Source organism: Schistocerca serialis, chromosome 8, assembly GCF_023864345.2.
Source record: "Schistocerca serialis cubense isolate TAMUIC-IGC-003099 chromosome 8, iqSchSeri2.2, whole genome shotgun sequence".
NCBI lineage: Eukaryota > Metazoa > Arthropoda > Insecta > Orthoptera > Acrididae > Schistocerca > Schistocerca serialis.
Genome location: NC_064645.1, coordinates 281,225,685 through 281,357,130, shown reverse-complemented (window position 1 = coordinate 281,357,130; position 131,446 = coordinate 281,225,685). Strand labels below are relative to the sequence as shown.

At 40.5% G+C, this 131,446-nt stretch overlaps 1 protein-coding gene and 1 long non-coding RNA gene across 3 annotated transcripts; one reads left to right on the top strand and one right to left on the bottom strand.

The window, feature by feature from the left end:
* Positions 1 to 28,918: 28,918 nt before the first annotated feature.
* LOC126416686 (ribonuclease Oy) lies at positions 28,919 to 90,222 on the top strand. 2 transcript variants are annotated; one of them, XM_050084491.1, is made up of 5 exons: positions 28,919 to 29,131; positions 29,203 to 29,317; positions 29,979 to 30,128; positions 63,953 to 64,325; positions 85,695 to 90,222. In XM_050084491.1, the coding sequence occupies exons 2-5, from the start codon at positions 29,262 to 29,264 to the stop codon at positions 85,950 to 85,952; spliced, it is 837 nt and encodes a 278-aa protein (XP_049940448.1). In that variant the 5' UTR covers positions 28,919 to 29,131; positions 29,203 to 29,261; the 3' UTR covers positions 85,953 to 90,222. The 2 variants fall into 2 exon arrangements, with proteins under 2 accessions (XP_049940448.1, XP_049940447.1); XM_050084490.1 differs by having other exon boundaries at positions 28,919 to 29,317.
* LOC126416687 (uncharacterized) lies at positions 29,840 to 60,633 on the bottom strand. Its single transcript, XR_007575494.1, has 3 exons — positions 60,370 to 60,633; positions 58,655 to 58,767; positions 29,840 to 30,094 (listed from the first exon to the last, which is right to left on the bottom strand). It is a non-coding gene; the product is annotated as an uncharacterized LOC126416687 (long non-coding RNA).
* Positions 90,223 to 131,446: the final 41,224 nt, after the last annotated feature.

Here is a 131,446-nt window from a genome sequence, read left to right as displayed (position 1 = left end):
GATGACTCCACTGCCATGGACACCTACACTAGGTTTCTTAGCTGAGGATCAATGGCGCGAACAGACCGATCGAGGTGGACCCACAGATTCTTGATTGGCTTTAAATCCAGGTGTTTGGTGGCTAGGGCAGTGTAGTAAACTCATCCTGTTGCTATTTGAAACATGCACATACACAGTGAACTTGTGCCACATTGCACTGTCCTGCTGATAGATGACATCATGCCAAGTAAATTCAGACTGCAGTTAGGGATGGACATGGTCCCCAAGGATAGGTGCGTACTTGTGTTGATCCATTGTGCGTTCAAGAATGAAAAGATCACCCATGAAATGCCACGAAACCATTCCCCAGATCATAGACCATGTAGAGTGTTTTCTTACAGACATTTCATGCCGTTCACCCAAACAGCCATTTGTCCAGTGGAACAGAAAAGGTGATTAATCTGAAAAGGCCATCTGGAGCCACTCACCGGACATCCAGCTGCGGTACTGCCGTGCGAATTCTAGCCTTTGTCGCCAATGAACAGCAGTCAGCATGGGTGTATGAACCAGGTACCTACTGTGGAGGCCCAAACACAGCAATGCTCACAGAATGGTCATTGAAGAGACATTGTTTGTAGCGCCTTGGATTATCTGGGTGATCAGTTACTGAATACTTACATGTCCATTTGCTAGGACAAATTTCCACAAGTGTCGTTCACCTACCTCGTCTATGGCCTAAGGCGCATATCAGTTACCTCGGTGTCAGTTTTCCATAGTGCCATTTTGCCATGCACAGTATACGTCAACCGTGGCAGCATACGACCTGTTTACCAGCTTATCCTTGGCCCAAAAATAAATGATTATGCCCTTTTGGACACTTCACTTCGGCATTACAACAAGACTGCACAGTTTTTCACATCCCCTACATGCTTTAAATATCCTCCACTACCAGTGCTGCCACCTATCGTCTGTGAGTGGTTATTGCATGCTGATGTTGAACATTAATGGGACTGGATCGTTTATATTGTGGAGGCGCAGTGCCCTCAGATTAAGTGGTTGTAAATTCTTCATTATATCGCAACACATCCAAATAGGACACCTATAAGAATTCACAGAGCTTGCTCAAACGAGGGAGGGCCATTACCAGTGGTATGAAGGTCACCCATAAGTTTCACTCATGCAGGTATCTCTGTTTTACAAATACCACAACATAGCTAACCCATGTTGCAGAGATACCATAAATTTTCTTTGCCACACGAGACCTCTCGCACCTGGCCAGGACAGTTATAGGAAAACAGTAACTCTCAATCCAATATTCTCCAAGTGCACAAATAGCAAGTCGCGACCAAAGGCTCATCTCCAATGGCAAAACACCACTTGCATATTTAACAGCTCGCCAGTATGGTGTGATCACATACATCGCACACAAGAGTGATGTCACACACGCCATATCTTTGTCCATATACTATTCACGTCTAAGCCTCAACAGTTTGCCACCAGCAGAAATATACATCAAATACATTATTAGCCTTCACTGCCTTTACTTTACATCAAGTTACAAACCCAAAGAAAGCTTATTATGACATTATGACAGAGCATCATTTGCCACATGTCTGTTTCACTCTCCACTGCATCTCCTCTAGCAATGGTGCATCAAACCACTGCTCACGATTATAGGTGACAGTGACGTCAGACATCACAGTTTGCTAGTTGTTAAGTCCGATTGCACTATGTCGTTTTCTCTGATTTACATACATTGAAACAAACTCTAAAAAATGCTTTTATAAATATGACTTTTATCCTGTCTACCCCAACAATATGCACTGATGGCCTGTGATTGAAGTGATGGAGTGTCCACCCTCGAATCTTATTAACTTTTATGTTTGGTCCCTGCCCTGTATAACTACACTGACTTCTATCTTTTCCAAGTCCTCATGACTGTGCCCACCACAATGACCGGTGATATTTGGGGGCCACTGGCCACACCTCCATCCCAATGCATTTCCCAGTCCCCCACCTTACAGTCACCTCTGGTCAATTCTGATCAGCTCTATCAATTAAAGCTTACATATCTATTATCTCCATACTCTTATCATTAGGCTGGTTTTAGCATTCTTATTGTAATAAATCTTGCATCATTTAACTGGTGTTTCCATCAATTACATTTATGAATTATTGTTCTTAATTGTTTAAATTGTTAGTTACTGCTTGAGGGTGCACCGTGTTCTGATAGCACACTGCCATGTCTCATCCCGCATTCACTGCTTTGAAAGTTCTCAGCAGTTTCAAAGGACAATGCCACAATATAAATTTCTGATTTTTCACTGCTGTTTTTATCCTAACATTATAATTAACCAACACTTTGCCACGAATTCCGGATTTTTCACCACTTACACTGTTGCACCACTTTGTCATTAAGCACATATTACTAAATGTCACTTATTTACTTCTGAATATCTTTATCCCTTATCATCTAATTAACATCTAAATCTTACACACATACAAGACCTTTTGGCTAGTGTCCTTTCAGTCTGCCATGTGTAGGCTTTGCTCAACTACCACCCTTTGCGCTCTTTACTTCCTACATTGATCACTACTCACTTTCTGACATACTTCGTAACTTTACACAGTGGACTTGTTGAGGAAGGGAGACTATTTCTATCACGGGTATACGCAAGGACACTGCTGCATCAGTATGAAGCCTTCAACATTTTCAGCCCTGCTGCTGTTGTCCATGCTGATCCCTACTTGTTGGCCGTCTTTCTTTTATTCAGGCATCACAACATCTAAGTCGGTTTTGCTATAGTGTCAGACCACCCCCAATTGTTTTAACCTTTCAGCAACTTCAGTAACCTATCCTAAAATTATTTGGTAACCTGAGCCTTAATGTACGCTTACCTCCACATTTGGAAAACATTAGCTTATCCACACTCCATTCGTATTAGTTGCACCAAGAATTTTACATACTTTGTTTTCGTGAATAATGTTACTTAAGGATGGTTACAGTTGTATCCCTATTTACTGTACCTCTCACCTTTATGAGTGTATGACATTTATCCCTTTTATCTACACATACAAGTATCTCCACATTCCGTTTGGGCTTTCCCTATTCTTATGTTGCCGCTCTAGGCCACTCAATCTTTGTTAACAAGTCATAACCTTACCGATTTACTCCTCTAACTTGCAAATTTTTCATTCCTCTGGAGTTCAAGGCATCTCAGTCCAAATCACACAGATTTTTATTCTGCAATTTAATCTAACGATGGCTGGTTCATTGTCAAGACTGTCTTGGGTTACCTACTTACTTCACACTATGTACAAGGTCTTTACTCGGATATCTTTAGCACTTTTCACTGCGAAATTCAAAATCTCCAACTTCAGCATTTGCACATTTTTCATCTAATATACCACCAACCCTTCACATATAAAACATATTCCTAAATTTTTCATACTCTTAATCCTTCGATTTCTTCTGTTCATACACTGGTTAACTAGATTTATCCTTCTGTCCCTTATTATTTAAAGAGAACCACTTCTTTCTCATATAATTATTGTTTTATTTAGTTGTTGTATTTGGATATCAACCCTTAGCCCACCAGCTTGACTCACAACGTATTTGTCCTTAATTTCCTCTTACATCAAGATCGATTACTACGGGAGAAAGCCTTCACAGTACTAAGATCAAAAGACTGAAAACTGATCACAGAAGAGAGTAGAACCAGAATGGAAGTACGGCTCGAGACAATCGAGATGCGCACAGTTACAAGACTACGAAATCTCACAAAAAGTAGAGGCCCTCTACGCTTTTCCATGAAGATGAAGTGTTGTCCATATCTTCCATCTATCTGCCTCACTTTCATCTTTCTCTGAATCCCTTTCCATGCGGTAGGCGCCTGATGCTGTTCTTTGAACTCTCAAGCCATACTACTTTAAATTTCACACTTCCTTTTCGTAATTACTTTTGCCCCTTCTCTTACATTTACAGGTTCCCATCTCTAGTTCGCTTTGCTGTAATAATGGTGCCGCTACCACATTACCCTCTATTTACAACCTCATAGCATAAAAATCAAATTTATTTCACAGCTATACACATTTAAAAAAATTGACGCCCACCAGCAAGTTTACACCGAGTTTAGGAATGTGTGGTCTACTAACACATTCGTATTGCCACTTGACGACAAATAGCCTTGGGTACCTTTCCTGCGGCCCGAAAATTTTCACTTTGTAGACCGAACCGCAAAAGCCGAAATCTCAGAACAGCTGTCTTAATAACAATAATTTACTTTCCAAGCAACATATAGCCATGACAACAATAGTATCTACATTGTTCGCAAGGAGAAGTATCTCATCTTCCACTAACTAATCGTTATTTATGACAATTCGATCGAAATTTGGGCTATTTTCGTTTTTACTCTTCATATCTGCAAACACTGGAACTCATTCAGCAGCCTCTCATGAAGCGACAGTTTACACATGCACTGGGCTTGCGCCAATTCTGCTTTTGAATCTAAAAGGTCAATTTCCTAATTATTTAAGCTTAAGGGCCGTCCCTATACGAAATTATCCTCGAACACAAACTTAAACATAATGTCGCTTTCTTTTCTCGGCACTTGTGTTGGAACAGTCTTCCACCTCTTCGTGTGATCTCTTCTTTCTTCATGTAACAACACACCTCAGGACTACCTTGCCCCACTCCTTCCAAGCTGCTCGCACTGCTTAACCGTGCCAACACGCTATCAGATGGGACTACTACCTCCACCAATGGCTGTGCCTAGCTGCCAGGAGGGAGGGGGGAGAGTGCAACCGCTCCTCGCCTTCCGTGCCGATTTCTTTTCCCAATTTCTGTTATGCAGTGGAAACTCAGAACTGTCTGCCTCTAGCCAATCCAAGTCCGAGACATGGCTTAGTTTAACAGGTTTTCAGGAGTAGGCTGCTTACCAGATTCTGAACGTTGGTACCATATACCTTCCGTGGTTATGTGAATTACGTGAACACCTACGACAGTGCACAAGTCGTACCGACTACGAATCTTTGCAGCATGCTTCGATGCCAACTGTTTCTAACATACAACCATTCCACTCACCCCCAGGAACTCACATACCTCTCGTAGTTCTCTTTTGGCGCCACTACCAATTCGTGACAAATATAGAACGGAAACATACCTGCGGCGAACATTTCAGTAGCCATACCAGAATCAAGATATTTTATCCTTCTTCACCAGAATTCGCAAAATTGCTTCATAGTCCCACGATCTGTTTGATGTTTGCTACCACTCCCTTTGAATTTACGCGGACCAATATTGCTTTAACAACTTGCCCTTCAATTCTAATAGATAGTTACAAGTACTAGACACCTAGTTAGTCCATCTAACGGCGTCCTCTCGTAAATAGTTCTACCAAAAGGAAATCTGTTCTTGTTCTGACCACGATACAGGTAAGACGTCCACGAATTCCTGTATCAAAGTAATTACATTTCCTACAGCGAAATAACACAGCGTCTGCTGAAGCACCAGTCGAAGCTTGCACACCCCTTAACGACAACATAGTGATTGCTTGTTCATTTTTAGGCAGTTACGCATCACTGTCTGATTATGCACAATCAGATTTCTTTCAAACAGTTCACACTCTGTTCGCCCTGTGCCAGAACCTGTTTCGTCTGTCCATTGCCTTCAAATTGTTCAATATTTATACTATTACTTACGATAGTCATCTCGTCATTAATCTTAGTTTCATACTCTGCCGTAACTCATTCGCTTCTGTGAAGATGCGATTACGTCTGTTTCTTTTCCAACAATTTCGAGATTTTTGATGCTGATTTGATTGTGGCGTTCTTCACAATTGTTGTGTATTGCTACCATATCAGAATCTACCCTAGTAACAATTATTTTGCAATCGTATCTCAATCCAGTATCATAATTGCTACTTACATTGTCATTTACTGTCTTGATTTCGCCAGTTAATTTCGTCTGGAGATTACCTAACGTTGCAATTAGTGACAAGAGGAAGATACACTCCTGGAAATTGAAATAAGAACACCGTGAATTCATTGTCCCAGGAAGCGGAAACTTTATTGACACATTCCTGGGGTCAGATACATCACATGATCACACTGACAGAACCACAGGCACATAGACACAGGCAACAGAGCATGCACAATGTCGGCACTAGTACAGTGTATATCCACCTTTCGCAGCAATGCAGGCTGCTATTCTCCCATGGAGACGATCGTAGAGATGCTGGATGTAGTCCTGTGGAACGGCTTGCCATGCCATTTCCACCTGGCGCCTCAGTTGGACCAGCGTTCGTGCTGGACGTGCAGACCGCGTGAGACGACGCTTCATCCAGTCCCAAACATGCTCAATGGGGGACAGATCCGGAGATCTTGCTGGCCAGGGTAGTTGACTTACACCTTCTAGAGCACGTTGGGTGGCACGGGATACATGCGGACGTGCATTGTCCTGTTGGAACAGCAAGTTCCCTTGCCGGTCTAGGAATGGTAGAACGATGGGTTCGATGACGGTTTGGATGTACCGTGCACTATTCAGTGTCCCCTCGATGATCACCAGTGGTGTACGGCCAGTGTAGGAGATCGCTCCCCACACCATGATGCCGGGTGTTAGCCCTGTGTGCCTCGGTCGTATGCAGTCCTGATTGTGGCGCTCACCTGCACGGTGCCAAACACGCATACGACCATCATTGGCACCAAGGCAGAAGCGACTCTCATCGCTGAAGACGACACGTCTCCATTCGTCCCTCCATTCACGCCTGTCGCGACACCACTGGAGGCGGGCTGCACGATGTTGGGGCGTGAGCGGAAGACGGCCTAACGGTGTGCGGGACCGTAGCCCAGCTTCATGGAGACTGTTGCGAATGGTCCCCGCCTATACCCCAGGAGCAACAGTGTCCCTAATTTGCTGGGAAGTGGCGGTGCGGTCCCCTACGGCACTGCGTAGGATCATACCGTCTTGGCGTGCATCCGTGCGTCGCTGCGGTCCGGTCCCAGGTCGACGGGCACGTGCACCTTCCGCCGACCACTGGCGACAACATCGATGTACTGTGGAGACCTCACGCCCCACGTGTTGGGCAATTCGGCGGTACGTCCACCCGGCCTCCCGCATGCCCACTATACGCCCTCGCTCAAAGTCCGTCAACTGCACATACGGTTCACGTCCACGCTGTCGCGGCATGCTACCAGTGTTAAAGACTGCGATGGAGTTCCGTATGCCACGGCAAACTGGCTGACACTGACGGCGGCGGTGCACAAATGCTGCGCAGTTAGCGCCATTCGACGGCCAACACCGCGGTTCCTGGTGTGTCCGCTGTGCCGTGCGTGTGATCATTGCTTGTACAGCCCTCTCGCAGTGTCCGGAGCAAGTATGGTGGGTCTGACACACCGGTGTCAATGTGTTCTTTTTTCCATTTCCAGGAGTGTATTTTGTGTGCCAGGGCATACTTCTGGTACCAACTGCTTCACCACTTCATCTGTCATTATTTGTCAACTACGGGGTGATCCGTTATTATATCCCTATCTTTATGTCGCTGCTTTTCTATCAAAAACGATGTAAGATCAATTAGTTTGCCATTATATTATGCTCTATTCTATGCCATTATATAATTGTTACGTATTTGTTGGAGCTCTAACAACGAATTAAGTGAATATGACGCAGAGACTAAACATTTCTAACCGTAGTCGGATTGCAGCTTGAAACGAAGTATGCCAGACGCAAGTAATGGTGCAACGATGGTGGAGACGGGAGAAGGGAAGACACCCGACTCTGGACGCGAAAACAATAAAAAGACTGCATGCGAATTTCTTACATATAGGATCGATTACTAAGCAAAGGGGTGCTGGGCCCTCAAACAGGATTGTCACTGAAGAGGCTACAGCCAGCGCTGCTACGGCGTTTGTGCCAAGCCCCACGATGTCGCTGAGACAATATCAGAGGAAAACTGGTTTATCATATGGTTTGGTCCAATAGATAATAAAGGAGATCGACTGGAGACCACGGAAACCACACTTCCTCCAAGTATTGTCACTGGAAGACTTTGATAAAATTTTGTGGTCAGATGAAGCCGTGCTCCATGTGAGTGGGTTCATAAATCGCCATAATGGGATCCTTGCAACGACATTCCTTGAGTTACCTTTGAAAAATTGCAGTCACGGCCCTCGTTGACTGTGTGATGTGGTATTCATGATGATACTTCAATCAGTCCTTACATTCTTCATGAAACAATGAATGTGCAGAGATATTTTCACATGCTACAAACTTTTGTTCATCCTGTTGTTTTAACCAGGGATGGTGCGGACAAACTGCACTTCATGCACGATGAGGCATCTGCCAATTTTGCGTTTATTTCGGGAAAACGCTAGACACTCTTTTCCAGACAGCGTTATTGGACGTCGCGGAAATGTTGAGCGGCCACCGAGAAGTCCAGACTTGACCCCAATGCATTTTCATTTTTTTCTCTCGGGGTATTTGAAAGAGAAAGTCTATTCCAGAAGACTGCGTTACTTGGACACTTTAAAAGCAGTGATTAGGGAAGAGTGAGTGAATAATAGTTAAATAAAAATGGGGATATAACAGTCGATCACCCTGTATGCTTGCCAACACTGATTCGCTCAAATTAATTTCCAATAGCTGCACTTTCACTTGTGATAACTCTAAAATACTTGAAGAGTTTACTTTTGTTTTCTAGTCAAACTCTACTCTTGTTGAATACACATCTGAACTAAAAACTCCTATACTGCTTAGCTCTCTTTTAATAGTGCCCACAGTAATTAGGTAATCGTCTTGCAAATGGCTTTCCTCTGGGTCTTTAGTTTCACCTAAGATTCTGGGTTTTTATGAGTTACTGATATGCCCACCAGTCGGTAAAGAACACGAGAGACTGCTCGACTGCACAACACCCGTCATGTGCTCCACCCAGTGGCTGTACGTCTGATCCCTAGTAGCAGTGTCGTCAACCTCTGCAGTCAATCTTATCTGTGCCCGCTAAAGTGCTTCTGGTACCACAACACTCCACCCATATTGCGAAACCCGTGAACGTCTCCAACACAGCTGCTTTACTCAAGCGTTACTTATACCTACCTTTCACTTGTAGAATACATGACAAAACTTACATACCCGATTATTAATTATTTCACAAATTTAGCATACCTTTATACACCAATTTAAAACCTTCTTTTACAGTTTATTTGGCTGTATTCTAAACTATTTCCTGGGCGCACATGCACCATTTCCGATATCCTCTCATGGTCAGATTGATTTGCATTCTGAATGGAACAGTTATGTTGGTGCAGGACACAACAAAATTACATCAATTAGCACTAAGAGAACATGAAATGACAAACCCTAACTGACAAAGTACTTCTGGACCCAGCTCCCTGTTACAGCAGGAGCCAGTTTACAAGGGTGCATGGCACTACGTTACTACTGGCATGCCTGTCAGTACTGCATCCTTGCTGGCTACACAGACTGCTCCAACATGGAAACTCACAAAACCACCTGATCTTACCTCTAGCGCAGTTGTTCGTATGCTTCACTCAAACATGTGAATTCTGCCAATGAGTCTTTCAGCACAACCACCCTTCTGGAATATGAATACAACTACCAATAATGGGAACTAATCCTGACAGAACTGAACCATACTGACGACGCTCAATGTCCTCAAATGAAGTAGCTGTAAATTCGTCATCACATCGAAACATGTTCCGAGACAGCGCCTGCAAGAATTCACAGAGCTTGCTCAAACGTGAGTGTGCCGTTACCAGTGGTACAAAGACCACCCACGAAACCTTACGCATGCAAGAGTTTATGTTTTATAAAAACCACAACATGGCTAATTTATGTTGGAGAGACACCACTAATGCTCGTTGCCATCAGGACTTCTCGTACCTTGCCAGGTTAGTTATAGGAAAGCTGTAAATACTTACTCTGATATTCTACAGTTTACCTAACATAATCTAAACCTAAGTTCACAAATACACACATCAAAAAAAGTTTTGCATCATCCAGCGCCTATTGGACGGAAGGGGTCCGACAGCTGATCAGTCCCAGTCATTCCACCAGGAAGGAGCTACATGGCTTGCATTGTCGGTAGATCAACCATGCCTAGACAGACAATACCGCGGTTCGATCGGGTCCGCATTGCTACTTTGTGCCAGGAAGGGCTCTAAACAAGGGAAGTGTCCAGGCATATCTGAGTGAACCAAAGCTATGTTGTTCGGACATGGAGGAGATCAGAGAGACAGGAACTGTTGATGACATGCCTCACTCAGGCCGCCCAAGAGCTACTACTGCAGTGGATGACCGCTACCTACGGATTATGTCTTGCAGGAACCCTGACAACAACGCCATCATGTTGAATAACGCTTTTCGTGCAGCCACAGGACGTCGTGCTACGACTCAAACTGTGCGCAATAGGCTGCATGATGCACAGCTTCACTTCCAAAGTCCATGGTGAGGTCCATCTTTGCAACCACGACACCATGCAGCGCGGTGCAGATGGGCCCAACAACATGCCGAATGGACTGCTCAGGATTGGCATCATGTTCTCTTCACCAATGAGTGTCGCATTGGCTTCAACCAGACAATCGTCGAAGATATGTTTGGAGGCAACCCGGTCAGGCTGGACGCCTTAAACATACTGTCCAGCGCATGCAGCAAGGTGGAGGTTCCCTGCTGTTTTGGGGTGACATTATATAGGGCCGACGTACGCCGTTGGTGTAAAGGAAGGCGCCGTAACAGCTGTACTATACGTGATTGCCATCCTCAGGCCGAAAGTGCAACCATATCGGCAGCATATTGGCGAGGCATTCGTCTTCATGGACGACAATTTGCAGCCCCATCGTGCACATCTTCTGAATGACTTCTTTCATAACGACATTGCTCGACTAGAGTGACCAGCATGTTCTTCAGACGTGAACCCTTTCGAACATGCCTGGGATAGGCTGAAAAGGGCTGTTTATGGACGACATGACCCACCAACTATTCTGAAGGATCTACGCCGAATCGCCATTGAGGAGTGGGACAATCTGGACCAACAGTGCCTTGATGAACTTGTGGATAGGTTCCGGAACTCTCGGTGATGCAAAACTTTTTTTTTATGTGTGTAGTAAGTCGCGACCAAAGATCATCTGCGACAAGACAACGCTTGCGTATTTAACAGATCACCAGTACGCCAAGTTCACCTACCTTAACACTCAGGAGCTATGCGTTGCCACGCTATAAGCATTGTTCATGAATATTCACGTATAAGCCTCAGCAGCATGTCATTAGTAGAAATACAGTCACGGAAATCAGTATAAAGACAGGGTGCCTATAAAAGTAGTAGTACCATGTCTGACCCATACATGCATCGAATTAGTTGTGAAAGTAGTACACACATAAAGAGACATAAACAGTCATCACAGAATTACAAAGGTTCTTTCATAACACGAGTAACAAAATAAGGCGTTTGCATTTCCTGGATGGGAACTGGTATAAATGCACTCACTGTCCTATTGTGTTATGGTATTTATTTTGTTAAGGTTTGTATTTCTTGCAGTGGAAATGAAACCCACTCTTCTCGTATCACTCTTTTCAGCTCACAGGGTGTGGCCTCAAATTGGCTATCATTGCAACGTACACGCTTTTCAAGTATTCCACAAAGGTTTTTTATGGTGTTCAAATCTGGTAAAGAATAGGCCAGGCAAGGCATCAGTATCTTTATCTTCAAATAACTTTTTGGTTGAAGCAGAAACATGTGCAGATACGTTATCTTGTCGAAATATTGGACCTTCGTCACCTAGTTCCTCATATATTCTTATCAGTTTTGCCTCTGGAATCTTAACGTACATGTTATAGTTCATTCTAGTGTTCAGCCAAGTAATGCGTGATTTACCTGTGCCGCAGAAGGCTGCCTAAATCATAACGCTTCCACCACCAAAATTTCAGCTCATTCTTACCTGGTGCTCTGTCCACAGATCGAGCCAATAACATTAAAATCCATTTGGCCCATCTAAATTAAACATCTTCTAATCATTATATCACTTTGCCCCACTATGAAGTCTATGGTGTATGTTTTTCAAGCAACTACAATCTAGCCTGTTTATGCTTAAATGTTACAGCTGGGCTCTGCAGTCGTTTCTAGAACGCTAGATGTTTGTCATTTGACAAAATTTGTCGTACACGTTTGGCAACTTTCAATCAGTAATACAGTGAGAAGAAAAACGGTTTGTGCACAAGTAGTCCATTCGATGCCTTCAGATAATTTTTTACTTTGCCCACATCTTCTGTCCATATTGTATGTCTAGCCTTTGAAACTATTAGTGCGCCGAGTCTTACGAAATCATAAATTACTGGACTTGAAGAACAGTTCAACTTCTTGGCGATTTGACTATTACAGTCCCATTTCCTCATAGGCAGCGATTTTTGCTTTTTTGTTGCGTGATGCCGTTTTCGGTATGGCATTGTCACAACAGTCATTTTTGTATACGACACGCACTCTCATTAATGGTCTCTGTTTCCTATCTGAAGTAAAGGCATGCACGCAGACACTAAGACCGCACAGAGCCGACTATCTTTATAGCGAGTTCCATCCGGTACCACCTGAATCGTTGATCACGAGTTATATATTGTACTACTGACATCAAATTCGAGCAGAACAATTCCTACGTTATTAAAGTTCACTGCCTGTGCGGCTTTAGATTAGTTACTAGCATGACACTGCCCAGGCAAAGCTCACTGTGCCACTGAGATGGAGCATCACTCGCCCGCTCACGTCTGCCTCGGTCAACTGCCAAGCCGCGTCTCTTCTAACAATGGCGTCTAATGATCCTTGGTGGCAGTGACGTCAGACACCACGGTTTGCCAAATATTACGTCTGATTGCAAGTAAACAGTTTTCTCCGGTTTACGTACATGGAGACAAAACTCTAAACAATGCTTTTATAAATACGGTGACTTCTCTCCTGTCCGCCAAAACGGTGGGCTATTTTTCGTTCGGTTAGGTCCGATGATGAGCTAGTCCACTGGGACCGAAGTGATGAAGTTTCCACCCTCCACGAACTGCATCTTAACTTTTACGTTTGGTCCCTGCTCTGTGTACCTGTGCCGGCTTCTGCCCTTTTCAAGCCCTGCTGGCTGCGCCATCACAATGACCGGCGACATTTGGGAGACGCTGGCCGCACCTTCCTCCAAACGCGCTTTTCGGTCTCCCACCTTGTAGCCACCTCTGGGTCAAATCTGACAGGTTCTCTTGATTAAAAATTATATATCTACACGATCCATTAGGCAGGTTTTACCATTCTCATTGTAATAACATCCTGCATCATTTAACCGGTTTTCCACTAATTACATTTCTGGATCGTTATTCTTAATTGCTTGATTTGTTAATTACCTGCTTGAGGGTGCACTATGTTATGACTGCACACTGCCACTCTCTGGTTCAAGATATGCTGCTTCTCGAATGCCCAGTATGGTAGCGAGGACAATGACGAAAATACTGAACTTGATGAAATAAATACTAGAATTTAATAGTAACATCAGTGAAGACTGTGATTAGAAACATGGAAAATGTGACTGAAAGGAAATACATTGTGAACAATTTTCGTAAATGGGTAATGTGACATTAACTCCTCTCCGCCGAGTTTCTTTTTTCCTATCTCACGTTGCGGTTAAAGGTCTGTCGTCACACAACGATCTGTCTGTACCCGATAATATCTGCACAATGTCTGTATACAGTAAATCACTGCAAATGTAACATGTTCGCACTACAAGTTCCGATCTGCTGCTCGCTGTCTGTTGGTCTACAAAAGAAATCTCAGCGGCAAGCAACTTGTTTGTCACAGCCTCCAAGTTTAGTTCCTTTATTCAGTGGTTAGCAATGGGAGGTAATTCTGTTATGGGCCGTGTTCGCAAGCTGTGTTGCAAGCGACTGACATAATTACTTGTGTATGGATCTGGAAACAAATAATTATCTTCTGACCCCCACTTCTCGTATAATAAAGGAAAATACTTGTATGAGTAGAGCAATTATTCCACATGACAGCATTGATAGCTGCAACAGGCAGATGGTGTGCTTTGTTGATGCTGCACATTTATGATTTTGAGTGAGATAAGCTCGCGCTACAGTATTCTTCTTCAAGTCGACTTGGAATTTTCATTCGTGAGCGACAGCTTGTATAAGATTCGTGTGCCAATTTGATATTCTGGATTCGTACAGTTTATTGTTCTCATCTCTTCTGCATAATCTTTCGTCGATTGCGTCAATACTCATTTGTATCGTGAAATTGCGAACATTCATGAGTGCTGCGATAGACTCGTACTGTTATTGTCAACTGCAGACTTAAACTTACTTGTGCTGTTTTAAAATTTTTGAGAACACTAGGCTTATCCTGGCTGAAAACAATTGTTCTCTGGTTTCATTGTATAGTTACGTGAGAAACAGTGCATTTCTGAGAATTTTCAGACGCTTACGAAATTATATTTTTATAAGCTACCAGTACAAATGTTCTGGATACGTAACTTATTTTGTAGCAAGCCGGTGTCTGTGGTTCACACTTACTGCCAAAAAATAGTTCATCCCTTAATTTCATTATATATCAACGAAGATAAATGTGCATCTTTCAGAATTTTCGGAAGCTATCATTGTCCTATGCGTAATCTAATTTATAGTACATCGGCGTTTGTGATTTAGTTACTGTAGCACATATTCTAACTAGCATCTTCTATGAAATTTAGTTTCCGTATAAATAGGGGTACCCCTATATATTATATATACTTATCGTAAATTAGCTCTGTTTTCGAGTTTACTATCAACTACAACTAACCTTAAAAAGGTTCAGGAAACATAAAAAGGTTTTCCTGTTTCCTTAACAGAATTTTTTTTTTAATTTGCTTCAGTTGTCACAGGGAATTAGCAGCTTTTTAGCTCAACAGATTAAAAGATAATCTGTGGGCTAAAGTTAAAGTTATTTGTTCACTATCCTGTAAGACATCGCACCAGCTAACATGCAGCCCCAATAGAGCTGTGAATCGATGTGTTGGAAGAGCTCCCGAGAGTCCTACTGGAGGTGCCTGTACCAAAGGTACGTCAAATACTAACCACTTCTGGGAATCCTGTCTCCTCTGCAGAAAGTACGGGTTCTTGCGAGTGGCGTTTCAATAGTAGAGCTAGGCGTCCTGCACAGGGTGGACGGAGATCAGAGAGGACGCATGGTGTTGTACTGCACCCATAAACAACACGTTTGAGGTGCTGTCTTGTCTCTCACTGAAACTGAGCCAGTAAGACTCACTTCACCTGTTTTGGGGAAACCTTTTTTGTTTGGTGTCAAGCAAAAAAGAAGGGGTCTATTAATCGTTGGAAGTTCGAACTTATGATGAATGATGGTATCCTGCAGGAAAATGGCGGAAAGGGCACCACGTGCGCTCAGTGTGGATGCCTGGGGGTCTCATTCAACATGCTGAAGGGACTATTCCAGCAGCCACTGAGAGAACAGGGTGCAATATAATGCAGATTGTGGCGCACACTGGAACAAATGATGCGTTATCTGGGCTTTGAGGTCACACTTGTGTCGTTCCAGCAACTTCAGAGAAGATTGAAAAGACTAACCTTGTGCATCGAGTTTCAACTAACCTTACTATTTGCAGCATAGTCCTCAGAAATGATCGCGACCCTTTGGTTCTGAGTCGAGTGGAAGAACTGTAGCAGATTTCGAAGGTTCTGTGACAAGCTAGACAGTGACTTGCTCGACTTGTACCGTAGGTTTGAGAACGGTAGAAATATCTAAATGCACAAGGTATGCACTACCCATCACAGACTGCTACTCAGGTAGCTAACTGTGTGTGGGGTGCACACACAGATATTTTTAGATTAGGTGACTCTTCATCCAATTCATATTGTTAGCTGTAGGAAACACAGAAGTATCAGTGTAAGATCGAAAGAAAAGCTTCCCACAGGTGACAGGGTTAAAAACCTAATGGGTAACTGCCGAAGCATTCGCAAAAAAGTGTCAGAGATTGGAGTTCTCCTGGAAAAAAGTGAAGTAAAACTGGTTGAAACCTGAAACTAATAACAGTGAGACACTGGGGGGAAATTTCAATGCATATCGAAAGGATAGACAAATGGGAAATGGAGGTGGTGTATTTGTTGCAGTAGACAAGAAACTCAAATCAACTGAGACAAACTGAAGATGTATGTGAGATCTATTGGAACGATTCAGTATCAGGGATGAACTCAAAATGATAACTGGATCCTTCCAATGCCCACCAGATTCCTCTTCTAATGTAAACAAAAACTTCAATTTGCTTATAAATAATAGTGGGAAAAAGACAGCATGGCCCCACTCTGCACTGATGCCAGTTTTATTCGAGAAGGCGGAACCAAGATGGCGGACATAGATGTGGCAACGTCACAGTGACATTATGGCAGGAAATTCAAATTTTGGCGGGAAAATACCTCAATTGGGGTACCTTGACTGATCTAACACCACCCCAATCCCATCGCCTCCCCTCTTCACCTTTCCCCTCCGCAAAATGGGAACTGGTGGGACTCGGTCGATGCTGTGCTGCTGGATAGCATGGAAGTAAGTCTTCATCTTGTATGCATTCTTTATTTAAACAATGAGTTGTCATAGACAGCAGCTCCATCCAGTGTGTTCACCTTGAGGTCCATACTCCAACGCACCTCGTTCACATCACAACCACCAGAAAGTGCTGTTGGCCCTCCACCCTCCCCTTCCATGATGTAATCCAAGATGGCGGTCTGGGGAAAATGGCGGGAAATTCGCTCGGTCTGTGTTTAGCTGAAGGAGGGGGAGGGCAGACGTAATTGTTTATGTATGTACTATGTGTTCAATGGATGAGATGTCTGTGCTGGAGGAGGAGTTTAACAGGTATATTAGCTGTAATCATGCAGCTAAGGACTGTGTCCACAGCCACCTCTAAGAACTTTGGAAAGCAATGATATTTGGAGAATGTATGAAGAAGACGAAAACGCTTCATCAAATAGAAGGCGCAGCAGGATGGGGCTAAGTCATACTTCACAACTCATTCTGATAAATGCATGTGCTGTAACTGTAGATCATTTTATAAAAGTCCAGTCAGTCTTGAAGAGCAACAGGCAAGACATTCACCCTAGAGTCTCTGCGTCCCACTGGAGAAGCCACGCTCTGGGCTCACGGCACCACCACTCACTGGCTGAGCTGCAAGTGTGACTGCGTGCTTTGTACTGCTTGTCGCATTGGAAATAACCACAGCCTTTCTTGTTCTCTTCCCCAGCGCACAGATACCCTTTGGCTTTGAACACGAACTGCTTTGGGAGTTATTACATTTGGTGTTTAAGCAATGTGCGAAATATTAACAAATACATGACTCCAAGATGTCACAGGAACTAAATGTACCACTGCACAAAGAGAGTGATTGAGTCTGGCAGATGACACAAGAATATTTAAACAATTTTCCATGTAATTACATGTTTTATTCCAAGAAATACCACCACCATACTTGAACATAGACTCTAAAAGACGATCATGGTACACTTGTGAAACTGTCCATAAGAGAGCATAAGCTACTTCAAGAGTTAATCCAATTCAATATATCTCTAAATAAACTTTCAAAAAGATATCTGCACTATAGTTTGCTTCAATTTTGCGATGTATACCGAAACACACTTGAACACAGACACTAAAAAGACTGCTGCACACTTGTGAAACCTCCCTGAGACACTTAACATGCTTTTGTGGGAAATAGATCCCAAAACAGATATCATCTGCAAATCTCTTTTTACACGCCAAAACAACGATATTTGGAAGTCGAAATAAATATCTCTGTAACTCTAAAAAGGATGCTAACCACTTTTAGAGTTTTAACTGCTTGCTTGAAGGCACTGCCAGAAAGAGAGAGAGAAACATTTCTGAGTCCTACATCTGCTGTGGTGTTCTTCACTTTTCTAAAACAGTGAGTGGGCTTAGTTTATATTTGCTGCTGGAGCCAGGGACATTATTAGCAAATGCTGGTGTCTAAGCACAGACACAAAAACCAGAACAATTACACAAACAAAATTAGAAGCACTCTCTTAGAGAAGAGAAAGAGGGCTGGAATTTTCGACGTCCCACAGCTGCTGGTCTGGATATGCTCTAGAGCCACAATGGCGTGTGGGGGACAGCATGCCGCCTGTATGAACACTCAAACAAAGAAGACGTAATGTGACTCTCAGACATCACAGAACTTTCCGCTGATACATTGCCCCTGTATTGTTCAAACCTGTCTGTAGAGGCTCCTACATCTCATGCAAAGGATGTCTTGTGACTCTCCGATGACATGGAACTTCCTGTGAAAAGAGCATTCCGGTTAGTTCTTACTGAATTTGGCTACCAAACTGCTGCCGCTGCTCATGTGGGAGTACTGTCCGCCATTTTCTGCAGACGGACAAATTTTGAGACTTTCAGTGGCAAGCATTCATATTGCACTGACAGTTAATGCCTGAAAGTGGTCTACATATCATGAAATACGGAAACTTTCGCCAAATACATTTCCTCAATTACACTGCTCTGCTAGTGTCAAGGGAAGCTTGAATGTTTCAGCATGTAACCAATCTGCAACTGGGCTATATCATCAAATACCATATCAATGTAGTAAACGAGTGGAAATTATATCTGTAGAAACCCGAAACTTTAGCAAGATGGGACATGCAGGAAATCACTGAGTAACTACAAACTTATTCGTTTGCACACATGTACTAAGTATTAGTTTGCTATTCCCCTGCCTAGAGGGCGACACAGGTCATGAACATCCTTGTACTCCGGTCTGGGTGGCTCCGGCCGTAAGCAGGAAATGTCAATCGCTGCGGCCACAGGCTACATTGGCCACATGCCCCCTGCACGCCAGGGAGAATCGTCCTAGGAAAGCTGCCACATATTTTTACATATAGATATTAGAACTGCAGCTTCAATCTGATGACATACGACAATGAGCAAAGTATCAAAATACCCCCTCCTGACGATGGTGACACTGGAAATATAAACATCTACAGGGTGTTACAAAAAGGTAACGCCAAACTTTCAGAAAACATTCCTCACACACAAAGAAAGAAAATATGTTATGTGGACATGTGTCCAGAAACGCTTAGCGCCGGTCGGAGTGGCCTTGCGGTTCTAGGCGCTACAGTCTGGAGCCGAGCGACCGATCCGGTCGCAGGTTCGAATCCTGCCTCGGGCATGGATGTGTGTGATGTCCTTAGGTTAGTTAGGTTTATTAGTTCTAAGTTCTAGGCGACTGATGACCTCAGAAGTTAAGTCGCATAGTGCTCAGAGCCATCAGAAACGCTTACTTTCCATGTTAAAGAGTTCACTTTATTACTTCTCTTCAAATCACATTAATCATGGAATGGAAACACACAGCAACAGAACGTACCAGCGCGACTTCAAACACTTTGTTACTGGAAATGTTAAAATGTCCTCCGTTAGCGAGGATACATGCATCCACCCTCCGTCGCATGGAATCCCTGATACAGCCCTGGAAAATGGCGTATTATATCACAGCCGTCCACAATATGAGCACGAAGAGTCTCTACATTTGGTACTGGGGTTGTGTAGACAAGAGCTTTCAAATGCCCCCATAAATGAAAGTCAAGAGGGTTGAGGTCAGGAGAGCGTGGAGGCCACGGAATTGGTCCGCCTCTACCAATCCATCGGTCACCGAATCTGTTGTTGAGAAGCGTACGAACACTTCGACTGAAATGTGCAGGAGCTCCATCGTGCATGAACCACATATTGTGTCGTACTTGTAAAGGCACATGTTCTAGCAGCACAGGTAGAGTATCCCGTATAAAATCATGATAACGTGCTACATTGAGCGTAGGTGGAAGAACATGGGGCCCAATCAAAACATCACCAACAATGCCTGCCCAAACGTTCATAGAAAATCTGTGCTGATGACGTGATTGCACAATTTCGTGCGGATTCTCGTCAGCCCACACGTGTTGATTGTGAAAATTTACAATCTGATCACGTTGGAATGAAGCCTCATCCGTAAAGAGAACATTTGCACTGAAATGAGGATTGACACATTGTTGGATGAACCATTCGCAGAAGTGTACCAGTGGAGGCCAATCAGCTGCTGATAGTGCCTGCACACGTTGTACATGGTACGGAAACAACTGGTTCTCCCATAGCACTCTCCATACAGTGACGTGGTCAACGTTACCTTGTACAGCAGCAACTTCTCTGATGCTGACATTAGGGTTATCGTCAACTGAACGAAGAATTGCCTCGTCCATTGCAGGTGTCCTCGTCGTTCTAGGTCTTCCCCAGTCGCGAGTCATAGGCTGGAATGTTCCGTGCTCCCTAAGACGCCGATCAATTGCTTCGAACGTCTTCCTGTCGGGACACCTTCGTTCTAGAAATCTGTCTCGATACAAACGTACCGCGCCACGGCTATTGCCCCGTGCTAATCCATACATCAAATGGACATCTGCCAACTTCGCATTTGTAAACATTGCACTGACTGCAAAACCACGTTCATGATGAACACTAACCTGTTGATGCTACGTACTGATGTGCTTGATGCTAGTACTGTAGAGCAATGAGTCGCATAACACGAGCACCGAAGTCAACATTACCTTCCTTCAATTGGGCCAACTGGCGGTGAATCGAGGAAGTACAGACGGCCGTGGTGGCCGAGCGGTTCTGGGCGCTTCAGTCCGGAACCGCGCGACCACTACGGTCGCAGGTTCGAATCATGCCTCGGGCATGGATGTGTGTGGTGTCCTTAGGTTTAAGTAGTTCTAAGTCTAGGGGACTGATTACCACAGATGTTAAGTCCCATAGTGCTCAGAGCCATTTGAACCATTTTTTGAGGAAGTACAGTACATACTGACGAAACTAAAATGAGCTCTAACATGGAAATTAAGCGTTTCCGGACACATGTCCACATAACATCTTTTCTTTATTGGTGTGTGAGGAATGTTTCCTGAAAGTTTGGCCGTACCTTTTTGTAACACTCTGTATATCCTTCTCATGACTGAACATAATTTTCCATGTAAAAAAAATCTTTCATCCCCATTACAGCTATTGATGTGTAGAAATCATAATTTTCCACACCAAATGTATACTTTTGTTAGGGACAGGACACAGTCATTTTCTTTGCACATGTCGAACACTGGCCACAGTGCACATACTTTATAAGCCTGCTGATCACAACAAATCTATAACACATGCCCTACTAAGTATAATATTTCGCAAATAACTGAATGGTGGTGATATTAAACGATACTGAGCGAAAATTCGCGATGGATGGACATGCCTCATATGTCTTTCCTGTGATTGGTGCTACTATGTCTTAAAAAGAGAGACATAAACCTCTTTTGAGCGACCAGCTATTAAAAAATACGATCACAACTTCTATGTAAATGTCACCCTGCATAAAAGCGGCTTTGGTTCTACCCATACACACAACAATCGCTAGCAATATCCATATTATAAACTATACAAGCTTTATAAATCGAGATATGGCATTTCATCAGAATGAAGTGGTTTTCTACACAAATACCGCAACACTGAATATAGACAGTAATTGCAGGGTGGGTATTAACAGACCAAATGAGCAGGTACACATCGCTAGCGGTGTAAGCTTGTGATGAAATCACGTAAGATAGTGATTCAGCTAAGGAACGTGGTATGAAGCAGATATTTACAACTTCCTGTTGCAGCCTCTACATATTTCTCACGCTAACAGACAGTATTTGTAACACATATTATCCTGATTCCATGTCAAAGGTTCTGCGATCTGTTGACTGGGATATGGGTAATGGAGGATGATGGTTGATTGAGAATGAACGCATACAGTAGATGGTGTACTATGCGACGAACCACTTCAAAAAAATTAATGCTAGATTGAGATTGTAAGGAAAGTACAAATTACTATGACCAATAAACTGGCTTTTTCAGATCTATAGTGTTACACTTTCTGCGATTTAGAATCAAGTCTTTCCATTGAGCCACATACCTGCATTGGATACTATGGAGATGTCTTTTAATAATTACAGCCACTAGTTACTCATATTCGTGGCACCTTTTTCTAACATATCTGCTACCATAAAATTCCAACATAGTCTTTAGACAGTCCACCTGCATCTATCTTCGGATTTACACTGTGCAGGAAGCAGAAGTGAAGATTTTGTATGATGCAGGATATGAATTGTGTTTACTACATCGATGTTGTATGCGGTGATATAACCCTGTTGGAGATCGGTTAGACGCTGAAAAATTCAAGCTTTCTTGGTACACTAGCAGAGCAGTGTAATTGATGAAGTGTCTTTGGCGATAGTTTCCATATTTCATGATATGTAGACCACTTTCAGGATGTAACTGTCAATGCAATATGACTGCTGTACGTTTTTTCGATCTGTACAATAGTTTTGCCTCTGATAGCCTAGGAACTTGTCTGTCTTCAGAAAATGGTGGACAGTGCCCTCACACCGGCAGCAGCAGCACCTATTTGGTGGGTAAATTCAGTAATAACTAACCAGAATGTTTCATTCACAGGAAGTTCCATGTCATCAGTCACAAGACATCCCTTGTATGAGGCGAAGGAGCCTCTACAGACTGGTTCAAACAATACAGGGGCACGGTTTTTACAGAACATTTCGTGATGTTTGAGAGTCACATGATGTCTTCTTTGTCCAAATGTTCAGAGGCAAGTCCAAGCTGACAATCCTCCTCTGGTTCATGGACAGGTGGGATGTAGGCTCCCACCTGCCACTGATGCTTAAGAGCATATCCAGACCATCAGCTGTAGGACATCGAAACTTCACCAGAAATTCGAGACCCTTTTGTCGTCTGTAGGAGAGGGCTTCGAATTCTGTTTGTGTAATTGTTCTGATTTTCCCGTCTGTGCTTGGACACCAGTGTGTGCTTCGAGAAGTGAGGAACATCCCCAGCAGCTGTAGGACACAAAGTTTTTGCTATCTCTGGCAGTGCCTTTAAATAAGCAGCTAAAACTCCAACGTGGTGAGCGTTCTGTTTAAGAGTTAGAGAGATATTTCTTTCGACTTCCAAATATCATCGTTTTGGGATGTAAAATGAGATATTGCAGATGATGTCAGTTTAGGGATCTGTTTCGCATAGGAGCGTGTTAAGCGTCTCAGAGAGGTTTCACAAGAGTGCAGGGGTCTTTTTAGAGGCTGCGGTCAAGTGTGTGGCAGTATACACCGCAAAATTGAGTCAAACAACTGGGCAGAGATCTTTTTGAAAGTATATTTAGAGATATATTGAATTGGATTAACTCCTGAAGTAGCTTATGCTCAAACACCAGGGAAGGAAGTGGTATTTCCCACAAAAGTGCATGGAAGTGTCTCATGGATGGTTTCACAAGTGTACCATGATCGTCTTTTAGAGTCCATGCTCAAGTGTAGTGGTGGTAGTATTCCTTGGAATAAAAAGTGTAATTACATGGAAAACTGTTTAAAATTCTTTGGTCATCTGCCAAGCTCTCTCACTCTCTTTGTGCAGTGGTACATGTAGTTCCTGTGACATCTTGGAGTTATGTATGTGGCAATATTTCGCACATTGCGTAAACACCAGATGCAATAGCTCCCGAAGCAATTCGTGTTCAAAGCCAAAGGGTATCTGTGCGCCGGGGAAGAGAGCAAGGAAGGAATGTGGCAATTTGCAATGCGACAAGTTACTACAAAGCACATAGTCACACTTGCAGCTAGTTCGTTGCGTTGCCGTGAGCCCAGCGTGTGGCTTCTCCAATAGCACACACGACTCTGGGGTGAACATCTTGCCCCTTGCTCTTCAAGACTGACTGGATTTTTATCAAATGATCTATAGTTACAGCACATGAATTTATCAGCACGAGTTGCGAAGTATGACTTATCCCCATCCTGCTGCACCTTCATTATTTGATGACGCGTATTCATCATTGTTTTCCAAACTTCTTACAGGTGGGTGTGGATACAGTCCTCAGCTGCATGATTACAGCTAATATACCCATTCAACTCCTCCTCCAGCACAGACATATCATAATTTACTGTAGATCACTGGAACAAAAACCATGCCCAGTTCTTGGGGGGGAAAACCACAGTAACACCTGTCCACAAGACTGGTAGAAGAAGTGATCCACAAAACTATTCTCCAATATCCTTGAAGTCGATTTCTTGCAGTATCTTAGAATATATTCTCAGTTCAAACATAATGATGTATCTTCTTCAAGCCAACCAGCATGGATTACATAAACATCGATTATGGGAAACCTATCTTGCACTTTTTTTACTTGACTTACTGAAAGCTTCCGACAAAGGCACACAGGTAGATGCAGTATTTCTCGATTTCCGAAAAGCAGTTAACTCAGTACCTTACCTACATTTATTACAGCCACTAGTTAATCATATTCGTGGCACTCTCACGTCTCGAGACGGTGGTTCGTCGCATAGTACACCATCTAATGTATGCGTTCATTCTCAATCAACCATCATCCTCCGTTACCTATAACCCAGTCAACAGATCGCAGAACCTTTGACATGGCATCAGGACAATATTTGTTACAAATACTGTTTGTTAGCGTGAGAAATATCTAGAGACAGCAACAGGAAGTTGTACGATCTTATGGAGTATCAAGTGAAATTTGCGACTGTAATGACGACTTTTTGGTAGGGAGGATGCAGAATGTTATCTTGGTAGGATATTCATTGTCAGATGTGTAAGTAACTTCATGTGTGCCCCAGGGAAGGGAGTTGGAGCCCTTAATGACCTGCAATAGCTGATTGCTATCTTATAGTTACCAAACTTAACAATTGTTAAGTTCACTCTCAGTAGCCTAATGTTCACGCAAACCAAAAATTTCAAACTAATTCTCGAGTCCAAAATCATTTACAATAAACTGTTTATAAATCACTCCTTGAATATTCAGAGAGAGAAAATTTTTACACCAAAATGTTATTGCTTTCAAATTTATCATTTTGTAGAGAGGCTATAAAATATTTTGTGCAACACTGGACACTGTTTGTTCTACCCTAGCTCTATTCCCTTCTTTTGAAGGTATTGTTGTTATTGTTACTGCTTCTGCTATTGCTGTCTGTGCTGCAGATTTTGTTGATGTTTTTACCACAGTTGGTGCAGAAGCTTGTAGTTTCGTCAGTACTGCAATTGTTGTTGATACAGATGCTGATGTTAGTTTTTAATTATCTTTCAACTTGATTAACAAAGGTTATATTTTGCATTCCATGTATTATTGAGTTATCAAGTAACAAATTATAATGAAAGAATGTAAGTACAGCAAAATCTCACCAATTTATTGACTTAAACTACACCTTACTCACGAAGAAATACTTTCTTATATCTATATAACTGCAGCTTATTCCACCAAATGTAAGAGGATATAACATATTTCGTGCTTAAGAAGCATACCCTTCTGTTGTTGTCTGTCCGTATTATGATACGGACTCTGTGTGACACGTAAAACTGATCACATGATTTGCCCATTCTTACAGTTCACTCGACTTTCTAATACTTGAATATTTTTGTAAATGTAATTATTTTCGCTTCAAAAGCGAATATTTTGCCGATTATTGCCGTTTGTGGTTCACATGTAGCAACTATTGTGGAATTGATTTCTTCTGCACTGGGAAAAGGTTTTATTTTCTTTGACGTTTTATCATCACGTCTGTGTGGCTCTACTTTCAGCTACAGATATGGTGGGTTGTTTTGTACGTCAAATAATGTAGTTCTGCAGTCCACACGAGTTTATTATTCTCTACATCCATGAACTGGTTTTGTTTGGCGTGTAGCGAAGAAAACTTAAAATTATATAAAAAGATAAAAACGGTCTTTTTTGGTAAGATCTTCTCATCTGATACTCACTAGCCATTTCCTGCTCCTAAAACGAAACGTTAATCATTAACACACACATAGTTTGCAAACGCATTCTGGTGGTATATTTTAGTAACATGATGGTATATACCTCTCAAGGTCTTTAGGAACCTCCAAAAGACAGATGAGGTGTCTTCTTTTTTTAATTGCTGCAATTTATTGCGCTGCAGCCGCTCTCGTTTGTAAAAACAATAATTGTATAAACCAAAATAAACAACTACTATTGGCTCTCACGGTCGCGCCGAACTCAACAGATCTACCTACTGGACGCTTGGCGCGCTGCTGGCGCAGTAGGCAATAAAACTGAGGCGAAGTGTCGCGACTTGTTATGTTAGAATTTGGTTACTTCATGGTTAAAATCGACTACTCGAAGTGTGTGCACTATTTTTGCCAGCCTGAATATTATAATCCAACACGACACACGCGTATCTATGAAGGCAATGATCTATTTTACTGTGCCAAGTGCAGTTTTTCTAAATGTTGCACACCGCGCATGCGCAGAAACAGGGATTATAGTGAAATCTACAAACATCGGAAGTTAACCTATTCTGACCGAGGCCATTTCTATAATAAAAATGTATTTTATGTTGTTGTGTCTTCTTTATCTTTATTGTGATGTTCACTTTGTTTTCGTGGCACACTGAACTGTTACAAAACGCGGCGGCTACTCAAACTTGGAAAAAGAAAAAAATCCCTGAGAATTCCAGATGTGAGGAAGTAGACGGTGTCAAGAAGCTCCTGATAAATTAATTGTGAGAATATGGAGGAGCAGCATACGACTATAATGGCTTTTCTTTCCTCTCGGCTGAGTTATATACCAGCCGTATGCAATAGCGTTAGTGCAGTTTTTAAACATCGATAGTTAATATGGAATAACATCCATGCACTGAACACACTTTGAGATATTAAATATTTTAAAATTGTATGATTTTTTAAGCTCAATAAAATTCAATGTCAATGCTAGGTTAAAAACACATAATTCCCTGAGAACTCCTGAAAGTCCCTTATTTTTTCCGGAAAAAATCCCGGAGAATTATAGGTTTTACAGAAGAATGGCTACCCTGCAAAAGGACCTGATATAGTTAAAAAACACTAATTTACGTTTTACAATGAAAGAGCCTACATTACTCACAAATAAAAACGTAAATACATAAACTTGTTTAATTTCAACACCGAAAATGTCAAGATTATTTGACAAGAAACATAATTTTCGATGTCAATTTTAAGAAAAGATACCTACAAAGGATAAAGAAAATAAAGCTATTTACCGTGTTCTATGATTGTTTCATGCGTTTGCAAATATATATTTTTCAAGCAAGTAACAGTACGCCTAGGTGTTCTGAAATGTTTGGATGACATTTTTCTTAGTCCTTCTGTCCTCAAGAGTGAAGAGAGTTTACCACACGACCTTTGACAATAACTTGCACTATCAGTTCTGCTTTGGTCATTACCATGCTCTGTTATAATTGCTTGTTTCTACATTTTGTTACTATATTTTGATTTTTCGTGAAAAGTATAGTCCCTCATAACTTCACTATCACCGTTCAGATCCCAACTGTACAGCGCTGACATGTAAGCGAAAACAATGACTCGAAACAGTACAGCAATAAAACGTCACTGGTGCTGGAATAGATTCATTGTCTTGAGCAGTCAAGTGGGACAAAAAACCGATCGTGTAAAAAGAGATCAATGGGTCGGCAGCCAATGGGAACAAGTTCCCTCGGAAAAAACAAATTATAAAGCCCTCGCCTTCTGCTGTAGTTACAAATCTCTCTGCTGAATAGCTAGGATTAGTTGTTTTTCCTTCTTTTTCTTTCCTTGACCCGAAAACGACCAGAACGATATTTAGAGAAAAAAAAGTCTGCCAGGCTAAGTGACAGACTACAGATTTAAAGATATCGGGTTCGATCCCAGGTCAGTCCTACTATTTTTATCGATCTCTTATCACTTCTTTAATATCTGAAAATGTTAATGTGAACAACGTCGAGGTGCACCTTGGTTCGGGGTCCATATTAAATTATTGGTAGGAGGAAAGCCGGCTTGCCATCTTCAACAGAGCCATGCCAATTACAGCACTGTCGTGTTCCAACCAGTCTTGGGGTAGGCAGGTTTTTTATTTTTTATTGTAGTTTCTTCAACAGTGGTCGACATATCGTTTTTTAATGCATCCCATAGAAAGATCACAGACCGTAGATTTTTCTTCTTATTACAAACATTCTCTGATTAATGTGTGTTTATTTCGTCGCAAATTAATGGTAAAACTGTTGGCCATTTAGGCCACCCTACAAGTTTACGAGACATCTGCGTCATTGACTGACGAGTTTTATCTCATTTAACTTTATTTTCTTGTTGTAATCGTAGCGTTTTCCATATTCTGGACACAATTCTGTTTGCCATTTCGAGGCGAGAAATCTCACATTGGACTCTCATGCGAAACGATTTTAAAAATGTGAGCAAGTAAAAGAAAACTTCACACTCATACCGGATGCCTAAACGGCGTCAGAATTCAACACAGAACATGTACTTTTCGTCCGCTGTCTCAGAGTTACAGATCAATGTACGGAACTGCGGTGAAGAGTAACTAAATAATTACGAAAAACCTGCCTCGATTGCACAATGGTGTTTACATAGGTTTCAGCGTGGGTAACCACGCCTTCTTCGGAAGAAATATAAAATATAATGATTTTTCATAATTATTTCGATACTTATGATTGCCGACGCACTGCAATGCTGAAAGTTCGCTAACGTAACTCATTCGTGGAATCAGTTTTCAAACATTGGCGTAACATAACGAAAAAGAAGACCTGTTGACTAAAGGGTGAGATATATCCTTATATAACAGTTCATCCATGCACTTTCCCCTTCTTAAGTAAAACATGTTAGTGAGTATGACACGATTGTGTGGTACTGCAATAAAATAATTATGTTTATACTTTGACAATAACAGATATGCAGCAATAAGACTTATTTTATTTTCGAGTGCAACTAATTCGCAATTTTTTCTAGTGGTAAAATCTTCTTTAATCTGTGACCAGAAGTCCACAACGTCAAAGAAGCGCAGACTCAGCTGGTACGCGCATTAAATGTCAGCTGTTGAACACGACCTTGAGCGTAGTTCCCTCACACGGCGTATGGGAGACAAGACGTGAGAACTGATAACGACTTTATTGTCCTATCTGAGTGCGTGTTGGCGCAATTCCGAAGTGAACAAAATTAATCCCACGACGTGTGCATTTGGTCCATGACAGATAGTTAAGCAGAAAACTAATTTTTTTCGCTGCACCACAAGCGCTCGGTGCCTGGTGAGAAAGCATACGTCAAACATCTACCATTTCCCTGAAGTACACGTAAATTTTCGGTCGTCTTTTCACAGAACACCTAAACCATTTTCGGAATATACAAACTGACAGAGAAAGTGTGCTCCTACACAAAATGACAAAGATTAAAGTAATAGGTCTACTAATTATCAGTTTTGCTGCAATGTGCACGTAAGTACGGCAACGTATTTTCTTTATATGGAACACGATATTTTTAATAACTCAAGAAAATTACCTGGGCGATTTATCACTTCTGAGTGGAATAATGCCCAACTACCTACATTTCTGGGCGCATAGTTATCATACTGCTCTTTGTCTTTTACTTTATTTGGTTCACAGGCATGTAATACTTGTTTATACCAGGTATGATATTTTTGTTGCTTCACCTAATAAGAGTTACTGAAATGAAATCCTGTTAACTAAGTCCTGATTGTGCCAAAAGATTACATGACATTTCTTCACTATATAAAAAATGACAATAAAATCAAGATCATTAGCAGGAAGTACACACAACTGAGAGAACTATAAATGTCTTTTATAAATCTTTAAGCAAACAGCTAATGCTGTTATTACTTTTAAATTTATTTCTCTTAAATATAATGATCAACTTCAAATTGCGTACTTACCTCCAAAATGCAATGACAGAGCAACAGTAAGTGGCAAACCAAAATAAAAATGAAACTGCGAAACAACTTCTGTGTGCGCACAAATTGTTTTTTTGTTTTTCATACAAATGCACTAACAGGAGATGACGTTCAGGAACATAAAATGGCAATTACGCTTCTTTACACTTGCAATATACAAACACTAACAAACACTTCATGATTCACAGCACAAATAACTCAAAGGAACATGACTGGGATGTACTTATATTTACTCAGCACTGGCCAGTAACTGTCTGTTTGCAGTGGAAAGAAAAGGAAGAGCAGCATACTTGCAGTTTTCCACCTGTAAAGAACATCTGGACCATTCATGGGATATGGTGAGTATAACAACATTCTGTACATAAAATTTTAGCACTTGAAACAAAATCAAACCATACCTATATACTGTCTCACTGTACAATGTACAATACATAACAGGTAGAATACCCTAGTTTTTGAAATAAAAACAAAATATGATTCACAAAAATATTTCATATATGTTCAAATACATATAATTTAGTTATTTATGCATGCTATGAAACAGTAAGTTACTTAGCTTGTGTCCCCCACTCATAATGCAATTGCTATACCTTCTTTGGAAATTTCCCATAATTTTGTGCATTATTTCCAGGAACCAGTATTACATGAAGTATTTTGGAATATACTACAGACCCCTGCTTATAGCTCTTGTAAGGACCAAAAGCAATACAACAGCAGTCTTTTTTTCCCCCTATGATTCTGCTTTGAGCAAACACAATTCTCTTCTTTTTCATTCATACATTTTGACAGTGTTGCACCATTATTAGTGGGCTGCTTATTTTCATAACAGCACATACTGATCTGTGGCAACTGCAGTACAGCTTATATTTTGGTACAGTTGGCCATCTGTGATTTCCACATTATTATGCTGGTATGGCAATAGGTAATACTTATCACAACATAATTTGGAAATTGCTTAAACTGAACAGATACATCTAGATGGATAAAAAGAATGACACACTATTGTATAACTAGTAAATGAAAAGAGGGAGTAGCTATATATCGTAGCCCCTACAGGTAAGCAAATATTGTGTCTATTGGGTCCTTGAATACTGTGCCACAAGTTTGCATATATGAACTCATATACTTCTTGTACTATTGGACTGTGCTTTATTTTCCGACCAGCAGGTCGCAGCAGATTTGTTGATGGATCTGCCCTCTACTTTAGGTAACATTCAAATGAACATGGTTAGAGTTTTAAAGTTTTGTGAATTGTCCAACATTTTTGTTTCAAGATTTTAGGGAGACAATTTTCATGTACTAACAGATCTCATTTACAGCACCTTTTACTCTTTCTCCGATTGTGTGGTCAGTTTGAGTGGTGGGAGTGAGTGAGTGCATAGTTGTCATTTTATAGGTTTCCTCGTCACTGTATGACAACATTTTCAAAATTTTACTACATGCATTTCTTTCAATGTGCATAAGGGTGTTGATAGAGACTGATAAAATAGCTTCACAGATTTAGGTGCAAGGGCAAAAAATATGTGGTTTATTGGCTAAAGTGTACTTATGGTATTTGGCAGTTCTTGTTGCATGCTATTGTTGGCAATCTGTTGATGTTCAGTGTTAGTCTGCAGAAACCTTATTTCTTTGGAGAGAGAATGTGAATTTATTATACTGGTTTTAGATCCTGGTGATAGATCTAGATATGCTGACAAACTGCCCTGTAACATAGCCCAAGGCCTAGGTTGGATTGGAATGTGATAATTTGCTTGTGAGATGGTAAAGTCAACAAAGTTGAACACAAAAATATGATCACCATAATAAGATTGATGTGCAGTGTAGCCACATGTTATTTCTGATTTTGCCAAAATTCTAACCTAATAGAACAATATTACAGCTAACTTCATTTATGAACCACAGAAAATTATGAACAAGCATTGTTTGGCTTTCGACATAACTGCACCTTTACCACTTTACTCGTACATGATGGTCAAATGCTGACAATAAAACATACTAAGAAAAATTCTGCATAAAAAAAACACACACAATGACTCTGTCACAGAGTTTACAGATTACTTAATTCTGAAGATATTTACAGAGGAGACATCACTGATGAAAATTTAACTCTTTCTTGATATATCCTTTTAGAACTTTAAGTCCCTTATTCCTCTAAAACACACAAAGTAAAATTAAACAGAAGTAGGGAAACGGGGTAACTGATATGTGGGATTGAAGGGCTACACTGGGCCAGGAAGTGAAATGTGTGCCTAATTCAGAGAAGCCTACAGGTGAAACTGCACTATAACAACTCTGAACAAGGTTCAAGCCAGTCATAAAAGCCATGGACTGCACACAAAAATGAAACACTCAAAAAATAAAGCAAAAGCAATCTGGAGTATTATTATTCAATAAACTACTAAAAACATGCGAGGTGAATGGTGTTAAGTTGCAACACACAAGCTGACATACTGAAATAAAAATGTTATTAGAATTAAGTAAATACTGTCACACAGTGGTAACAAATACTATAAACTTCTGCTAACAAGCAACAAAACAAAAAAAAAAAGTCAGATTTGCTTAAACTGATATTGTTCATGTACACACACACACTTAGGATAAAAAAATACAGCTTCAGAGGATATTACAAAAGTCATTATATGATAAGAACTAATAACTTCCTGGCTATGATAATATTTTAACAGACATAAAATCTTGAGTCTACTTGACAGAACCACCCATGGGATATATTTGCACTAACAACAGTAAATAACTTAGAGGCGAAATGTCCTGTCAGGTTTAAATATGCATTGCCAACAAATGTCTGAAATCACAGGGATGAGACTTGCCTCTAATTTCAGAATATGCATTCCAATCTTTCCAAAAACTTCTGAGAAATTGACCTATGATTGAATACTGACTCCTTTTCACAGCACTATTTTCTAACTGCTTTTATATTTGTTTCTTGTCAACAATTCTCTGCAAAAAAAGCCATGTATTATATCAAAAATCAAATCCTGTCAGAGGTAAACAACGAATGCAATTCTGTCGATATATTTTGTGTCCTACTCAAGGTCGCCAAGGGTGAGAACCTTGGAAACTAACATAATATTGCATGAATGGTATCTCATTTGTATGGATGGAGTTAGATTCATAAAATGAATGGAAAGGCTGCAAAGACAAACTGTATTACACAAGTAAAATTAAGCTCATAAACATGTTATGTTCATAAAATGTCACCCCTCTAGTTCTGGTACTGCAACTGTAACTTCTAGTCTCCAAAAATTACCTAAACCTATTTATTTATTCATCCAGGGATCAGCTCACAACACTACAGGATTTGGAAAATCCAGGATGGACTAATAAGAATATTACGAAGAGGATAGATCGTTACTCAGCATATAGTTGAGATGTTCAACCACAGACAGGCACAACAAAAAAGACATCTTAACAAGCTAGCTTTCAGCTAAAAAGCCCTCTTCTGAAACAGAACCCCCCCCCCAACCCACACACATAGATTCGTTGAAAGCTTTCATGTTTAGCGGTCTCATGCGCACACAATATCTACACTTTGTTACAAGGACAGATGATTGGAACCATCCCAGCATTTGGCTCACATCTTCAAATGCCACAGAAAACCAAAAATCGGGATGGCTGGAAAGAGCCAACTCCATCCTCCTGCATACGAGGTCAGTGTCTTAACAACTACACTGCCTCATTCGGTTGGCCCCTGCTGTACAATGGTCTTCTGAGCACACTCAATTTGCACAAAATAACTTGTAATGGAAATGAAATGAGCGTTTGGCCGGGAGGCCCCTTATGGGGCAGGTACGGCCGCCTTGGTGCAGGTCTTATTACATGCAACGCCACATCGGGCGACCTGCGTGCCGGATGGGGATGAAATGATGATGAAGACAACACAACACCCAGTCCCTGAGTGCAGAAAATCCCCAATCCAGCCAGGCCCGTACGACAGCAATCCATCATGCTGAGCACTCAGCTATCGGGGCAGACAACTTGTAATAGAAAAACACAGTTTTGCAATGCATCACTATAATCGTGTAATTACAGATGAGAAATGCGAGGGCATGCCTCAAGGCTCTCGAGACCTTGATGAATTTCTCATAAAGTATGCCTCATGAGACTCTTGGGAATGGAAATATGCTTCTGACATTACGATTTCATGGCTAGGTGATAGTCTGATGTCAACAATAGGCTTGGAAAAATGTGGAATGATCAACAGGCTGAGAAATAAACAGATCTGTGGCTGTCTGTTCATAGCAGATATTTTAAGTGCAACTTTGTGAGCCTACAATTCCAAACACCACACAAGGAATATTCATAATTTTCATCTGAACTGTATAATTTGTTTGGTGTGGGGAGAAGAGAGCTGTACTTAACTCCATACTTGTAATGCATACTGATGGCAATGGAGAGGAAGTCATGGACCCGAGAATATTTCACAGATTTCTCAGAAAATAAAGAACAGTGTCATATTTATTCCTAATACATGAGTTTTGAAAAGCCAAAATGCAAGCACCATGTTTCACTATTTGAAGAATTATCAAATATTTCAGGGCAGTTGGGCATTAATTGCTGCCTAGTGCAGGTATGGCTAACAATGACGGTGTGTTATTCATATTCTGGAGGTGAAAATTATTTTACCCCAATATTATGGTATAGAGTAGTTTGGTTTTCTTTGTGGTGGCATTATGTAATCACTTGCTTACAGATATTTGCTTTACCTTCACATACAGTAACTGTAATATATATTTGCATACCAACATATTTAGCTTTGGAGTCATTTTGTCAACAAGAACACGTACTGCAAATTGTGAATGCGGTAACTAAACGGATTAAAATTTCATGTAAGAGAAAAAGAGAAATTTATGTAGAGGCCAGAATAAATTAAGATCCAACGTTACTTGCATTAAAAAAGTCATTAAAAATGCGTGTTCTGACAGAAATTAATAATGCAGATAATAAGATCAAAAACTATATTGACATTGTGGAATGGGAAAGAGAACAACCAGTCAATGCTCAAGGTACCACAACAATTAAACTAAATGGAAATTTTGTGAAAGATATTTCATAAGTTGCAAGCATTTTTAACAGTCAGCAAAAATATTATTAATTGGTTCAGTTAGAGAAGCGAGAGAATATATTTTTAAAATGTTATTCCACAAACCTTTAAGCCAATTCAAATTAACACCAACATCCTTCCCTGAAATTAATAGAATTAAAAACATTCAAAAAAACAAAACTCATGCAGTGTTGATGGAATTCCAAACAGAATTCTGAAAAGTTTTTCTGCATTAATAAGTTATGTTCTTAATGACGTAATATGTAATGCATCACTGGCACAGTGACTTTTTCCAGACAGTATAAAATATGCAATTGTTAAACATCTTTATAAGAGAGATGACAATAAATACTTAAATAATCATCACTCAATTTCTATACTGACACTTTTCCCCCAAAGTATTTCAAAAAGTAATTTACTCAAGAGCAGTCTCAAATTTTAATAAAAACCATTTGCTCAGCATATCACAGTTTGGATGCCAGTATGTGTGCTCACACCCCTGAAAGCAATTTATACATTATTTCATCAAATATTATAAATAATAAATATCGCCGGTTGGTATTTTTGTGATATTTCCAAGGTTTTGATTGTGTGAATCACATTATGCTCATAGAAAGACTCAAATTTCATGGATTTTATACCTTTTGCAAAAGTGGTTTGAATCATACTTAACGGACTAAAAATGTCATGTTGAATAATTGAAACATTTCTGAAAGCCCACCCAGGGGACACCACCTTACTGTAGGCATCTTTAGTGCCAGGTGGGAGGCTTTGCATGTTTCAGTGCTGCTGGGGGGCCACACTGTCAGTAGCACAGCTGTCGGCAGGGTCCACCAAGCAGGAGAAGCCTCAGTGCAGTCCTGACAGTGTGTTCCACAATTTACAGAAAGAAAGGTTGTGTTTTTCCAAAGGAGCTCCGCCAAAAATTATTGGGTACGGGTACGGCAACTCGCACCCCAAGGATTCCTAACTTGAGGACTGGCCAGCACCGCCTTACATCTTCTGTTGTAAACTCTGAGCATACTTCAGAGACTGTTGTTAGGCACAATGTCGGAACATTGTTTTGGAGAGTGGGGGCCTTGGCTTCACTGCATGTGCTGCGAGGAAGGTACACGCCTCAATGAACAAAAAACTCTGGTTTGCTACAAGCCGATGAGGTAAAGCAGTATCTTACAGGCAACCTCGGGGCACCGGTCCCCCCCCCCCCCCCATAACAGTTCACTCACTGGAATAATTTTCTGGAGTAACTCATCACTAAGAAGCACTGAGCAGTAAGAATAATATGTGTTGTTCACCTGTGGTCATCCTGTACACACCTCTTCAACAATTTAGGCGTTTTAACTGCACCATCACAATAAGATATTACCTAGTTAAATTCATCATAAATTATCAATCACAATTTGAGAATAGTGATCTCAGTACCTCAACCCTAGAGGAAAATCGACCCTTATTACCTATTATTAGAACTGTCAGTGGCTCAGAAAGAAGTTCACATGAAGCACACATTTTTTTTTGTTATCAAATCAATTCCATAAAACATCTAACAGGTAAAAAAAGCAAGTTTCCAACCTAACTTAAAATCATGTCCCCAGGACAACTCTTTGTATTCTATGGACGACATTTTATTTAAAAAAACTGCACTTTTTAAGTGTAGCTGCAGGAGTAGGAATAAAAAAATATGTTCATTACTGTTAACACTAATAACATTCACAGATCCTGTAAACTTACTCGTTCCATATCATTTCAATAAAAGAATCATTCACGTGATCTATGGAACATGTAACTAACTACATTCTATAGTATATTTTCCACATGAAGTACACAAAATATTTACAAATGAGGCACAATGCTGAAGTCCCTAAAACACAGGATGGGGTAGAGCAAGGCAAACATAGAAGGGCAAAAACAGAAGAGCATCATTTGTCATTTGAGTAGCTACATTTATTTTACCACCACATAATAGCATGAATAAATAAATACAATGGTAACACACAACTATGAGCAACAGCTTAAGGCTAATTAGTTGCTTACAGCAATAATTGGCTTAACAAATGGTTTTACCTCAACAAACCACAAAACACACTGTCAGGATAAATATAAAACAGTTAAAAATAGAAAAAAGATTCTTTACTTACAAATCAGAAGCTGTTCAAAGGGCAACAGCAAAGATATAAGAAAAGGTCACTTAAGGCCTTCAAAGTACATTCGGAAAACTAATAATAATAATAATTATTATTATTATTTTTATTATTATTATTTAAATCAAACACGCTCTTAACACATAAGAGGACAAACATTCTGCTAAAATCAGCATAAAATCAACTGAAAATTTTATCAAGTACCAACCAGCAAAATAGGTTAAGGGTGTCCACACATAAGGCAACTGCAATCCCAATTTAGGGTCAAATCAGTAATTATGATTAAATGATTTGGAATAATTTGCATTAACATAATAATCAAGACAGTACCTTGTGCCTAAGCAAGTCCAGAAAAATCTTGGCTACCGGAAATTCAAAACATTGGCAATACAAGCATATTCCAAAGGAGATGTACAACTTTAAATAAAATTAAAATCAAACAATGGAAAATCCAAGACGGAATGTAACAGTATTATGAAAAGGAAAGTTGCTACTGACCATATAGCGGAGATGCTGAGTTGCAGATAGGCACAACAAAAAGACTATCACAAATAATCTTTTGGCCAGTATGGGCTTCTTCAAATATAGACGACACACACACACACACACACACACACACACACACACACACACACACACACGACTGCAGTCTCTGGAAACTGTCACCACACTACGAGCAGCAGCCCCAGTGCATGATGGGAGTGACGACAGGGTAGGGTTAAGGAGGAGGCTGGGGAGGGGAGGGGCAGGGATAGTAGGGTAGGGGTGGGGAGCAGTGAAGTGCTGCTGGGGAGGATGCAGGGATGAGGTAGAGAGAGGGTAGAGCAGCTATGTGCAGTCAGGAGGTAAGATGGAGGGCAGGTGAAGGGTGGGGGTAGGGGGTGGGGGAGGAGGTAGCGGAAAAGGAGAGAAGTAAAAAGACTGTGTGTGATGGTGGAATGAGGGCTCTGTAGTGCTGGAATGGGAACAGGGAAGGGGCTGGGTGGGTGAGGACACTGACTAATGAAGGTAGAAGCGAGAATGGTTACGGGAATGTAGGATATATTGCAGGGAAAGTTCCCACCTGTACAATTCAGAAAAGCTGGTGTTAGTGGGAAGGATACATATGGCACAGGCTGTGGAGCAGCCATCGAAATGAAGGATGTCATGTTAGGCAGCGTGCTCAACGATAGGGTGGTCCACTTGTTTCTTGAACACAGCTTGTCAGTGGCCACTCATGCAGACAGACAGCTTGTTGGTCGTCATACCCACATAGAATGCAGCACAGTGGTTGCAGCTGAGCTTTTAGATTAGATGACTGCTTTCACAGGTAGCCCTGCCTTTGATGGGATAGGTGATGCTTGTGACTGTACTGGTGGAGGTGTGGTGGGAGGATGTATGGAACAGGTCTATTATAGGTATATGAGCTATGAGGTAAGGCATTGGGAGGAACCTACCCTCCTATATAAAAGATACCAACCATTTCCTCCACCAACTCTCCACAGTTCCTGTCTCTTTACCACACGGTGCCCTGCTCGTCACAATTGATGCCACCTCTCTTTACACTAACATCCCTAATGCCTATTGTCTTACCGCTACTGAACACTACCTATCCCAACACCCGATGGATTCCAAACCAACAACCTCTTTCCTAGTCGCCAAGACCATTTACATCTTCACCTACAATTACTTCTCCTTTGAAGACATTACCTACACACAAATCCAAGGTACAGCTATGGGCACCTGCATGGCACCCTCCTATACCAACCTCTTCATGGGCCATCTAGAGGAATCCTTCCTGAACACCCAGAACCCTAAACCCCTGACCACCAGCAGTACCTCCACTTTGACAGCTGCCACCCACTCCATACCAAGAGGAGCATTCCTTGCATACAGCCCAGCCACCCGTGATTGTTGCACCTGGAGTGATAAGCGGTCCCTCTCGAGATATACCGAAGGTCTCACTGAAGCCTTCACAGACTAATTATCCTCCCAACCATGTACAAAAACAAATCTCCTCTGTCTTATCTTTCCAGTCTCCCACTACTTCCCAAAGTCTCACCATGTGGCCACAGAGGAGCAACCCAGGACTGGAGCAACTGAATTATGTTCTCTGCCAGTGTTTTGACTACCTCTCATTGTGCCCTAAAATGAGAAATATCCTACCCACTATCCTTCCCACTCCTCCAACAGGGGTATTCCGCCATCCAACAAACCTACACAATATACCCGTCCATCCCTACACAACCCCTGCTCCCAACCCCTTACCTCATGGCTCATACCCCTGTAATAGTCCTAGATGCAAGACCTGTCCCATACATCCTCCCACCACCACCACCACCACCACCACCACCACCACCTACTCCAGTCCAGACATGAACATCAGCTATACCTTCAAAGGCAAGGCTACCTGTGAAACCTGTCATATGATCTAAAAGCTAAGCTGCAACCACTGTGCTGTATTCTGTCTGGGCTTGACAGTGAACAAGCTGTCTGACAGCATGAATGGCCATCGACAAACTGTGGCCAAGAAACAAGTGGGCTACCCTGTTGCTGAACATGCTGCCAAACATGACACCCTACATTTCATTGACTGCTTCACAGCCTGTGGATATGGATCCTTCCCACCAACACCAGCTTTTCTGAATTGCACAAGTGGGAGGTGTCCCTGCGATACATCCTACATTTCCGTAACCCTCACGGTCTCAACCTTCGTTAGTCACTGTCCTCATCCATCCAGCCCCTTCCCTGTCCCCATTCCAGCACTACAAAGCCCTCATCCCACCATCGTACTCAGTCTTTTTACTTCTCTCCCACCGAGCGAGGTGGCGCAGTGGTTAGACACTGGACTGGCATTCGGGAGGACGACGGTTCAATCCCGCATCCGGCCATCCTGATTTAGGTTTTCCGTGATTTCCCTAAATCGCTCCAGGCAAATGCCGGGATGGTTCCTTCCAAAGGGCACGGCCGACTTCCTTCCCCGTCCTTCCCTAATCCGATGAGACCGATGACCTCGCTGTTTGGTCTCCTTCCCCAAAACCAACCAACCAACTTCTCTCCTTTACCGCTACCCTCCGCCTCCCCCCCCCCCCCAGCTTCCACCTCTTCCCTGCCCTCCATCAAACCTCCCGAACACACACAGCTGCCCTACCCTCTCTCCACCTCGTCCCTGCGCATGCCAGCAGCACTTTACTGATCCACATTCCCACTCTCCTATCCTTCCCCTTCCCCGACTCCTTGTTACCCCACGTATTTGTGCGTGCTGATGCCCGCAGTGTGGCTTCAGTTGCCAGACTGCAGTTGTGCCTACCTGCGACTCAGCACCTCCGCTGTATGGTGAGTAGCAACTTTCCTTTTCATAACACTGTTACAATCCATCCTGGATTTTCCATTGTTTTATTTTTACCTGACGGTTTTTCTTCGATCCTAAGCCAGTGCTGTTTTCCTTTGTTACTATTTTCTAATGTGTCGCTGTACTCAATGTCCATCCTTCTTCTCTTCTTACCTGTGTTTCTCTCGTCGCCTTACTGCATGCTCTTCTTACGAGCCACTCTGTATCGTTTGGCACGTGATAGATGGCTACAATACCATGCTGATTGTTGGTCCAATGTCTTACATCCCACATTACTCCCAACAATGTCATTAATCCTTAATCATCAAATTTATCACTCTCTCGTATTTTCGCGTGTTATTTCCCGCATATTTCCAGTGACACACGATCTCGTATCTCATCCTATGAACCGCTCCCCCCCCCCCCCCCCCCTCCATTCTATCCCAGCTCACACCCACTGATTTCAGCTCATCCAGTCACAATCTGCTGTCCCCTTCTTCACACTTATCCACCCTCAGACCTGCTACCTTTGATTTGCTTGTGACTTCACACCAATTTTAGTGCATTTTCACCTTTCGCTATTGTCGACTCACTCAGATTTCATCTTGTTTTCCCACTCTGCATCTGTTTCATCCTTCTTGTGATGTTTTTATGTATTTAGGTATAATCTTGCTAATTTTTTCGGACGTAATTCAAAGTTATTTACGTAATTTTTTGCATTGTTTCCACCACCATGGATCCTTGCTGCCACCATCAGTATTAACACATAGAAGTTTCCTTATCCCTAGCCAGAACCCAGTCCCACATACTGTTACTGTGTTGTTGCTTGGCTTGGGGAATCTCCCCGAATGGGCTTACCATCAAATTACTCATCTCTGGCTGCCGCCCCTCCTTCCACAATGACCTCCATCTGTTCACATTCTGTCGATCCCAAGCCCTCACCAACATGGTCCTGCAAACCAACATCAACCAAGCCCAAACCTCCTTGCAGTACCTACTCCCTGTCCGCAACATTCTACCGCTATGCAATCCCAAATTCCTGGAACACATAACAAAGATTCAAACTCTTGCCTTCCAGGAACTAGAGCAATATGCACAACACCACCTCAAAAAACTATCCACCCTGCTACTCCCACCTTGGAGTACCACTGTCCGTCACCTCCACAACAAACCTCCCCCATGTCCCCTCGTAGCTAACAAACCCCGTCTTTCAGACCTACTACATTTACCCCACCCTCCAAAACTCCCTTCCACCACCACACAGAATCCAGACCTGAAACACAGTCATGAACTTTTCCTCCAGAAGCCTCAGCCCTATGGAAATATGGGCTCACCTTTTGTCCCACTCCCAAATTCAATCATGCACCTTCTCTGCTTCTCCTGGTCCCTACAGTGGAAACACTTTTTTGCCACTAACCCTATCAATCAGACTTAACCAAAGACCAATGTTGAACCCTGCCTAACCCCGTTCACTTCTCAAGCCAACCATGATCCAGCTCATTGCCCCCAAATCATCCCCTGTTAACTTTCCAAAATTTCTTAATCTTGAACCATGCCTCATCATCATTCCCCAAATTCCTCAACATGCAAACTAACCTTACACCCACAGAAAGAACCACAGTCCACCATCTAAAAACTGATCCTGAACTTATAATCCTACCTGCGGACAAAAGCTCCACCACTATTGTTTTGAACTGCAAGGGTTATCTGGCAGAAGGAGTCCACCAACTGTCAGATCCATCGACTTACAAACCTTGCAACAATGGACCCATTCCAGAAATCCAGCAGGATTTCCAGTTACTCCTCAAATCCTTAGGCCCATCCCAGACCTCTCCTCTGATTCCATCCTTCTGCTCACCCCTACCACTCCCCGTACTCCTACCTTTTATATGCTTCCAAAAGTCCATAAACCCAAACACCCAGGACGCCCCATTGTGGCCGGTTACTGTGCCCCCACTGAGAGAATCTCTGCTCTTGTAGACCAACATCTTCAACATATTACCTGGAACCTACCCTTCTATATAAAAGATACCAGTTCTTGCCCCTTTACCACACAGTGCCCTGCTCGTCACTATTGGTGCCACTTCCCTTTACACTAATGTCCCTAATGCCCATGGCCTTACTACTATTGAACACTACCCTTCCCAACGCCCAACGTATTCCAAACCAACAACCTCCTTCCCAGTCGCCATGGCCATCTATATCTTCACCCACAATGACTTCTCCTTTAAAGGCATTACCTACAAACAAATCCGAGGTATGGCACCATTCTATGCCAACCTTTTCATGGGCCATCTAGAGGAATCCTTCCTAAATGCCCAGAATCATAAACCCCTCACTGGTTCAGATTCATTGATGATATCGTTGCGATCTGGATTGAGTGTGAGGACACCCTATCCACATTCCTCCACAACCTCAAAACCTTCTCCCCCATTCATTTCGCCCGGTCCTAGTCAATCCAACAAGCCTCCACCTCGAAGATGGCTACATCAGTCCATATCAAACCCACTAACCACCAGCAATACCTCCACTTCGACAGCTGCCACCTGTTCCATACCAAAAAGACCCTTCCATAGAGCCTAGCAACCCATGGTCGTTGCATCTGCAGTGACGAGCGGTCCCTCTCAAAATATATTGAGGCTCTCACTGAAGCCTTCACAGACCACATTATCCTCCCAACCTTGTACAAAAACAAATATCCCATGCATTGTATTTCCAGACACCCACAAGCTCCCAAAGTCTCACCGTATGGCCACAGAGGAGTGTTCGCCTCGTAACTCAGTACTGGAGCAACTGAATTACATTCTCTGCCAAGGTTTCAGCAACCTCTTATCATACACTGAAATGAGAGTTGTCCTGCCCATTATTATTCCCATCCCTCCCACAGCAGTATTCTGCCGTCCACTGAACCTACAAAATATACTGGACCATCCCTACATAACCCCTGCTCCCAACCCCTTACCGCTTGGCTCATATCCCTGTAATAGACCTGGATGCAAGACCTGTACCACACAAGCTCCCACCACCACCTACTCCAGTCCGGTCACAAACATCACCTACCCCATCAAAGGCAGGGTACCCATGAAACCAGTCATGTGATCTACAAGCTCAGCTGCAACCACTGTGCGGCATTCTATGTGGGCATGACAACCAACAAGCAGTCTGTCCGCTTGAATGGCCACGAACAAACTGTGCCCAAGAAACAAGTGGACTACCCAACTGCTGAGCACGCTGCCCGAAATGACATCCTTCACTTCAATGACTGCTTCACAGCCTGTGCCATATGTATCCTTCCCACCAACACCAGCTTTTCTGAATTGCGCAGGTGGGAACTTTCCCTGCAATATATCATGCTAAACAGCCCTCATTCCACCATCACATCCAGTCTTTTTACTTCCCTCTTTTTCTGCTCCCCTCCCCCTCCCCCAACCTCTCATCTGCCCTCCATCTAACCTCTCGACTGCACATAGCTGCTCTAACCTTTCTCCACCTCACCCCTGCGTGCTTATCAGTAGCACATCACTGTTCCCCACCTGTAGCCAGAGACTGCTGTGTGAGAGTGGTGTTTGTGAGTATGTTTAAATAAGCTTCCATAGATCAGAACTTTAATACAGCCGCTACTATCTTCAAATTTAGTGGCAGGCTGCTCAAACGAGGACACTGAGGCAATCGTGAACGCACCTCAAAGGCAACCAGTAAACAACAAGACTGAACATAACAGCTACAAGCTCCTCCAGCCACCAACCACAGGAAAACCAGCCGTGAAGCTCAGAAGATTATGTAAGGCTGTTAACAAACACCACTTAGGTGAAACAAAAGCCAAACATACAAATTAAGCAAATAATAATGGCCACCTTTGCAAGAAATGGTCAATATAAGGCCTCTTAATATGCCACCAAATTTCAAAAATTTATTCTTAACTAAATTTACAAAATATCAAGAATGCATAGTAGTGGTGAAAGTAATGTCTCTTAAACCATATAGCTGAATAAAATTTGACACAGGAAAACTCAATAAATGCCAGAGAATAATATCTGAATAAGCCAAACCACATGGCAAGGAACCTTGTACGAACCATAGGAAAATTATATGACAAGACTATCTCTATGAGGCAGTACTTAATAATTAGGTCTTACAAGCAATGCTTCTTTCCATGATATGCAGATACGAATTTAACACACATGTTAAATACAGGGAATTTGTTAAGGCAAACAAAATATTAAAGGCAAAATCCTTAAAAATGCTTAAGATAACAATTTAACCTGTAAAACTTTTTCACCACTTATCGCCAAAACACTTTCCGAGTATACTAAGGCACAAAAAAGCTGACAGCTGTATCAATCGAAAAATCTAAGATTAAGGTTAACCACTGAATTTAGTCTTTCACACTGCATATAGCCAACACAAACACACTACAATGAAGCTCTCTGTGGTACACAGAAATCCCCAATAAATGCGCAATTACATAAACAGCCAAATATTTGACTGATCAAAAATGTAAATAATAAGAAATAACAGAGGCTTAGTTCAGGTAATTATGCTCAAACAAATATTTCAGTAAGCCACAAAGCACAGGTAATAGAGGTGGCAGTAGCGTAGTGTGAAAAATACTGGCCGTTAATGCACGATACGGCAGATATTTGATAATCTTGGAAATATCCAGTTTGTCTCCCAGCACCCAGTACTGCATGGTATGGAGTATCAAGGTGGGACAAATCAGTGAGTGCGGACAGGATGCTGTACTCAATTAAATGTCGTAACTCCAACTTCACCAATTACACCAAGTCTTGACATAAACAGAGCTAATGGCCAATTGACCCACTATGTCCGGAACTCGGCCCGTGATGCCCTCTAGTCTGCTGTCACTCACTGCCTGGCTCTTACTGCCCTGCCAACACTGCTCAAGGGCTACCTTAGGACTCGCTCTGCAGGAGATAATCAGCAACAATAGATCTGCACTGCCAATAGAAGTGCCAGTGAATAATGCCCAGAATCAAGGCATGCAAAATAGTCTGTGAGGCCCCACGTCTCAACCTCGCCCACTCAAACTAAAAGACAACCTCGCCCACTCAAACCGAAAGACAACCTTGCCCACTCAAACGAAAAGCCCCCCCCCCCCTCTTCTAGGTTTGGAGGGAAAAGGGGAGAGGCTAATTAGTCTGTTTCCCTGACTCACATGAACCTTTTAAGTTCTACCAGTAGCCAGATTCCAAACACGTGAGTCGACAGAACTAATGATCTTATCAATGGAGCAAGGATCCACAAAATGAGGAGCTACTTTCCCAGTAATTCCACGATGCTGTTCTCTGACCACGGTATAGTTCTGATCGAAAACCTAACCCCACACATTCCCTCGAAACGGTTGTCTGCCTCGATTATAACATCTCCCCCAATGGTGATGGACTAAGTCAGTATTCCTTCTAGCCCTATCCCAGTTCTGTTTAACCACGTCAGGGGTGATACATTCAGGCAAAAGGTCTTTATATTCCACAGGTTGGCAAGGGGAGAATTAAGGAGGTAGGTAAACATAAGAGCCCCTGGAACCAGCTTACTGGCCTCATGCTATGCTGAATTAAAGGCAAAATTGATCTAAGGGAGAGAAATATCCCACTCGATCTGAGCCTTCACTTGATAAATGATTAAAGCTTAAGACATTAAGATCCCTGTTAACCCTTTCAGAAGGTGGGCTGAGGATAATAGGGGGTTGCAGTAATATGCTTAATGGCATTACTACAACAAAAACACTTGAACTCACTAGAAACAATGACAGGAACATTATCACTCAAAGAGCCTCAGGTAGTCCAAGCCAAGAAAACATATTAGTAAGATGATGAGTAGTGAGTGAAGCAGTGACTCCTCTGCTCAGAAGTAAGCAGACAAACTAGAAAAACCATCCACTACTACCAGAATATAACAATTCCCTCCCTTAGTCCGGGGAAAGGGACCCCCAAAATCAATAAATAATTTAACCACTGAGCACTGTTCCTGTTAAGATAGCGATACCCCTTGTGTGAAGTGGCGTTGGGTTTACACATTTTACACAGTTCACAGTCATCGACTTAACAACAAATGTCCTAAAAAACAACAAATGTCCTAATATAAGGAAGGCCAGGTAAGATGACAGTGCATCTTAGCAAGGGTCTTATGAAGGTCCAAATGACCACCCAGTAATGTGGCATGAAAATAATGAAAGCTGGAAAACACCAATTTGATGGGTAAACAAATGTTAGCCTCAGCTAATTTACCAACCCAACAACACTAAATATCATTTCTCAAAAAATAACCGGGAACAACCTTCACAGCCAACACACACTTCCTAATATGTCCAAAATAGGATCCTGATCCTGTTTAACCTTGAGATCCCCAGTGGTGAACTGACCAACAATGAACTGCCTTTGGTTCCCGAGTGTCGTAATCAAACATCAGCAACCTGATTATCGGAGTCTCTAACATGATGCACTCTGAAACAGAAGGCAAATATACGAACGGTCCACATTGCAATCCTGCCAGCCTTCCTATGGCATGCCAAGACCCAACTCAAGGCTTGGTTGTTGGTCTCCAAGTCAAATTCTCTATGCTTGAGATAGAATTTGTATTTGGTTCAAATGGCTCTGAGCGCTATGGGACTTAACATCTTAGGTCATCAGTCCCCTAGAACTTAGAACTACTTAAACCTAACTAACCTAAGGACACCACACACATCCATGCCCGAGGCAGGATTCGAACCTGTGACCGTAGCGGTCGCGCTGTTCCAGACTGTAGCGCCTAGAACCGCTCGGCCACCCCGACCGGCGAATTTATATTTCTCAAGACTAAATAAGACAGCCAATGCCTCACGCTCATAAACTGAGCACTTAAGTTCAGGACCTGCTAATCCCCTCGAGGCAAAATCTAAAGGGCACCTTTCACCTAAATCTACCTCTAAAAGTACAGCAGCAACTCCGGCATTGGGAGCATCAGTCTGCACTATAAATCTCTTTCCAAAGTCCAGAATAGCCAATACAGATGAGTTGCCCATGGCAGTCCTAAGAGCTCCAAAGACAAATTTCTAGCTCTCTCCCCAAACAAAGTTTCCTCCCTTCTTATGCAGATCATTAAGGGGAGCAACAAGTTAGGTGAAATTGGTGAAAAAGTTCCGAAAATAATTGGCCATATAAATGGATCTGCCCACCCCTTTTTTCTTCTTTGGGGGAGGAAATTTTCTCAAATCGGACGTCTATTCTTGATCAACCCTAATACCATTCTTCGAATCCAGGTGACCCAAGGGTCATTCCATGTCAAGTGTCCCAGTTTAGAAGATGATCCCAGCTCGACCATCTTCAATTTTGATGAAATTTGTACAGGACGTACCTGAGGGCCCTATATGAACTTATGCAAAGATTCAGGCTCACCTGTAACATGGTTGAGGTGCTAGAGCCATTTTCGTGACGAACACTTTTACAGAGACCGAAAAGTGGTGAAGAAATCATCAAATTTGACATTCCACTGTTTCTGGGTATAGTGGTACAACTTTGTGTGCTCTACATACAAATGTTGCAAGTAGAGTTCAGCAAGCGATGCATTTGGCATAATCTCAGTTCAAAGTGGGCAACAAATCATGTCACGAGAAATTTGTCCCATAGTTTTAACAAGACATAAGTAGTGGAGAAGTGTGCTATGGACCTGGTCTTTTGCCAAATTACTGTCTGTCTGGATGTTTAGTATATCACAAATTTTGGCCTGGCGTGTGTGCTTAATTACTGTGCTACCATCCTGTAAATTTGCTAAAAAACATAAATGTATAAAAATATACCAAAGTTCAAAGTCATGTATCTCAAAATGGACACCTACCACATTACATTCATTAACACCATTCAACAGAGCATATTTCATTTTATTAGAAAAACTTATTTTAATTTTGGTGTCTCTATGGGTAAGGTGCAAAAAATTTGCCTAAACTATTGACTTTTTTGGTAGTTCCTAAAATCATTGCATTGGTCCATGGTGGCTATGCCACTACCTATCTCAAGACTGGTAACCTCATTACCAAGGGGCCACGCCGGATAGCTATGCAAAATCAGCCACGGGTGGGTTTCTTTACTGCAGGTTCTCAAGCCTGAAAGTGGGTGTCTAGCAGGTTCCCAAACTGGAATGCGAATATCTAGCAGGTTCCCAAGTCTGAATATGGGTATCTAGCAGGTTCCCAAGCCTTTTTTTTTTGGTCTCTCTGTGGTTCCCAAGCCGTAATACAGAATTCTTAAATTGTTAAATGTTTTTAATTTGTTGCTGATGTCCAAAACTATTGCTTCCGGCAAACTGTATTGATGCCCCATCATTGAAGCAGCTAGGACTGCAATTATCTGTTGTTCTGGGATCCAGCATATGTCTCTTCTAGTAGGCCAATGAAATGATTGAGCAGCTCCACAAGGATGCATGAAATTAATCAAGGCATCTTTTTCTTCACATGAAACTTCACAGGTATTTCCTATCTGCCATCTTCCATCATAAACGCAAGCAATATACTGGCCAGGCTGTAGTTCATTAATGACAACATGTTTAGTAGCAACTTTAGCATGTCGGTTAACATTTGCTATAAAGAACAATGTATCATTTGATACTCTGTGAATCATAAGTCACTTTTCATCAATTGGCACAAAATGGTGATGGTCTCTTGTACCAGACACTGTACATCCGCCATCAAAAACGTTTCTCTTGATCAATTGTTGCATCTTCAATAATTTCGTTTTTACTATAAATAAATTCAATGCCATGAACATTTTTTGCAATATTCAAACAGATCAGTTGGTGTTAAGATTTGGTTGTCAATTGGGTGTTTAAGACCCGCTCTTGCCGCTGAACACTTAACTGTGTCCCCAATTCTGTCACATGGTGATTTCCCATGTCTTGTTCAGAAAAAATTCCATTCTGCAGTACGGCCAAAATCTTTTTGATGATGGCAAAGATTTAGGAAGCTCTTAAAATTTTTGTACTGCGCTGTAGAACCGTTGCTAAAATAATGAATATGCTTAATTTCTTTAAAAATGCACTTATGGGATTTGGTCAAGTACATTAAAAAACACATGCACTACAACTGTGTCATGTCGGATGCAATCACTGATTGTGCAGTAGCTGACACCCTTTAGGTCTTCATTACCTTTGTAGTAAATGACAAATTGATGTACTGTAGCTTGACTATTTTCCCAATGGAATCCCTGCACTGGGTATGGACAATAAAGGAGTAATTTTCTGCAAAATCCATTAATATAATCAATTCTCCTGGCTTGAGACCTCCTTCAGTGAACTGCCAAATGCTTGCTCTGATGCTTTGCAATGCAATGGTGAGTAGAAAGGGCCAACAGTTTTGTAACTAATAGTTCAATGAATTCTTCAACTGCCATTTCTCTGGCTTCAAGTGTATCTCTATCAGTGTGGGTCCATTGTTTGAACTGAACTGTATCCTCAGGATCAATATCTGCAAAAGCGCTTTCCAAATATTCATTTAGAGCTTCTGTTCCTCGACATACTTCACAGCGATGAAGCATGCAATCCTTTGTTTCCAAATTATAGGCAATTTTGCTCAGTAAAATTTTGTAATCTTCTTTTATTGAGCTATGTGCCACCATTAGTTTCACATTTTGATGTATTGTGCAGACACAAACTGAATGTGAACCAGCTGTGCCTACAGTCAAACACCACTTTGGCCTTAATTCACAAAATTTGGAAAATCCAATTTCCGATCAATTTTTATTGTGGTACACAACAAACATTTCTTTTAAGTTGCTCAGTAATAAGTATTTTTGTTTTTTAACCTTTTCTCCATCTATCCGAACAGTAATACAGTCCTTTTTTCCTGGACAAATCCGACTAAACTCTTCATCATAAAAATGTTCTATGACTCTTGCCTTCACACCCTCAGAAAGCTGCTTCCCACATTTACCTTCGGGCTGTGCCAATATTCCCTGTTCAGCTTTTAACTTTCTAGCCTTCCTTACCATTCTTTCTGCAACACAAAATTCTTACATAGTCTTTTTGATAGACCAGCTTTGGGGAACTAAGGTCAAAATTTGAATTTTCTCGTTATTATTTGATATATGTAATTTTTCTTGCAATTCTTGGATCAGCTCAATGTAATCTGAGCAAGTCTAGCATTGCTTGCTTGTGGATGGTTGCTCCAATTCACTGGGATCAAGTCCTCCCACTTCTGCAATTTTCTTGTAATTCCAACAGATGTTAAGCTTGTATTCAAATTGTGACCAACATTAGTCTCATCATCTTCATCTGACTGATACATAATGTCCATTTGTGAATATTTCAGTGTATCAAATTCTTTTCTACAGGAAGGGCACATTTTTTTGGCCGTTTAATATCAGACATGGGTATCCTTTTTAACAGGTTGATTGAGCGCAAGCTTTTCCGTGCAGTGTGGTTTTTCTTGCCAAATGGGTTGCAGCATGATCTTTGCAAAAATTCAAATCTTTTTAGGAGTAAAGCTTCATGATGGAAGCATAGTTGAGTATTTTCAGTAGAGTGTAAACCACTCCATCTAGTAAGTAATTCTTGTTCTTCTCAGGAAAGTGGCTACAGCTTTCGGTCCTTTTAAGGCACTGTATGTCGTTAAATGCTGTGGGGAATCAGTATTTCCAAAACTGCATACATTAACTTGATCTTGTTCTTCCATTTTAGCAACAACCTGATATGCTTCAGACACTAAAATCAAATTGCCGAGTCCTAAATAAAGAAAAGAAATAAAATTAATAAGCATTCAGCTTTCCAAAAATTATTTAGCAGTCTCTAGTACAGTTAAATGGTTAAATTTAGCAATGAACCTGTCACAAACAGGTTTAAAATCACAGAATAAACAGCAAAATGAATATTTAAACAATGAAGACATAATCAACAAAATTCCAAATTTTATATGACATTTTTGCACCTTACCCAAAGAGACACCAAAATGAAAATAAGTTTTCTAATAGAATGAAATGTGCTCTGTTGAATGGTGTTAATGAATGTAATGCGGTAGGTGCCCATTTTGAGATACACGACTTTGAACATGGGTATATTTTGATAAATTTATGTTTTTTAGCAAATTTACAGGATGGTATCACAGTAATTAAACACACAAGCCAGACCAAAATTTGTGATATACTAAACACTCAGACAGACAATAGTTTGGCAAAAGACCAGGTCCATAGCGCACTTTCTCCACTACTTATGCCTCGTTAAACAATGGGGCAAATTTCTCGTGACATGATTTGTTGCCCACTTTGAACTGAGATTATGCCAAATGCATTGCTTTCTGAGCTCTACTTGCAACATTTGTGTGTAGAGCACACCAAGTTGTATCACTATACCCAAAAGCAAGAGTCTAGCTCTTTTACATTAGGAACAGTGGAATGCCAAACTTGACGATTTCTTCACGACTTTTCGGTCTCTGTAAAAGTGGTCTTCATGAAAATGGCTCTAGCACCTCAACCAAGTTACAGGTGAGCCTGAAACTTTGCATAAGTTCATGTACGGCCCTCAGGTACATCCTGTAGAAATTTCATCAAAATTGAAGATGGTCGAGCTGGGAGACCTTGGACACTTCACGTGGAATGGCCCCCAAAGAAAGAGATCTGCTGCCTAGCAAGAGTAAACTTCAATGGTTTGACAGTTAATCCAGCAGACTGAACCTTTAACAATACCTGCTCCAGGTGAGAAAGATATTCATGAAAAGAATGGCTATAGACCACCAAGGCATCAAGATAATTATACACATGACTCGTGATCTAGAAGTTGTGGAAGAACGACAGCCCCAGTAGCCAAGCCAAATGGTACCCAATTAAATTCATACAGATTCCAATCTGTAAAAAAGTAGTAATGTGCTTAGACTCCTTGCTTAGTGGGATCTGATAGTGAGCTTAATTTAAATCGAGTACAGTAAAATAGCACCCACCAGCAAACCACGTGAAATAATTATTGAGGTCAGGAAGGAGAACTGACTCCCAAATAACCTTCTCATTAAGGGCTTGGTAATCGACTAACAGCCTATAATCCTCACCTTGCCCCTTAGGAATGAGAACTGTAGGTGAAGCATATGGGGACATTGATAGTCTAATAACCTCATGTGTAAACTTAGGAAAAAATAGTGTACGGTCACAAAAGCAATTCGACACTGAAGATTGCATGATAATTGGTTTTGCGACAGTACGACCATACAGAGAAAGCTGAAAATTAGACATTGTGACACAGGCACAGGAGAAAAAAAAAAGTCAATAACACGAGGTACACTGTCTCATATTAAACATCATTGTAAATAGATGTTTTGCTTCTTCTGCATAAGTACTCTTTGGAAGAATAATCGATTATACCAGTTTTGGCATATCCAATGCTGATATTTTGCCCTAGGCTTCTGTTAAGTGGCTTCGGCATATTTTATTTGCAATATGATTATTTCTGGTGCACGATTGTAAGCAGTCTCACATATTTTGTACATATGTATAGCAGGATACTGGTGTGTCTTCAGTTGTCTTGAGAGTACGGTTAAAGAACCACATTTTGGTATTTGTGGCAGCATTTTAAGTACTGCTATCCTGTTGTTTTCATCGACATATTACATAGTGGCAATGCACCAAATGGTCTGTGGCAGGGAATACTTCATGTATAACTGTTCCCCAACCCAAATTTAGTTTTCAGCACTCATGTGTGTACACCTTCAGTATAGGTTATAGTATAGTATAGTAGTATCACCCATCATTCCGTTAGTGAATTCCAGTTTTCTTATTCCAGTCCAGTGCATTTTACACCCCCAAACACTCACTACATGTGCATGTTGTTAAGTTAATGAAATAAGGGTTCACTGAGAACTTTACAGCTTCAATACAGGAAAAAAGCATTGTTTTCATTAAGAGCTGAATAACCATGTTCTTAAATTATTTATTTTATTTTTTCTTTACTGACCATACACAAAAATCAATTTAGTACTAGGTTTAGTCTATTGTTATTTCTGTTTGTAAACAAACTGTTATTTCCACTGTACCTTAGAGCACACGTTCTGGCAGATCAACCCAAAGTGTTTGAATTTAAAACTGACATTTATGTGTGCAGCTGAAATTCATGACTATTCATTTTGCCATGGGTAACAACCACATTTGAGGTCACAACAGCTGCTACATGATTTAATCTGGTACCTGCGCTTCCAGGGAATAGTTAATACATTAACTTACATACACAGTCAATAGAAAACAGCACAGATTCATAGCACCTGCTGGATCAAAAATGGAGTCTGTACTTTTGGACATGACACCACAAGATGATATGGCCAATTATTTCTTTCAGTGCAGATGCATCCATGCTCAAACACTTACGGGAATCGGCGAAATGCTGTGAGTAATGAGGATAATGGGCAAGGGGCACTACGTTATGTGTGCGGATAAGTTGAGAATTTGGATCTGATGGGAGTTCTGCTAGGGTAGTCCCTGCAGTTACAATGACATTGCATCCAGATGGCTTAGTGGTCAGCGTATCTAGGTAGTAAGCAGGAGACATGGATTAGAATCCCAGTCAGGCACAAATTTTCGACTTTCCCTGTTGATTTCAATCAATGCCTGCTTGCAGCCAGTGTCTGTAATTCCTTTGTCTCTTAATTTGTAATGACTGCTGGATCAAAAATGGTGTTTGTGTGAAAGAACAGACACCAATATATGCAAAACTTTGAAGTACATTGTGATAGCCTCAGGAAACTGAATAAACAGCTTTAGGATGTTTGTTGCCAAAAAAAGGTAAATGAAATTATACTTCTCCATGACACTGCAAGGCTCACAAGTCTCAAAACTCAAGAGGGGCTCACAACACTTATTAGGACTGTTCTTCCTCATCCACCTCACAGCTCCGATCTCGCACCTTCCATCTTCCACCTGTTTGGCCCAATGAAGGATACACTCTGCAGGGAGTAGTATGTGTATGATGATGAGGTTATTGATGCAGCAAATGTTGGTTCCAATGTCGATCAATAGAGTGGTACCATGCAGGCATACAGGCCCTCCCAGTAAGGTAGTGTAAGACCATCACACAGAAAGAGGTTATGTTGAAAAATTGAGTGTTGTAGCCAAAAGGACAAGGAATAATAATGGTGTAGTGGAGTCCTGAATTAAACCAACCTGCCTACGGAAGAAGAAGAAAAATAACTTACTGCACACCCCTCATAGTAGTCAGTGTTGATTCATTCCCTCTTGTCCTCTCAGTTGTTCTTTACATTCCGATTTTTAATAAGATGGAAGATATCTCTTAACCTAACTTTTGCTTTTAATACTGAGCAAAGCAAAAATTATGTTGATGTTCCATCTAGCGTGAACAAACTGCCACCTGACAGAGATGTTCCTGCTCTTTCAATTGAGGTGACGTGACCTCAATTGTTACAAACTGTAGATGCATATTAAAGGCATTTACATAAAAAAAATGGATTTTTGGATTATAGCGTACAGCAATCAATCTCTGAAAATAAGATTCAACACTATCCTTGGCAGTGTAATATCTTCACAACAAATTACTCCTAGAACTTCTGACTCCATATGACAAGACACTGGAATGTACACTTGTGCACGGAATACACTCTACTATAGACCAGATACAGTTTCTGTCTATTGTGCCGTATATATATCCACACACAGACAGGCACCCTGGTAGAAGACTGCTAACCTGCTTACAGCAAATAATATGGGTTGTCTGGACACAGTTCAGACTCATATGGAAAAATGCATGAACCTGCATACCTTATCTGTCGTAGGACCTACTACATGTTACAGACTTCCATAAAAAAGTAACTGGAGTAAATACTGAACATGTTGTTCCACAGTTTTCATCCATATCCTACTGTGTGAATACCACACTACTTCATTTACGTGTCTCCTTTAAATCTTTAATAGCATTTGCCGATATACAGTTGTGATGCTTGTACAGTGTGATCTGGAGGCAGGCCAAGAAAAATATGATCAGCATAAACTGCCCAATGAAATATTTTGCGCCATTCAAGTGAATAAGACTTTTATCCATTGTGGATGTGGAACACTGCGACTGTGGTGTGAAAAGGTTTTCAGAAATTACTGCGACTGGTTGCAGTAATTTCTGAAAACCTATTCAAGTGAATAGCATAATTTGCACTTTTTTTTTGTTTCAAAATCAGAAACTTCTTTTTCAATACTCTACTGACAACAGTAAATCACAATCTAGTCAACTGTGCAATGGAAGTAAAAACAAACCTGTAATCTCAGTGTAGTTCAATATGGTCCTCCGTGTCTCCAGCTCTGAACAGGATAATGCAGCTTTTGTACACAGTATAGTCTAGGGGACTTTAATAGAAAAATGGGTAAAGAGGATATGTTCATCCCCACAACAGGAAAACATAGCAAGCACTCGCCCACAAACAAAAATGGATTAAAAATGATCAACTTTGCACTGTCAAAGAATATGAGAATTTGCTCGACGATGTTCTCTCACAAAGATATGCACAAAGGTACATGGTGTTCTCCAGATGGCAAAACAGTAAATCAGATTGACCATGTTATGACAGATCAACATTTCACTTCATTTAAAAGAGATGTCAGCACGGACAGAGGAGCTGAGATTGGCTCAGATCATTTCCTAGTGGTAGGAAAGATGAAAATCAAGATGATTGGGAATCAACAACCAAAAGCCACACCAAAACCTAATTTAGACATCGAATGACTGAAGGAACTGTCTGTCAAATAAGCCTATGCGATTGAAATAAATAACCGATTTACAGCATTGCAAGAAGCTGATGAGGAAAATAGTGTCGAGAAGGCTTAGGAAAGAATGAAGACTGTAGCAACAGATGCAGCACAAAAAACATTGGGCAAGAAAAAGAAAACGAAGAAACGGAAATGGTTCAACAAAAAGTGCCAGAGAGCAGTAGAAAGGAGGAAAGAAGCCAGACTGCTGTGGCTGCACAATAAGGAGAGTGAGGACAGGAGAGAGATCTTCAAGGCGGTTAGAAGAGAAACAGCAAGAGTTCTACAAACAGAGAAAAGGAAATATCTAACTGGAGTACTAGAATCTATAGAAGTGGAAAGCAGGAATGGAAACTCAAAGAAGTTGTTTCAGTATACAAAGAAAAGTAAGAGAGCTTATTGAAGTGAAAACCTATTCATAAAAGATAAAAATCAAAATATGCTAACGCAGCTGGAAGATATCCAAGAAAGATGGAAAGAGTATTTCTCAGAAATGTTAAATTACACTGATCCACACATAACCTTCAGTTACGCAACGTCTCAGAGTGACAGCATTAATAATGACGAATGTAGAATCACAGAACAGGAAGTGGTCCACACCATTCAAAAGTTCAAAAACAACAAGGCAGCAGATGAGGACCAAATACCAGCAGAGATGTTAAAATAGGACGGAAGCAAACTACACAAAGACATTTATAACCTTATCACAAGGATCTGGAAAACTGAAACACTGCCGGAAGATTGGAAAACACCAGTAATTTGTCCAATACACAAGAAAGGAAATAGAATGAAATGTGGAAATTACAGAATAATCAGTTTTCTGAACATGACATACAAAATCGTCTCAATGATCATTCTGGCAAAACTTAAACCTTATGCAGAAAGCATTATTCAAGATTACCAGGCTGGATTTCAAACAAACTGTTCCACAACTGATAATTTGTTTACTATATGACAGATCTTTGAGAAATACTGGGAATTTAACAAAAACATCCACTGTCTCTTCATTGATTTCCAGCAAGCCTACAACAGCATCCACAGAAGTAGCCTCTACAACACATTACGAGAATTTAGTATACCCAGTAAAATCATTAGGAAGATACAACTGTACACGGATGGCTCCCAGGCAGCAGTGAAGTTCAGAGGATCCATGTGTCCCACCTTTCCAATTAAAACAGGCTTACAACAGGGAGATGCTCTTTCATGTGTCCTCTCCAACCTTGCATTAGGGAAAGTTGTTTCGGAGAGTAATTTACATCTTTACAATGGTCTCCAATTCAAACACAGTGAAGTAAAACTCCTGACTCATGCAGATAATATAGTGTTGCTGAGTGAAACTGAAGAAGAACTGAAAGACATGTACAGAGCTCTCAGGCACAGTGCCAGCAAAATGGGGCTTTTGATTAACCAAGAGAAAACAGAACATATGGAAATAGGTTGAGTCACAAACCCAAATCCTTACTTTGAAATTGACCAGCATTCTAAATTCAGAGAAGTTCTCCAGTTTAAATACCTTGGATCACGTTTCAACAGTAAAAATATCATAACAGTGAATATAAATGAAAGAATAGCCTCAGGGTCAAGATGTCTGTACTCACTAAACAACCCACTCAAAAGTAAAGCTTTGTCAATCACCACAAAGATAAAGATATGCAACACTATCATCTACCCCATAGTACTGTACGATTCAGAAAGCTGTACGCTTACAAAGAATGAAAGAGAAAAACTGATGTGTTTGAAAGAAAAGTAATGACAAGGATCTGGCGACCTGTGTTTGAGATTGGTGTATGGAGAATTCGAAAGAACAACGAAATTTATCAGTTAATGAAGCAACCCACTATCATCCAGAAATTAAAAAGTAGGAGACCGCATTGGGCTGGACATGTGGCAAGATTTGGAAAACGACAGAATCACCAAAAAAGCATTTGAAGGAACTCTCCTGGCAACAAGACGATTTGGGGCGAACCCATACAAGGTGGAAAGATGACATAGAGAAGGGCATCGCATCATTAGGAATAGAGGCTGCGAGAGATAGAATGCAGTGGAAGCAGATCATTGATGCAGTGCATGGTCTACAGGGCCTGTGATTGCTAAGGCTAGTTTCATGTGCGTTTGTAGGATGTCTCTTGTCACTATCAGAGGTAATTTGAGGGATATGCAGTATTGTGACACAATCCTCCAACTTACTGTCCGACCCTAAATGGTTCAAATGGCTCTGAGCACTATGGGACTTAACTTCTAAGGTCATCAGTCCCCTAAAACTTACAACTACTTAAACCTAACTAACCTAAGGACATCACACACATCCATGCCCGAGGCAGGATTCGAACCTGCGACTGTAGTGGTCGCGAGGTTCCAGACTGTAGCGCCTAGAACCGCTCGGCCACCGCGGCCGGCGTCCGACCCTAAAGTCAACATTTTGGTAATGGGTTGGTCTTTCAAGACAATGACATCCATGCGGTGTGAACACTTCCTTTCAGGAGGCAGTAATCAGCCATATAGAATGGATTTTCATCTCCTGACAAATTTTATTAAATATACTTGGTGATCTCAGGATGACTGCTGTTGAGGACTAAGACAGGTTTAAGCACCAAAATCTTGACCACCTTGAGAAGTGCATGAATGCTATTAAAATTTCTTGTGTTCCTACCTGTGTTTGGATTGGCGGCTCATTGGGTAAGTGCTAAACCAAAAATCCATAGAACTGGTTTCCGATCCCCAGTCAGTCCTAGGATTTCTTCAGACACTAATCACTTCTTTCATCTGAAACAAGATGAGTGTTGCTGCTGTTAACTTACTCCACGATGATCACAAATTATGACATTCTTCCAATCACAACTGCATCACTTCAAAAATTAAATGCACTTGATATATTGTTTTTCTTAAGACCCAAGAACATTACAACTGGTAGAGACTCAAGTAGAAATCAGCTGTGTTACCTTGTGGTCACTTAAGATTCAAAGCAAGAATAAAATGAACTTTTCTGAATTAGATTTGTAAAAAAAAGGGCAACCCACAGGAATTTCAATGCCTAATTTGATTCCTTTATTTTATTTACTTATTTTCTCAAATATTATTGAACATTTGAGACTTTTACATAAGGATATCAATCATTTGCAATTTTCTACATATCCTAACTAACAGGATACACCGAAAGTGTATGAATTTCTCTGAGAAGCTCCAGTACACAACAAAAGCTGACGATCTGGGATTTGGCACTTTAGTTTATTAATTATCCTGGAAGCACATCGAAATTGGAATTGACAGTGCAATTGCCAGCAACAATTATAAACAGAAAATTTTGGAGTATTGTACTTTTGACAACCCCGAAATACAAAGCATTTGTTAATTCTTGGGAGAAGGTATGAACCAAAGAGAGGGCTTTGTCCTATTAGCAACACACTGAACAAATTTAATTTAAAATATTCTTAAACTTCATAACAATGAGGGATTGAATTAACAGAGGCTATTCATAAGTGAAGCCTTCCTCAACCTGAAGGTTGGTTTACATCAAGGTGCTTCATTAAACATGGTTCATTTCCTGACTGCCTCTGACCTTTCACCTGACTTACCCACACTGGTATTCAGGATCCTCTAGTACAATGTAGACTCCAAACCATGGTACAATTAGTTTTTTTTTTTTAAATTCATCAGTCAACTGTGAAAGAATAACAGAAAAAACAACATCACCTGCAGGAGACTGCAAACAACATCACCTGCAGGAGATGCTCTTTATATGTCAACTATGGATTAATTAATACGACAATCATGAAAATAATATAATAATTTTTTGTTAACATGGTTCATTACGATAGGCAATTAACATTTTTCAACAGAGCAACTTTGTCTTGAAAACATCCGTAAAATTACGTATAAATCATGTTGTTTACAAACGTGGTAACTGGTTCGGTAGGCAAATAGAAGGTGAGCCAGAATGAAAACCGATTACGGACCATTCAAGTTCGTCATATGTAATGATTATGATACGGAGTGCTATTCGAAGACCACTTTCCTTAACTCAGTTCCAATGTTTTCGTAACAAATACCTTTATCCGCAATGAGAATTCATGAGTACTGTTATCATAATTTTGGGTGAGAAAAATGCATGACCTTTTTCCTATGTAACACGAGTACTATGTCCTTAGCATACAAACGAGTTACCCTCAAATTTCTCAAAATAGTGACCTTACCTATGGAATTCGAAAGGACGTCTCAAGCTGCGTAAATTCTTGTACCTCCAAACAACACTACTCCACAACTGCACTAAAAACGAAGTTTTAGACACTGCACGTACCTCCAACACGAGTACTATGTCTTTAGCCTACAAACAAGTAACCCTCAAATTTCTCAAAATAGTGACCTTACCTACGGAATTCGAAAGGACGTCTCAAGCTGCGTAAATTCTTGTATCTCCAAACAACACTACTCCACAACTGCACTAAATGCGAAGTTTTAGATACTGCATGTACCTCCAACCCACGCCGCAACTCGAACAGCGAGTCGCGTCCTGCGTTATCTGTTGTTGCGCAACAGTATCAACGAATGGCATTAATCACCGGTACAAGAAAAACATCCTATCATGAGAAAATATTTTAAAGGTTAAACGTGAGTTTTTACATGCAGCCATTTCGAGAACGACTGTATCATTTTTTTTAAAATCAAATATCGTGAACATATTTCACAAGTTACTGGCAGTACTTCACGCACGTAAATGCTGCCAACACGTAGCGCGAAGACAAGTACTGCCCGAAAACGTATTTTTAATACCTTCCAATTCATGCGCAAATGATTGACATAATGACGCGAATTGTAAATAAAAAGTGTAGAAATATTTTGCGACAGCTAAAAAGTGACAAATAAATTTAATGCTTAGAATATATCGAAAACAAACACTTTGCCTCTGTTTCCCGTCAGAGCTTATTCAAGAAAATTGGATTAGTTTACAGTGCGATCAGGAGGCATATATCTATATATTGTCCGTATTGTAAGTATAATGACGTGTCCTATATTACAAGTAGATAGTTGTACGGAGGATTAATTTCTGGCACTATAAAAATCACAACTCACATAAAAATAAATTGCGTCCTTTCGGTTTATCTGTTTTCGTTAAAGAACCATTGAAAAAAAGTAGTCTTACTCCCTTGATCAAAGTTAAATTAATGAAAAAAATATAGTGCAGAGTTATCACGAACCTGCTATAGTACTACATATTAACAGAGAAATGTGGTGAATTTTGGCCGAAGATAGGGTGTTGAGCACGAAAGAGGGCAGACTGCAGAGTTAATGAAAATTATAGTGGAGTATGTGTTATTCTGTATTGTATTTGAGTTGTTTCTATAACAAAAACAATCTTTCGTTGGAGAGCGAGCTAACAGCATTCGGTCGTGTTCAGTCCGCATTCGTAGATTCTTGCAGTCACTTTTTGTCCCTGATCGTAGACGGCCTTTTAGCTTATTTGTAACCATCAAAGAAATTTCACGTGCTCACAGTGACTTCTGTACAGGCACTGCAGTATAGAGGGCATGCGTCTGCTATTTTACGCTTTGATTATTATATAGCATAAGTTATGTGAGCGACGGAGACGGCTGAATGTAATGTAATGTTGATAATACTAAAATTTAGATACCACAGGTACAGGGACTTCCGGATCCTAAGAGATCCATTGCACAAAATGCCAAACAAAAGGAAACATGCTTGGTAGAAAGTTATCGAAGCGCGCTGAAGTTCTAACTGGAGACCAGAGAAGGACAATAAATTCGTCACTGGTTTCAGTGTGGCGGGAAAGGAGTGGAGAGACCCAAGATATACTTCTTTTCATTGAAAAGGAGCAGCACAATAAATTGATGAAACACCCGTAACGTGAAATTAAAATATACGAAATAAATGAATATGTTTGTGGGCTCATGTTTATCTTACTGTAATTATATCACAAACGTATCACAGTTTCTTTTAAAACGTTAGAAGTGAATTAATAATTGTTTTCCCCGCAGTCTCGGTATCTCCCATGCCCCCCCCCTCCCCCTTACAAGAAATTACTAAGTGGATTGTTTATTAAGCAGCCTATGTGAGTCGCGTGTATATTTTATAATATATATATATATATATATATATATATATATATATATATATATTCTTTGCTGACATTATATCCCTTATAAGTACTGTTGTAATATCCTTTATTTGTAAAAGTCATTGTAGACATCAGGAACTAGCTGAGATGTGACAGCTACTGAAATGCAAAGCAATTATTGATATAACTTGTCTCCAGTCGCTACGAACAAGACTGTAGGTGCTAGACTTTTGTGGATGCCCGCGTAATGTTTCAATTGACATAGCTGCTAGGTTTTGGCATAAAGGAGCTGCAGATCAGTGATAAATGTTTCATGCTTGCGTAGAAATTCAGACACATTAATATAATTTTTCTTTTCATTAAGCATGTTGCTTGCAAAAACAGCGTGTTCACAAAAATGTCTGAATTTCACAGTTTACATTGCTACTATAATTAATGCCATACAGAGTGAAAACAGTGTGCCCATAATTAGGGGGAAAATAAAAAACCTTTAAGGCAGTGGTTGGCACACTATGCTTGGTCTCTCATGCACTTTTTGTCCCCCCCCCCCCTCCCCACCCCCATTGTAAATGCTTGTTGTAAATGCTTGTTCACAGGCAAGCCACAAGCAAATGGTAGTGAACTTATTTGGTACTGGTACTGGTTCTTCAAAGTTTGTAAGTAGGCTTTCATGGAACAGCTGATATTTATCTACAAGTGTCTCCAGGTTTCGGTTTTTCATCATCAAACATGACAATTCACACTGCTCTCGATTGTAAATAATCAGTATCGTCTGTCAGTTTTCTGTAAGCTATCTTTTCCCTATATCTTACCAGCTTTATCTATCACTAACCTTATTTGGTCATTTCATTTCATGTCACCACAAACTGTTGCTCTGTTATATTTTTATAAGTTGACTGATTAAAACTGTGACTGATGGATATTGTAGTCATAAGATACTATGATTTTGTTGTTCTTTAAATAGGTACACTATTATATATTTCTGAACATTAAAGCAAGTTGCCAATCTTCACACCCCTTTGAAATCTTGTCAATATCTGATTGAATATGCAGTTTTTTTCCCAGATAGTCATCCATTTAGGTAACTACATCATCTGCAAAGAGTCGGAAGTTAGCATTAGTTTTCTCAGTCAGGTCATTAATACACAACATGGACAGTGTCCTCGCCGTCATCCAATCTCCAGTTATTTCCAGTATTTGCTCAGAAAAATCAGTCTCTGTTTTGAAAACTAGGTGTGCCACAATAATATTGTATGCTCCTATAATGAATGACACAAGCTGAAGTTTAAGACTAGCCAGTTCAAATGTCTCTTTTTTTGAATTTAACAATTTTATGAATTGAATTTTCATTTTGTGCACCTACTTAAGTTTCATGCCTTACTAATGATACAGATCATAAATCAATAATTAAAAAATTAATGTATATGCAGCAGTACCACTGATGCAATTTAAGCTGAGAGAAGGGGAGCTAATGTGCACTTATCACACCAGTAAAAACTTTGAACCTCTGTGGATATTGTTTGCAGTTCTTATACAAAATGTCCCTCTGCAAATTACTTTATTTTGAAAAATTATGCAAATCTAAAAAGTGACTTACTGTGTCCATGAGTTATTTGCGATGCTCATGTGAAAGGTTTTCTTATCTGCCTTAATTGCTATTTCATACTTTATGTGCATTTTTACATTATTGGAGAGCAGAATGATGTTCCTTAATGAGCAAAGAACTGTTAACAATTGTGCCCTACATACTTGTTATCCGAATAGATACGCTATCACCCCTACGTTACATCCTTTTCAATTAATGTGCATAGTTTGGGAACTACTTATTCTTTGGTAATGTTTCCAATGAACTGATGAAACTTATTTGTTTTGACACAGGCCATCCAAGCTGGGCACGAGGGGTCCCCAGTACTGCAATTCAAGTTTACACTTTGATTTAAATGCCTTACAACCCATCAGGCAGAAGCTGGATCAGTACTGGATCAATGTCTATAATGGAACGGAATCTGCATTGTGGAAGCATGAGTGGCAGAGGCATGGTACTTGTGCTGCAAGTCTTCCAGACCTTAATTCAGAGCTTAAGTACTTCAGCAAGGGTCTGGAATGGTTGGAAGCATATGGAATGGATCACATATTGCCCAAAGCTGGCATCAAAATGGATTATGCTGAAGGATTCTCTGCTCAGGAGTTCTCTGATGCTGTCGTGAGTGTCCTTGGAGTTGACCCTGATATTCAATGTATAGAAGACAAGGTATGATGTATATAATTTCTGATAAGTCTTTAAGAAGAACTAATGATTTTCTTTTCTCATATGGGAATACTGTACTTACCTCATAGTAGAAAGAATGTTGCTAAATACTTGTGTCAAAAGTTGAACTTTAAAATTACCAGCTGCTGACAGTGGTTCCATTCATAGGAACATAGTTTCATAAATTCTGTTTTTAACAGCAATTCAGGTCATTTTTTGTAATATTTCAGGGCAGAGACATAGTGCCACATTGACACTCCATGAAGAAATTGAGAAATTCTCTGCAAATAAGTGATATCTTGTCTTTATTTTTGTTTGTGGTTGCCATTCTGGAATATTCTTTATCATTTTAAATGGGGTTATAAGCTGAGCTTATTTTAGTAAGTACGAGAGAAAATTGGAATAAATGCACAATAGTTTTATTACCAAAAGGTTTAATAGGTAACAAAAAACACAAAAAACCACAAACAAACTTACATCTCTTACCTACTTCTCTACATAATCAGCAAAGTTCTCAACACGTTTCTCCCATTGTGGTACCAACTTCAATATGCATTGTTGGTAGAAGTCCATTTGCTTGTTGTATAGCTATCTCCGGGCTGCTGATTTCATTTCTGCATCTGTTGCAAAGCATTTATGGGCCAGAAATTCCGTCAAGGGACCAAGCAGATGAGAGTCGGACTGTACGAGGTCCAGACTGTGTGGTGGATGCTGGAGCATCTCCCACCCAAATCTGCTGATTTTCTCATGAACAGGAGCAGCAACTTGGGGCGAGGTTTGTCGTGAAGCATTAATGTCATGGTGTTCGTCACGAAGGATGCAATGCAACTTACTCTAAGTTTTAACGTAGGCTGCAGCCTTCACAGTGTTCTCATTTTCAGCAAAGTCCACCAATAACATTCCGTGCATATCCCATAACATTGTCACAAGCACTTTCCTAGCAGGTTGAGTTATTTTGAATTTTCTTCGTACTGGGGAATCGGCATGTTTCCACTCCACAGAAGCCTGCTTGGTTTTGGGTGTGTGGTGGTATGCCCAATGTTCATCACCAGTGACTCGTGCTGTTCTGGGTTGTAATGCTTGTCATCATTTGTTGGCACTTGCCACTGTCTGTCAGGTTCTTAGACACCCAGAAAGCACTAACTTTACAAAATTTCAATGTGTTCATGAACAGTATCATATATGGCACCATAGGAACTGTTGAACTGCTGTGATAAGGTTCACACTTGCACATACCGATCATTCAAGATTGCTGCCTCAATGGATCCGACATACTGTTGGGTAGCAACTGTTACCGGCCACCTAGAGCATGGCAAATTGCTAAGGCCCTCTTGGAAGAATACACACCATCTGTAGACTTTACTACAGTTCATACCACCATCCCCAAACACACCACATGTGTCCCTGTGAATTTCACTTGGTTTATGTTCTTTGGCCCACAAATATAGAACTACACTTCGCTGCTCTTCTCTAGTTGATGACAATAACACATGAGTCATGTTTGTTTTGTAGTTCAGGCTTCTCTCACTAGAGCTGCACATGAAAACAAAATATGCTCTGTAGTCACAATTAATAAACTGTTCCAGGCTATTATGCTATGGTCGAATGGATTTCACATTAAAACCCAACGTTTCATCCTCATCTGTAGAGGACATTTTCAAGGGGATCGTAGAGTATTTGAATGGCTCACTACTGACTGCAGCAATATTCTGCTTCCATGTGCTGCCGCTCAGTGGCATGACGTCACATGTTTCAAGTACCGAAGAGCAATTGGGTGTTATCTGCTGCCATCATCTGCTTTGGCATTACACCATGGTGGAAGAATGGTACACATCTTCTTCAACACTGGAATCCAGATGTCTTTTAACTTCATGCCCCATGCTGTCTTGCTGCCTATTGAAATTCCTAGGCTGTTTTACAATCTCTGTGGCCTCTCTGTATAGCCTATCATGGTATCCACTTGCAGCTGTCAGTACTTGAGTCCTATCAAAATGAATCTGATGGTCTCCTGGCTGCAAAGCATGTTTCACTACAGCTGATCTGTCAGTCTCTCCCCTTCTGCAATTACCCTTGTGCTCTTCTAGTAATTTTTTGCTGTTCTTTTTGTAGCACCCACGTACATCTCTCCACAACTACACAGAATCCTGTAAATTCTTGCTTCTTCCAGTGGTTGGCAAGCTCCCTCGGCCAATTTTAGGTGATCTTGCATCTTCTGGGTGGGTCTGTAGATTATCGTGATGTTCTGCTTTTTCGAGATTTTTTCTATGCAGTCAGTAACAGGCTTAATGAAAGGCAGGAAAACTTTTGATATAACCAATGCTTGAGCATCATTGTGATTTCTGCATGGTGGACTTAATGATATTTTTGCCTTAGTGAACGAATAATTATTCCTGATCAGTGTGTTGGTGAGATGTTTTAATTCTGCATCAAGCAGCTCTCGTTTGCAGATGTTCCTTGCTGTATCCACAGATGTTTTTATCAAGCCTTGCTTTTGTTGTGAGCGGTAGTTTGAATCCCAATGTAGGTAACCATCTATGTGTGTGGGTTTTTGGTAAACCATGTGACCCAAGCTACCATCCTCTTTCTCAAAAACTAGCACATCAGAAAAATTTAATATTGTGCCTGCCTCCTCCTCCTCCTCTTTGGTAAATTGAAGCTTTGGATTGATCTCATTGAGATGTTTGTGAAAATGACCTATTTCCTCCCTGCCATGCTGTCACAAAACGAATGTATCGTCCATGTACTAGAACCAAATATCCGGTTTCTTTATTGCAGTTTCCAACACATGCTCCTCGAACTTTTTTCACTGTAGCTGGGCTTAACGGGCTCCCCATGGTGACACAATCCATCTATCCGTAGGACTCATTGTTCCACTTGGAATACATTGTTGTGAGACAATATTTAAGCAGTTCTGTTATATAGGGAGGAAAATCTGATTCAGCTGTCACAACATTTCATTGAGTGGAACCATAGTGAATAGCGGTACCACATCAAAACTAACTACTATGTCCTCCAGCTGTACCACTATGCCATTTAATTTACTGATAGAATGTGCCAATTCTTGATACACAAAGCCAACCAGTCCATATACAGTCATAATGATGTTGTCAAGAACTTGGCAATTAAATAGGTGGGAAAACATTAGCAGCCACTATAGGCCTTAGGAGAACATTTTATTTGTGCACCTTCAGCAATCTGTAAAGTCTTAGTGGTAGCACAACTGCATTGAACAGACTTTTCTGAATGCTCTGTTCAGTATAAGACTTCTTTATCAACTGTGTAACAGTTCTAAGAACTTTGTCAGTGGGCTCTTTACTCAGTTTTCTGTATGTTTGCAGATGAAATAAGTTATTAATCTTACTAGGATAGTCGGTCACATTCAAAACGACCATTGTATTTCCCTTGTCAGCGGGGAGAATGATAACACTATTGTCCTCATTCAGGCATTATTTTTACATTCATCTCACATCACAGTTAAATTATTTGTTGGAGGCTTTGTGTGGACAGCACTCTAACAACTTCAGTACAGATTTCTTCAGCTTTAACCATGTCCACACTACGAATGCCCTTTTCTATACTGGCTAATGGCAAAATTTCCACCTTTGGCAGCACAAATATCTCATTGACAGATAACGATGTCCACATAAATTGATAACCATGTGGGAAGCACCTAAATTGTGGATCATCTTGCAAATTATGAAATTTCTTCTTCTGTCTATTAGATGTTGTCAGCATACAGTTCCTAATAGCATCATGCATTTGTTTATCAATTCTAACTCAGTCACCACTACACATTTGTTTTATAGTGGTATGGTAGAGAGGAACTAGGTCATTTTCACAAACATCTCAAAGGGATCAATCCGAAGATTTAATTTACCTTGCAGGAAGAGGCAAGGAGGCAGGCAGAAGATTAAATTTTCTTGATGTGCTAGTTTTCAAGAAAGAAGATGGGAGCTTGGGCCACGCAGTTTACAAAAAACGCGCACACACACAGACTGTTACCTACACTGGGGTTTGAACCACCACCCACAACAAAAGCGAGGCATCATAGAAACTTTGGCAGATAGAGCAAGGAACATCTGCGAGCCAGAGCTGCTTGAAGCAGAATTAAAACATCTCACCCATGTATTGCTCAAGAATGGTTATTCATTCACTGAGGTGAAGAGAGTAAGACTGCCACATAGAAATCATAGCGATGCTCAAGCACCGGTGAAATTGAATGTTTTCCTCCCTTTGATTAAGGACTTTACTGACCGCATAAGAAAAATCTTGAAAAGCAAAACATCGCAGTAATCTGCAAACCCACTCAGAAGATATAAGATCACCTAAAATTGGCCAAGGATGCTCACCAACTGCTGGAAAAAGCATGCATTTATATGATTTCATGTAATTATGGGGAGATGTACCTAGGTACTATAAAAATAAAGGTCAAAATATAACTAGAAGAGCACAAGGACAATTGCAGAAGAGGAGAGAGTGACAGATTAGCTATTGCGGCCCATGGTTTGCAGTCAGGAGACCATCAGATTCATTTTGATAGGAGTCAAGTACTGACAGCCACAAGTGGATACCGTGATAGGCTATACAGAGAGGCCATAGCGATTGTAAAACACCCCAGGAATTCAATGGGAAGGAGGAGGGCATGAAGTTGAGACGTCTGGATCCTGGTGCTGAAGATGATGTGTACCATTCTTCCTTCATGGGGTGATGCCAAAGCAGACGACGGCAGTCGACAATGCCAATTGCGTGTGGGTATTCAAAACATGTGCCGTCACGCCACTGTGCGGAAGCACATGGAAGCGGAGCTATGATCCCCCTTGAAAGTGTCCTCTGCAAATGAGGGGCAAACATTGGGTTTTAATGTGAAATCCATTTAATCACAGCATAATAGCCCAGAACATTTTATTAATTATGACCTTTCTGGCTGTGAAAGTTTACATTTTGCGCCCTCTTAGTGCAAACTTCAAACTATATTGTCATGAAATTTCTAAGTTCCAGCTGCAATACCAGGGGAGAAAAGAATAATTTTGCATTACTTTCTGATCTTCCCATATATTATCCCACATTATTGAGGTGTCTCAGTATGTTTGTGGGAAAAATTAAGTGTCCCATTGCCTTTGAAGTGTTGCTGCAATACTAAATATAAATATTGCAAATTGGTGTAAAATGTTTATCTTTGCATGTGATGGACACAAAAATTCTGATTTACAGTATATTAATGGTGCATTTTATTGTTTTTTATATCTAGTAATTCACTTTATAACAATGAAGTCTTAATGATAGATTTGCTATATTAAATGCTCTTGGTGCACGTGTCATGTTGAGTCTGTAATTCATTATATTAAGTGTTCTTATAATGAATCAGTAGAAATTGTGATTAACACTACATTCATCAGCTATTGATATGAAGAAAGTTCAGAGCTTGTTCACAGAAAGAATGTTACTACGAGCAGTGTTAGATAGGGCAGTGTTAGCCAAAAGAAGCAGCTTGTGTGAATGAATTTTAGCATTGGACTCAGCAGGCAGTGGGTGACCTTTGTCATGTTCAAAATGCAAGATGTTGAAAACTGATCCATGATTGATTTTTACGTTTTTCACTGTTGTTTAGTTTGTGGTATGCTGGTCTTCAAGTACAAGGACCTCCATTTCTCTTGTGATTTTCATTCTTCACAGAGAGATGATGCATTGTTGCCGTGCTCTTCCATCAATTCAGTATTGATCGTTGCAGTGTTCCTCCCCTTCATCTGCAAATACGTCTACACCTATAACCACCATGAACTGCATGGTAGAGGTTATGTCCCATTGTACCAGTTATTAGGGTTTCTTCCCGTTCCATTCACATATGGAGTATGGGAAGAATGATTGTATGAATGCCTCTGTGTGTGCAGTAATTATTCTGATCTTATTCTCATGATCACTGTGTGAGCAATCCGTAAGGGGCTGTAGTATATTCCTAGAGTTATCATTAATGCCGGTTCTTGAAACTAAGTTAATAGACTATCTCAGGATGGTTTAAGTTTATCTTCAAGAGTCTTCCAGTTCCGTTCATTCAATATCTCTGTGACACTCTTCCATGGATCGAATCTGTGACCATTCTTGCTGCCCTTCCGTATATATAAGGGGCATTAAAAAAGAAACGAGCCAGAGGCATAATTACAGAAACCACTATCTGTATGTTAGAAGTAGTGACCCTGGCTGTTGAGACACTTATCCCACTGTGACACAAGGCAGTGAATGGCTGTCTCATAAAATTTCCGGGGCTGCGATGTTAACCATTTTCGCATGTGCAGCAGGACATTGCCGTCCACAGGAGTGCAGGAAAGGTTATGCTGACATTCTTCTTTGACCAAGATGGCCCCCTTCTGATTCACTTCCTTCAGCAAGGGCAACAGTGAATGCTCAGCGTTACTCACAAACCTTGACCACCCTTCGCCGATCAAATCAGAACGAGCAGGCAATGTCACCCGTGGGGTCATTCTGCTCCACGACAATGCAAAGCCTCATATCGCCAACACAGTTGCAGCACTCCTGCAGAAATTCAAATGGGAGGTTGTCAGCCACCCTCCATACAGTCTGGGCTTCTTCCCTGTGATTACACTATTTTTGGTCCCCTTAAAACGTCTATGAGGGGCAAAAGATTCACCTCGGTTGACGATGTCCAGCTGTACGTGCGGACCTGGTTAACGTCGCAGCCCTGGGAATTTTATGAGACAGACAGTCACCGGCTTGTGTCACAGTGGGATAAGTGTCTCAACAGCCAGGGTCAATACTTCTAACATACAGGTACTGGTTTCTGTAATTATGCCTCTGGCTTTTTCTTTTTGAACACCCCTTATACGTTCAGATCAGAAAGTGAGTCGTCGCATGATACTCCACTTTATAAATGGTTTGAACCATTTTAGTTCGTCTCCTCTAGTGCCATACTATGGTTCTGTGGTGTGCAGATTTAATTGTGTGCATCAGGACATGTACCTGCAAACAAACAGAACATGAATTACCTAACTATTTTTTCGAGGTGACAATTAAAACTGTATGGCTACACTTCATAGTTGTTCTGAGAACATTCTGTAGATAATTTAGTGTGAAACATTCATTTACATGGCCAGTCACCTATTGCTGACTCTAGGTGGCTTGCCCACAGCACTGAAAATAGTGTTTTTTGTGATTGATGCTTCTTAGATGTTCCCTGCTGTGTGCTCCAGGGACAAAACCTATTTGACAGGCAGCAATGTGCACATTCAAATACGATATTGTAGTGCCTGTCTTATTCACATGTACAATGTCATGTTCCTTCGGGCATGCATGCATACATGCATGCATGTCCGAAGGAACAGGCGTTGCATTGACTACAGATGTTAAGAAATACGTGAAATATATTCCAACGATGGATACTCCTGGCAGGAATATCAACGACGTAGTAAAAGATAGATTGCTACTTACCATAAAGAAGACACATTAAGTTGCAGACAGGAACAATTAAAAGACACTTACATAGAGCATTCGGCCACAGCCTTCATCAACAAAAGAGAAATGCACACCATTCATACACACAAGCAAACACACCTCATGCACACATGACCACCAACTCCGGCAGCTTGGTGGTCACGTGTGCATGAGGTGTACTTGCTTGTGTGTATGTATGGTGTGTGTTTCTCTTTTGCTGATGAAGACTGTGGTCGGAAGCTTTATGTAACTGTCTTTTAATTGTGCCTGTCTGCAACTTAACCTGTCTGCAACTTAACATGTCTTCTTTATGGTAAGTAGCAATCTGTCTTTTGCTACATTGACGAAATGTAGTCCTTCGGTATCCATGCATGTCCAAAGGAACATTGCTTTGTACTTGTGAACAACACAGGCACTGTAATATCTTATTTATCTGCTGACAATGGGCAAGTGACTTTCAATTAAAATGTCTCCCCTGTATGGGAATGTACATAATGAATGTGTTAGTACAGGTTTTAGACATCTGGCTGACGACACATGGAAGTTTGGGTCTGGCCTTGAGTTGTGCTTGTACAGCCTAATGGTAAGGTGACTTACTTGTGACAAGCAGGAAATCTGGGTTCGAGTCCTGGTGTGGTACAAATTTGCACTGTCATTATTCCACTATACAGCTGATGGTTGTTCATATTTGTAACTGTGAACACATTTCATGTATGACATTCAAATACAGTCCTATCCAGATAGTGAAATTTTGGATATCTTCCATGATGCAAAAAACATGCATTGCTGTGAGTGTATTGTTACCAACACCTATTCAGAAACTGATGCTAAAATGTCTACTCAGTATTGCATATATAGACTAACTACTACACTCCTGGAAATGGAAAAAAGAACACATTGACACCGGTGTGTCAGACCCACCATACTTGCTCCGGACACTGCGAGAGGGCTGTACAAGCAATGATCACACGCACGGCACAGCGGACACACCAGGAACCGCGGTATTGGCCGTCGAATGGTGCTAGCTGCGCAGCATTTGTGCACCACCGCCGTCAGTGTCAGCCAGTTTGCCGTGGCATACGGAGCTCCATCGCAGTCTTTAACACTGGTAGCATGCCACGACAGCGTGGACGTGAACCGTATGTGCAGTTGACGGACTTTGAGCGAGGGCGTATAGTGGGCATGCAGGAGGCCGGGTGGACGTACCGCCGAATTTCTCAACACGTGGGGCATGAGGTCTCCACAGTACATCGATGTTGTCGCCAGTGGTCGGCGGAAGGTGCACGTGCCCGTCGACCCTGGGACCGGACCGCAGCGACGCACGGATGCACGCCAAGACCGTAGGATCCTATGCAGTGCCGTAGGGGACCGCACCGCCACTTCCCAGCAAATTAGGGACACTGTTGCTCCTGGGGTATCGGCGAGGACCATTCGCAACCGTCTCCATGAAGCTGGGCTAATGTCCCGCACACCGTTAGGCCGTTCCGCTCACGCCCCAACATCGTGCAGCCCGCCTCCAGTGGTGTTGCGACAGGCGTGAATGGAGGGACGAATGGAGACGTGTCGTCTTCAGCGATGAGAGTCGCTTCTGCCTTGGTGCCAATGATGGTAGTATGCGTGTTTGGCGCTGTGCAGGTGAGCGCCACAATCAGGACTGCATACGACCGAGGCACACAGGGCCAACACCCGGCATCATGGTGTGGGGAGCGATCTCCTACACTGGCCGTACACCACTGGTGATCATCGAGGGGACACTGAATAGTGCACGGTACATCCAAACCGTCATCGAACCCATCGTTCTACCATTCCTAGACCGGCAAGGGAACTTGCTATTCCAACAGGACAATGCACGTCCGCATGTATCCCGTGCCACCCAACGTGCTCTAGAAGGTGTAAGTCAACTACCCTGGCCAGCAAGATCTCCAGATCTGTCCCCCATTGAGCATGTTTGGGACTGGATGAAGCGTCGTCTCACGCGGTCTGCACGTCCAGCACGAACGCTGGTCCAACTGAGGCGCCAGGTGGAAATGGCATGGCAAGCCGTTCCACAGGACTACATCCAGCATCTCTACGATCGTCTCCATGGGAGAATAGCAGCCGGCATTGCTGCGAAAGGTGGATATACACTGTACTAGTGCCGACATTGTGCATGCTCTGTTGCCTGTGTCTATGTGCCTGTGGTTCTGTCAGTGTGATCATGTGATGTATCTGACCCCAGGAATGTGTCAATAAAGTTTCCCCTTCCTGGGACAATGAATTCACGGTGTTCTTATTTCAATTTCCAGGAGTGTATATAAACTACAAAAACTTCTCATCTTGTTTTTACACGAGGACTAAGTATTCCTCATTTTTTTGGTAAAGCCTGTATGAGGTGATTCAGGAAATGAACTCAAGCTGTGGCAAACAATCCCTTTAGCAGATAAGACTAAACATGTTTTAAAATGCTAGAGACAGTTTTATTTATGACACTAAACATTGATCACAGTACATTCATGTGGATAACGTGCTGCTGAGTGGTGTAGAGGTAGGAAGCTCCAAAATATTTAATTATTCATGGAACAATACCAAAAAGACATTAGATGCCATAGGAGGGGTCAGTGCTGTTGACAAAAATATTTTGTGTGTCGAGGTCAAAATTGAGTCTAACTGTGAAGTTATCTGGGCACAAATAGCCCACCTAGGGCAACTCAATTTAACCATTGATTGTTACCAGCCACTCAATTCTGTGATAACAGTTGTAGAATTATTCAAAGAATATTACACTCAGTAGCACAGAAATTCACCAGTCATGCAGTATTAGTTGGAGACGACTTCAATCTACCCAGTATAGACTGGGACATCTGTGGATTCATTGACGGTGGTATAGACAGAAAGTCTTATGAAGCTGTCCTGAACACATTTTCTGAAAACTTGAACAGCTATTTCGATAGCCTACAAGCAAAGGAAATATTTTAGACCTTGTAGCTACAAACAGACCTGTCCGTATTGACAGTGTTAGTACAGAGACAGGGATTAGTGATCATGTCATGAAATTGTCGTAGTTATGATGGCTACTAAAGTTAATAAATACATCAAGAATGTTACGGAAGGGATCTACCCGGATAGCCATGCATGATAAAGCACCCGTTCCAGGATGGGGAGGTATGCCAGCCCAGGATTGAATCTGCCTGGCGAATTAATGATAGGGGTCAGTGTGTCAGCCAGTGTAGATGTGGCTTTTAGGTGGTTTCCCACATCCCATTAGTTGAATACTGGGCTGATTTCCAAGTCCTGTCTCAGTTACATGATTCTCAAACATTTAGAAGACTTACACATGAATGTAGACAGCATGCAGATAGTTGGGTTACACACATTCCACCTTGGGTTGGAGGGGGAGGGGGTGTAAACAGTAAGGGGTCAAGCCAACCTTTAAACTGAGCATGCCAAATCAAGTAAGTAACCATGTTGATGCTGCACTGATGTGGGACAAAGGCCCAAGAAAAAGAAGGCTAGGGGATTATTTATGCTGGAAAGAGTAGGATAAGCAGTTGTTAGCTTCTTATGTAGACAGTGAATGGGCATTATTCAGTTTCATTACAATGGACGTAGAAAATTATGGGCAAGTTTTAAACTGATCACTAATCACTCTCGGGTGAAGATTGTTCCAAGCAAAGGTTTATTTTCACTTGACAGAAAGTCACTGTCATGACTGTCACATCAAAAGATTTTCCTCTGCAGTTCAAATGGTGGCATGCACTCAGGCTGTCAACAGAACTTCACCGCCATGTCATGCCACCATCACGTCAAGGTTTCTTGCTAGAATGTTTTGACAGGCCATTGTCAGAATCATGCGATATTTATCTTTTGCTTTTGGCAAGAAGTACCTCCATATTTGTTTAAGTTCTGTCCATGTTCAAGAGATCTGTGCATGTATCGGTGTTTGAGTTCACCTGTGGCTGCTATTCTGTGTCTGTTTCATTTCTGTTTTTCATTTTACTTATAATCACAAGTTTGCGGCATATTTTATTAGTTACTGTTATTTTAAATATATAATATGCAATTCTGCAGAATTTGCTTCCACTACTTTATTGCATTATGTTGTGGCTATCCAATATTAACACAATAATATTGACAATTTTCTGCTGCCAACTCCATGTGTCCATGAGCTGTGCTTGCTTGTGTGTATGAATGTTGTGTGTTTCTCTTTTGTTGATGAAGGCTGTGGTTGAAAGCTTTGTGTAAGTGCCTTTTAATTATGCCTCTCTGCCACTTAATATGTGTTCTTTACAGTAAGTAACAATCTGTCTGTACATTGTTGATATTCCTATCTGAAGTTTCCATTGTTTGATAAGTGAAGTTCAGATTTAGAAATGGCTGCTAATCAAATTTTTATTGATACTAATAAATGGGTTAAAACTAATTCAGTATCATTAAATTGGAAAAGACCTACTATACACAGTTAAGAATCTGTAAGAGATTTCCTTCCAGCATGTGTATAACATATGAAGACGTGCAGATAGAAGAGGTTGATGGTATTAAATATCTGGGATTACAACTCAGTAATAAATTCAGTTGGGAAGGGCATACCATAGAATTGCTGAAGTGCCGAAATAAGTCTGTATTTGCAATACTAATGATATCAGATGTAGGAGATACGAATATAAAGAAAGTAGCATACTTTATTCTGTTATGTCTAACGGGATCATATTTTTGGGTAACTCGTCAAACTTAGAAAAAGTTTTTAGAGTGCAAAGCATGTAATAAGACTCATTTGTGGTGTATATTCAAAAACATCATGTAACAACCTGATGAAGAGGCTGGGTTTTCTAACCATTGCTTCGCAGTATATTGATTGCTTAGTGAAATTTGTTGCAAATAATATGTCTCATTTTCAACCAATAGGTCAGTACGTAGTATCAATACTAGGAATAAGAACAATGTACATAAGGATCTAAAATCACTTTCCTTAGCCCGAAAAGGGGTCCAATATTCAGGAACAACATTTTCAATAAATTTCCTGCAACCATTAAAAACTTGGTTTCAGATAAAGCACGGTTTAAACAGAGTTTGAAAGACTTTTTGGTAGGCAACTCCTTCTACTCTATAGGTGAATATCTTAACAGGGATGTTAGACCACCTTAAGTAAAAATGTCTGTTAGATTTCAGTTTTGACAGCACTAGGTCACAACAGTCAGGATTAAGTTTTTTGTGTATGATAAATTTTTAAAAAGTGCATAACTGTGTTTCATCCTGACAGTGTATTAATTCTATAAATATCAGCAGTTCCAGTTTACTGTAATGTATTCACATATTCTGACAATTTCCTGACAATGATCGGTGAAGTGAGTATTAGATGAAAATGTTCTACTTTTCTTTTGTCGTACTTCCTGAAATGCTCCACACCCACAAGAATTATCTCATTTTTAGGTCTATGGAACAAATACTGAATCTAATGTAATCTAGTGTAGTACTTATATGGTTTCATTAGTTATCTCCGGTACAGGAAAGGCACTTGAACAATTAATAGCCAAATACAAAATATAATGAAAACCTGTGAGTCTTGAAGGGAAAGATATATATTCCTCAAGTTCCTTGTAGAGAATATGAAATTCCCCTCCTGAACCATGTAATTGTAACATATTTTGAACTCACACCCTTCTTTTGCTTTTTTTTCTTCCTCCTGTAATATGAGTTATAAATTGCAAGTTGCAAACCATTGAGCCTGATGAATGCTATTTTCACACCATTGTAGACTCCAGCACTCACGCATATAAACTACTGCAGTATATGTATACTTTCCATATAAAACAGTTGAGAAATGTCTTGTGAGGTGCACAATCCCCTGAAAAAATAGCCGAGAACAGCCAAGTGATTTCAGATTACATGAATTGAATTGAAGTGACGTGACATTCAGCATGAATACACCCTGATACTGACTTCCTGTGCAACATTAAAGATGTGATGGTGACATTCCATCAAGTGTGAATCGACCTTAAGTGAAAAAGGATATAATAGATCCACCATAGTTTAATAACAAAATTTAGAAAATATTGAGGAAGTAGATAGTGTTGCACTTTTGGGTCAAAGAAGAATGTAGAAATGTTTACAAGCAAAAGTTAGAAATTCATATACTGATGCGACAAAAGTTATGAGGTAGTCAGATACGCATATACCAATGGTGGTACTATCACATACACGAGGTATGAAAGGGAACTGAATAGGCAGAGCTATCATTTGTACACAGGTGATTCACATGAAAAGGTTTCCAACGCGATTATGGCCACATGACAGGAATTAACTGACTTTAAATGTGGAATGGTAGTTGGAACTAGATGCATGGGACATTCCATTTCAGAAATCGTTAGGGAATTCAATAGTCCATCATCCACAGTGTCAAGAGTGTGCTGAGAATATCAAATTTCAGGCATTACCTCTCATCCAGGATAACACAGTGGCTGATGACCAACAACCAAGAGCAGCAGTATTTGTGTAGGGTTGTCATTGCTAACAGATAAGCAGCACTGTGTGAAATAGCCAAAGAAATATATGTGAGACACACAATGAACGTATCTGTTAGGATAGTGCAGCGAAATTTAGCATTAATGGACTATGGCAGCAGACGACCGACGCGAGTGCCTCTGCTACCAGATGAGATTGCCTGCAGTGCCTCTCCTGGGCTAGTGACCATATCGATTGGACCCTAGATGACTGGAAAAGTGTGGCCTGGCAGATGAGCACCAATTTAAGTTGGTTAAGAGCTGATGGTAGGGTACAGGTGAGACACAGACCCCACTAAGCCATGGACCCGAGTTGTCAACAAGGCACTGTGCAAGTCAGTGGTGGCTCCATAATGATGTGGGCTGTATTTACATGGAATGGACTGGGTCTCTGGTCCAACTGATTGTTGACTGTAAATGCTTGTGTTTGGCTACTTGGAGACTGTTTGTGGCTTTTTGTGGACTTCACGTTCCCAACTAACGAGGTGCCATTTCACTGGGTCACAGTTGTTTATGATTGGTTTGAAGAACATTCTGGATAGTTCGAGTGAATGGTTTGGCCACCCATATCGCCAAACATGAATCCCATCAAACATTTATGGGACATAATTGAGATGTCTGTTCATACATAAAAATCCCGCACATCAACACTTTTGCAATTATGGATGGCTACAGAGGCAGCATGGCTCAGTGTTTCACCATGGGACTTTTCAGTGACTTGTTGAGTCCATGCCACATAGCGTTGCTGCACTACAGCAGGCAAAATAAGTTCCATCCCTTGACTTTTGCCACGTCAGTGTATGTCTATAAAAAGAATGATGCGCAAAGCATAAAACAACTTTCACCGTTATACTTTAGTGAAAGGTCTTGCCAAGAACCTGAAAAAATTCTGGTTCTACAGAAAATCACTAAGCGGGTCAAAGGCTTCTATCCAGTCACTTGTTGACCAGTCTGTACAGTTGACTGTACAGACATACTGTCGTGTGACTGTCACACTGACTCCCATATGGGGGGGGGGGGGGGAGGCAGTAATAGGGACCCGATGCATAGAAAAGCAACTGAAGGAGTTGAGAACAGATAAGTTGTCAGGTCTTGATGAAATTCCAATTTGGTTTTACTGAGAGTGTTCTGTACTTAGTTTGCATTTATTGTTAATCTCTTTCCTAGCACAAAGTCCCAAGCAAATGGAAAAAAGCGCAGGTGACTCATGCATATAAGAAGGCCAAAAGACCAACAAAACTTGAACATATTCGTAGTTTGAAACAATAAATTTCCATGAGGCAGAAAAGCTTCTATGCTTCTATCCAAATCAACATGCATTTAGAAAGCATTACTTGCATGAAATGCTACTTGCCATTTTCTCACATGACATACTACAAACCATGGATGGAGGGCAACAGGCAGATTTCATATTCCTAGATTTCTGAAATGTGTTCGATGCAAGACTGTTAATGAAGATCCGTGCATATGGAATAGGTTCCCAGATAATGTGAGTAGCTCAGACTTCTTAAGTAATAGAACCCAGTCTGTTGTCCACAATGGCAAGTGTTCATCAGAGACTAGATTATCATCAGAATTTCCCCAGGAAAGTGTGATAGGACCACCTTTTTTCTCTACATACATAAATGATCTGATGACTAGGGTGAGCAACAATCTGTGACTATTTGCTGATGATGCTGTAGTACATGGGAAAATATTGTAGCTGAGTGCCTGTAGAAGGAACAGGATGACTTAGACAGAATTTCTATTTGATATGATTTATTTATTTTATTTTATTGTAAGTTCCATTGATCCTGATAGGGAGTTGTAAGGATATGGAAAGAGTCAGTATTTTTACTATGTTAACAATACAGCAGTACACAATTTGGTTAATTCATGACAAGACTCATAGTAACAACATGGAACACCAGAAGAAATAAAAACATATTACATACATCAGAAGTAACACTTATGTGTACACATTCAAATTAACATGTGGGTTATCATGCTAGGCTGGTTAGTAATAACACCCTTTAAATATTGTAAAAGCATTTATTAGACGCTGAGGCAAGAAGAACGAACATGGCATTGCACAAGTTGCGTGCCGAGAGAAATAGAACAAAAGCAGTTCAAAGAGGTCAGAGTCAAAGATAGGGTGCTCTGTGAGATGAAAGAATGAGTGATGGTCTTGGCCGTGATATCAAAAAGAGGGACCGCCTCGACCCTGTGGGTTATGCGGTCGATGATTGATAAGATGTATCTGTACCCCTTGGAAGGGGAGAGGGGATCAACGATGTTGATGTGAACATGCCAAAGGCATCCTCTTGGAATGTCAGACTTGCCTAATGGAGGTCGAGCGTGCCTGCCGACCTTGCTAAGCTGGCATGGTACGCACGTGCGGGTCCAAGTGTGGCAGTCATGCTTCACGCCGGGCCAGACAAAGTGCTCAGTAATCAGCCTCATCGTGGCTTGGGTTCCAAGGTGAGCGAAGACATGCAAAGCAATAAATACCCCGTGACAAAGGGCAGTAGGGACCAGGGCAGGGAGTGCCTGTAGAGATGTTGCAAAGGACCGGGCTCATCAACCTGTGTAGGATGTGGGGTTGGACAGAGAGTGATGACTCATTGTCCGAAATTAATCGCTGTATATCGTCTTCTTCAGACTGAAGTCGGGCGAGCTCTTCCAGATTCAGCAGTGCGGTTGGCACGCAGATGCGGGATAGGTAGTCTGCAACAACATTCTCCGCGCCGTGGATATAGCATGCGCCGGAAGAGTGCTGACAGATCTAGTCCATATGGCGGAAACGCCTCGGCGGAGGGTCCTTAGTCAGGTTACGAATAGCATTTGATGAGCAATGCTTTCACCATCGAATACTTGTGCGAGGTGGGTGGTGTGAGAAGCAGATTGCTGATGAGGTCTGGATGAGCATGGAGGTGACTCACCAGGCAGGCAAAACATGCGTCATCGTCCAAAATACCTTGGATATCCAGAAGGTCATGAAAAATCGCCCCTCAGGGTCACTACGGAAGTGTTTAATCGCCTCGTACACAGCATGGAGATCATGGTCGAAAGCTGACCACTTACACTGGCTCTTAGTCAGTTTCTTTGAAAAGAAGCAGAGGGATTGGGTTGAGTCCACAGTGTGCTGTTGTAAAACAACACCCACAGCTGAGTCACTGGCATCAGTTGTGATCGAAACACGGGCCTCAGGATCAGGGTGGGTGAGAAAGGCACTCGATGAGCAATGCTTTCACCATCAAATACTTGTACGAGGCTGGCGGTGAGAGAAGCAGATTGCTGATGAGGTCCAAATGAGCATGGATGTGACTCACCAGGCAGACAAAACATGCATCCTTGTCCAAAATAACTTGGATATCCAGTAGGTGATCCACTAATGTGAACCAAGCCTTTGGGTTATCTTTTTGCAAAGCAGGCAGTATAGGAAACCTGCCGGGTAGCACATGTTGAGGCAGCACCGGCAGACTGAGTTTCGTGCGAGCAGAGCAGGATGCCCCCAACACCAGAAGTGCAGTAGCAGTGGACAGTGTGCCACCTGAGGTCTGCGTGGGGGGGGGGGGGGGGGGGGGGCGGCCACATGTAGCACACGGTGTGGAGTGTGCGGGTGCAAAAGTTGGCATGGTGTGTTCAAACTCCAGGCCCGATGATGAATGCAGCATGGGTGTAACGGCCGATGTCGTTGCAACAGCGGGCAGATGGTGGTCACAGTGCAGCCACGGGCGGGCTGACCCGGTAACCGGGGCGGGTGGAATGGCTGGTGCCGTTATGAAAGCAGGCGGAAGGCAGTTGTGGTGTGACCACGGAGTGACGCTCGCAAAAACCGATGTGGTCAAGGCGACCTGCATCGCCGAGTTGACGTGCGGCATGTCAAACCAAACCGAAGGAGACTGTGTAGCTGAGGGATAAACCACAATGTCCTTAACTGGATGATTGTCCACGATGTCATTAGGCAGCGTGCACTTTCCATGTTGTGGCCATTGTTGAGCTGCCGCACTTGACGGTGGCCACGTTCAGTTGGTTAAGGTTAAGTGGCCGGGTGTAGATAATTGTTCATTTTTAATCGAATGTGCATTAGGTACACTTGACCACTCATGGTCACAAGCACAGCTAATAGGATGTGTGGCACTAGCACTGAAAGACACTGGTAGATCCATTGTTCCGAAAACAATGTGGACTGCCACATAAAGTCTGTTAATGATGAAGAGAAGCACAAAATAACTCGTGATTGCACGACGACAATGTCGGGGTCACCACTGTGGGTTATCACATTTTGCTGGTCGGCAATAACACACTTTAAATATCGTAAATGCATTTATTAGACACCGAGGCAAGAAGAACAAACACGGCAGTACACAAGTTGCGCACTGGGAGAAGTAAAACAAAAGCAGTTCAAAGAGGTCAGAGTCAAAGATAGGGCACTCTGTGCTAGAGACACCACAAACAATATCAAACAATGGAAAATCCAGGATGGAATGTAACAATATTAGGGAAGGAATGTTGCTACTCACCATATAGCAGAGATCCTGAATCGCAATAGGCACTACAAAAAGATTCACACAATTATAGCTTTCGGCCATCAAGGACTTTGTCAGCAAAACACACACACACACACACACACACACACACACACACACACTCATGCTAACGCGAACGCAACTCGCACTTCCAAGTTGCGTTAGCGCGAGTGTGTATGCACATATGTGTATATGTGTCTATTGCTGACGAAGGCCTTAATGACCGAAAGCTATAATTATGTGAATCTTTTTGTTGTGCCTATCGCGACTGAGCGTCTCTACTATGTGGGGAGTAGCAACTTTCCTTCCCTAATATTGTTACAAACAGTATTCAAGTATTTGAGCAACAATATAACACTACAGCAAAAAATAGTTTACATTTATGCTTACATTGAATGGCTAACTCAGTTATGTAATAAAAATTTACTCCTATGCACTAAAAAATTCACTAATTGAATAGAATGACTTTTGTATTAGGTATTCCTTCAGTTTTCTATTGAACTTTGGTGTTTCAGGAGCAAGACTTTTGATGACAGTGGGCAAAGCATTGTAAGTTTTGATGCTTGTATAATTTGCTCCTTTCTGTACAAGGGTATAGTTTGAGTGGTTACTATGAAAGTCCTCTTTTAACCTTGTGTTGTGACCATAAATATAAGTTAATGTAGAAGAATCGGAAAAACAATTCTGTAATGTTCAAATGCAATATTAGGGGTGTGCTGCTTGACACTTGTCACATTAATTAATTGTTTACCGTGAGAATTTCAGGAAAGTGTACCTCATCTATAAAGGAGGCCAAGTATAGAACATTTGTGCAACCCATTCTTGAGTTCTGATTGAGTGTTGGTGATCCCCGTCATGTCAGATTAAAGGAAGGAATTGAAGGAATTCATAGGCATGGTGCTAGATTTTTTAGTATAAATTTGATTAACAAATGAGTGTTATTGAGATGCATCATGAATTCAAAAGAGAATTCCTGGTGGAAGACGATGCTTTTTTCATGAAATGCTGTTGAGAAAATTTAAAGGACGAGTATTTGCAGCTGACTGGAGAAAGATTCTGCTGTCACTAATGTACATTTCACGTTAGGACAGGATAGACAAGACAAGAGAAATTAGGGCTTTTACAGATGCATATAAAGCATCATTTTCCCTTGCTCTATTTGCAAGTGGAACAGGAAAGAAAATGACTAGCAGTGATGCAAGATTTTCTCCAACATACACCATATGGTGGCTTGCATAGTATGTATGTAGATGTAGAAAAGTCAAGGCAGCAAGATAATCCATGATTATAAATACAAAGATAAAAATATTTCAAATGAATACCAAGAAGCGTAGCAATGCTGCTCTTCTACAACCTCTGCACTGTGGCTGACTTCTTGTGATAAGGTCAATGAGCAGGTCTGCCAACATACTTTCCTAAGCAATGTGTCAGTATTCTTGTCGTCAGTTTGCAACTACGGTAATCATTAAAACACACACACACACACACACACACACACACACACACACACACACACACACGTGTATGGGAGAAAACTGTGAAAAGTGTAATCAGGCTATATCAGAAGTTATAGTGCTTCTTCCCAGAGCTACTTGTGGTACTTAATCTCCTGGAGTGGTGTTTTATCAAAGAATTCCTGTCACCAATACAAGTTGCATGACATGTCTTTCGTGAAAATATTCCTTTATTCTCAAACTGTGGAGCTCTTCATGAGGTACTGTTGCTATTAGTGTTCAGATAATGTGGTGTGTGCAGTTGAATGTTCCAAGGCTTTGAATAATCAAAGAGGAACTATGTGTAATAATAGGTGGAACAAAAAATTATTCAGTAACAGCTGTAGATGCTAGTGCTCACAGCATGCATCAATTGACAAACAAATAAATATGTGTGTGTGATTTCCTATGGGACCAAACTGCTGAGGTCATCAGTCCCTAGATTTACACACTACTTAAACTAACTTATGCTAAGAACAACACACACACCCATGCCCGAGGGAGTACTCGAACCTCCGGCAGGAGGGACTGCGCAGTCAGTGACATGGTGCCTCTAACTGGACAAACAAATATTTAAATTAAATGTCCACAGCAATATGGTCATTTCTTGGTCCAGACAGGGCATGTCATCATATTTCTTAAAGTTCATCATTAAGATTAGTGGGACCATACTAATTCTCTTCTGTATAAGGCAGAATCAAAGCATGTCATCGTACATCATACTTTTTGTGTTGCTGTAGTTACTCCATCTCTCCTTGGTAATGACAGGGCAGAAGTCTGTCCTCCAATAGGAGCTCACAAAACCTCATTTCGCAGGGTTTTGTTGTCAGATATTGTCACTGATGAGCTTGGAATGGCAGAAAGAAGAAGTTAATTTTATTAAAAGGACATTTTTTCAGTATTTGCAACGTCTTTATGACATTTCTTTCAGTGCAGTCTTGCTATGGGAAGGAAGAAGTGTAGCACAGTTTCTTCCTGAGACATCACCTGTAAATACAGTTTGAGCTGCAGTGAAAAATCATTTTTCTGAATGTCTGATCTTAAGATAAATTCTTAAAAAACCTAAAAAAATTGGTACTTTTATTCAATATCTGTTCATTTTTGGTTATTCATAAGACATAATATGATGATAATATTGCTGAATATACATTCTATCATTCTACTGAACTGAAGTTTTATTTAGAATAAGATTGTAACACTCAGTGGGATTTTGTGAACTTTTATTTTACTATGGAAGCCTCTCAAATAGTACTGTGGTAGTACATTTGCTAATTTTATTGACTGCCTTTAGTCCTGCTTGTGGAGGATGTGTAATGCTTTTCACGCGGAAATGCCTCAAGCTTCTTTGTAGATTGTTATTGTGTGTATATTTTTTATTTTTGTGTGAGTCCAAACATATGTTTTCACAATTTTTAACTAAGGAATCTAATTCATATAATATTTTTTCAGGGCAATGCTTACCTTTTTGAAATTAGGATCTGCTTTAACAAAACGCTGGAGCTTGTAGACTGTGATGGCATTAAAATGAAGACATCTATGGATAGCCTCATAACAAATTGCCCACACGATAAACCAATTTTTTATCCTAGTAAGCTGCCATCACTGCCAGAAGGTAGAGAGATAAGCTATTCTCACTATTCAGTCAAGTCACAATGGCCACTGAGGCTGCTCAAGGTCATACAGTTTCTACAGTGGTTCACATTTTAGGATATGAAACATGTTTTGTCTATGGAGCAAACTATTTTTCAACTTTAGTTGCAAAACCTTAAATATTTTACTAGCTGAAAATGTACTGTGATATTTTTTGAGATTTGTTGTAGTAAAATATGTCACTCAGACATCATATTTAGTGTCATGTGTCATGTTGTTTCATTTTACTATGGAAATTTCTAATTAATCTCTGAAATGATTAAATGAAATGTAATATGTGTTGTTGCAAATGACTAGGGGAGACCGGCAACAAAAGTAAAATTTTGCATATTGAATTTTTTTATTACCTCCTTATAAACTTTTGAAACAAAAGGAATTAATGTGTGTGTTCTCTGAAGCTTTCCTAACATAGATGAATTTAGTTCCACACAAAATCACTTATGTTTGGAATTTGTAAAACTAATTTTAAGGCATCTGTGTTCCTGTTACTTGTGTCCCCGTTACCAGGGACGCTAGTAACACAAGTAGGTTTCGAAAGTAACATAATAAGTTAAACCACATTTTATTACCTAAAGGACTCATACAGCAATTTAAAGTACATTACCATTACAAAACATTAATGAAACATCAATAAACTTCAATTCTCATTAATTTACAATTATTATGCAGGCTTTATGAATAAATGTTCAGTGAGTCAGTAAAAGAGAAAAGTAATGCATATCTTAGTCCTATTCAGATTCACAATTGTGGCACACATAAATATTTCCCCCCCCTTTGGTACAAGCAACACAAGACCAACCCTTACATTCCCAACACTGAATCCACTTCTCTTTGCGATGACTGTGATGGAAAGGCTCGACATATACAATGCAGTAGCTGTCATTGTCTTCCGATGATGATTCTTCAGGTTTTTTCTGTTTTCGCACTCTTGGCTGGCTGCTTTTTAAATTTAGCTTCTTTTCCGCTTTTTTCGCCCGGGGATGGGCCTTTAGCTCTTCTTCCATAGTCAGTTTCTCTGGAATGTCAGTCAAAATTGCAGACTTTCTCCCTTTTCTTCCTTCTTGCCTTGGATCTGCTTTTGGTTATGGGCAAACACCTTCGGGTGAAAAGGTTGCGTGAACTGAATAAGATGGTTGTAAACCACTAGGTCCTGCATCACAGGCTGATATGTGAAAGTGTTTTCTTGCATATTGCTACTGGATCCAGATTAGATGTCCTTCCAGCTTCAGATGGGTCACTAGAAAATGCTAATGGTTCTGCTAAGGACATAGTTTGCTTTCCATAATTGGAAGCTTTTGCTGGGCGATCAGTGACAGAAGATGGTGCAAAATTGATTTCACTGAACACATTCCTATTAAATGGTACTATACCTGTGCAGTGAAACCATGCTGCAATGTTTTTGGGAGTTACAGCAAGTGGAAGTGCTTCCCTTACAATTGAAGGGATGTCATAAATTGACATGGTCTTTCGCGGATGATTCTTGATCCAGTTGTCAGCAAAAGCATTCACCATCTTTTTGAATGGACCATAAACTGAATGGTCTAGAGGCTGCATCCCGTGTGTACAGTGCAGTGGGAATGACAGCATAACAATCCCCTTGCTTTTGCAAAAATTCAGGCTTCTGATGGATGTATGAGATTTGTGATTGTTGAGAAGCAGAAAACATTTGTGCTCAGGAGTTGGTTTAGCAAATTTTATGAAATGACACAAGAATAACAAAAGTTATTCCTGTTGCATCCAGTCACTCGCATTTCCTGCTCCAATGCAACCAATAAGACCGTCTCAAATAAAATGGCCATGATACCTCAAGCGAAGGAATACAAAGAGAGATGGTGTGCTGTTACCCTGAGCGTTGATGGCAATAGCAACAGTGACAAGAGTGCCTCTTTCAGCCGATGTGATAGCTCCTACCTGCTTTATTCCCTGTTTAGTAACAATCCTGTTTGATTTCTAAGCAGTGGTGACATCTGTCTCGTCCATATTCAAGATGTCCATGGGCTCTAAATTATATCTCTCCATAACGCTAGCCAGGTTGTTGAAAATGGCAGCCACATTTGTTGGATTAAAGCTCATTGCTCGAGCAAGACTTGTGGGTTGAGGCAACCGAATAGACAACTGGGGATTCCTCTTCATGAATGCTGAAAATCAGTCTGGACCAACAGTTTGATTGTCCACCCAAGTTGATGGAACTGGTATATTGTTTGTCGTTGCCAGTTCGTGAGCTAATTTATGGATATCCTTAGGGCAAAGTCCATAAAATATCTCAGACACTTTAATCACATATTCGGTTATAATTTTTTATTGTTCATCGGAGAACACTCATTTTACACTTCTATATCCAACACGAGGCATTGGTGTCCTACTATCATGCATACGTTTCTCTTTCTTTTTAATGTACCAATGCAATGTTACATGGCATACATTGTGTTTCTTTGCTACTGCTCTATTACTTATAATATAATTTGCAACATCATCTGCCACAGTTTGATATACAGTAGTAGGAGTTAGTCCTTTGTAGTCGTCCTAACTCGTGTTTGTGGCATAATTCCCTGTAACGAAATAACTAAGTAAATAATGAGTCTGTTCAGTAATAACGAGTTTGTCAAGCAAGACACTGCTACTCCTGACAGTATCATACCTAATTTACTGTTTGCTAACGGGGGGGAGGGGGGGGGGGACGGGGAACTGCAGCTAATAATACTTCCTCAGTAATGGGGACGAAAGAAACACTGTTACTTCCATCCCCAGCAGTAATGTTTCTTTTGTCCCCGACCACTCCTTTCTGTTTAATTGATATATTAGACACAATCTATACAAGTAATGAAAATGTTGACAATGGTGGCATAAAACTGAAAGTTTCACATAGTTAAATTATTACGTTTACAGAGTAATGCCACCGTTATCACAAAACTAAGAAAATTGAGAAAACTTATGTGAGAGACTGAAAAAACATTTTACTGTGGCACACTCAACAGAGACTCTCCAATACTGACCAACAATTGGTAGGCAGTTGGGAAACATGAAGGGAATACAGTGTTTGAATCACTTGATTTTCGGAGCTACAGGCGAATGTAGTGGAGGGATGTTACTTTCATATCGTGTTACTCTTGTCCCCGGTCTCCCCTACATGCTTTCTTCATTTTCAAGTAGGTAATTTCATTGTTGTAGGATGTTCCTGAAACAGCTAAAACAAACATTTTACTATGGCAGACAGAAGGGTGGAGCACAGAGACATGTAACAGGAAATAGCATTCACATTAGCTTTGGAGCTCTTGCTGTCTTTTTTTTTTTAAAAAAAAAGAGCCAGAGGTACACTCATTCACACACACAACCACACAACCACACAGCCATGCAAATGGTGTGCTTGTTTGTACATTTGCTAGAAAAAGAACAAGAGCTCAAAAGGTAGTGTGAATGCTGTTTCCTGTTACTTGCCTCTGTGCTCCATGCATCAGTCCGCTATAGGTGAGTGGTTGTCTTTCATTTATTGTGTTGTGTCTAGACAAGACAGCCTAGACACAATGAGAGGAAGCCGAAAGGCACACGCTAAGTTAAAGCAGGATGGCGGGAGGTCTGAAACAGGATACGTAATGAATGCTATAAAGAAAAGTACGTAGCTTCTGGAATACTTAACTTTAATCCATCCTTTTTGGTACATCTGGAGATTGTGGCGATACAAGTGAGACTCTTTAGATACATGCAATGTTACTAATGGCGCCTTGCTAGGTTGTAGCCATTGACTTAGCTGAAGGCTATTCTAACTATTGGCTCGGCTAATGAGCAATGCTTTGTCCATGTAGTCGCTAGCAAAGTCGTCCGTACAACTGGGGCGAGTGCTAGTCCGTATCTCGAGACCTGCCTTGTGGTGGCGCTCAGTCTGCGATCACACAGTGGCGACACGCGGGTCCGACATGTACTAATGGACCGCGGCCGATTTAAAACTACCACCTAGCAAGTGTTGTGTCTGGCGGTGACACCACATATTGTACCTATTGCGCCATCCAGGAATTCCCATTATTGTTAAATTGCATTTTACATAGTTGAGAATCTCTATCTGGTAAATTAAATTTTCTTCTGTTTTATTAAAAATAGTATCAAATAAGATTATTGACAACGTATGTGGTTGAAATTTTCACTCTTGTCATATATTCTATAAATTGTTGCGCAATATGGTATGTAGTATTATTCAAGTATCAGTGAATGCATTCCCAATACCATTATAAAAAGTTATGTTGCATATATATATTTTTATCAAATTTACATGATGTTGCAGTATTTTGTATTCTGTGAGATATTATTGTGATAGAAATAAACTTCTTTTTACACACCTGTGTCATATAGTGGCTTCTTTTATTTATTCAGCTTACTATAGCCATAACTGACATGCAGTTTACTACATGTGTACACAGAATTATGATCATCTACCTGACAATATATGGGTTTTCCTTTCGCCTTGTCTATGGCAAGGCAGTGTTTCAGTGAGATATTGGTAACAGTCTTGTATTATGGATAACCACAGTACATGTAGTGCCGTGTTCAGTGTTGATTTGGATTTGAGGGATGTATCATGTGGCCTGATGTTGCAAAAGTGCTTAATTATGATTGGGATCTACTGTGTTGAGAGCCAGTTATGATGACCAAAGCCTTACTATGATCTTTAAATCATGTCTCCGTGGAATGTGTGTTGTACACTAAATGAGCAAAAATATTCAGACTACAAAATGAATGTCCATTTTGCAATTTCAGACTATGCACGTAGGGGTATGTAAGTGCAGGCATAAAATGTTAATCATAGACATGCTTTCTATCAGAATTAGTTATTGAAGAGGAGTAAGTGCAATAAAATGATACCACAAACTTGTGCATTCAGACAAGTTTCACAGACTTTTATGTTTCTAGTGTGGGATGAGATGGTGGGTAAATAATAAAATATCCTTGCCATTTATAAGAGTCTGTAAACTATTTTTGCAGTCAGCCACAAAGTGATGGAGAACATACTGACTTCTAATTTACAGTCCGCAAGTGCACATTACTCATTTTATTTACTGAAAGAAAATGTTCCTACTTGCTGTTACTCATCAGGATCAGGAACTATGACTATAAATAAAGGTTTTGGGTTTTAACTAATTGATATATTCAGTAAAAGTTCACATGCACAAAACATAATAATGTTCCTCATAATAACAATAACAATAATAATAATAATAATAATAATATCCCTATTGAGAACAGCACTATTAGCTGTTCAGAGGCGACCTCTACGAGAAGTTCCAGGTAAAGTGGTGCATCTTCTGATCACCAAAAGTTAACTGCCTGAATCAAAAGTGGAAAATAATCGCACCACCTGCCGCATGGTTCTGTCAACATTATGGGCAGCACACAAACAGTTACTTTTGTGAAAACTAAGTGATCCATGATGGTGTACAGTCCTCGTGAGTTCACTTCCTACTTTTACCGAAAACACGTTTTTGAGCTGCCCCGCTGTGACATCATCCAAGGAAGAGCACTCGCAGGCATTTGACTGACATGGCCAGATTGATACCTTGGTGCGAAGTGTCTCTTTTCACTGCCTCTCTGGCCATTTTTATGTATGGGCATAGCAGACTACTGAAAGTAGTATTTGCTATCAACAGCTCTTGGCACAGGTAGCAGCTTCTAAATAGCCCTTGTATCAGACATGTAGTAATTAATATCCCTGGTATTCAATAATTTACAGTCTTCTTAATTTTTATATGAATGGAGTTAAGTTTGCTTTAGCTTCTGAAAAAGTTTTAGCTCAACTGCATTTAAACTTCGCCAGCTGGAATTTTTAGGACAGAACCAGCAGCAGAACATGACCTCTGAACTGCCTCCCTAAGATTCCTTGTAATGATTGTCATTTACACTAAAGTCTTGAAACTTGGTACAGCTGTATTATTTGATGAGTGTAATTAAGTGCTGAAATTAGAACCTTCTATCACAGATACAAATGATGCTTAACCTGTTATGAGTAAGGAAGATTTTGTTCCAAATTTGGTTTTTAGTATATAGCTTGAAAACTAACAGAGGTAGCTTAATGGAGTCACATACTTAATGTTTTTATATCAAACTGAGGCTACATATAAATTTTATCTTTCTGAGTCTAATATTTAGCACCTTTAATTTTTTGCAAAAATGCCAATTTTGACCAAAATATTGCCCCGATCAAGTTGAGACTTGTAACTTTTGATTGCGACATACATTTGCACTTTCTGAGCAATTTTTAGCTTCATTATTTAGTGCCACTAATTTTTTCCTAAAACAATATATTTAGTGAAACATATCTAAAAACAAAGATGATGAGACTTACCAAACAAAAGCGCTGGCAGGTCGATAGACACACAACAAACATACACACAAAATTCAAGCTTTCGCAACAAACGGTTGCTTCATCAGGAAAGAGGGAAGGAGAGGGAAAGACGAAAGGATGTGGGTTTTAAGGGAGAGGGTAAGGAGTCATTCAAATCCCAGGAGCGGAAAGACTTACCTTAGGGAGGACAGGTATACACTCGCACACACACACATATCCATCCGCACATACACAGACACAAGCAGACATTTGTAAAGGCAAAGAGTTTGGGCAGAGATGTCAGTCGAGGCGGAAGTAAAGAGGCAAAGATGTTGTTGAAAGACAGGTGAGGTATGAGCGGCGGCAACTTGAAATTAGCGGAGGTTGAGGCCTGGCGGATAATGAGAAGAGAGGATATACTGAAGGGCAAGTTCCCATCTCCGGAGTTCTGACAGGTTGGTGTTAGTGGGAAGTATCCAGATAACCCGGACGGTGTAACACTGTGCCAAGATGTGCTGGCCGTGCACCAAGGCATGTTTAGTCACAGGGTGATCCTCATTACCAACAAACACGGTCTGCCTGTGTCCATTCATGCGAATGGACAGTTTGTTGCTGGTCATTCCCACATAGAAAGCTTCACAGTGTAGGCAGGTCAGTTGGTAAATCACGTGGGTGCTTTCACACGTGGCTCTGCCTTTGATCGTGTACACCTTCCGGGTTACAGGACTGGAGTAGGTGGTGGTGGGAGGGTGCATGGGACAGGTTTTACACCGGGGGCGGTTACAAGGGTAGGAGCCAGAGGGTAGGGAAGGTGGTTTGGGGATTTCATAGGGATGAACTAAGAGGTTACGAAGGTTAGGTGGACAGCGGAAAGATACTCTTGGTGGAGTGGGGTTCCACTCCCGGGATTTGAATGACTCCTTACCCTCTCCCTCAAAACCCACATCCTTTCGTCTTTCCCTCTCCTTCCCTCTTTCCTGATGAAGCAACCGTTTGTTGTGAGAGCTTGAATTTTGTGTGTATGTTTGTGTTTGTTTGTGTGTCTGTCGACCTGCCAGCGCTTTTGTTTGGTAAGTCTCATCATCTTTGTTTTTAGATATATTTTTCCCACGTTGAATGTTTCCCTCTATTACATTTAGTGAAACATATTGATTTGATCATTCTGAGACTTAACAATGTTAACATTAATGTACTGAATCATACATTGATGAAGTTTGGAAAAATTATTTTAATTTCACTCTTAGATTATAGGGAAATCCATTGTATGTTAAGCACAGTTGCATAATGGTGAAGTGGCACTAGCAGTAGTGAATAGGGGTAAGTCCTAACACACTGTCTTGCCATTACATCTCTCACAATGATACAGCGTTTGTTTTGCCACACTAGGTCATTGACGTTAGTTTGCCACACTAGGTCATTGACGTTAGGGTGAAATAGGAAACTCAGAGAATCACTAAATCCAAGCATTGTTCTGACAAAACAAAAAGTCAATAGGAACCACCTAACTCAAAGTGTACTGTACGAATGATGTTCTTGTTAACTATTGCAAAGACTTTACTTTGCTCATGTAGAGAGGGTATTGGTATGAAGGATGTGGCTCAGCTATTATGATCAATATGCTGACAAAAAACCACTGATCATAAGATAAATGTGTGATGTTGCGGAATGGTGCAGGCATAGTCACCATTGATATATACACTCCTGGAAATGGAAAAAAGAACACATTGACACCGGTGTGTCAGACCCACCATACTTGCTCCGGACACTGCGAGAGGGCTGTACAAGCAATGATCACACGCACGGCACAGCGGACACACCAGGAACCGCGGTGTTGGCCGTCGAATGGCGCTAGCTGCGCAGCATTTGTGCACCGCCGCCGTCAGTGTCAGCCAGTTTGCTGTGGCATACGGAGCTCCATCGCAGTCTTTAACACTGGTAGCATGCCGCGACAGCGTGGACGTGAACCGTATGTGCAGTTGACGGACTTTGAGCGAGGGCGTATAGTGGGTATGCGGGAGGCCGGGTGGACGTACCACCGAATTGCTCAACACGTGGGGCGTGAGGTCTCCACAGTACATCGATGTTGTCGCCAGTGGTCGGCGGAAGGTGCACGTGCCCGTCGACCTGGGACCGGACCGCAGCGACGCACGGACGCACGCCAAGACCGTAGGATCCTACGCAGTGCCGTAGGGGACCGCACCGCCACTTCCCAGCAAATTAGGGACACTGTTGCTCCTGGGGTATCGGCGAGGACCATTTGCAACCGTCTCCATGAAGCTGGGCTACGGTCCCGCACACCGTTAGGCCGTCTTCCGCTCACGCCCCAACATCGTGCAGCCCGCCTCCAGTGGTGTCGCGACAGGCGTGAATGGAGGGACGAATGGAGACGTGTCGTCTTCAGCGATGAGAGTCGCTACTGCCTTGGTGCCAATGATGGTCGTATGCGTGTTTGGCGCCGTGCAGGTGAGCGCCACAATCAGGACTGCATACGACCGAGGCACACAGGGCCAACACCCGGCATCATGGTGTGGGGAGCGATCTCCTACACTGGCCGTACATCACTGGTGATCGTCGAGGGGACACTGAATAGTGCACGGTACATCCAAACCGTCATCGAACTCATCGTTCTACCATTCCTAGACCGGCAAGGGAACTTGCTGTTCCAACAGGACAATGCACGTCCGCATGTATCCCGTGCCACCCAACGGCTCTAGAAGGTGTAAGTCAACTACCTTGGCCAGCAAGATCTCCGGATCTGTCCCCCATTGAGCATGTTTGGGACTGGATGAAGCGTCGTCTCACGCGGTCTGCACGTCCAGCACGAACGCTGGTCCAACTGAGGCGCCAGGTGGAAATGGCATGGCAAGCCGTTCCACAGGACTACATCCAGCATCTCTACGATCGTCTCCATGGGAGAATAGCAGCCTGCATTGCTGCGAAAGGTGGATATACACTGTACTAGTGCCGACATTGTGCATGCTCTGTTGCCTGTGTCTATGTGCCTGTGGTTCTGTCAGTGTGATCATGTGATGTATCTGACCCCAGGAATGTGTCACTAAAGTTTCCCCTTCCTGGGACAATGAATTCACGGTGTTCTTATTTCAATTTCCAGGAGTGTAGTTTAATGGCTGACCAGTCATAGTATGTAATATGGTACTCATATTGACAAGGCCTGGTGGATTCTTCATAAACAGTATCAGCCAGTGGGTGTTGTTGCAACAATGAGGCTTCTACAACCCCCCCCCCCTCCCCTGCCCCCTCCCCCTCCCCACACACCAGCCCACATTATGACAAATAGTAACTAATATTTACCAGACTAGTTAATGTTTCTCCAAAGAAGTGTAGGTAACACATTGAGTGTCCCCTGAATGGTATGTGGGCATTAGAATGTTTTCAGGATGACAAATATATTGCATGATCAGTAGCTTAAACAGTTCATTTGTTAACAGTTTTTAAAAATCTGTGTCAGTACCATAAGAAGACAAATTAAAAGAAGGAAGAAAGAAGTACATTTTATGGAAATAGAGTTGTTCTACATGAGTGGCATTTATTACGCAAATTGCATATTTCAAATTATATAATAAAAACAGAGCATTTTAGTTAGACTAGCATAGACCAGAATTGGGGTGATATCAATTGCATTGGGAGTTGTTGACATGAAGTTTTTGAGTCTACATTGGATGGGGCAATCAGTCTACCAATACACACATTGGGTTGTTTGGACCTCACCACAAATGGACATGTTACTCACTTTATATAATTGCCAAGGGCTAATTCTTGTGATGATTCCATCCAGTGCTGGTTCTTTAAGTTAGTCAGATCTCCATTTTAGGCTTAGTTTGTTGTTCATTTATCAATCAACTAGCAGTAGCATACAAAACTTGGGGTTTGAAGATTAATTACCAAAAAACAGAATACTTGACTAATGATTCAGATGAGTTATACATTAAAGGAAAGAAAATCGAAAAGATAAACACTTTCTGTTATTTGGGATCCATTTTATAAATTGAGGGAGAATCGGAGTCAGAAATCAATAAAAGAATTAGTAGCAGATGGAAGGTCATTGGGATGCTTAACTCAGTTTTATGGAGCAGGAATGTAATGAGCAGAACTAAAAAATTAATATACAAATCCATATTAAAGAGTGTGGTTCTGTATGGAACAGAGACCTGGACAATTAACATGGAGCACATTAAAAAATTACAAGTTCTGGAGATGGACTTTTGGAGAAGTCTGAAGAAAATTTATACTGGAATGGGAACCGGAAGGGAGAAGAAGAAGACGACGACGACCTCTGACCACTTGGATCCAAAAATGTACAGTGCACAATGAGGAGAATGGGCGCAGAGGAAGAGGACACACAAGATTGAAACACCTGGAGGAATATTTTGAAAATATAGTTTAAGAACGTTTATTCTTTGTATTGTAACTTCCGAGTAAATTATTATGTTGGAGATAAGCCTCTGTAATGAGGAAAAGCTCAAAATAATAAAACAATGTTGTCGGCAAATGAGTAATTCCAACCAGGTGGTGAAACTTATCTGTTTGAACAGGTTTCAGACAGCTAGTGAACAGTTTACTGAGTGCAGCATCAACTTTCTTAACATGGGCAGGTTTATGCACGACAAGTGAGGCATATTAACTGGCCAAATAACAAAGTTGTTTTTACCACTTATGGTTTAAAATTCCAGTCTGCCTATAATTTTTTGGAGGATATTATTTGTGTCATCGAGTTTAATGTTGGAGTTGGTGCAGTACTGCTCATATGTCAGTCCAAGGTAAACCCAAGAATTTTGGTTAGGGACAGTGCTCCAACAGTGTTACTCTCCACATAACCTGGAGCCCTCTTGGTGTATGCCTGTTGTGGAGGTGAAAGATGCAAGCCTGTATTGTTGTGAGGCTGGTCTTAAGTTGATTGCGAAGAACTTATTGCTCTAGCGTCATTAGAGGTTTAGTTAACTTTGCTTCAGCTTCCTCAAAGAAGCAGTCCTGAACAACCGTAGTTTGATAATTCACATATATAATGCTTTTGGTGTCATTTGGTAGTGGTTAGTCGTGGGTGTGAAAATTAAAAATTGTTGGGGCTAATACTCAGCTTCGAGGTAGGCTGTTTATCTGTCTCTGCCCCTTTCTTCTTTATCCATTTTTGAGGAGTCCTCCGACAGACATGGCCAATATGTTGACCTTTGTTATGGTGTAGATCTTTTGCACCAGGAATCTGAGATTAACTGTGTTGTTGGTGGCAGGTATCTATGATCTTGAACACCAGGCCTGTGATTTTCAATGCCACTGCCAAATAACTGTGAGAGTTTTAATATATGTGAAATGGTACATTTTCCTGGGAAAACTGGTTTGTTCAGAAATGAGAAAGGATCCCATTACATAAGAAATGCAGCAGTAATGTTAAACAAGCACATAATATTGCACTTGCTCCTAAGTTATCAACCTTTTGCTGTCTTCAAGCTGTGTTTCTGGTTTATTATTTATATACCAGCAATAATATGAGAGGGAACTGAAAGGGAATCAGAATTCCATTCCTTATCTACATCTACATTGATATTCTGCAAATTGCACGTAAGTGCCCAGCAGAGGGTTCATCGAACCACCTTCACAATAATTCTCTATTATTCCACTTTCGAACATCACATGGAAAAATATACATATATCTGTGTGTGTGTGTGTGTGTGTGTGTGTGTGTGTGTGTGTGTGTGTGTGTGTGTGTGTGCGTGCGTGCGTGCGTGCTTGCGTGAGAGAGAGAGAGAGAGAGAGAGAGAGGTCTGATTTCCTTTATTTTAGCTCTGTTTCCATTCGTTTATTATGATGATTGTTTTCTCCCTGTATAGATTGATATCAATAAAATATTTTCGCATTTGGAGGAGGAAGATGGTGATTGAATATCTGTGAGAAGATACTGCTGTAATGAGACACACCTTTGTTTTAATGATGTACACTGCAAATCCCTTATCATGTCTGTGACACTCTCCCCTATTTCTCAATAATACAAAATGTGCTGCCCTTCTTTAAACTTTCTCAATGTACTCCTTTAATCGTATCTGGTAATGTGCCCACACTGTGGAGCAGTACTCCAAAAGAGAATAGACAAGTGTAGCCTAGGCTGTCTCTTTAGCATATCTGTGCATCTTCTAAGTGTTCTGCCAATAAAACACAGTCTTTGGTTCACTTTCCCCACGACATTTCCTGAAAGAATAGTAGTACCGAGAGTTTTCCTCCACTGAGGGCTCTTCTTCACACTGCTTTGAATCAGTTTGTCGGCTGTTATTCTTGCACAGTGTCATTTTGTAAACAGTGTTTTACATGTTTGGTGACCATCACAGCCGATGCACTATGATGTTAATTGTCTTCTTCAGTTTCCAGTCATTCTTCATGGGATAAGCATCTTAATTTATGAATTTGCCAATAGTAGTGGTAGAGCATAGCCATATGCCCTTTCTGTTGCCACAGTTCATGGAGAAGAGGTTGTGGGTGCAGGATGAGTGAAGTTAGAGTCTTGGCACCAGGCGGAGATGGGTGTGAGGCAGGGGGCCTATGGGAGTGTAGAATGTGTTAAAAGGATGACTCCCACCTACATAGTTCAGAGAAAATGGTGCTGAGGAAAGAAAGCAGATGGCACTGGTTATGAAGCAGATATTGAAATCGAGCATATTGTGCTCAGCAACATATTTTGCCACAGTGTGGTCAATTCTGTTCTTGGCCACACTTTGCCAGTGGCCATTCGTTCGGGTGTACAGCTGGTTGGAGAACATGTCCACATAAAATGCAGTGCAGAAATTGCAGCAGAGTTAGTATATGACATGACTGCTTTCACAGGTTGCCGTGCCTCTGATGGAATAACCATTTGACAGGAATGGAGTAGGATGTGCTGGGTGGAAGTAACGGACAGGTCTTGCAGCACCTGGGTCTTGATATGACTCATGTGATGACAGGTTGGGAGTGGGTGTGGCATAAGGATGGGCTAGGATTTTGCGTAGATTGAGTGATTTGCAGAATACCACTTTGGGAGGGATGGAAATGATTGTGGTTAGGATAGTCCTCATTTCCAGGTACAGTGATAAATAATCAATGTTTTGGTGAAGGATATGGTTAAGTTGTTCCAGTATGGAATAATATTGCATGAGTGGGAGGAACAGGGATGTTTGAGGAGAGTATTGTGTGGGAAATCTGTCTTTGGAGTAGGATTGAAGTGAGAGGGCCTGTCTGTGAAGGCTTCAGCATGATCTTCAGCATTCTGGGCAAGAGAATTCCTATCATTGCAGAGGCAACATGCGCGGGTGGTCAGACTATATGGGTGTGACTTTTTTGGTGGAGGGAGAGAGAGAGAGAGAGAGAGATAGGGCAATTCTGACGTTATGGTTAATAATGGAAGCAAGACTTAAATCAAGATAGATTCATAGGATTTGTCAATCCAGAAAAAAATTCAATATATAAAATGCTGCAAGATATTCAAAATTCTGAGAAAAATAGGAGTAAGCTGTAGTGAAAGATGGGTAATATAAAATGTGTACAAGAACCAAGAGGTAAGAATAAGAATGGAAGATCTAGAATGAAGTATTCAGATTAAAATATACATAAGTTATAGATGTAGTATTTTGCCCCTGTTCTTCAGTCTACAGGGTGGTCGGAAACAGTCTGAAAAGCTTGTAAGGGAGTTGCAGGGGACATTGTGCTAAGAAATAATTTTTAAGAAAAAATTTGAATACATTGCAGCATTTCTGAGTTATTTAGCACTGAAGTTAGCCAGTCAGGTTGTTGTGCATGAAATTTCTAGTACTTGCATGTGCTAAAATGTAGTAATGCACAGACATCTGTGGGTCTGTGCACTACCATATGTTGAAATACTCTTTACCAGTTAAAATGTGCCTATTTCTGAAGTGATAAATTGAAGCTAGGTGGCTTGAGGAAACTAAATGAAAAACATGTTTGGTGACACCACCTCTGGCAGGCTGCTTGAATTTACGCACATTACAACCTGATTGTGTAACTTCAATGCCAAATAACTCAGAAATGGTGCAATGTATCAAATTTTTTTCTGAACAGTTATTTCTCAGCACCACCTTTCCTGAACACCCTTTCAAGCTTTGAAGACTGTTTCTGACCACCGGTACATGACACAAATTAAAGTGTGATTCAAGAGTGGGATTAAAATTCAGGGTGGGACTCCCTGATAAAATTGCTATTCTCAGTGAAAGTGAAGAAGAATTACTGGACCTGTTGAGTGGAATGGAAAGTCTAATGAGAACAGAATATGGATTGAGGGTAAACTGACAAAAGACAAAGACAAGAGTAGCAGAAATGAAATTAACAATAAACTTAACATCAAAGTTGGTGACCACAAAGTAGACAAAGGTAAGGAATTCTTCTACCTTTGAAGCAAAACAGCACGTGAGAGATGAAGCAAGTAGGACATAAAAAGGAGTCTAGTACAGGCAAAGAGGGCATTCTTAGCCAAAAGAAGTCTACTAGTATAAAACACAGGTCTGCGTACTTTTATACTAGTAGACGTCTTTTAGCTGCCTCAATTTGAGGAAGAAGAGTGTTTGTCTGGAGCACAGCATTGTATGGTAATGCATGATGTATTGTGGGAAAACCAGAAAAGAAGAGAATCAAATCATTTGAGATGTGATGCCATAGAAAGATATTGAAAGGTATGTGGACTTGTAAGATAAGTAACGAGGAGGATCTCTGCAGAACCACTGAAGAGATGAACACATGGGAAACGCAAACAATAAGAAGGAACAGGATGATGGGATACGTATTAAGACAACTGGGAATGTCTTCCTTGGTAATAAAGGGAGCTGTAGAGGGTAAAAACTAAGACATTCTGAAGATAAAAAACAAATAATTGAATTTATATGGTGCAAGTGCTATTTGCACTTCTGTAGGCACAACAGAGAGATTTGTGGTGGGCCATTGGAAATCAGTCAGAAGACAGATGATTCAAAACAAAAAAAAGTGTGACAGCGTAAATGCAGATACTTTTGGTAATTAATGGGCTTGGTATGAACAGAAGTATGGATGGAGACATAGGCTCCACCAATGATGAATCACAGGAGTTATCTGAAAGAAGGCATCCACTAATGGTATAAATCCCTTACCTACATTCTTGTAATAATGATCCCATCCCTGAAGCCCAGCATAACCTCAAATTTTTACTTGAATTTTTAAGCTCACTTCAAATCTGTCCCCAAAATTCATTTCCCTCCTCACCCCAACAATATGCCCCCTCACCCCCTCCCACACACATCTTATACAATCTACATACTTCCAAAAATTCACAAATCAAACAATTCTGGATATTGTTGACCAACACTTCCAACCAATTCCCTGTAGCCTAACCTTCCACATTAAAAGTGCAAACCACTTCCTTCACTGACTCTAAACCATCCACACCCAATTACCACATGGATCTGCACGTATTGCAGTTGACACTATCTCCCTATGCGCCTACATTCCCCATGCCCATGGCCTTCAGCACCCTTTAGACTTCAGACTCATCAACCAGCTGTCTCGTGAATGAATGGCCATTGCCAAATGGTGGCCAAGAATAGAGCTTGACAGCCAACGGTGAAACACACTGGTGAGCACAGCAAGCTCAATTCAATGGCTGCTTCACAACACTGCCATGTGCATTCTTCCCTCAACACCAGCTTCTCTGAACTAAGTAGATGGTGTTGTCCTTGAAACGTATCCTCATCTCCCACAATCCTCCTGGCCTTAGTTTCCGCTAGTGCCCTGTCCCACACCCACCTCCACCCTGCCCCATTCCTACTGCTCTCAGTTTCCTTTGTCTCCTCACCCACTCCACCTGACACAATCCTTCACTCCAGTCAAGCGACACAACTAATTTATTTACATTCTACGACAACTTCCCATTACCACATCAATTAAACAAACACTACACAAATACTATAGAAAGTTGTATAAACAAAACTATTACAGAAAATAAGTTGATACCTGATTTAGTGTCGTGAAACCATGCAAAAATATAATAAAACTACCGGAGAAACCCAGCACTGCCTAGGCATTTATTTATAACTTTGTGTCCATGCCTGTACCATGCAGCATCTGGCCTTGTGCTTAATGTTTATAAGGTCATATCTCCTGAGCTGTGTGTCATACAATGATATAATTATGTGGATATACTCTTAGACAAAAAAATTGATTGCTGGCTCACCGCTGCAGAGGCAAAGTCCAAGTTGTTCACTTAAGGGGGCCAGTAAAGTCGATCGCCCCTCAGAATTCTAAGTCCAGCGATATGTACGATCAAGCAGCACTGTGGAATTTGGAAGTGTTTTCCTTTCCTCGGGAGGCTGCAAAGCTGTAACTGCTCATGCTCTAGTGATAAATGTTGTGCAATATATCCAGGAAGTCATGAGATTTAATCCACTCCATTCCATTTTTTTTAATCATATTTTGGTTGTCTGCAGTCAATCTGATGGAGCTCAAATATAATTCCCTTTACTTTCTAACCCTCCTGTGTATGCCAGAAATCTCCACAACAATTACCCCCACACAGGGCTCGGCTGTGTCAAGACCACATTTGTGCTTGGGAATTTACTTGCACATTTGCCAACTTACTCACGTGTGTTACTACCAGATGAAGGCATTGCTATGGTTGTGTTTGTCTATGGTCATTTTCTAATTTGAAGTTTTTTTCATCTTGCAGTTAAATATTGGACTTCGCTTGCTCAAAACTTATGAACTTTGTTCAAGGGTTGTAAAATAGAGCTGCAAGTGGAAAAAGTCTAATATTTACAACATATTGTTTTCTCTCGTATTAACAGGTGTGAAGGTAGCTCAAAACACTTGCACTGTGTGCGGAGCAGGTACTTTTAGGCAAGACTCTTTAGCAAAGGGTTTAACTGTTTCAAGAAATGTCATTTGTTCTGTCTTGATCCATTTTCTACTTTCAGGAAGTCTCAATAACTGACATATGTGATAAACCATGATGATTTAACCATAGTACGCTATTTGTATTCTGTAGACGAGATTCACATCATAATTTCGTTCATTGAAAATTCCTATGCAGTATTGTTACTGGTGTCTAGTTACGACATCTTTATGTTAACTTAAAGGAAATTGGTGGCTGAGCCATAAGAGAAGACATTTCCTTGAGAAAAGGGCAATGTGAACATAATATTTTGCAGCTGGTGGCTCAGTAAGGATGTTGTGCACTACAAAACACAAAAGGGTTGTGTCTATTGCAACTGGTCTTTGTTGCCAACAACTAAGAACTGTTATTCAGCTTATCACAGTAACCTTAACAACATAAGTCTATTCTAATGAAACAGAAAGTACTGTAACATAAGTGTGGCTACAACAACGTGAATGATGAATAAGATATTACTCATTCTGGACTTCAAAATGATTTGTGTTTATTTGTTGTCCTACGTCAAACTGAAACAATATGCAAATTTAGCATTTCATAGTTATAATTTATTTATTGATTTTGGATATGACTACCTGTAGCTATGTTATAAAATGGCTAAAATATCTTTCTTTCAGTGAGATTGGAACCATGACCCAAAGCAGCCATTGCTTCAGAACCGAAAAGTGGCTAGAACTAATAAACTGCAATGTAAAAGATAAAATTAGTTGTGATTTCCACAAGGAATGACCCACCTAGACTCGAAAGCATAAACTGAGATATCACACCTTTAAAGCAAATAACTTGATTCAATCAAAGTGATGAGGAAATATCAAGTGAATTTGTCAGCATATTTGTCTGTCATTCAGGAAGTAACTCGGCAGTCACATCATTGCCATACATATTCTGTGTTGTTGCTATGTTTCAGTTATACTACAAGCAGGAAGAATTCGTTTCATCAGACAATGTGAAGCCTGGCACGGAAGTGCGTACCTCTTGTGTATGAAACACAAGGCGAATGAGGAACTGGATACCAAAAATATATGTCAATGGATTTTATCCCTGTTTTTGATCTACAAGTGCAGTTAATAACAGTTACTAATAATACTCAGATGCTCCGACTGCAGATTAAACATCATAAATCAGTAACTGTCACAATTATTTCTGTTTTTCTTTCATAAGCACATTAAAAACTGAAGAGCTAATTCATGAATTGTGATCCGCATGTTTGGAGCATATCGAGTAGTTAGTTAAACTGCATATATTATGACAAAGTAAAATGTCTTTTGAGTGTTACAGACTCTGAAAATGTTTCTCTTAAGAATGCTGTCATTTGCACCACCACCAAAATAGAGGAACACAAATAAAGGACAGCTCAGTTTTTATTGCAAATCATGAATATTTGTAAACTACAAATAACATTATGTTCCAAATCAAGAATTAGCTGCAATGCAGGCTCAAAAAACTGTAAAAATTGGCACTAGTGAATAAGCATAGTGTTAGTTTGATTCAAGCTGCTGCCAACATGAAAGGAGAAGTAGTTATCATCAGAACAAGGAATAAGGAACAAAAAATGCAGACAGTAATGGCTGAAAAAATCATCCTGAAGCAACACTGTCATTAAGTCTATAAATACTGAAAGAATGACAAGTATCTACCCATAGTGATTTCAGTATAACCACTGCTGGTGTTTTGTCGTAAAAGCAAAGAGTATCCTGAGATAACAATATGTCCACCATGCTGAGCATTGTGCTAATTTTCTATGCAGTGCTTCACAGTCAGTGCACAGTTTTATTACCTGAGTCCCTGGTGGTATCATTTATGAACAATGTCTCTGTCCTACCACAATACTCAGATGAGAATTATCAGGGTGTAATATGACAGTTCTAGTACTTGCAAAGACTATCTATATGCTGTTGATTCAGGATGCTAAACTGTCACTATGTCGGATTATAGCTCAGACTTATTTTCTGCTTGTGAAAGAGTTGCACAGCAGTGGGTGAATAGCATCGACACCCTGGTGCCCCACACATAACACAGACCCATGATGTGGCAGTAAATCACATTGAAATGCCATATGCTTGTGTCTTTCTAGCAGCACTTTTTTTCTTCTTTTGCAGTATATTTTCACCTTATTTTGGAAGTGATAAACAACTGTTACAATCTACCACACTATAACTCACACCCACTCTGTCCCCACCCAAACACAATCACAACCCCAGATGTTTCTTAAACTATGACACTGGATGCAGTTTCATACCTACCTTATTGGCTTCCTGTTGTCAGCTTTTTTACTCTGAAGATGAAGATGTCAGGTAAATACTAACATTTTATTGTGGTGAACATCCAATGTCCCCATCCTTCCAGCTCCACCATTCAAAATGCAATGAAAATGAATGACATAAATGCGCCTATGACTGATAAACAATATTATATTAACAACTAGTATAGTGTAGCGAATTCTATCGGTCCTCTGACGATTACAAACTTGAGTGTTCTATAGGATTACTTTAGCTGATTTCATTGTGGTCATTTTTAATTAAAATAGAGGAAGAGGAAAAACATCTGGCTTTAAACATGTGATTGTAGATCTGAATGTATGGCTACAGTTGCAGCATACACAGCCAGTGAGATATCAAGAAGGTGAACATTCTCTCATTGCTTTAGTCCAGGCTAAGGCCAAAATTAATGGTTACAATTATTTATTTTACATTTAATTTAAAGTACTGCAACCATTTCAAGCATGTTCTGCTCATTGTCAGGCATTTATGCACACTAAAGATAGTTCTTGAAAGTAAATTATCTTAGCATGAACTGTTTCATTCACTGTTGTCACTGAAGTAGCTATTGGAGTATTTGAAGGGAAGTAGTGCCAGTGATTGGCCAGATATTGATCGCCAGTGGTGCCTTTGGTTGGCGTGGAGCTACATCTCATCATTTGTCATGATTGAAATCACAGCCTGTGTGGGTTGCATATAGTGTTTCCTCAGCTGTTGTGGTGCAATATTGGGTGATACAGTTTTTTAAAGTCAGTTGTTCACTTACATTTTTGGCATCCCACACTTCATCTGCATCCATGGCATACAGTTTTTTTAGTGCACTTTTCAGCTAATTTTGTTCTGGCACATAACATTAATCATAGCTTATGTAGCCTCTCCTTGGATGTTCATGTTTTGCAATGAAAGCTGAGCTGTCTTTTCATTTGTGTTCCTCTGTTTTGGTGATGGTGCCTATGACAGCAATCTTAAGAGAAACATTTTCAAAGTACGTAACAATCAAAAGACGTGTTAGTTTCACATAATGTATGCAGTATAACCACTCGAGATGCTTCAGATGTGTAGATCTTGTTTGGTAAATTAGCTTTTCAGTTATCAATGCATTTATGACAGAAAGACAGAACTAATTGTAACAGTTACTGATTTATGATGTTTAATCTGCAGTCGGAGCATTTGAGTATTATTAGTAATGATGCTGTAGTTCAGAAACACGAATACATCCATTGACATATACTTCTGGTATTCAGTTCCTCATTTGCCTTGTCTTTCATACACAAGAGGTACTCACTTCCATGCCAGGCTTCACATTGTCTGATGAAATGAATTCTTCCTGCTCGTAGTATAACTGAAACTTAGCAACAACACAGAATGTGTATGGCAATGATGTGACTGCTGAGTTACTTCCTGGATGACATATAAATGTGCTGACAAATGCACTTGATATTTATTTGTCAGTTTGATTGAATAAAATTATTTTCTATAAAGGTGTGACATCAGCATATAATTGTTTGTTTTTGAGTCCAGGGTGGTCATTCTACATGGAAATTGCAACTAATCTTGTCTTTTATATTTCAGTTTATTAGTTCTAACCACCACTGGGACAATTAGGAAGGGTCATTCATAGCAGCACTATAGTGGCACTGGGGTGATATGTTTGCTTCTGCAGTAAGGGCTGCTTTGGGTCACAGTTCCAGCCTCACTGAAAGATAGGTATTTTAGTTGTTTCGTAACTGGGCTACTGGTAGTCAGATCCAAAATCAATAAATAAATTATAATTACAAAATGCCACATTTGCATACTGTTTCAGTTTGATATAGACTGTTTTGAAGTCCAGTGTGGTGGCCTGGTGCAATGTTAAGCTCTCTCTATACAGCTTAAGCATTTTTGTGGACTTATTTTTTGAAGAATGACAGTTCTACTTTCTTGCAGTGCCAATGTCTTCTGCTAGCACCAGACGCTTCTCCGAAGATTTCACTGCTAGGAATGGGAAATTTTCACTCTCTCGCTCTCTCTCACTCTCTTCTTATTTAAAAAATACGCTACTCTTGGAATATCATTCAATGCACCAGAGCATATTTATTTCCACTATGTACAAAAAAACACCTAAACTCTATCACGTAAGCCCACACATTACCGGGCACCCAGAATCAGTTAATTACACATTTTTGAACACAATTAATACATAAGCTTTTATCGTGGCTGACTATCCACGTCCAGTCCACGTACTCTCAACGGCAGTTCAACGTCTACTAAACAGTCACTATCACGAGTCGCTCCATTTGTTTTTTAACAATCCAATGCTACATTACTCTTTGTAGCCGGCCACGGAGCTTCCGGGCCGTATTTGTTTATTCTTGACAGGTCGCGCTGAACACTTGCCAGCGCCGATGAATTATCTCCCTTCCAGTTTCGCCTGCACAAACAATAAATGGGTGCAGTATACCGTGCTCATCCTTACGCCCTGCTTTAAAATAACGCGTGTTCAAAAAGGCTGGAACACAAGTGTCTCCAGACTTTCGTAAAATTCTGGGGGCACTACATATCCCTCCCCTTAGCTCGAATACTCATTATTTTGCACACAACATATATTTTAATAATTTTTTTTCTAAACACTTAAATTGTTACTTTGTACTACATAAAAGCATTAGGTACAAAAACACTCTTCCATCTCTGGTATTTCATTAAGCTGTTGGTAATATCTTTCATAGACATAGTAGTATGATAAACTAATAGTACAACAAGTATTAGCTATTTCCAATAGATTTGTCTACTCTTGCTTCCAGGATTGAGCCAAAATAAATCCCCTCTCCTTAGCCAGTTTCAAAGTTCAGGCATTATTCTGAGTCGAGTCTTTACTTTTTTTTTAGAAGCTGTTGCAATGATAACCACCGGTTTTCCGGGTCTGAAAAAAATTAGTTGTGCAGGGGGTTTTCTCTTTTTTCTATCTCCTCGTGCAGGACTTGCCTTTTCTATTTAAAAAATTTTAGAATTCAAATTTAACAGGAGAAACTTTCCACTACTCTCTCAGGTCACTATACCACCCTTTCCCTTTGGGTTCCAATCCACATAAGGGTTGATACTATGGAAACATCTTCTTCCTCATCCTTGGGTAGGTATGCCCCTTCCATTTATACTAAACTATGGTACAGGTCAATCCCCATTTTGGTGCCCCTGCCCGCACAGTATAGGTCAGCCTCCTCTGGGTCTGCCTACCTGCCTCTCTTTCTCTCATTTCATCTATATTGGATGCGCCCTCCCTATCTTCTCTAACAATGATTCATATTCTTGTCTCTTTTGTACTCCTCTGCACACTATTTTATTTAAAATTTCCTGGTAAAATTTCTATCTACCTCTCCTTTCCTCCTCCTGAGTCCTTCATCCTACCTGCTTAAATTCTTCGCTTGTTCATTGCTTAAAGCTCACTTATATAGCCTTAATAACTAAATATGTTTTGTCCATGGTTGTAACTTTATTTCTTTTCTTCGGGCTATTTGGTCTGCACAATCCTATTATTCATCAGAAACTTATTTGACTTGATACCTCTGGCTTAATATCTATCTCTTTTTATCTCCATTTGGATTACTTTGTACTACTATAGCTATGAACACAGGTGGATATACACTTCGTCCCCTCTTGTCTTTTAGCTTATTTGACTCGATACCTCTGGCTTAATATCTATTTCTTTTAATCTCCATTCATATTACTTTGTACTACTATAGCTATGAACACAGGTGAATATACACTTCGTCCCCCCTTGTTCCTTTAGCTTAAGCTTACTATACCATTTCACTTGAGAGATGTGCAACCGTCATTACTTAGCACATGTGCTCGAGCCCTTCCTGAGCACTACCTCCCCCCTTATCTGTGACGGTTGTTACATCTCCCTGTGTATTACTTGTCTGCGCCTTGTATTTAATTGTTTGAGTGTGGAAGTGTGACCGTGCGTCCTGATTCTTCAGCCCACTAAGGTTCTTAGTTGAAGATTTTTAGAAATCACGGAAAAGAGAAGGACTTCAGCGATAGAAGTATATGAATGTGGACAGAGGAAAAGATAGAGTGGTACTCTTAAGAGAAGTAAGAAAGGAAATAAAAGAATTGGTTGCTAAGATAGAAGAAAGAAAGAAAGAAAGAAAGAAAGAAGACATCCCCAAAGACAGGAAACCCTTCCCACCCCCCTTCCCCAGGATCCCCACTTTGCCGGTACTTAAGTGAGAAGCCGGAGGGGATATGATGTTCGGCGTCTCCTGCAGAACGGACATTCTCAGCGTCACCTTTGAAGTCCCCAAAGAAAAGATCTTAGCAACTCCTATGGAACGGCAAATGATGAAGAACCAGTCACACATGTTTGTGAGGGTGGTATGAAGGGCGTGGTGTGTAGGTCGTGTCTGTGCCTATGCTACCCACCCCTTTCAAAATTAGATATAAACCCTCCCCAATCACATCACACTTTACAAAAAATATAAAACATTCTATAAAAATAGAAATTATATAACTATAATCAAATAGTTATTCAGTTAATCACTTCACTTTATATTTCATACACATGTTCAGTTCATGTCGTCTAGGTATCATTCTTCCTACACAGTACCATCGTATTATATCTCCTGTTAGAATGTTACCCTGTTAGTTTTATCTCATGCTTAGAGGTTACTGTTTATTGTGACTCCTTAAATTAGTCATAATCGTGTAGTCATAATTGGTCTCTTTTAACACTAATATGATAGGATAGCTTAAGGGCTATAAATAGATTACAGGATAGTTGAAGCTTGAAATCTTTCCTCAAAGTTTCTAAGTCTTTCTTGGTGTTATCTAAATCAGAAGTTACTATAGGTGAAGAGATATCAAAACTTAGTTTCTCTTCAACCTTTCATCCTATTAATTCTTCTACTTTTTCTTCTAAGCCATTCAAATTTATAAGGTCTACAGTCATTAACTTTTCTTTGAAGTTCTGTTCTACGGTTTCCACCCGTGATTTGACCCCTGAAATTTGCGCCTGTACTAGGGGGAGCAACTTATCTTGTTTCTGGACATTGGTTTTTAGCGTAGTTAATTCTCGTTCAACCACCTCAAATGTAACATTACATACATTTTTCAAAGAGTCATATTTTTCGTTAAATAGTGTTTCCAAATTACTACATTTACAGTCTACATCATATACTAATTTTTGCACTAACCCTTTTAGATTAACTTCATTTCTTTGTTCTAAATCCTTAAATAAAATATTTGTCTGTTCACTCAGGTAATCGGACAATTCTTTTTTCAATTCTTGCATCTGATTACTTAGGATATTAACTTGTTCCTCTAGCTTTGTGTTTTGCAAATCTAACTTAGAGTTTAATTCTGCCTTCAGTTTGTCCTGTTTTGTGTTCTGTGATTCAAACTGCACTTTGATAAACCTCATTAATTCGCCTAAATCTGGCCCCTGTTTTTCAATTCCCATAGCCCCAACAGACTCTATGGATTGATGTTCTTTTTCCATTGTGTTTTGTTTTGCCTTTAATCTAGTTATCAATAAAAGTACACTTGCTTATTTCCACAACCCCCCACACTTCACAAACAATCAAAGGTCAGTAGTAGCTCACCCGGCGTCGGTGGAAGTCGGCGTCAGCGTAGGTGGATGACAGTGTCGGCTTTTGTGGACAGCTGCGTCGGTGTTGGTGTGATGTGATGTCGGCGTTGGTGTACGGTGGCGTCGGCATAGGTAGACGGCAGTGTCGGTTTTTGTGGACGGCAGCGTCGGCGTTGGTGTGGTGCAACTTCGGCGTTGGTGTGCGGCGGCGTCAGCGTTTGTAGACGGCGGCGTTGGCGATTTGAGACTAACTGCAGCGTTGTGCGATTTTCTTGATTCCCTTAATCATTTCACCATTTGTCAACACTGTATTTCTGGATAAGTATCGTGGAATCGCTCTTCAGCCTCGCTGTTATCGGTTGCTATGGCAACTCCCAACAGTTTTTTTTTTCTTTTTCTTATAACTTCTTTAATATTTTCCCTTCTTCCTCAGGTCCTTTCTTTATGTCGCCACGTTCTTGCGGTGGCCCGGTGTAATGTTAAGCTCTCTCTATACAGCTTAAGCATTTTCGTGGACTTACTTGTTGAAGAATGCCGGTTCTGCTTTCTTGCAGCCGATGTCTTCTGCTAGCACCAGACGCTTCTCCGAAGATTTCACTGCTAGGAAGGGGAAAATTTCGCTCTCTCGCTCTATCTTCTTATTTAAAAAATACGCTACTCTTGGAATATCATTCACCCAGAACATATTTATTTCCACTTTGTACAAAAAAACACCTAAACTTTATGACGTAAGCCCACACATTACCGGGCACCCAGAATCAGCTAATTACACATTTTTTAACACAATTAATACATAAGCTTTTATCGCGGCTGACTATCCACATCCTGTCCACGTACTCTCAACGGCAGTTCAGCGTCTACTAAACAGTCACTATCTCGAGCCTCTCCATTTGTTTTTTAACAATACAATGCTACATCACTCTTTGTAGCCGGCCATGGAGCTTCCGGGCCATATTTGTTTATTCTTGGCAGGTCGCGCTGAACACTTGCCAGTGCCGACGAATTATCTCCCTACCAGTTTCGTCTGCGCAGACAATAAATGGGTGCAGTATACCGTGCTCATCCTTACGCCCTGCTTTAAAATAATGCGTGTTCAAAAAGGCTGGAACACAAGTGTCTCCAGACTTTCGTAAAATTCTGGGGGCAATACACCAGAATGAGTAACACCTTATTCATCATTCACATTGTTGTAGCCACACTTGCGTTACAGCACTTTCTTTTCCATTAGAATAGACTTCTGTTGTAAGGTTACCGTGGTAAGCTGAATTACAGTTCTTAGATGTTGGCAACAAACACAAGCTGTGATAGATATGACCCTGGGGACAGTTTCGTAGTGCATAACATCCTTATGAGCCACCAGCTGCAAAATATTATTTTCACACTGCTCTTTGCTCAAGGAGATGTCTTCTCTTACAATTCAGCCATCAATTTCCTCTTTAGAAGTTAACACAAAGATGTCATAACTAGATACCTGCAACAATACTGCACAGAAACTCTCAATGAGCGAAATGACAATGTTAATCTTGTCTACTGAATGAAAATGGTGTACTACAGTTAAATCATCACAGTTTATCACATATGTCAGTTATCGAGACATTCTGAACTTAGAAAACAAGTCAAGACAATACGAATGACATTTCTTGAAACAGTAAAATCCTTCGCGCAGAGTTTTGCTCAAAAGCACTTGCTCTACGCACAGTGCAAGTGTTCTGAGCTGCCTTCATACCTGTTAAATCCAGAGCTAGCAATATGTTGTAGATGTTAGCCTTGTTTCAACTTGGGACTCTATTTTACAATCCTTGAACAAGGTTAATAAGTTTCGAGCATGCAGTATCAAATATGTAACTGTAAGATAAAAGAACTTCAAATTAGAAAATGACACACTAATCACCTGGTTGTACGACACCTAAGTTGGCGAGTGGCGTGTGGCCAGATACCAGGAGCTGATGTAGGGTAGGCAAACTCCCAAGCATAAACTTGGCCTCAACAGAGCCATCACTTGTGTGGCAGAAGTGTTATGGAGATTTCTGCTATTACAGTTGGGTTATAAAGTGAAGATATTTATTTTTGATCTCCATCAAACTGACTGCTTTTCCAGATAACTAAAATGTGATTAAAAATGGAATGGGGTGGATTCGATCTCGCAACTTCATGGCTACATTGCACAACATTTACCATTAGATCATGAGCAGTTACAGCCTTGTAGCCTCTTTAGGAAAGGACAACACTTCCTCCAGACACTTCTACAATCTATAGTGTCGCCAGACCACACATATGACCGCACTTACAATTCTGAGGAGCAAAAGATTTTATTGGCTATCTTAAGTGAATGACTCAGACTTAGCCTCTGTGGCGGCCGTCTGGTGGTCAGATTTTTTTGTCTAAAACTGTACATTCAGCAGCATATGTGAATATTTTCTGCAAAATAAATTGCAAGTGGAGTTAGTAGCAGCGAAGTAGTAAATTTAAGCACCCTGCACAATGCGGCAGTTTTTCAGGCATCTCACTGTTTATAACATTATATTTCATGAGTTTTGTGTCATACAATGATGTAATACTGTAAGTATATTCAGCAGCATATGTGCCTATTGTCCACGAAATTTATTGTGAATAGAGTTAGTAACAAATAAGTAATAAATTCAAATATCATGCAAATACAGTTAGTAGTAAATAATTAATAAATTATAATTTCATATCTCATGCAGTAGTTTTACTGCAGGAAGAGTGGGAAATTAGTATGTAATAAACATCTTTCCTGTCATCATTTTGTAGGGGCTGTTTGTGAGGAAAAAAAATACAAAGTTTTATTGGAAGTTGCTAAGCATTCTCATTCTCAAATTCTGGGCGAATGACGTCTGGGAACTCATATGTCATGTGCTACACTTCTTTTCCACTCCCATCCCTCTTGTAGTTAGGTCAATAAGGTATTTGTGTACCAACTTTGGTTGAAATCAGTCCATACACACACACATTTTTATATGTATGGATTCCACTGCTATCAGTGCAATTTTATATCAGGCTGGAAACTTCCCATATTTTTCCGTCATGCTGATGTTAATTAATTTTGTGAGCTACAAAACAATGGGATTTACAAAAGTATAGGCGCAAATAAGGTATCTAAGTTTTTATCCTCCTAGTAATTAATGTACCCATATTTGTGAAAAATGAATAGCATAACAAAAAGCGCAAAATTGGCTAACACAGTTATCAATAGATTGTAGAAAGGTAAGCAGTGTGGTCTGTTAATAAATTGAATTTTCCCTAATGAAAATGACAAGAGAGGATGAAAGTGGGGAAGGAACAGCAGGAAGAGGGAAAGGGAGGAAGGGGGGAAGGAGGGGGGGGGGGGGGGAAGAGAGAGAGATAGAGATGAGGATACTCTTCTTCTTCTTCTTCTTCTTCTTCTTGAGTAAGTACGTAAACCTTTGCAAATTAAGTCATAAAGATTAGGACAATAAACTAAAATGAGATACAACATTGCACAAAAAGCAGAGCAGTCATAGTTCTTTTACAAATTTATTTATTTGTTTTTCTGCTGTGTTAACTAGATATCACTTCTTGTGCAAGAACCACTGTGGAGGGTCTGAACTTAAAAATAAGTACAAACACAAAGACCACAAGTAATAAGACAACTGCCTGAGAGTGAAATTGTTTTGGGTCATCAGCTCATTGGAATTTTCTGTTGATATGAGTGCAAGCTGTTATTTTCATAGCAAACTATGAAAACCTTTTTAGTAAATAACATATTTCATCTTGTAAAACTTATTACTTTGAACATGAATCAAATAAGGTGCACATAATCATTAAAAATTTGATGGAGTTAAAGACGCAAGTTCTCCTGCTGTTATGTTTTGTAAAGAGGTTAGTGGGCTAGTTTGAGCAGCAAATCCCTGATAGTTCATGGTAGTTTGCAAACTGGTTCTTCTATGCACACTTTTCTACAACAGTTTCACCATCTGCACTGCTTAAATGCCGTGTATCACAAGGGCACCCATACTTGGAGGCACGTGGGGGCCGCAGCTCCCCTAGCTCTCACACACAGGATAAAATATACTGTAGTCAGGTGTTTTTCTTTCAATAAAATGATTTAAAAGGTGGTATTATGCAGGATTTTAAAAGGGCTTAAGCTGAAACTTTTTTAGGACTATTTACAAAACACAATTCACCTTCCAATATTAAAAATATGCCATATCCCCAGGTCTAGTGCTCTCACCCCACTACAAACTATTGTATAGGTGCCCTTGGTATATCACTTGGAGTACTGTTATTTAATAGGATAGATAAAAAATCTACTCACGAAGCAGTGGCTGAACACACACATAAAATACTGTTGTGATTGGCAAGCTTTCAGAGCCAGTGGCTCCTTCTTCAGGCAGGAGGGTTGTAGGGGATTGAAGAAGAATGAAGGAAAAGGACTTGAAGTACTGTGAATCATCTGAACTCTTGACACATTCCTCATATGATGCAGCTTTAGTTATGGCTTTTTGAATGTATTATCTCTTAATGCACATTTCTGTGTTTCAAGCAGTTTGCTGATGAGAAACAGCCACGAAAGATATACAGATGCAGGAATGTAAAAAGTTAAGCTAATTCATTAAAGCTTGTACTTTGCGAATGGTGGATGAAATCTTTTGGTTGCTTCTTCATCATTCTTAAACATATATATAAAAAATATGAAGAGCACAGAAAAAGAATGAACTTTGTCCACATTAGCAAATTGTTCAAGGTAGCAATTTTAAAGGTTTGAAACCAAATTACATTGATACTAATTGACAAAGTTAATGAATGCTAAAGTCATTTGGAAGAAAATGTTACAGACTTTATATTTAATATAAACTAATTCCTCAAATATTTAAATTCTAGTTTTTTTTGCAGAGTGTGTAGAGATTTTCAGGGCATGAAATCATGACCATCTCATTATGTATTTAGTTATATTCATCACTTCTTGAAAATATGTGGGGTATGATGGCAAAAACACTTTTTTATGAACCTGAAAGCTGGTTGAAATGTAAGCTGAATGTAATAATTCTTATATCACTTATACTGTATGTCAGACAAATAATGGAGCTATGTGTGACTTGTAGTCACCATTCATCAGATGCTATAAAAACATTATATCTCTCACTAGGATGGGCACGACTATTTTCAGATATATAAAAAAATTGTTTTAATACACAAATGTAGTGGAAATTTATAATATTCCTTAAGAAAATATAACAATTCTGAAGGTACGAAATTTATGCCTCACGTACAACTTCACAGTAAAAGATTCTGTGTTTAGATAAGAAACTTAAACTTGAAACTTCAACATCTAAAACTTCAGCTTCTTCTATTGCCTTTTCTATAATCATTCTTTTTTATTTTTAAGCTCTTTTATTTCTTGAACTGTTTTCATCAGATTTTTTCTTTTTTCGGGCATCTACTCTTTTTGACGAAGCATTCTTCACAGCTAATATCACTGATTTTGTTATGTACACATTCAGTTGTTTCTCACTATTAAGCAAACCATTGAAATATTATACTACATTGCAAATGCTTCTTTCTGCAACAATTGTACCTTCTCCTAAGTTTTCAACTAGAACCTCTTTGTTAATAGCAAAGCCTCTTCCAACTGCAGCATTTCCATGAAACATGCATAACAACTTCTGCACAAACTTGATGAAGTCATGGTTTGTACTTGGCAATAAATTCACCAGAAAGTTATCAAGTTTATCCTTCTTAGGATTGAATTGTTTCAGTTGTTTTTCAGAAAATTCACAAAATTTAAAGTATTCTCTCTTCACTATGTCAGCTGTTGATGGAGTTATATGTTTTTTGACACGAATTTGCCCACACAATTGTCAGTTGAGAATTGCTCAGACTAGAGCTCTGCATAACTACGACTCAGGGTGATAAATGTCAGCCACCTTTAACTAATTTAATTTCAAATAACTCTTCTCAGCAACTTTTAGATACAGACTTTGTAAAATACCAATGCACTCATTTCTGAAAATACCCACTTATAACTCAATGAAGCCACACCTCCAAATTTCTCTATCTGTACCTGCAAACCAAAATAGCAGATTTGCTAACATGGCTTGCACAGACTGACAAATATGTCCCCTACAGACAAAACTCTTAAGAATTCTGATGAATACCAGGTGTACCTACGAAGAAGTCGAAAATTGGGTGTCTGATTGGTTTGCTTCAAAAGACAAACATTTCTATTGGCGTGGTGTCCGCAAATTGCCAGAAAGGTGGTCAAAATGTATAGAAAGCAATGGTCAGTATTTTGAATGTTTTTACTTTTCAATTCAAAATTAGTGTTTTATTTTCACAAGAAAACGCTCATTTCATACCGGTACACCTGGTACATTAAAAGGACTACTGGATACATGTTTGGGGTTAGCATTAACTTACTACTCCCTTCTAGAACCACACCTGACTGACACACAAAACAAAATGCATGACCACCCACTCAATGTCATTACTTTCATGACTACCTGCTCATTTTCACAACTTTCATAACATGTAGACACCATGTATTGGCATGATATGTAAAGTAACATCTTGTGTTACAAGGGAAAAACATGCTACTTGTAAATAGTGGAATAGAAAATATTGCAGATAAAAGTAAATTTTTATGGTAAACATTGTGTGTAAGATTTTTTCGCAATGAAAAACTATGTTTGAAACAAAGATATTTCTTGGAAAGCAGCTTTTATTTGCTGTTTTAACTTCATGTGATAAGTTGGTAATAGGAAGAAAATAGCATTACTTTGTTCCAACATGTGCTTCTTGGCCCAATGTGAAAGGTCTGTGTAGAGCACTTTCACTTCTTGCCTGCAACAATCCTTCAAAACCTGGAGTTACTTTTTTCTTTTGATGTTACCAGAGGACTGATAAAAACAAATTATTATTATTGTTTTATTATATTTTACCTCTGCAAACAGAAGATTGGTATTCTCCACACTGTTGCTCTTCAAGTCAAAGTGAAGCTCTCACCACCAATGAAATCTGAGCTCCATTATAAGTTTCTCAATGTTGAAAAAGAGGGGGATGTTTTTTTGTGATGACTACCTCTCTGACAGGCTTTGTCAGGAATGGATATTTTCTCAAATATTTCTTCTTCATAAATGACTCCCAATTTTGTATCAAATGTTGATTAACACAACATTAAATGGCTTAGGTTTACATTGAGCTTCAACTGTGATCTGCTCCCAATTCTTTGGAACTTCTGCTACTGCTAATGTGTTAATCAGTCCCATATTCTTATCATACTCCATAGAAGTGTCTTCTCTAATAGGAGAAGTTACTTTCACCATCTCCAAAAGTTTCAGATCACTCATAGGATAATTAAGATACCTAGGTACAGTTTAATTCTTGCTATGGCCTGAAAACAAATCACAAAGAACTTCAAGATGTTTGATTTTCTTGTGCAATAATTTTGTCACAAAGTCATTTAAAAAGGAAACAACTTTACTAGCCCCTTTTCTTCCAACATTTTTAGTGTAAGTAATAGAACACTTAAGCTGCATCTGAAAGCTGAGTAATATTTAATGACTAAACAGACAACTGCCTTTTACACGAGATTTCACAAGTACTTATGCTTGGTAAGTACACATTCTTTTGGTAGTACACACAGATCACTTCTGTATTTGACTTGTGGCCTCTTAAACGAACCTCTCTCTTTCTGGAATAAAATGTTTTGTCTTTGACTTTGTGTACTTTCTAGTCAATGGTTTTCTTGTTAATTTCTTTCAATACTCTTTTTCTTCATGTCATTATCAAAATTTTCAGGTAACATTGCATTCTGCACTTTCATCTGAGCAGTGTGCTTATTGCAGGTTAAGCATGTATCAGTCCTTGGATGTCAAAATTTGTTATTTTTCGTGGAACATTTCATGCAAGTTTTTCATGAAACACTCCTCTGGGAGCTACACCTTCTTGATCTTGTGATTTCGATAATGACTTGACCTAGACTAAAATGAATGAATGTGATCACACACTCCACATACTGCCATGGAGGCTTTTCTGCCTAGGAATGCCTCTCTTGAAGCTGTGCTTCATCTTCATTCTTTCTTGATTGCCTTCTGTGAAGTGTTGTAAGGAGACCTGTCATATACAACGATTGTTCCAGTCTACCTTATCACTACTTACCACCTCAAAATACTTTAAGTTACAGCTGTGGCCTTCTCCTAGTTTGTGTGACTGAATCCTTAATTTCTTCATGACCGAACTCATTTGTAGTTGTACTCCCCTTTTCTTAACACTATTAGAATCTTAAGGTCTCCATCTTTCATCACCAGATGAAGTATCAATCATCTAATAAAAATAATAAACTATTAAAACTGAAATGAATCTCTCACAACACATGCATTACTAAACAGAATGTCTCAAACTAAAGCAATGGTTTTCACTAATAACAACAATGCACAACAGAGGAAGATTCTCTTTTTTTTGCTTCGACGTTGTTTGCCAATCCACAAGGAATCTAAAACTTGATACACAACATTGGATAAAGCACATTTATTCCCTGTAGCAAGAAACATTAGAACTCTCTTTCCGTGGATGCCTAATCTAAAATCAGTTATACCGTGTGGAATATTTATATCATTGCAATGATCGATCAGCAACATATATGACATGGAGTCCTACATCTCATGGCACACGTAACTCATTTTTGAAGAAAAGTGGACGAAGCATGTTTTTTCCTGTACTCTTCGTATATTCCTAACATGGTCAGTCTGGGGGCGATCTGCAATATATGGTAACAGAAGCAAACTTCATATGCCAAGATAGTTAAAAAAGCATTTTATTGGATCACTGATTTCAACAGGGCTACACTGTCATCATGACATACTAACCACCAGTGTTACAAATTACTTCACATGCATGTGCACTTCCCACTACCATGAAGACCTACACCACACATTAGCCTCATGAATGTACCAGGTGTAACGGTATGAAATGAGCGTTAAGATACAAATGTGTCAATAGGGAACATTTGTTGTTAAAGAGCCTTAATTTTTTTGTTTTGTTTGGTTGGTATGACATCTGTCAAAGATATTTAGTATACATCAAGTCATGGAACAAACAACATCATATGTTTTCATCGTGTTAACAATGTCGAATTTTGTACCAGAAAGTGATGATTTGCAGAAAGCATTAATTTTTTGTTTTCATTTGAATAAAAGTGCTGCAGAGTCGTATCGAATGCTTGTCGAGGCATATGGTGATCATGCTCTATCAGAAGCAAACATGCACAAGATGGTTTCAACAGTTCAGAAATAATGATTTTGATGTAAGAAATGAAGAATGTGGAAGACCACCAAAAAAAATCAAAGACGCCGAATTGCAAGCAATATTGGATGAAGATGATACTTTGAGTCAGAATCAAATGGCAGCAATGCTAAATGTTGCACAACAAACAATTTCTGACCGTTTGAAAGCTATGGGAAAGATCCAAAACTGTGGAAAATGGGTGCCATATGAATTGAATTAAAGACAGATGGAAAACCGAAAAACCATTTGTCAAATTTTTCTTCAAAGACATGAAAGAAAATAAATTTTGCATCAAATTATTATTGGCAATAAAAAATGGATTTATTTTAAGAATCCTAAACACGAAAAATCATGGGTTAATCAGGGACAACCATCAACGTCGACTGCAAAACCAGATCGATTTGGCAAGAAGACGATGCTCTGTGTTTTGTGGGATCAGATAGGTATGGTGTATCATGAGCTTCTAAAACCTGGTGAATCTGTGAATACTAACCACTACCGACAACAAATGATCAATTTGAACTATGCATTGATTGAAAAAAGATCAGAATGGGCCAGAAGACATGGCAAAGTAATTTTTTTACACGACAATGCACCTGCACACAAAGCAAAACTGGTTCAGGATACAATCAAAACACTTGGCTGGGAGCTGCTACCCCACCCGCCGTATTCACCAGACTTGGCCCCTTCCGACTATCATTTGTTTTCATCAATGGGATACGCATTGGCTGAGGAACACTTCGATTCCTACGAAGTCAAAAATTGGGCGTCTGATTGGTTTGCTTCAAAAGACAAACATTTCTATTGGCGTTGTGTCCACTAATTGCCAGAAAGGTGGTCAAAATGTATAGAAAGAAATGGTCTCTACTTTGAATAAAATGTTTTTACTTTTCAATTCAAAATTAGTGTTTCATTTTCACAAAAGAACGCTCATTTCATACCGGTACACTGGGTACATTGAGGTCACCGTGTTCACACTATTCTGTCAGTTGCCACCTAGTAGTGATCATGACTAGTTGCAATTGGTGCTATACAGTTATGTTTATGTTTGTACATAATACTTTTGACACGCCAACATGAGGTGAAGAATGTGTTGTAAGAATTCAAAAAGAATAAGATCCGATGATGACAGCACAGCCCTGTTAAAATCGCTCATCCAATAAAATGTTTTTTGGTTATCTTGGCTTCTGAAGGTTTCTTCAGTTACCAAATATAAAACAACTGGATATGTTAAATAGTTAGTGTAGGGTACACCGTCCTATTTGGAGACTAACTTTTTTTATTTTGTCAAAACTCTTTATCTGATTGTACCTCTCCTCGTATCTGCTCAACTCCACATTTACCAGGAAAAGAAAAATTAGTTTGTCTCTCTTCCTTTATTTTAATACAAGTGAATATCAGGAAAAGGCAAATTAGTCTGTTTCTCTCTTCCTTTATTTTAGTACAACTATAATAAAACTGTGACAATGTAAAATTCCTCAAGTGAGAGGATAAAAAATAATAAAGGATAATTGACAAGAAAAAAAAAAAAGATGAAAATGTTAAATAAAACTGCTAAACTAATGGAAAGTGTTACTTCAAAGCCAGAGGAAGTGTGATATATTACAAAAAGAAATGTATAGTCTATTATTACACATTTAAATGTGATACACTCTTTATTAAATAAGTAATTATTTAATCAAAATTTCCATATGCAATATGGAGCTAACAGGCATTAGGAGAACTCATTTCAATAATGTCTTTCTTAATGAGATCACAAGTGAGAAACCAAATTTCTTCAGGGTTAAAAATTGTGTAGGGATAACACTGATCATCTCATATGAGTTACATTAGCAGAATTAATGAATCTTATTTTCTGGTGATTTATACCAAACAATTAATTGGGAACAGAAGTACAAACTACTTAAGAATGACACTGTCTGCATGTGTCAGCAGAGAACACGCTAAAATATTTCAAAGACGATTTGGGTTTAATTTTAGTACTGAAATTTTGTATTCCAATACAGAAATTTATTGCATATGGGACTGAAATATTATTGACTATGCACAAACGTAATTCACAGGAAAACATTTTTGGCTGCTAACTTTTTGATTTCTTTCATCATTCATTAATAATAATAAACCTCTTAGCTGCCAAACGTACAGCATTAACCCACTGCAGATGTTGGCAATGAGATTGATCTCACAGTTTCACAAAATGTGTAGCTTGTGCCAAAGGAAAGGTAGAAAGAATTTTTAGTTTCATGTGTGAGTCCGTTACAAGCCTATTTCTACACAGCAGTATGTGAATTACATTACACTGTACAACACAGACAAAACTCTTAACACATGCTGCACTAAAAAGTGTGAAGGTTAAGATTCTCTCAGATATTAATAACCCAGATGTAGCCATCAGACCATTACTTTTCACAGTATATATAAATGACCTAGTGCCTAATGTCAAAGGTCCATTACACTTTTCGTAGATGACACTGTTGTAGACAGAGAAGTTGCAATGCTGGAAAATTGTAGTAAAATGTTGGAAGACCTGGAGAGGATCTACACTTGGCGCAGGGAGTGGCAACTGACCCTCAAATGTATTGCACATAAATATACAGAGAAAAACCATTATTGTATGACTGCAGAACAATAACTGGAAGCAGTCACATCCATGAAATATCTAGGAGTATGCATAAGAAGATATCCATAAAAGTCTAGAGTATGTGTATGGAGGTATTTAAAGTGAAGCAAACACATGAAACTAACTGCAGATAAGACACATGCCAAACTGAGATGCACTGGAAGAATCTTCAGAAAATGTAGTACACCCACAAAGGAGAGAGTTTACAAAACCCTCATTCAAACACCACCTAAATATTACTAATCAGTCTGGGACCTGATTTAAGAAACAGAGAAGATACAAAGAAGAACAGTGTGTTTTGTTAAAGGTTAATTTAGTAGGTGCAAAAGCACCACGGACATGCTCTAGCCACCCCCGTGGAAGATGCTGCAAGAAATGCATTCTGAGTCATAATATGGTTTACTGTTAAAGTTTTAAAAGCATACTTTCCGAAGAAAATCAACCAATATTTTACTTCCTCCAACTTATACCTTGCGAAAACACTGTGAAGGTGAAATCAGAGATATTTAAGCTCGTGCAGAGAATGCCACCAATTGTTCTTCCCGCAAATCACTCACAACTGTAACAGGAAAAAGGGGAAGTGAGAGTGGTACACAAAGTACTCTCCAGCACACACCATACAGTGGCTTGCAGAGTTTAAATGTACCTTTTGTTAACAAAATTGATTGTAACATTTTAGACTTGTATTGTGAAAAAAATTAATAGAGAAGACACTCAGACAACAGGTTTAATTTGTTTTTCTGAGCATTGGTTTACAGCGATTAAATTTTCTAGTGCACATTGGCAATTTACCACAGTGATAAAACTTTACAGAATTAAATATTTTAAATGACAAAGTTTTCAATTTTTTAACGATTGGTTCAGTTAGGCTTCTAAAAAAAAGTGAACTATGTAAGAAAACAAAAGAATGATATGAATATAATAGAGGGAAACATTCCACGTGGGAAAAATATATCTAAAAACAAAGATGACGAGACTTACCAAACAAAAGCGCTGGCAGGTCAATAGACACACAAAAACAAACACAAACATACACACAAAATTCGAGCTTTCGCAACCCCTGGTTGCTTCGTCAGGAAAGAGGGAAGGAGAGGGAAAGATGAAAGGATGTGGGTTTTAAGGGAGAGGGTAAGGAGTCATTCCAATCCCGGGAGCGGAAAGACTTACCTTAGGGGGAAAAAAGGACAGGTATACACTCGCGCACACACACACATATCCATCCGCACATACACAGACACAAGCAGACATTTGTAAAGGCAAAGAGTTTGGGCAGAGATGTCAGTCGAGGTGGAAGTAAAGAGGCAAAGATGTTGTTGAAAGACAGGTGAGGTATGAGTGGCGGCAACTTGAAATTAGCGGAGGTTGAGGCCTGGCTGATAACGAGAAGAGAGGATATACTGAAGCGCAAGTTCCCATCTCCGGAGTTCTGACAGGTTGGTGTTAGTGGGAAGTATCCAGATAACCCGGACGGTGTAACACTGTGCCAAGATGTGCTGGCCGTGCACCAAGGCATGTTTAGCCACAGGGTGATCCTCATTACCAACAAACACTGTCTGCCTGTGTCCATTCATGCGAATGGACAGTTTGTTGCTGGTCATTCCCACATAGAACACTTCACAGTGTAGGCAGGTCAGTTGGTAAATCACATGGGTGCTTTCACACGTGGCTCTGCCTTTGATCGTGTACACCTTCCGGGTTACAGGACTGGAGTAGGTGGTGGTGGGAGTGTGCATGGAACAGGTTTTACACCAGGGGCGGTTACAAGGGCAGGAGCCAGAGGGGAGGGAAGGTGGTTTGGGGATTTCATAGGGATGAACTAAGAGGTTACGAAGGTTAGGTGGACGGCGGAAAGACACTCTTGGTGGAGTGGGGAGGATCTCATGAAGGATGGATCTCATTTCAGGGCAGGATTTGAGGAAGTCGTATCCCTGCTGGAGAGCCACATTCAGAGTCTGATCCAGTCCCGGAAAGTACCCTGTCACAAGTGGGGCACTTTTGGGGTTCTTCTGTGGGAGGTTCTGGGTTTGAAGGGATGAGGAAGTGGCTCTGGTTATTTGCTTCTGTACCAGGTCGGGAGGGTAGTTGTGGGATGCGAAAGCTGTTTTCAGGTTGTTGGTGTAATGGTTCAGGGATTCCGGACTGGAGGAGATTCGTTTGCCACGAAGACCTAGGCTGTAGGGAAGGGACCGTTTGATGTGGAATGGGTGGCAGCTGCCATAATGGAGGTACTGTTGCTTGTTGGTGGCTTTGATGAGGACGGACGTGTGAAGCTGGCCATTGGACAGATGGAGGTCAACGTCAAGGAAAATGGCATGGGATTTAGAGTAGGACCAGGTGAATCTGATGGAACCAAAGGAGTTGAGGTTGGAGAGGAAATTCTGGAGTTCTTCTTCACTGAGAGTCCAGATCATGAAGATGTCATCAATAAATCTGTACCAAACTTTGGGTTTGCAGGCCTGGGTAACCAAGAAGGCTTCCTCTAAGCGACCCATGAATAGGTTGGCGTACGAGGGGGCCATCCTGGTACCCATGGCTGTTCCCTTTAATTGTTGGTAGGTCTGGCCTTCAAAAGTGAAGAAGTTGTGGGTCAGGATGAAGCTGGCTAAGGTAATGAGGAAAGAGGTTTTAGGTAGGGTGGCAGGTGATCGGCGTGAAAGGAAGTGGTCCATCGCAGCGAGGCCCTGGACGTGCGAAATATTTGTGTATAAGGAAGTGGCATCAATGGTTACAAGGATGGTTTCTGGGGGTAACAGACTGGGTAAGGATTCCAGGCGTTCGAGAAAGTGGTTGGTGTCTTTGATGAAGGATGGGAGACTGCATGTAATAGGTTGAAGGTGTTGATCTACGTAGGCAGAGATACGTTCTGTGGGGGCTTGGTAACCAGCTACAATGGGGCGGCCGGGACAATTGGGTTTGTGAATTTTAGGAAGAAGGTAGAAGGTAGGGGTGCAGGGTGTCGGTGGGGTCAGGAGGTTGATGGAGTCAGGTGAATGGTTTTGTTGGGGGCCTAAGGTTCTGAGGATTCCTTGAAGCTCTGCCTGGACATCAGGAATGGTGTTATCTTGGCAAACTTTGTATGTGGTGTTGTCTGAAAGCTGACGCAGTCCCTCAGCCACATACTCCCGACGATCAAGTACCACTGTCGTGGAAACCTTGTCCGCCGGAAGATTGACGATGGAATGGTCAGCCTTCAGATCACGGATAGCTTGGGCTTCAGCAGTGGTATTGTTGGGAGTAGGATTAAGGTTTTTTTATGAAGGATTGAGAGGCAGGGCTGGAAGAAATTCCTGGAAGGTTTGGAGGGGGTGATTTTGAGGAAGGGGAGGTGGGTCCCGCTGTGACGGAGGACGGAACTGTTCCAGGCAGGGTTCAATTTGGATAGTGTCTTGGGGAGTTGGATCATTAGGAGTAGGATTAGGATCATTTTTCTTCGTGGCAAAGTGATATTTCCCGCAGAGAGTACGAGTGTAGGACAGTAAATCTTTGACGAGGGCTGTTTGGTTGAATCTGGGAGTGGGGCTGAAGGTGAGGCCTTTGGATAGGACAGAGGTTTCGGATTGGGAGAGAGGTTTGGAGGAAAGGTTAACTACTGAATTAGGGTGTTGTGGTTCCAGATTGTGTTGATTGGAATTTTGAGGTTTTGGAGGGAGTGGAGCTCGAAGTGGGAGATTGAGTAGATGGGAGAGACTGGGTTTGTGTGCAATGAGAGGAGGTAGAGGTTTGCTGGAAAGGTTGTGAAGGGTGAGTGAGTTGCCTTTCCGGAGGTGGGAGACCAGGACATTAGATAGTTTTTTAAAGTGGAGGGTGGCATGCTGTTCTAATTTGTGGTTGGCCTGTAGGAGGATGCTCTGAACAGCTGGTGTGGATGTGGGAGAGGAAAGATTGAGGACTTTTATTAAGGATAGGAGTTGACGGGTGTGTTCATTGGCTGAGTTGATGTGTAGGTGACGGATTAGGTGGGTGAGGGCAATGGAGTGTTCAGTTTGGAACTGGTATAGGGACTGATGGAAAGAAGGGTTGCAGCCAGAGATGGGAACTTTAAGTGTGAGGCCTTTGGGGGTAATGCCAAATGTCAGACAAGCCTGAGAAAATAAAATATGGGAGTGTAATCTGGCTAGGGCGAAGGCATGTTTGCGGAGGGAATGTAAATAAAACTTAATGGGGTCATTGTGGAGGTGTTGTGAGGGTGACATGGTATTAGAAGGTGGAAAGTGTAACATGAGGCTGAAATGAAGATGAAAATCAAAATATATATGGGGAGAGATAAAGGTGAACTAGAAAGCAACTGGAGATCTGGTGTAAAAAAAGGCGAAAAAGTGTTGGTTAGAGCTGGGCTATGTTGATCCTGTGATGAACTTGTGTATGTAGACAACGATGTGCATAAAGGTTAGGTGGTTGTGTTGCCACCAAAACACGTTAAAGGGTGGAGAAATTCGGGAAAATTTTGAAAAAATTCCATTATGACAGCTGCCATCCATTCCACATCTAACGGTCCCTTCCCTACAGCCTAGGTCTTCGTGGCAAACGAATCTCCTCCAGTCCGGAATCCCTGAACCATTACACCAACAACCTGAAAACAGCTTTCGCATCCCGCAACTACCCTCCCGACCTGGTACAGAAGCAAATAACCAGAGCCACTTCCTCATCCCTTCAAACCCAGAACCTCCCACAGAAGAACCCCAAAATTGCCCCACTTGTGACAGGGTACTTTCCGGGACTGGATCAGACTCTGAATGTGGCTCTCCAGCAGGGATACGACTTCCTCAGATCCTGCCCTGAAATGAGATCCATCCTTCATGAATCCTCCCCACTCCACCAAGAGTGTCTTGCCGCCATCCACCTAACCTTCGTAACCTGTTAGTTCATCCCTATGAAATCCCCAAACCACCTTCCCTACCCTCTGGCTCCTACCCTTGTAACCGTCCCTGGTGTAAAACCTGTCCCATGCACCCTCCCACCACCACCTACTCCAGTCCTGTAACCCGGAAGGTGTACATGATCAAAGGCAGAGCCACTTGTGAAAGCACCCACGTGATTTACCAACTGACCTGCCTACACTGTGAAGCGTTCTATGTGGCAATGACCAGCAACAAACTGTCCATTCGCATGAATGGACACAGGCAGACAGTGTTTGTTGGTAATGAGGATCACCCTGTGGCTAAACATGCCTTGGTGCACAGCCAGCACATCTTGGCACAGTGTTACACCGTCCGGGTTATCTGGATACTTCCCACTAACACCAACCTGTCAGAACTCTGGAGATGGGAACTTGCCCTTCAGTATATCCTCTCTTCTCGTTATCCGCCAGGCCTCAACCTCCGCTAATTTCAAGTTGCCGCCACTCATACCTCACCTGTCTTTCAACAACATCTTTGCCTCTTTACTTCCACCTCGACTGACATCTCTGCCCAAACTCTTTGCCTTTACAAATGTCTGCTTGTGTCTGTGTATGTGCGGATGGATATGTGTGTGTGTGTGCGCGAGTGTATACCTGTCCTTTTTTCCCCCTAAGGTAAGTCTTTCCGCTCCCGGGATTGGAATGACTCCTTACCCTCTCCCTTAAAACCCACATCCTTTCATCTTTCCCTCTCCTTCCCTCTTTCCTGACGAAGCAACCAGGGGTTGCGAAAGCTCGAATTTTGTGTGTATGTTTGTGTTTGTTTTTGTGTGTCTATCGACCTGCCAGCGCTTTTGTTTGGTAAGTCTCATCATCTTTGTTTTTAGATATAAAACAAAAGAATGTATAGATGAGCTTGCCTTAGCTACAGTGAGGAAGATTATCAGAAGATGAATTAATAAATTAATATTTACCTGAAGAATGCTACACAGGGCATGATTGATTGACCTGCAATAAAGCACAGAACACATCACAAATGAGTAGCTATGTGCATGTGCCTGACTCGTAGTGTGAACAAAATTCTTGGTCTTTTTGCAAATGGTCTTTTTCTAATTTTCAGACACTGATCAACAGCTTACAGTTAGAACAAGGAAGGAAGATAAGTGTTTAACAGCCCGTGAACATCAAGGTAATTGGAGATGGAACACAAGCTTGGATTTAGGAAGGAAATTGGTGTTGCCCTTTCAAAGGAATAATCCCTGCATTTGCCTTAAGTTATTTAGGGAAATCACTGGAAACCTAAATCAGTGTGGCCAGATAGGGATTTGAAGAGTCATCCAAATGCAAGTCCAGAGTGCTAACCACTGCACTACCCTGTTAATGCTTAACGTTAGAAGTATCAGAATAGCTGTTCAGATTAGAGCAAGTCAATGTATCGGTTATCTGGTTAAGACAGTTGGCATTCCAAACAGTGCACTCCTTCTGGTTCCACATATAATGTCATTGAATTCCATGACGTGATACTTCTCAATCAACTCACTGATTAGTTCTTCTAATGGCCAAACCTGCCGTTTCCTAGAAAGTTTACAATATTTTTAAAGAGAAACATGCAGTTGATTCTTGCATATTTAACAGACATCCAAACAGTGAATCTTTTGTACCCTAATTTGAGGGCCAACAAATATTCACTCTTTCAATTTCGTTCCCCTGGTCTATGGGAACTTTGTTTTTAGGAACAGATTTGCACTCTCATCACCATCCACTTATTTCACAAATTCTGAATCAAACCTAGTGTGATATGTAATGGAGATGACAAGATTTTGTCAGGTTGATGAACAACAATTGCCTGTCCTGGATTGAATGACTCTCTCTATGGCTAGCTTTCCTTAATATAATGTTTGCTTCTATCTCTGCTATTCCACATGCACAAGATGCAGTACAATTTTGCACAGCGAAAATTTTATAGAAGCAGAATTGCTATCACTTGAAAATCTCCACACATCTGTCATGAATAGCCATCATATACGATACTGCATAACAGATGTGTATTCATACAACTTTTCTTTGTACCAACTGCATGAGCTTTAGGAATGGATGGAAGATTATTTCCATTATGTAGCAAGACTCCTTTCAAGCTGATTTTTGAAGGGTCATTGAACAAATACCAATTTTTGGGTCACACTGTTTTAATTCACCAATGTTGTCAGTGCATTTGAAATCAAATCTTCAGTCACATTTTTGTTGTCAGTTGGAGCTGGTGTGGGCCTGTTCCATGAGGCACAGGATGAACTGCTGATTTTAGAGATGAATATTTAACTGTATGTTTAGACTTCCAACTAATTCCAGATATACTTGTCAAACAGAATCCCTAGGGTCGCACCATACCATGGGAACTGCAAAAGGTATATGAGGGGTTCATTTTTATGTTACACATTTGGCACAAAAGATTTCTGGAGGCCCAAACTTATTCTTGTCTGTTTTATTGTCAAAATAATATTTGTAACTCTTTTAATTTGAAGAGTCAAATTTCCTCTCTGTAACTTTTAAAGTGAGTTTGGCACAAACATAAGAAAAATTGATTTAATCGTCTACACATTTGCAAGACATGTTCCTCCTTTTGAAACACAATGCTTCAGAAAACATACTATTACCTGACCCTACACTTGTCAATTCACAGCTAGAGAACACACTACATTAAACAAAGCTTCTACTCCTGTGGCAAATGAGCAAAACATTTTCTATCCATAACAAATCTTTTTGCTTATCCACTGTTGGAGCAAAGTTTCACTGGGGTGGGAAAGCCATTATGATGAGGGAAAGTTCACTGTTAAATGTTTTTGTCATTCCTGAGATCACAGACAACAATCACCTAAAGCAATTATATCAACTGTTGACACAATTAAATTCTCTCAATCACTGTTTTCAGCGCCCTATGCTAATAAACGTGAAAAAAGTTTTTTTTTAATATTTCTGACTTAATTTTTATTTGGCAGATGCAAATATACATGATAGTTGAAATTATTTATTTAAAATTTTCATTGTCCACTAGTGTAATGCTCCAAACTTCCATTGCTTCATTCTTGGAATAATGATTTTTTGTGTATTGAACATGGTTTCAGCCTTTTGGATGACAACAGTATTACACATAATTAATGGAAGTGCATTTTTATGTCTTGATTAGAACTAATAGTTTGCATTAAGTAAAGCTACTATCCTGACTTCATCTTCTTTATTTTAAATCCTTGGCCACTTCTTCCAACTTTTTATTCTACTTGCTTCTCCTGGCATTTTTTGTAGGTGATTAGGTCATCATCTTTTTTTCTCTCTTCACATTCATACGTCCAACACTTACTTCCATTTCTTTCCCTTATTAATTGTATCCAGTTGATCCAATTGCCTAAAGAACTTACTTTCTGAAGTCACAGCCTAATACACACATACATCATTGATACTTGGGAAAAAATTGAATCAAATATTTTTAAGCCAGGCAGCTAAGCAGAATATTATTAGGACAACATGGAAAAATAATGTTCCTTTTTACTGCAAGAATGGAAATTACAGAATGTAAACAATAAACAAAGATGAGAAAAGGTAACCATCTCTAACTGATTGACATGTCGTATATAGGCACACACACCACCACAGAGATTTAACTTTCAAGTCACTGCTCTTCTTGTAGTAAGAAAACTTTCTCATAACCATTCTAACATTGCTGCATCTTTTGACAGCAACCTGCCTCCTCTACCATACCTCTCAGCCATGCATCTTACCTTCCATCCTGACCTCAGCCCCC

Bases quoted from the DNA above. Each gene is read 5' to 3' on its own strand.
- LOC126416686 (XM_050084491.1), top strand. From the start codon at position 29,262: ATGACAAAGATTAAAGTAATAGGTCTACTAATTATCAGTTTTGCTGCA. The intron at 29,318-29,978 runs GTAAGTACGGCA...CATGATTCACAG, and splicing joins AGTTTTGCTGCAATGTGCAC to CACAAATAACTCAAAGGAAC. The intron at 64,326-85,694 runs GTATGATGTATA...ATATTTTTTCAG, and splicing joins TTCAATGTATAGAAGACAAG to GGCAATGCTTACCTTTTTGA.